Raw genomic sequence first — 102,153 nt, forward strand, 5'->3', positions numbered from 1 at the left:
GAGTTGTTTCCATTAATGCAAAAAGAAATGCAAAACGATGACCTTTGTGTAAAGGTGCTGTACAACCTTTATAGCCATATTGGAAATTGCTTGTTGTTGTCTTCTACTTATTCTTTCCTACTTATTTTTAGCAAACATTAAGCTGTGTGCTCCACTAAATTTTGCTCCAGATGTGGCAAAACAGTACAGAATAGAATGAGAAACTATTTAGCTAAATGAGCGCCTACTGCAGTACTGGTCTAAATATACATTCTATGATTCAAAGAAGAAAGCAAAACAGAGAGAATATTTTCACAAATAGACAAAGCAAAATGCAACAGATCAAACGAGGCTTCAAGTCAGCCTTTCATGCAGTACTTTCATAATGGCAATAGCTGTGGAAGCTGCTCAGCAACTCCACCTGTCTGAGATGACTCAAACAAGCAGGCGTTGCTGCTCACAGCGTGGTCTGCTTTTACTCTGTAGGTGTCACACAACAAGAACTGCACTGCTGGAAAGGAGGGATCCAGCAACATTTTAGCCAAAGGGCAAGAGTTTGGTAGAACTGCCTACAGATTGCAGAACTGCTGCCTCACGAACAGATAAAGGAAACCATAAGGACCTGAGATACGAAGGAAAGAGTGGTTTGTTCAAACAATGTGGGAGAAGAAGGGATCCACCTTGTGCAGGAATGCCAATGCTTTGCAGTCCTTTTTATTCTTATTCTAACCAATGCTGCCTTCCAGAACATGAGGAAAATTCAAAAGATCGAAAGCCACTCAAAATTTAAGGGGAATCACTTTTTTTCTTTTCAGCGCTATACGCAATGGCAAAAGAATGTCCTGTTTCAGTGCAGTAAATCCCACAAATTACACTACCAATGTAAACTGAGAAAAACTATCAGAAGAGATGGAAACTGCATGAGAAAACAGTTACCAGAGCCTTTGCTAAAATGTTAATTCTTCAGTAAGTATACGCTACCAGATGTCAGCAATTCTGAGCATCTCCATGCTTTTAGAATACAGTAGATGAAGTACGTGCTCCAAGACATCAGCAAAAATTGCAGTCCTATCCACCTGAAACCTCCTCTTAACACAGGAGCAGACAAGAAATTTTACATGTTAGGAAAACCACCTTTCTATAACATCATGAACCAGACAAACACTGAGCACATAAAACACAATTTGATTTTTGTTGCCAGCATGTACCACCAGCACACAGCTGGAACGCTGCCCAGCAAGCCGACAACTTCTGCATTAACCTTGTGTGATCACAGCTCAGGTTATCTATTTATAAAACATACCCCAGGTGTTGCCTACAGTGGGATATGACAGGAAGCTGCAGCTAACGGAGCTTCTCTCCTTGTGATGCAGCCCAGGTGCTCAAGCTAGTGCTCTCAATGAAGAACTCAGAGAGCCTGGCATCTGGAGTAGAAAGACAACAGACATGAATGTCACCATTTCCCAGGGGTCAAGGATTAACCATGGCTTGCACCTGCTCTGTTCACTGCTGAGCTGGTATTTCAGAAGAAAGATTATCACTAATACCCTTTCATTGGTTACATTTCACAGTTTATTCATCCTGCACAGTATGGGCCCCTTTTTAATTTGACCCAAATATAATCTGCATCCCACCTCATATAAGCCTGTAGACACATTTATTTTAGCCAAAGGCATGTCTCAAAAATGCTGAATCACTCAGTGTAGGTAACAGAAAATGTTATTTTTATCAAGCACATTAATACAACTCATCACATTCCTCCACACTGCAAATTCTCCTGCCTTGTATCAACATCTCCCACTGCTCTTTGTACATAAGCTGAAACATCAGTGGGCCAGGTCTGGTTTTTCCACTACCTTATATTTGATTACAGTTGTTGGAGTTCAAAATAGTTCCAGGATCTTTCCTCTTCACTGACAGTGTTAAACAATTAGCTGGTCCTACCACTGGCAATGAGTGTGTACACGTCCTTGCTGCAGTGTGCTCAGCTCCGGCTGGCAAAAGCAAACCTTGCAGCAGCCTCTCACAGTTCTCCATGCTGACCTACATTCCCTGCCCATGCTGACCCACTGGGCAGCAGATACCCACAGTGAGAGTTCCTGGTCTCTTCCACCAGGAGCCTTGCCCTGTAAAGGAAGACTGGTAGCAGGGAAAGGGGAGAAGGAAGGTCCCTACAACATGAAGATGGACACTAAAAGGCAGAGCTCATCTGTGCCCAGCAGTCACCTGCCATTGACTCCCATGGAGACCACAAGAGTGCCAGTGTAAGCTGGAGCCCAGCTAAATCTCCATAGGCACCAGTGAGTCTCTTACACAGATGGCTCAATTTGTGTCGACTGCAGTTCCTGCAGTTAGAGCAAACTTGGAGCACAGGAGCTCTGCCATGGCTTGGGTTAGTCTCCAAATAGTTCACCAGTAGGTATTGCTTCCCATATTTCTCTAGCTCCTTTTCCGCTCTGCTGTGCCTGTCCTTGTCTGAAATACAGTGCTGTCCGCCACCAAGAAATTCAAGTACGTCTTCAGACGGCTCTGGGTATTTGCTTTCTTTAAGCAGAGCTGAGTACTGCCATATATAATCACAAGAATATCAGAGAAGGCATGCCTAGTGCTGCCCAGTGAAAACTTGATGCTAAGCCCACTGCCAAGGAGGCAAAGAACGAAATAACACGTAGAGATGAAGGCTACAATGTGGAGCACAGCAGGTGCACAGTAACATGGAATTGCTGACCCTGTGTTGGAAGAATCTTGCGCTTAATTATTTATAGATACACAAAGATCACTCACATGGAGAGAATATTCATCAAGTTCAGAGGACAGTAAGTTAGTTGTACACTGAAAAGGTGTGGACAACAGAAATAGAAGTTTTCTGAGTTTACTGCTACTGCATAACAACAATTAGCACATGCACTTGTGATAACTGCAAATTAAAATGTGCAGTTGATCGTGCATTTTGCAGATGCAATTTTCAGCCCAATATATCCTATGGCCCAAGAAATACCAGGATCAGCTAGCATCTGTAGCTGTGTTTATTTACACCACTCTGGAAATGGAAGGCTCTCACACTGGTGTAATCGCTTACCAACTCAGGCTCCTGCCCACTCTTAGAAAAGGCAGTGTATAAAATCCTGAAGAAACAACATCTATGTTAGTACCACAAATTCCACAACACCTTTAAGCTGCCAAGCAGAACACTTTGATTCTGCACTTTCCTTCATGACTGCAGACTTCATTAGCAGTTCTGGCCATCCACAGAACGAAGGCTGAGTCCCCAAGGGGCTGTCAGGTATTACAGAGATGACTAGAAAGGAAGAAATACACCCATCTGGGGCTTAATCTCCAGCATCTTGAAAATGGATCTACAGCAAGTAGAAATTAGGAATCTACCTCATGTAGTGGCTGTGCATAACAGCACGGAATGACCCTATTTATGTAAGGACATCATTCAAATTAGCCAAGGAAACCTGCATTCCCAAAACTATTACTATGGAAGACAGGAAAACAAGCTGTAACTTGCATACACTTCAGACTCCTTGCTCATCATTCATTATACAGTTTTGCAGATGCTGAAAAATGAGTTCATAACTGAGAAATGAAATAGGAAGCACACTAAGGGAGAAACAAGCATAGAATGGGAATGAGACAAGAACCTAAGGAAGAGCTCATCCTGAATTTGTGGGACTGGGCTTCTGTCAGAAAGATGACTGTGGCTGCATTAACGAGCCCTCTAGTTATTCCCAACACCATGACTTTCAGCAGCCTTCAATACATAAAATGACAACTCTGCAATATTAAAGCTTAATTTGTTGTGAGCAGAATTCTTCCTTGATTTTTCCCTCCTCTGACTCTGATGCAATTAATTCCCCTGACTGCTTGTAAAACCAGGTAAGTGGAGTTAAAGCAGTTAATAAGAAATATGTATTGACCAGACTTTTTTCCTGCCTGAAACGTCCTGTGCGTATCTTCACGTAGAAACAATGACTCTTCTTGGAACTACGATCTACTTTATGTGACAACAAGCTGGAATTCTTAGCTTTACATACATATACATTAAAGGCCTTTGGAAGAAAACTGCTGCAGGATATAACTTAGGTAGCTTTCAGAAATGAGGACTGGATCTAGGTCAAAAATAACGCTTTAAATAAATATCACAGAAGCTGGGGAAATTGAGATCTAGATCGTGCAGCTTTGGTTCTGCAACCAAGACAAATTATTCTGCATTTTCATTGGCATACAGTTCACATCACAATACTGTTTTGAGCAAACAAACACGCAATCACAGGAATATCAGCGGGACAGCCCAGTTCTAAACTTGCTGTTTCTACTTTTCTATTTAGAAATGACCTCTAATAAGCTCTGACACCTACTAATTAAGACCTGTGAATGCCTTCTGCAGACCACCAGGCAAGTGCCAATTGTCTCTGTAATATAATGTATGAGAACTGCAGTAGGGAAACATAGGCAGAGAGTACTGCCAGCTCACAGGAAGGAGAGCCATGGTATTTGAGTTGATAACACTGCAGCTAAAGAAGGCTGTTCTTGCTACATGAGAAATGCAGAGATCCTAGGGAGAACAGCTAAACTGTAAGACTGAAACTGCTGGGCTGCCGTTGCTGGCACTTAGCTTAGAAGAGGAGTCGAGCTATTTCTGATGTGATGGAACAGTTGAAGATGAGTCAGATACAAAATTATTGCTCTTTCTCCAATTCATGGATTTTTTTTTTTGCTGCTCTCCCCCTTTCTAATTTAATTTTACATCTCTGAAAAATTAAGCACTGTATAATGGTTGAAAGGGGAAGCATTACTTGAACTGCACAGAAGACTCATCCTAACTCCAGAGAGAAGCTCCTACTCACTGCCACAGTTCCCCTTCAGGCTCCAGCTATAGCATTTGCTGCCCACAACTATTGCCCAACTCCCAAATATTTACTTTGTGAAAATAGTTGCTCTTGGCCCTACCACGGCAATTCTTCACGGTGTAAACATCTGAAAAATGCTTTGCATCACTCAGCTCCTCGGGAGCCGCTCCCATGAGCAGCAGCTGGGTGTGCAGCCGGGGACTGCAGTGCAAAGCACCTCCACGCCATTTCCCAGCACTCGTCTGTGGTCTGCTTGGTGCTGAGCTCGCTGCCATGAGGCAATCTCAGGTGGGTTGGCAGTCAGGTAAGGGAGCACACGTCTCCCTGCCCATGCTGAAATTCTTCACCTCGGCGAATGCCTTCGTGATGTGGCTAAAATCATTTATCTGAAGAAGCAGAGGCATAACATGGAGAAGAGGTGAGCTCAAACAGTTCTCTGCATAGAAGTGCCCTACCTATTTGTGTTGGCTCTGGATGCCAGGAAGAAAACTGAAGGCATGACAAGCACAGGGGAATCGTTTGACAAGCAGCAAAAGCGGTGCTTCTGTGCCTGAACTTCACATTAATGCTTCCCTCCAATAATCCTGAGTGCAGTGGGGACCTACGGAGCAACAGAGTCAGGATTATCAAATGACTGTAAGCAAACGTCTTGGACTGAGGAAAGCATTCAGCTGCCCACTGATGTAAATTGTAAGGGATGCAAAAATATGGGAAAACACTAAATGCAATTCCTTTTTTAATTGAAGACTTTAATTTTCTGGACATAAAGCAGAAAATGAATGTCACCAGTGATGTTAAAGCTCCACCAAAGACACGAGTACGGTGAAAGATGAATTTCTTCAATAATGCATTAACTAACAGGAGCTGGTGTTGCATCAGAGTGAGCAAGGAGGATCTTTGATTCGATTTGCTTAAGGCTGATGACAGATGGGAATGATATACAAAGGCAATAGCAGTAGGACAACAGAAATAACAGTACCCTAAGAGAAACAAAACCATTCCTTAATGGGAAAAACATCAAGGAATCCATATAATTGTTTCCCCAGAACACTGAGTGAGCTGGTCTATACAAGTAATGCAGCAAGTTTTGTGTACATGTAAATTAAAATTTACTTAGGGCTTGAGTATAGTAAATATGTTTGAATTCTATAAAGTATCATTGAAAATTCAGTATAATACTGTGTGTTAGAGCAAATGCTAAAAGAAAGCATGATTAATTGCAGTGAGGGAAACAGAATGTAAGGAAAAATACGTGGTTTAGCAACGTGGGGAATGTCAGACTAAAGCTGGAATATTTTGAACTAGTCAATCATCTGTTTAGAACTGAATAATGCAGCAAAGTCAGTCTATTGCATTTGGAACAGTTCATTTGAGACAGTGTTCCACATCACTGAAAGTAGAAGCAATAGGGATTCATACCAAAAGCAACGTGAACAAAGAAAGAGGTTACAACGAAAAGGGAACTGTAAGAACAGAGCACATTTCCCGATGGATTTCCTCAGGACTGAGTCTCGGGAGCCGTGCCATGGGAGCTCCGTCTCCGTTACCCAGGAACAACCAGGCCCAGCCTCAAAAAATGTGCACATGAAGCAGAGCTGGAGGTACTGCCCTAGCGAGGAGCGCCAGATCACGGCGTTGGAATTAGATGACCTTCTTGACTGTAGTGATAGAAATTCAATAATGTGAACTGCAAAGTCATGTTCTTGGGATTCACCAGCTGGAAAAATCAGAGAAGTAAAGAGATCAGAGTGTCATTTGAGTGAGAGAAACTGTCAGGGAACCAGAGCTGCCAACATGGCACAGCAGTGGAAAAAGACGACACGAAGATGGGTTAGGTGAGATTTTTAGCAGAGAAGGAATTATTGGTGCTTTTACACCAGGCAAGGTAAGATTTTGTGTGAAATATTTAAACAGTTCCAGCCAACACTGAAAAAAGATGAACTGGAATCAGTGCAGATTGGCTGCTAGGACAAGTACAGAAATGGAATATCAGTCTGAGGGGGAGAGAAAAAGAGCAGTTTGATCAGCAGGACAGCAGAAAAACAATGCGTATATCCTTTATGAGCAGATTTTGGGATAAACAGCAACGAAAAAGAGCCCCGTTAAAGGTTAACGTGAACATGAGATCAGCCTGCTGCGATCTGATCAGCAGTGTCTGTAGACTGAAAACTAGAGAAAAAGTTTCTAACTATTCAAGCAGTTCACATTTTGGCCTAATCTTTTACAGAGCACAAAGGCAAGGAGCCTACACAGTCAGATTGCAACAGAGGGCTTGGGAAAGTTGGATTACATATTAAATTCTTTTCAAATACCCTTTGCCCTCTAACCATTCTATTTAGCATTAGCTCTCCAGTCCACGATCTAAACTTGGTTGGTTCTTGTTTTATCAAGGCATGCTGTGTGATAAAGAACTCACACTGTGACGTGATGTAAGTTCAAGGACACAGATTCTGTCCCTTCCAAAAGTGATCCTCTGAATTTCTGAAGGATGCAGAAATCCTTTTCTCTAAAGCCATGGCCTCGCCACTCTACTTTCAGAAAGCCACAATAGTTACATAACAGGTTCTCAACAGGAAGCAAAGCAATTGTTTGCTCTGTTTGTTCCCATATCAAAACAGCTCTTATCCCACTGTAAATCGCCCAGCCACACACAACCCTCACTGCATGCCTGCAGGTGCCTCAGACCTATCAGACACTGCAGGAATAGTGTCGGTAACAGCAGCCTGTTTATGTGGTTTGAGCACACCTGGCTGTGTCCTTCCCAAGCTCTCTGCTGCTGCTATCAGCTGTCGTATGAGGCTTCACAGAGTCTGCCCAGGCTGCTACACTGATTTGCACTGCAGGGCAGGATTTAGTGGCCCTTCAATAAATCCTCGTATTCAGCTAACTCAGCAGTGTAAGAGAAGTAGCTTTCTTTTCATAAGATATGATTATAAGCGTTGATTTTTTATATATATTTAAGGCCTTGCCTTATCAATACAGCTCGCATAAACACTGCAGAAGCCAACGGCGTCTCGCCGGGCCGCGCTGCAGCGGGAGCCCCACGGAGCGCTCAGCCACGCCGCCAGGTGGCGCTGCTCAGCCTCGTCCGGGCGGGGCGGCAGCCGGGCTCCGGCACACAGCGCTGCGCGGCCGCTGCGGCTGTGGCTCACCTGGGGGCAACGCCAGCTAAATCAAAACTGTGTGTGCAAAAGAACCGCTTCTTTTTTCACGCACCCAGCTTTGATTACTGCATTACCCCCTCTATTCTTCCAGGACCAACCTTGAAGCAATACAATCCACTCTTTCATCCTGTTATTACGTTTTCTCTTAGGGCAAATCCTGCCTGCTCCACGATCACAGAAGACTCCAAAAATACTCTAATCTGCAAGGCCTGGCTGCCAAGTGGGTGTAGAATCCAATGAATTCACACACAGTGGCCACATCCTTCGCAAAGACCACTTCCCTGGTGGTTGCCTGTTTACATAGCTAGGAAGTGTAAGGAGTGCAAGGTGCATGCTTGGGATAATATAAAAATCCACTGCCATTGCTCCATATCACCTTCCAGGAGCATCACAGCAACAGCAGAGCCATTACAAAGCCTCCCCTGGCGCTGTGCCCACCGGCCCTGGTGGAACAGCTTTAAGCCATTGCTGAATGCTCCAGCTGCCCTGGAGGAAAGAGTATTTATCCTTCCTTGTCAGTTTTAGTTAGACCAGTTAATCGCCAGCTTGATACCTCTGCTGCTCCAGCAAAGATCAACCAACACAGCATTCCTCTGACTGCCTGAAGAGCAGAATACTCCACAGTTTGCTGCTGCAACAGCGTACATTAATTTACACCTCATCCTAAAGAGAGGTGACACACATGCTACAAAAAGCTTGAGGACTTCAGTTCCCACCCTGATGCTTTGGTCACTTGGGAACAAGTTCTGAGTCTTTAAGCAACTTTCAGAGATCACAGAAATGCGCATCCATACCCACAATCATTTGCCAGTTGGTCAGTTTCCCCTTGTTAATCAAACCAACCAATGCAATTAATTAATAAGTCCCAGCGTTCTCACAAAAGCTTGCTGCGCGTTCAAGGACAGCAGGATTTATCACAGCAGACAAAGATGTGTTTGCTCTTCCCTTGCTAGTTTCAGTTTTGGGAGAATGGAAACAGTTTAAATTGCAATTAGGTACCAAATCTTCACGTACCAAAGTGAGATAAATCAGCTGCAGAGTTATTTCTTTTTGTGCCTTATTTTAAAGGAGATGCTGAAAAAAAGCGCAGAATTCAGATTGAGCAACAGAAAAAAGCCTGCATGATCTTCAGCCACATTTTTACGACGGCTTAATCTATGACATCAGCTAGAAATGCCCAGTCCTGAAATTGATCTCGTTGATTGACATTTATTCCTGATCTGCTCCAAATCCCTGTGCAATGGTTACCTCCCAGAGAATGCTGATTCTGAAAGAGACAAAAAAAGGAACTGCGCTGTAGAACAGAACCTTTCTCTCTCACACACGAAATTGTTACGCTGTGCTTTCTAGAAGTAGCTGATGGGCAACTGCCAAGAATACAAAGTCTCAGTTTTTCACTTTTAGGAATAAAAACAAAATAGAGGAAACATTCTCCGTCTGATTACTCCCTATCTGATGCTGGAGGGTCAGTTTAAAAACAAAAGTAATACGTTGATATGTGTCTTGAATGAAAGACATTTGAAGAATAGAATCTCTACTGTAAGCGTTTACATTTATGAACAATGTAATGACTGACTTAGCTGCCTTGCAGCAGAAGTGCCACAGCAGGCCTGTGCTTTCAGAAGGGAGCACCTTGGCTCATCTCCTGCACAAGTGACTGAAGAGCATGACAAGCCAGGCCACTCCACGCAGCCACACGCTCGAGTACCAGCAGTAAGGAGCTGAGCATACTGGGTTTGTGACAAGGTGCTAGCAAAACCAACCCTGGATCATCAGATCCAACCCTGGCTGCAGTGTGGATTTACAAAGCACAGCACTGTGCTGTCACGCTGCAGAACAACCACTTTAAGTACAGCTTTAACCACAGCCTTGAGCACGGCTCCTCTCTGCTCACCGCTTCTGAGGTCACACGAGTACACAGGAGGTGGTGAAGATGGAGGGTTAGTGTACCCAGCGTCAGCATGTCACCTCTTAGCTCCCCTAAGTTGGGGATCTTGTGTCTGCGCAGAAGAATTTTGAAAAGAATGGAGGTATCAAAATGCAGGCAGATCTCCAACTACGTACAAATTAGACTCTGTTTCTTGCTGATACAAATTTTCACACGCTAGGGGGGAAAAGTGCTGGTTTCATGCATCACTTGGCACTGGATTGTGTCCAGTTGCTTTACTTATCATTATGCAACTCAACCCAGGGCAATTCAACACCCAAAGACAAAATTAGAAATATAAAAATACGTTTGCACTGTTTCTTTGCTCTCCATAACAATATTTGTTTCACTCTTCAACCCAAGATGAACTGTTCAGCACAAAATGAAGTATAGAAAAAACACCAGTCATTACTGTTCTATATTCATTATTTTGCCATTTATCATCATCTTGTGTGTTGGATGAGGAGGGACACCTATCATCTTGATAAGAGGCAAAATTCATACACAGACCAAATCAACCCTAATTCAGGCAGAAGTTTAACTGACATCCAATAGAAACTCTGTCAATATAGTAAGGAACTAATTTAACCCAAATTCTGCTTTGACCAGAGCAAAGAATTTACAAGAGAAATGAAAATAAAAGAACCGGACTGCATTTGATGCACTTTTCATCTTCAGAATTGATTACAGATGATTAGCAAGGCCATAAACCTCCCTTTTTAAGTCATGAAAGAGATCAGCCATGTTTTACTCTTGAGGATTCTTAACATAGAGGAACAATGCTGTCACTGAATTACTCTGAGTAAGACCGATTCCTAGACTCACCTGTATTGTAACAGAACAGCTCACAGCACAAGAATCTACTCAACATCCATTGAGGCCATATCACAACTTGCTTCGACCTCTCTGGGACAAGGCCTGCCACTTCAATGCGTGTGTGGCAAATTTCTCGTGGAAGTGATGACACCAGGCACACAATAAATAACTGTCTGGGGCTACAGGCAGGCTCAGTGTCCAAGTCAGAATTACAACTCATCATCAGAACCCCATCGTGAGACGTGTGCATGTCTCTCTGAGAATGATTTAAGTATAGAGAAGCTCCTCAGCAGTAGGGCTATAGAAACTGCAGTAGAAGAATCCAGCCTGTGCCTGCTGCTCTCCCTAACAGACAGATCCTTACTGCTAACGGAGCTCAGTGAGCTGCCCCAGCACCAACCTGCTGCATTCCTGGGGATCCCACAGTTGATGCTGTGTGTCTGTTTCCTCCTTACGCTGAAAATTATCATCGTTCTTTGGCCTTATGATGAAATGTTTGTGTTTGGAATGAAAAGAGAAATCAAGATTACAGCCAATACTCTAAAGAACGTGCTTGATGATAACTGTGTTAACAGAAATGTCCATTTGTCTTGTCATAGTTCACAAAGGTTCCAGTAGTAATGATAACGCAACGGTTTTAAGTGTGCTGCACTACAGGATGAAATATTTATAGAGCATGGTGAAAACAAGGACACTACTTAATTTTAAATTAAAATAGTGGAGAAATAAAGAAATACCCAGTTCATACTAACGATCCTCAGCTTCTACAGCTATCAGAACCAGCCATTAGGCAGCTTCCTGATGCTAATCATACCACAGTTTTAAAGGGAAACATTTGTTTTGGGGCCTGCAGTCCAGATTCTGTTGGCAATGAAGTCAGCAGGAAGTCTGTGTATGGTAGGCATTTATAAATACCACATTTGTCCCTATAACTGATTACTCTCCTCGGAAGATGGAATCTTACTCCCTTTAAAAAGCAAAGGGATTTCCTTGCCTTAGACTGAGGAACGCCATGTAGGCTCTGTCTTGTATTTATTCCCAGAAGGGGAAGTTACTGCCCTGCAACCCCTTTTGTTTCCTGGCCAATACAGAAATGACAGCAGCATCCTCTATGAGATGAGAGCTACGTTCAGCTCTCACCAGGCACAAAGGGCTGCACAAAGGGCTGCAGGGGGTACGTAGGGTGAGGTGCAGGGAGAACTGAACTACATTCATTTGCCCACAAGAATTATTTCAGTAAAAGGGATTCATTAATGCAGGCTACATTTTGGTTACTGTCAGTTCTATGAAGTACAACACTCAGAATGTCCCTTAGAAAGCCATAAGCACAAAAGATGACAAAGGAAGGTCTGACACAGCACCACAAACCCAGAGAAAGGTTTGCCCTTTCTGCACAGGGCAAAATCCTTCCCAGGTCTTACCAACTTTAAAAGAGAAGTTTTCTTGTTTCCTGCAACTTCACAGCTGCAGTTTGCCATCAAATTCAGCACTGAGCAACCACTGCCTGCAGAAATGTCAGATGATGCAAAGTACCTCAGAAAGATCTGGAAAGTGCTCTGCGTTCCTCAGAACAGAAATAGCTGCTACCACAAGGGGGAAATTCCTGTCACATACAACCCAAAGAAATGGATGTTAGAGTATTAATTGCACATTCTTAGAGGCAGACTAAATACAGGCGTTGCATTACATTTGCTGGGGGAGTGGGCCTGGTTTTTGGGTTGGCAGAGTCTCCTTGCCTGGGATTTTCAGAGTACCTCCATTTTCACTGTGGTGTTTCCAGACTGATTTCCAGACCAGCATCCAACACACAGCTCTTCTGAAAACTGAACTCCAGCAGTCTCAATACAAAGACAAAAGCAGCCACTTTGCCTATGCTGCCCGTGCAGTGCTCGTGCACAGATGTGCTACAGTTGCCATCAGAAAATGTTGCCTCTCCTCAGCTTGTCACATTTTTACCTGTTTGAGTAGAAGGGAAATACAGCGCTGCGTTTTTGCCTGTGCTTCAGAGAAAACAGACCAGATCTGCTGAAACAATGAAAAACCAGCTGTGTTTAAAGAAAGCATTTCAGTTTGTTTAGCTCCAAACCTTCCTGACCAGCACAAAGGACAAAAACTGAAAGCAGCCTGCAGGGAGCAATCAGCAGGAGAAGTCAGAGAGGACTCTGCTATCAGGTAAACAAGAGTTGTAGCCACGGCGTCTGCATGGTTCCCCTAAGAATGGTGCTAAAACCATGGTGGGGATTTGGGGTCAGATGAGATCCAGGATATCTGATCCTGCAGATCCCAATTGGAATTTCCTTGGTAGCTGGAACAGTAGAGGACAAGCTGTATTATCAAATTCATCAGACAACTAAAAATGGTGCAAAATTAAGTGGTGGAGTTAAATATGCTGGTTTGCTTTTAGTAGGGTGGAATGCAGGGAAATAAACACTGTTTTGAAAAGCATTGTTTGAGTCAAACTAATTTCATTCTAATTGGAGTTAACAATAATTTTCCTATGTTCCTATTTTTACCCTAGCACCCTTCAAAACAGTCAGGAAAGAGATATATGCATCTGCAAATCTCACATTTGCCACTGCAATTGTGGCAACGTTTCTCATCTCCAATTCTATGCTTTTTTAATCTCTTCCATCTGCTCCACATGTGTTCAGCATTCCCTGAACACCACCAGTTGAGTAACTCCATCAGCTCAGTTCATACATCAAGCCCATGTTCCACAAGGCACGCCGGGCTGCGCACTCCTACTCGTACCGCCTGTAGCAGCCTGCAAAGCTGCCGCAGGGCTGCCTGCACTGTGAAGTACCCAGCACACAGGGAAACAAACCACTGCTCTATTCTGATAGGTCTCACTACTTTATATAAACAAGAAAAAAAAACAAACTCCCTTCAGTTATACGTAACAAGACAGCATCTCAGAAGAGAGCGGGGGCCATTTGTCCTTCTGGAGGCCCCTGCACAGCTGAGCCAGGCCACGCTGCGATGGTGCTGCCCACAGCCAGCTGCCCGGCCTTATGGCCACAGCTGAGAGCACGAGGGAATGCCACAGCCGCGGCCTCACCCCGCAGGCAGGGGATGCTCCAGGCTGCATTCTTCAGGAGGTTGGTGAATGTTTTCCCCAACGGAACAGCATAAAATCAGACGTGGAAGGGGAGCAGAAACATTTTGTCTTCTAAAGATGGGGATTTTATTTTCCATGCTCTGATTGCTTTCGCTTCTCTAATAGTTGTCTTGATATTTTTGCACTTGATGCTGTTCACACAGTTTTCCTCGGAAAACTCCAGGGGCTTGCTGAAGAACCGGCAGTAGGATGCAAGGCACAACGGAAGGATGCTCAATTATCAGCCCATGAGTTCTAGTTTTAAGACTGTGCGCAATCTCATTCCACTCACCCCCAAAAAATCCTCCTTTCAGAAGGCAACCTGCTGGCTGTGCCAGCAGCAGGGGAGTCCCCGTGTTTTTGTCTCTTTTGCAGCACTTAGCTACATGCCAGCTGCACTCCTGAGGTCTAAACAGGAGGGTCTGCTGCAGATAGACCTGACTACAGACAATGTTCAGGCTCGGCAGGTCAGCCCTACACAGAAGTTACTCCCCCACGATCCATCAGTCACTGCTCATCAGGAAGCTCTTTGGACCTTCTCTGCTCAAAGAGCAGGTTGAAAAAGCTGAAGATGCTGCGTTCAGCCTCCTGCTTCCATAAAGGCACTGATGTAATTGCTTACAGGTGTTTCAATTTAACCAACTCCAATAAGGCTTAGAAAAACTTCCAAATATTATTCAGTGGATGCTCCTCTGTCTGTTTTGCAATGAATACATACTTAATAGAAAAACATGCTTGGTTACCCAAACATTCATGAACTTTAACTCATGTTTAATTTTGACTTTTTCTCCAAAGCATGATGTGAATTCTTCTACCAGTTCTAATAATGCATACACTTCAATTCCTATGCCAAAAAATTCCATCATTTATAACAAGAAGCATTCATAATTTAAACAACTGTCTTCACTGTTGATGACACCATCAATTATAAAGTTACGTGCTGATTAGCACACATTTTTCAACATGGTTGTTAAGTAAAGCTTTATACAGCTGTATCTCTCAGAAAGAAGCAGGGATTTGGTATTCTGGAATCACCTTACCATGGCATTCTGAGATAACAGCTTCACAACACTGCTCAGGAAAGGCTTCATGTTGCACGCAAGAATCAAATTTCAGAAACATTACATTTCGCACAGAAGTAATTGACATTAAAGCACAAAGTTTAAGTGCCAAATTCTGCCCAGAGCTACAGTTTCAACAGCCCAGCTCACCTTTGTATATTTGCACAGGATATACATACACTATGTGTGCAAAAATTTAGCCTTACTTCTCAAATTCAGCAAAGTACGTGAGCATGTATTTCACTTAACACCTGCTTCGATCCACCTCTACTCAGAAAAGGACAGGCAGGTATGGAGGGCTTGAGAGTCAGCAAAACTCCTCCTGCGCTCACCTTCCCGAGTTTGACATCCGGAGATTGCTGAATAGTACATCCAAATGAAGACGTTAGAAGGGAATTAGCCAAATCCTTTCAAAATTGTAAGATTAACAAAAGAATCAAGAGGTTTTTTTCACTTGTTTGTTGTCTCTGTATTCCAATGTCGCTGTGTGAGCTGCGTCGGAGAGCAGCAGCCGTGCACCTCCCCGTCAGGCAGCAGGAGCTCACCTCAGCTGCTGCCCATCTCCAGGCCATTCTCTGCTGTGAGAGCTGCTCAGGGACTGCCACACCTCAAATCCTAGGCAGGATATGGGCCTCTGCCCCCAGAGCTTCACTTGACCCCTCACTCCTTAATTTTACAGTTTAGGTCAATTCCTGGTATGTTTTTGGAGAAGTGCAATCAGTGCAATAATCCAGCTCAGCCAGAGGCCGTTAAGTTCTAAGACAGTCATGGGTATTTATTACTAGGATGCAATAAATGCATTTCTTCATTCAGAGCACAGATTTGAAATGATTAAGTTTATACCTATTGGCTGCAGAGATTTGCTAATGGGATCCACAGTGACCATAACGTTGTTTGTCCCAAAACAAATAACAAGAACCAACCATTTCTGCCTCTGTTGTTCTACAGCACACAGCAAAGCTCGAAACCACCGCAGTATCTGGACACTGGCATTATCCAGGAGCTACAGCACAAATGCAGCCCTGTCTGGGAAGAACAATGCCCTCTTCTGTCTTCGCATCCCACTGATCCTCTAAATATTTGAACACTGGGATCGCTTTATTGATGCACCATTTGATTAAACCACACTTAGCTGTCAGACATCAATGAATTATTGTTTGTAAAGACCTAATGCTTTCCTATCTGATGCCATTATGTCTCTAGTACCAACTATCATATTAATTGAGCTTACTTTTCTGTAGCTCTCATTCTAATTATTCTCGGTGCTTTGCTGTTTGTTGGCAATGTCTAACGAGGGCTGAAGGAATGCTTCCGAGTTCCTGGGTCTGGGTGTGCGCCCTGGAGGCCTGAACTCCACGTTGGGACAATTCCCAACGGCACAGCAGCCCCTCATCACGCTCTGGTTTCCGCAGAAAGCAGCACAGGGGCACACGGGCAGTGCCGAGTTTTGGCCAGCTGCTGATCTCAGCTCACAGAGGAGCTCAGGCGCCCCTCGCAGGCAGCCGCTCTGTGCACAGCACCTCAGTAGGTGTCACTTGGAGCCTGGGGGCTTTTTAAATGTATGTAGCCTCAGAAATATACCAGAAAAATCAAAGGCACTGTTTTGCTCAGCGATAGCAGTTCCACATAGGTTGCTCCAAAAGTAATGCCTCCTATTTATTTCCACAGAAATGACAACAGATATGAAGAGTACAACAACACTATTCCACAGAACACGTTCTCAGCTACAAGCAGTTATTTTTCAACATAGTCACTACCACAGTTATGCATTCTCACCAGTGATGAACAAAAGCCTGCATGCCATCTTTGTACAAATCTGCACCAGCAAAGGTGCCTACAGTCTCCAATCATCACTGCTAAAATGCATCCCTCACTGTGCTGACAGCCACTGTTTGGTCTCCATAAGCATTCACAAGCATCAACAAAAGTCAATGGGGAGCACTTTTTCCACGTGGAGGAATTCAGCTCCACCCTTTGCTCCCCCCACACTTCCATGTCAGGCACCATTCTGTCACAGTGCCCCTCTGCTGCCATCTGTCACACAGCAACAACCTGTTGGTGGGTAGGTTCAGCCTCTGCTGCCATCCCACCAACAGCTGCTGCTGACATCACAAAATAGGAGGCATTACTTTCGGAGCAGCCCCAGATGCCCAGTATGTGTGTGAATAACGGCCCAGCCCTTAGCTCATGCTCCTTGAACTACGTAACTGCCAGGGTTGGCGTGTTTGTATTGGGATACACAGTATCACAGTTTGTAAGTAACAGACAAGAAAGTAGGGATGGACTGCTCAGAATATGCAGACAGCTCACACATAGGCAATATCTGATAACCTGCTGCCTATTTACAGTGCCTATCAATCATTATGGACACACAGTGCAAAACACAGACCAGCAGCAATCCCTGCCACAGGGGCCTCTTTAGGGCCCATCACGTCTGAGAGCTGAAGACCATCACACAAGAGCACAGTGCAGCAGAACAGATACCGAACAGAGCAACTGCTTCCATACGTGTCTTTGCTTCCAACATAGCCAGAGCAGATTGCTTTGACAGAACAGATTTTATTTTCTCCTCAAAACCCACGATTATTCTACATGTGGATTGCTTCAGAATTGAAGTATTTATCTTACACGCTTTCTGGTGCTTGCTGCATACAGTTTTTAAGATGCTATTGAGCTATTTTGAGCTATTTTGTCCATTTAGGAATGATTCCATCAGATGTAATAGACTCAGGAGTCTGTCATCTCAGGAGCCATTCTATGTGAATTTCCTTCTTCAGAAAAACCTTTCTCTTTCTGCATCCCTATTTGGTCATTTTTAGAAAGAAATTTAAATGGAAATGTATTTTTTGTAGTTACTAAACTCTGCAAAAATAACACGAATGCATTATTTGGTATGTTTCCCAGGTACAGCCTCCGCGCCCCCACAGCAGACGAGCTGGGGTCGTTCTGAGGTGTCCACAGATGTTCATTGAAGCAACATGCCACTCCAGCAGTAACGTGCCTAGAATGACAGGAGCGTGATGCACTAATGCAATTACACTAAATTACATTCATTGCTTTCATCTCACATGTTCCCAAAGCAAATGACAAGCTGAACGGATAGTGGCCTTTCACTATCCACACGTCATTCTTTGCATAGAACAGGTTAAATACATGATATGAGGTGACTGCACTTCCTCGACTGCTAACCTTGGATATCCATATCATTGGCTTCCAGGGAAAACCATCAGGAGCATATATAAAGGCAGCAAATCAGATTTATTTAAATTAAAATGGACATTCACAACTGCTTACTATATTCTATTACTCTGTTGTACACATTATTTCCTTCAGCACTCAAAGAATAATAAGAGAAGCAATACAGAACAGTCATGGATGACCTACAGCTCCTCAACGTGGAGATGTAACTTCAGGTGTTGGAGGGGTTGAGGGTAAAAATGGAAAAAATAAAACAAGAGAAGAGCATTCCATTACAGAATCCAGTGGAAGCCAATGAGACTTGAGTGAATTGAAATACTCGAGTCACAGGGTTTAAAACTGCTTTTAGTGGAAACCTGATAATCTGAAAGGGATATTTTTCCTTACGTTTTAATAGTTCCCCAGACTCTTTCCCTGCCAAGTTGGATGGCAGCTGGAAAATCACTAACAGTATTTAACTTCAGAAAGTAGAAATGACCAGACAGATGTTTTTGCAATGTCTAACGTAGAGCTTGCAAGCAAAATGTTTGTTGGAGGCCGGTTGTAAATAGAGTTACATGATCTTGGTGCATTTCAGCCAGCGCACATGTTCTGGCTCTGTAGTGCCTCCAATCTCACTGCTAAAGGGGCTCAAAAATTCACCTAGTCTGAGTGCAGCTAAGCAGACCAGAGCCATAAATCACATAACGTTCAAACTTCATCCTTGAAATTTAGAGAACAAAAGGAATCATGTTCTCACAGCCTCTTAGAAAACAAAGCACACTTTTAAAGATTGCATCCTTATGTGATGCACATACAGAAGTTCAAATTAATGGCAAGAGTCCACAGGCATTAAGGGAAATAACAGCAATCAATGCTATTTTTAAAGGGAAGAGTGGGGGCGAGGGGTTAACATATGTGGAATTAGCTCTAGGCAAAATGAGAAGCCATTGCATCTAAAATCAAATGCATTCTCTGAAACAGACACCAGAGCCCAAATTCCCCTGTAGACTCCTGCAGTCCAAGAGTTTCAGCAGAACTTGGCCTTCCTCTTAACTTAGCTTCATTAGGTCATATCATGCCATCAATTTTTATGTTGGACGCCCTCCTTACTGCACATCAGTTGTTGGCACTATGTGGGCAATTTTCCGATTTGGAGGGGGAGAAAAGGGTGGCCTGTGCACGAGGGTGAGGAATTTTCTTCCCATGTAGAATAAGTCATTTCTTAGAACAGTTTGAGGGGCAGCGATATTTGTATCCCTTCTGCCAGATGTCACCAGGGGCAACAAGAGCCGGGATTAAATATCTATCAAATTCTTCCTGAAATTTGTCAGCGCCAGGTGGTCGATAACCCATTCAGAAAACTGACCGCCCCCCACAGCCAAAGGTTCCTCCTCTCGTAAGAACGATCTCTGCAGCTGAAACGTTTTGATAGAGGACAAAAACAGATTCTTCTAAAAAAACCTTGTTGCAATAATTTCCGCTGTTTACATGCAGTAGGTGAACCAATGCCCCTCTGCACACGCTTGTGCCATCATCTTGTGTCTGTCTGCCACCAGCTGCTGTCTGTGCTGGACGGCCTGAGGTCTCACTGAAACCCCCTGTGCCTCAGTCAGTGAATGTTGGTGGCTGTCCTCACAGCCGGGTTAGGCTTGCCTTTCATCTCACAGGGAAAAGCTTCTGCAAAAAAAAGATGCTTTGATAGTCTCTCTGACATTACGACAGGCTGTGCTGTCACACCTTGCTGTGCCACCGCCTCAAGCTGTGACACCTTGCTCTGCCATCCCTCACCCTGGCCGCAGTGCCACCTCGTGCTGCCATCCACACGGCTTGTTGTCCTTCACTCTTCTGCCTGAACCCCCAGATGAGATGTGAGCCTGAATCCTCACCCAGTTACTCTATGCAGTCCATGAAACAAGACTGACATGACCAACTCGCTTCTGTGCGAGCACAAAGGAACATTGGAAACAGCATTAAGGAGAAAAAAAAAGGAAAAACCACAACAAAAAAGACACCTAAAAAAAATCAGTTACCTAAGGGAGATCAGAAGGTAGGCTACAAAACTGCAGACACATTTTGCTCCCTGCTACTATCAGCATTTCTCCCTATTCTAAAAGAGAAGCTCTGCCACGCAGAGCTCAGCAGCTTTTGTCTCAGAGACAGCTGGGTAGATCACAGCCCCTTTGCTTCATACAGGCACGACCAAACAGGATGTCAGAACCTCACAGGATTCTAAGATTTTCCCTGGAAACATACCAGACAAAGTACCTCCCCCAGCCAACTGTTCCCATGGATTGACATAATATTATTTTACCTCCTGTAGCAACAAATTCACTGCAGGGTTTTTTTTTTTTCAAGACAACAACAAACCAGGCATTCTGAAGACAATACAACTATTAGCTTTTCCTTATGTGGTTTGCTACACGACAATATTTGAACTGGACATTTAAATTTTTTTTTGTTTAGCACACCAGCGATTAAACTTTATCACATGTCATGTCTGCAGATGAGATAACAAGTCATCACATCCAAACATTCATTAAAGGCATCTCTCCCGAAGCTAGCCCTGCTTCATTTCATCCGACTCCTCAGACCAAGCGTATCAGACAGGTTTTTTTGCCTTCAGTCCTACATCATATGGAGAAGTTGGTATTTTCTGCTTAAATCAGAAGAAATTTAATACGACTCCGTCCTTTTCGCGTATCTGGCCACTTATCTTGTTTCGTTTGCAAATATCATATGTATTCTCTTGAGATAAAAATAGTGCAAGATGATTAGTTAGGCAAGTTCATTTGACACCATTCCCCCTTCGTGACGCTGAAATCTAAAATCTGTATATGGTATACAACTTAAAGTATATATATGCAAGCTCAGCTCTGGTGGAGACACACAGCGAGTGCTCTCCTCCCAGCCAGACTGCTTCCTTATCCAGCCAAGAAGACCACAAAGGTAAGCTGCTTAGATCCTCTGCTTTCAAAAAATTAAACAAAAACGCTCCCAAAATGCAAAGCACCGATTTAACTAAAATATATATTCTAATATCAGCTTCCAGTATGCCATGCCTTCACAGAATTTCATAGAACAGAATCACCATTCAGATCACAGGATGGGGAAAGACAGAACGGTGCCCTTCACAGAAATTAAGACCATGCTGCAGTTTTCAGATTTTTTTCTTTAAACTTTTCCCCACGTTTTTAATGCCGTCAGTGCAGAGAGGTGAATGGCAGAGCTCCACATCACCTTGCCCAGTGCTCAGAAAGAAAAACATTCTGCACAAGAAGCCGCTGGGCCAAAACAACTGCTAGCAAAACAGAAGTAACTGAGCTGTCTTAGCCTGAGAAACACTCATTGCCACCAGCATGGATTTGTCCCACTGCCTCCTTACATCTTGTGAGATATTCAGAAAGAGACTGACAACGGCTCTGCCGACAACAAACAGGGGGAGGCACCACTTCATATTTTGGAGAAAGCTTCTACTGCTCTGTAGATCCCAAATCAAAGTCCCTCATAAACGGTTACCAGCATTTGGTCTCCTTCTGACTTGCACTCCTTCCCATCCTCACAGCACATTGCTGAAGACAGTTTGGGATTCGTGTCAAGGGATTTCTGGTGGTTTTCAAGAATAACTTTTTTATGTCTCAATTCCTCTTTTTTAATTAACATCAAGTTACCTCACAGTAATGCTGCAAGTCTTAAATTGCAACCAGTCTGCGCTGGTGTGTGCTGTGAGAGTGGAAGTGCATCAATGCTGCATTTACACTGCGAGGACTGAGCAGCAATCTGGGCCTTGTAGCATTCACTTAAGCAATATATACTGCTTTGGCAAACGAACCAGTGCAGCTGTTGGTGGCTGACAGAAACAAAGAGTATCTCTTGTAAAATGCTGCTGTATCAGAAGAAAATGCCTCCGTGTTTTTATTAGGAATGAGCACTAAGCCTCAAAAGCTCTGCTCAAAGCACATCAGCACTCTGACCTGCTGAAACTGGGATACAAACCTGGCTTATCACCCATCGCCACCAACTCAAAACAAAACAAATGGCAAAATCATGGCATAATTTGGAACCTTTTTAAAAAAAAACCACCATGAAAAGTGGTCTGTTAATGATGCAGTGCCCCAGCAGACCACATTTACAGCACTGTTACATTTATTGGGTACAGCAAAGCAGAAGAAGAAATAACTCTTCAGGTTTAGATTTCCTTGAAACAAGTGAAATGGTTCTTATTTATTCTACACCATTACTTTCATTCCTGTTAAGATCACTACATTTATTGATGATAATACCAGGTTTTTTTTAATTCTAATTAAATTTATTCCAGATACAGCTCTAGGGGACATACTTGGCCCTATCTTTTTATGCGTGCAGTAAATATATGCTGATTTTAATTGACTAGTAACCTACCTCTGGGAAAACCCACACCAAATTCATGAGGTTTTGTGGTTCCACACACCTTTGATTTGCTCCCCCAGCACAACGCAGCCATCAGATCTTCCTGAAGCCCCACATTCCCTCACGCAGAATTCCTCCCTCATTACCCAGCTTTAAGTGGAAGCACCTGCTGCAGACATCTGCTTCAGTATGCTCCCCTTGCAATTAGATGAATAATGTCTCCCCTATCACATACTGTCACTGCAGCAAATTCAAATAGAGCCATGAAAAGATAGAGAAGTCATTTTAATGACTAAGTAGCTCACATTTAACTTATTTTACAGTTCAACAATGGCCATCACTGACATCCTTTCTGCTAAAGATATTGAATCTGCTCTCTCCAGCTGCCAGGGTAAGGAACGATCTCTCTCCAGCCAGAAGATGCATATCATTTTTATGTCTTAAGATGGCGTGCCTATCATTTTCCCCTTACATTCCTTCCCGGTGAGATCTCTTTGTAGCTACGTTACAGTATAGCTTCTTGAATTCAGAAAGTCTTACAAGCGGTTATTTGGTGGGTAACGTTACCTGAAACAGAGTGGCAGTGAGAGCCACAGTTTCACTTAGCACAGGGCTGGCTCTCAATTCCCAAACCTGCTGAAGACATGGATTTCAGTGGTTAGCCTTGTCCTGCAGAATGCCAGAATGAGCTGCAGCACCCAGAATCCCCCCTTACTTGTGAAGCAATGAGCAGCCTTGCTTCTCTCAGAATTCCCCCCAGCAGGATCATGCCAGTTCCCAACGCCCCGTGAGCAACTTCAAGGCTGAACACTGCTTTATTTTCTACCAAATTCTTCACCAAAGTAAGGACTAACTGAATGTAAAACAAGAACTACAGGACTTGTTAGTAGGGCACAGCAGCACCCTCTAAACACTTATAATTAATTGCATGTGACACGGATAGCTAGAGCCCTGATTTAGCACGGTGTGCGCTGTAGCAGAGAATTCCAAACTGGATGATAGGACATATGAGCACAGGCACAGAGTGATTGAGCAGGGAAAGTATCCACCGAATCATCTCAGCTGCTTTGGGGAACAGGAGAAAAAGGAGCAGGCTGATGTTGTCAACCAGGCGCGCGTGCGGTAGCAGCAACTTGAAAGGAAAGCATGTAAGAGGTTTTTGTCTCTTCCAGCTGCGGATTCCTTCAATTATAAGTCGTTCTTCTCCACGGTTGGCTTATCCAGCAAAACTCCTGATCAGATAAAGAAAGTTTTTGGAATCCTTGATCAGGACAAGAGCGGCTTCATCGAAGAAGAAGAGCTTCAGTAAGTATTGCTCAGCTGCTGCATGTCTTTGAACAGTGGAAGCCTTTGAACATCCGCGGCGTCCCAGAAAAAAACTTGATGTTATTTTTAAAACGCAATGCAATGCTTTGCCTTTCCTTGAATTTGTGTGGATCTCACCAGATGTTACAAACAAGAGTTACTTTTTCTTTTGGCGTGGGCTTAAGTTAGAAAACCAGAGACATAATATGCTGAGGTCACTGCAGAAAAGCAGACTAAGCACAGCGCTCTGCCCTGCTCAATTCCAGGCTGTTTCTGAAGAACTTCTCTTCAAGTGCCAGAGTGCTCACCTCTGCGGAGACCAAGGCTTTCCTGGCTGCAGGTGACACTGATGGTGACGGCAAAATCGGAGTAGAAGGTAAGGCTGCTGGAAACTTCATCAAAGTCAGGCTTTAAAATGCACGCATTTAGTTACACTTAGCCAGTCCAGGGGAGAGCACACCCCGCTCATTTAGCCCAGTACTTCCTGTCACATTTTTCATACTGATAAATACTCCTTTTTTTCATAGCCTTATTTCTATGTAGTCTCCGTTGTAGCAAGAGCAGATTTAGGCCCAATGTAGACCCCATTCTCTCAGCTAATAACAGCATTGGGGTTAATTTCTGCACGTACCTGATGCAGGGACAGGCTCAGAGTGCTGCATTTTCAGAACATTCTGAATGCTTACTCACTCTGAATTTTCATTTTGCTCTACGCTTTTGGTCATGGGACACTTTCACTTTTAACAATTTCCACCTACATGAACTTGATTATTGACCCCTCTCAGCATTACTGAGGGCGTAACCCTGTACATAAAGCAGGGCCAGTATTGCTTCTAAGGACCAGAACTGCTGTACAGCAGCATGGAGTGTGCTGGAGCACTGTCTGACGTTGGCAGATTTCACTGGACAGTCCCTCTAGGAGAAACTACATCAAATTCCTTCAGAAACTCCCACAGGAATGATGTGAACTGGCCAGGGTATTTCTTGTGGAAATTGCAGCAGAAGAAAATAGGACATTATGCATCGTGTATCAGAGATGAAGTCACTGAAAACAGGGCTGTCTCAGCCGAACTAGGACAGGTGGCAATAACTCCAGCAGACACACGTGCTAATCTTAGCCAGAGTTTGGGAGGAGAGAGATACACTGTTGGAGGAATTTGCTTTTGCAGCAGCTTTTGCAGCTTCTGTTTATGAACCCCAAATAGGACATTATATTATGCCGGTCTTAGCTCTTAACTATTGAATTTCCCATTCTGAAATTACATCACTACTAATATTTTTTGCTTCTGAATAATGATTTTTGAAAACTACTGGAAATATATTGAAAGCTGCAGGTTTGAGCCAATTCTCTGCTAGCTATTATCAGAGTTTGTAATGGGCTCAAGACAGCTTACCTTTAGCTCAGGATTTCCTACAAACATGAATTTACAGACGCGCTTCTCCTCTCTGCACCAACTCTTTTGAAGGAGTGAAAAATCTGCTACGCCCCCAGAATCTCAATTTAGCAGTGGCTCTGCGGTGTTATAATAGCACAAGGAGCCCTCCATAGCTAGGAGATTAGGACATTTTTATCTATCTTTTCTAAAGATGTTATAAGCACTGTCACCTCATTTTATTCCCTGCCTTTCTCATTTTCTTTCTTGACAGAATTCCAGTCCCTGGTGAAGGCATGAACAGCGTTAGACCAAAGGCAGCCTTGGACTGACTCTTCCAATTACCTCGTCCAACAAGCACTTCGCACTCTGCATGTGTTTGTACATTTTTATATTGTTTCAGGCATCAGAGATTCCCCACACGTCAAGTTCACTCAAAGCACTGCTGAGAAATCTCTCAATGTACAGATGTTTCCATTGTAAAGAAGGCACTTCGTGATTTTCAGCTACTCATAATATTGAAATTGTGGCTAGAAGATGGGAGAAAAAAATGCTGTTCTTTCAGTTTTGTTCAGGATTTCCATCCTCATGTTTAACATGCTGACTTGCCACACACACTTTTAATGATTTTAAACAACACGATCTCTCTTAAGACATAAGTGCCCTGATTTTGTTGGGTTTTATTTCTGCTTGATTCTCTGATCCTTTAGGAAAAGCAATGCTAACAAGAGAGCTAAAAATAATTTATATTCAGTCCCAGATCTGAGACTCTAAGAAAAAAAAGTAAGAGAAGCTGACACATAGCAGAGAGCATGGAATAAATTTGTGGGTATTTTACAAAATGAAGTATTAGGTTGCAGCATCTATCATCAGAAAGTGTTTATGGCCTAAAATGTAACTCTCCTTCAAGAAGATTTATCTTTCATGAAACCCAAGGCAGCTGTGAGATAGAGGAGAAGGTTCTAATCCCATCTCTGACACCGGCCCAAGTCACAGACCCTGACAATGGGCCACGGGCCTGGAGGTTTTTCTGTTCGTCAGAAGCATGTTGCTGATTATCCCTTAATAACTGCTACCCAATAATACCTTACCACATTTGTGAATGTTGGTGCTTCAGGTGAAACACCAGCCAGTCTTGCCGCTTGATGATCTTAAAGTGAAGCAGAAGAAATTCAGTCTGTTTTATGGGGCTAAATAATGGCCATCATTCAATTCTTTCATTTGTTACCATGAATGATCATCCAACATAACCCATAACATCAGCAATTTACTCAAGTATGAAAACCACCAAGAGCTAATCTTTCCTTTGATGAGGGTCCCATAGGATTTAATGCCACTGATGGCACTGCCTTCATTAATGGACAAGACAAACAATATTTATGGTGTAAGGCAGAGCTCAGTACACTCCACAGATGTTACGTATTTCTGGCTGAGCACTGCACATTTCCCCACTAACACTGAGTTGGGACTTTTCCCATCTACCATGACTTGGTTCCAGCTCAGTAGCCTGTCATTTTAATTCTCCCTGCTGAAACTGGGTGATAATTGAAACATAATTTGGCAGCTGTTTCGAAGAAGAGCAGAAACAAAGCCTTCTGGAGCTTTATGTAACACTCAGCGTTGGCATTTCCATGAATTGCAACGTGATTAAATGAGGCGAGCACAGCTCACCCAGCCCAGGCATGTAAGAAAGCTGTTCATCAGATGTAAGGCTGTTAATGCAAAAGAGGAATTCCAGCAATCAGACTCACTGAAGCCTTGGCAGAATCATAATGAATATGAATTCTAATTCTATCCCCAAAGCCTTTGATGTTAAATCTGGGCTTAAATTATAGCTGCTGTTAATTACAGCACTGAAATGTTTTGCATAATGATGACACTCTGTTGGTTCCTTTTCCTCATTTTCCTGAACACTGAAGGAAAAAACGCAGAGCAATCCAGAGCTGCAGCAGTATACAGTTATAATACAGATTTCAGCTCTTCACACTGCTAACCACTAAAACCTCACCTCACTAATTCACAAGCAGAGGGTGAACACGATATATAAGTAACAAGCCTGACATTTTATTTCTTGCACACCTGAATTTTTTCATGTGGAATGCAAGAAATACAACACGCTGCAATAGCACTAGAGAAAACCTTTGCCTGCTGTGGATGCCACCTGAAGTAGTAAGGAGGCAAACGGTGACACCACAATGTTACCACCACAGAGGCATAGGGTCACAAAGTAATCTGTGCCAGAAGGGACCTCTGGTTCTGTGGTCTGTGGTTCACCCCCTGCCCAGAAGGCCAACTTACAGCATGCTGCTCTAGGATGGGTTTGAGTACCTGCAGGCACGGAGGCTCTGTAACCTCTCTGATCAATCTGGTAAGTAAGGATTCAATCCTCTGCACTGAGCATTCATGAATAAAGTACAAAAATAAAGCACTGATGAATACACACTTAAAATCCAATCTTCTACTTTAAATTGTCTATACTACATCAAATCTGAAATCACTCAACAACACCCTGTGCATCACACTGGTCATCTGTTCTCAGCTTCCAGAGCAATTCCATCCCATCCAGAATAATGCTGCTTCTTAATTCCTACATAAAAGAAGTGTTGTTTGTATGTTTTACGTAAGACAACTGAAGATCAATCTAAAATGTGAGCGCAGATCTGAGTCCTGCTGAGCCCATGGACTGTGAGTTGTAGGACACGTCTGCACACCCCGTGCTCTCATTACCTGTAGGAGCAATATAATCTTTAATCCTTCCGATACCTCTTGTGAAATGAAGACTTGCTGCAATCTGTTTAAGTGGGAAAACAATACAAAGAAATTTGTTTCTTACACAAGCTCATAGAAGGAAATGGTCAGGGTTTGGAACCCAATACCCCAAACCCAACCTGTTGCTCCAGCCACTGAATCCATCACCTCTTTTAAATCAAATCTTGTTTTGTTCTGGTAAAGAAAGGATAAAAGAACAGAACAATCCTGCAAAGATAAAATCGTCTCATATTTAGTGGAAATTGGCCCCCCTAATATCTTCATGTTGTCAGAGAACTCCAGCAATTTTACCACTCCACTGCTCCTCTGGAAAATCCCAGTCTAGAGCCATTTGTAAACTTTGGATTCAATTTCAGCTCTCCAACTGTTCAAAATCTGGCATTCATTTTCTAACAAGAGGAGTAAGAGAGCACAGAAAGGGCAAGGGGATGTCAGAACATTCATTGCACACGGACGGTAAAGTTTCTCCTTTGAGTTTGCAGCCAGCCCATGTGGAAAATCTTTGATGCAGCACCATCAGAGATGCCTGGAGCTCTTCACACAAACAGTGTGGGCAGAAGGGGCCAAGCCTGGATTCATTTCCTGGAATGGGTTACTGAAATAGATACATCCTGACTGGATCCCTGAACTGACATCTATGATTCTACGTACTTAGCATTTTCATATTTAGTTGTGTGCGTATTTTAAAACATTTTAAGAAGTGAGTGCTGTGGAATCTGAACTAATTTGAAGTCTTTGTGTTTTCTGAAACTCTGAATTTCCACTCTACTTTCGATTGCAAGCACACACAGATAACATTACAGAGGCACAGACTTTCTGGAAAACTTTCAGTATGGAAAAACTGTCTTTCGGTTGGGATATGGCTGCTCCAGAGCTTTAGATTTGCTCATCAGCACATCTGACACTCAAGAAAGCAAGAAAATCAGAGCTTCTGATTATCAAGCTGCAGAAAAGAATTTTGGATTACCACATCAGTTACCATAAGCAGTTACTCCCAGCCAATGGCTTCCTCTGGGGCTGCAAAGACATTACTGACCTACGGCTGAAAGGGGAATTTGTGTCCAATTAAAAACAGACAAATACCCAACTCAGAAGGAAGGAATCATGCTGGCTTCATCACACCCAGACAAATATCTCCTGGTATTTCCCAGACAACTTCCTCCCTAACTCCTGAGATTCCACAACAAACCGATCTGTGCTTGCAGGGTTGTCCCTGACAGACTGCAACATTTAGCCAGCACACAAATATACACAGCAAAGCCTGGTTTTGCTAGGTAGCTGAACTCATCTGTTCTGCCTCTTTATCACTAAAGGAAGGTCCCTGGAAGCATCTCCACGTTTTCTTTTTTTGTTGTTATTTCAGTCTTTTGGTTGATTTTGTGGATTAGACACTTTTTCTTTTAAATATCTGTTCCCCTCTCTTCTGTCCCTTGTTTGTGAATGCACACCTACCTGTACAGCTGTTTTCATGACGTTTCCTCTCACCCTAAAATGAAAGGAAACGTTTTATGGCTGCACGTAAGTGTCTCTGATGCCATCTACAGGCAAATTGTGATCAGCCACACAAACATTCAAGAAACTGTATCAATAAATGCATTTTAAAATAATTTATAAAAATAATTTATTCAAAAATAAATGCATTTATTTGTAACTTCAACGCGGCCTCTTGACAAAAAAACTATTCCTTGAGTGTTCAGCAACTCCAGATTAAATGGATCAAGATGAATCCAGATTACTGAATTGGAGCTACATTCAAAATCCTCCCTGGAATAGCTCACGTCCCTGTCCACGCGATGGCACTGTTGTTCCACTTACAAGAAGTTAAAGCAGCATTCTGTTCCAATTCATTCAAGTCGGAATATTTCTAGCATCCCATCTGTCCACTTCTGTTTATAACTCAACTTTCCCAGGTTAAATTATCCCTGAACGCAGAATGCTAATTTTTTCTTTCCCAAAGGAGAGGTCCCTGTGCCTCAGAACTTGGGAGCAGGATGGGGGAGATCAGAAGGAAGGTCTGCAGTGCTAGTTTGCACCTGGAGGATAAATACCTTTCTGGTAGATCCACTGAGGACACCAAAACCCCTGCAGCAGCAAATCCCAGGTGCAAAGCCCTTTCCTATCCACATCCAGCACACTAGCTGTACTGAGCAAGCTACACACCATGGCTCAGAGAAACAAAGGAGAAAGAGCTGCGCAGGGGCAGGAGCCAAGGGCCCAGCGCCCCTCTCTTCCAGTAGGGGTCATGAAGGGCTGCACGCAGAGCCAGAACAGAGATGCTGTATCTTTCAATCATACAAAAATAAAAAATAAAAAAAAAATCCTTAAAAATAAATAAATAATTGAAATAATTGTTTGTTTCTTATGATTTGGAAAGGACAAAGAGGTGGAGCTCTTGTCTTTCTGTGGGCATTAATCTTGTAAAAATCAGTGTGACTGCCTCATGTGGCTTTTCTTGGAGCTATTTAAGATGTTCCAGTATTTGCAGATCAAAAATATTCATATCAAAATTATCTGCCAATGCTACAATGGTACTGATGCATTGCACATTTAAGATAAGACATTATGGGGAAGCAAGAAAACTTCAAAACAAGGCCAAGGAGATTATCACATTGCAGAAAATTAAAGAAAGCTACATGGCTTTAAAGAATACTGAAAAATTTGCCTTATGCATTAGCCAAAATATATTTCTCCATTAGCTCCAATGAAAGAAGCAGGCCCTCATGTTGTACACTTTTCCTGAACGGTGAAAAAAGAGTCGTCCATTAAGCACCCTCACATTTACAATTTCAGTGTCATCTCAGGAGAGCAATATACATAGGGAACTGAGGAATAACACCTGCAGTGTGACTGCAAGGCCAAAGGCTATCACTGATGTCAGATAACACCGTGCACTTCTCTGATACGTTTTATATGTTCGGCCAATAATACGGTTCACCTGAAGATCTTCAAGCATTGCACCAAGATTAACGGCTGACACAGAGAAAGGCACAGACAGCTCAGATAACTTTTGAGTTATCAGGCATCTCCTTCATTTAACCACACTTACTTCCACGCTGACTATTGTGCCAGCTCTACACAAATCTATGACCATTTCACCACTTACCATTCCATTAGGGACATTGAAAAATTAATGACAGTCTAGGTCTGATATCAGCTTCAGTGATCACTCTGGCTCATTAGGGTTTTAGACCTTTCCTCCTTTCAGCATTACCACTAAGCAGATCAGTGCAGAAAACACAGTTTCTGTCTACCAGAACACACACTCGTCCTCTTTCTTTCACTCACTGTCAAAAGTCTTCTTCTATCTTCTGCTGCAGGAAAGCTCTTTGGGCTGTGCCTGTGAAGCCACAATAGAAGGAGCACTGCGTGACCACCTGCACACATTCAAGCAGGTCTCTTCACGTGAGCACAGCTCTCCAGACTCGTAAGTTGTTTGGACTGAGACTGTCCCATGTTCAGCAAACGTTTCACCCAACTCTCTCCACCAGTCCTTAAACACATGACTGCCCTCTGTCTGTCTGATCTCTTTACATGCTTTATGCACACATTTTAAGTGCCTTGCAGAATCCAGACACCTGCTTCTCCGTTCTTCAGAAGGCCATGTCTGTTAAACAAGTGACGTTAGATGATTATTTACTATACGATTAATTTATAGGGTATTTCTTACTTTACACATTATTAAAGGTTGTGCACCTTTCTACTGCAATAAATTAATGGCAGAAATCCCACTGACATCACTGAGGACAGGTGGTAAACAGAAATCACTGGAAACGCTTCAATACCATTTACTCCACTTACATTATTTTATTACCGTGGCTTCGTATTCTGCAGGTCACAGTGAAATACAGCCACATGTAAGGCCTCAGGTAACAGAACAGTACCTCTGTGCATATCTGTTACACACCACAAAAGGCAGCACCCAGGTTCTTTCACAGCCGTTAAGCTTAGGGCACAGTTATTCTGCAAATACGCAGAAAATCTGAACAATTTACACTTTCTAAGATCAGTCCATCTGAAGACAGAAGTCAGAAACAGCTTGGGCAACTGTGTTTAGAGTCAGAGTGAAAAACCGTATTACTGAGTCACAGGTGCACTTGCAAGCCTACCTGAAGACAAACACACAGCATACATAGCAGTGCCACAGATCTTCCAGGACTGCTTTCTACGGGGGAAAGTACTGATAAGAAAAGTCTCTATGAGTTTGATATGTTATTAGCCAGCTACGTTAATCTGTTCCGCTATTGTTTTCAAATAGGAACCAATCTCATTTACACAGAACGGTGAGGATGGGACTTGAACACAAGATGCTGCTCCCAACCCATGAGAATGCCTGTCTTTGCTCAGCCCTGCAGTGCTGCTGGACACATGCTGTGCCTCGGGAAGGAAAGCTTTGTCACTCAGGCTTCTGAGGCCTGGATTTCAATCCTTGTTGTAATACTGTGCAACAAAAACGCCATTATCTTAGACCTTTACATGAAATATGGTGATGACTACGGCACAAGCAAGCATTCAGATTGGATTCTGTAATTTTTTCTATACAACTGAAGTGTATACCTGGAGTGACAAGATACTGCACCTCAAATGGAGCTGCAGGCTTCAATGATTCCTGCAATATTCACACTCCGATCCTCTGCCATCACCACTGAGACAACAGCATTAATGATCAACCACACAGGCTGTTCTAGTTACTTCCAAGCTCATTACAAAGGCAGAATCTGTTATCCAGGATCACAGCACAATTCTTCTAGCCCTAACATTACCAGGGCTGAGAGATGGAACTCTCTCTTTAGAAGAGCTGCTACAGCATCTCTTTATACGTCTGTAGTTGCTCTCAGGTTGACACCTCTCCTCTGATCTCACCTGAGACAACTGCTGATGTTTCCTTTGCATCCGCTGTAAGTCATCTCTTTGGTTGCTTGCCGCTGCCAGTTAACGCTCTGTACTTCATACCAAACAGGACAGAAAGACTACAAGGCTAGCTCCAAGCCTGCCAATGATTTACTAAAACACAAAGTTCCGCTGCTTATTAGTTAACTGGACTTGACTCAGAAAAAGAAAAATACATGTATTGTTTTTAACTCACTGAAAACAAATTTATTTCAAAACAGAAAGTAGAAGATTCCTAGCAAGAGCTTATTGATATGAAGACTCTATTCAACACCTGCACTGCCAGGAGTTCAGCTCTGAAGGAAGGAAGGAAACAGAAGGGCTTTAATAGTCCTGTAGTACTACAAACTATGACACCCAGAGAGGGAAAAAAAGAGAAGTAAAGCTGTGCAAGTACATAAATCTTAGGGAGAACAACTCAATAGTACCTTCAGAAGTTCTTAGAAGAGCAAAAGCAAACAAAAGAGCAGCAAATTAATTATTTTTCTTTGTAGGAACAAATGTTAAATGTTCCTGGAAACAGTACTCGGATTTTTTTTATCAGATTTTGCATGGTTGTTAACTGCTTGATATCTAGCAGCTCCTCTTGTAGAATAAGCAGCATTTTTTCCACAGCATTATGTTGCCTGCATATTATCTTTCACAAATTTTCTTCCACAGATCTGTTTCTGAACCTCACAGGGACTGCAATCACCCAATGTAACACATGCCCTGCAGCCGGGGAACGAGGCAGGCAGTGGAGCTGGGCAATGAGTTATTTGGTTGAAATATCCCTCTGCACACTATGCTCACTCCTGATATTTCATTCTAATCGTAGCAGAGGGAAACCTGCACTTCAGATGCAGTGTCATTAATAAGTAAATAAACGCTGGTAACCCTAGAGTGCAACCTGTATCGATATACAGTGACATCAACTTGATTCTGAAATTCAGCTGTTGTAGGCTTCTGTAAATCATCTTTCAGACAAGATAAGCATGTCTTGTTGTCAGCATTGAATTTCAAACATTAAAAGATCCCTTCACAAGCAATAACAGTGAACATACTGTAGCAATTTGCTCATTGCTATTCCACATCATATTTCAATACAACATGCATTGCAATTAATACTGTGAATAGGATTTCACAATTCATATTGAGAATGCAAAACAGCACAGAGCCCCGCATGCCAGGCAGAGCAGGTGAGCTAACAACGTGCTGCTCTTAGAGCACCTGGCACTCAGATTTTAGCACAGTGCCTGAACAAGCTGCAGAGGTATTTTGAGCCTGAGCTCACCTCGATTTCATTATTTTCCTCTACATCATTTTTTCATTAGCTTGTAATAATCAGTGTATTATGGCAAGTCAAACGTTTACACAAAGCAAACAAAAATAAAGGAAGGCTGCTACTACTGGAACCAAGAGCAGCAAGTGCTCTCACTAACATCAAGGGAGCCAGTAGAGATTTTATGTAAACTGCCCTGGAGAAACATCTTGGCAGTAAAAGATGTCAAAGGGAACGACCATGAAAATCTACGAAATCCTGTATCGACTCATGATGGAATGCCAAAACGTACGTGCCAGGATGAGAATGACTACAGTCTGAGAAGGAAATACCCACTGTTCCCAGCTTTAATGTTTTTCCTCTAAAATTAGGGACCTTGAAATACATGTGAACAAAAAAAATCCACTACTACACACCTGCAACTTCAATTTCTCAGTAGGGAAATAGAGTGAGTGCATGTTGCAAACTGCACGTATATCTATCTCCAATAGATGATTCCTGCAATTCCAAGTAAGTCTGTTACTGATTCTGTGTAATTTAAAATATTCAAAATAAATTATTAAGTAGGCCATCTGGTTATACGTAGCCTTCCAAGGAACAGAGACAAGGAGATGACCGAGTTGCTGAGCTCTGCTGCCCACGGAAGCATGGGCTTCTGTTCTGTCCCTGCCTGGGTAGAGCAGTGCAGAACATGGTCAGGAAATGAAGCTTACAGGAGACAGATCCCCCTAAATTACACTGGTTTCCTCCTCCGTACTGACAAGTTATCGTTGTCAGAATGGCAAATTGTCACCTGGGATCTCTCATCCCCACCTTCATCTACGCCCTCCAAAGGATGAACAGGCTTAAGGAAACCAAACTAGTTTCTTTCCACAAGGGTTTGACTGCTGGAGTCTTCTTGCAGTGAGCAGCCCCAAGGTCCAGGGGTTAACTGAAAATCTTTAGCACGCCTGGGGCCTGAAAGGCTATGTTTTGATGGCAGAGTTGTACTTAATTAAGCACAAGTGGATTTATTAAAAACACTGTTCTTGTCGGCGTTATCTTAGGATATAAATAGGAAGAGAAGTTTAATTAGTTAAGGAAGAAACTTGAGCTAGGTCTCAAATCAAACATTTGATCCATGAAGCAGTAACCCAAGTACTGGTTATTGTCACCTTTTGAATCCTTTATAAGTCAGAGTGACAGCCAGAGCCAAGACTACTTTGCCTGGTATCTCCTCAGCTATTTTTCCTTGGCCTAGCTGAGAAAACCATAAAGGTGAGCAGGTGACTTGAGATGAATTAAATGAAATTGATGTGCAGAGCTGCACTGGTAGTAAGTACAATAACCATCGTTGTAAGATTCTGAGCTGAACTCCTGGCATTCTGTGTGGACGGACCTCTCATAGATAAGTATCTGATTTCTTTTTATACTTCAGAGCTGTTGGGGGAGAAGACAAAAAAACCTTCTTGGCTTATTTTTCCCACTGCCTATGCTGTTATTGGTATCATCCAATGCCTTGCATTCCAGTAAGACTGCCTATTAGACTGATGGTAATACTGAGTTAAAGAACAGGATGTACTTCAGCAGCATGCAAGTAGTAGATACAAAATAGGTTAAAAGATTGATCGTCAACTCACAACATTATTTCTGTAATCCATCTCATTAAAAAGCATTATTCCAGCATTGCTATTTGTAAAGAAGCACTGTACTAAATCTTCTAATTTACTGAGTAACAGCAGCAATTTCAGACTGATCGATTGGACTCGTCTGCCCTTGGAAGTCTTGTTAGTCATACATTGCTTAAGCCACAGAAAAAATGGTTCTAATGTGCGTTTGCATTTCATAAATGTTATTGCAATACACTTTTTAACAGGTTTAAAATGAGCCTCACAGACATTCTAAGCCCTTCTGATATTGCTGCTGCTCTGCGGGACTGCCAAGGTGAGAAAACAATTAACTTGCTAAAAATGTACTATTTTCTGCAACACGTTGCAAGTCTAATTCAGCCCCAAAGGAATACTGAACAAGCACACACGTAATCAGACTTCTGTAGTCTCTCCTGTAGCTGCCACAGTATGTATTTGTTCAGGAGAACTTTACATTGGGGGTGGTCTGAGTCTGTATCCCATCCCCACGTGGCTTCCCTTGGTGTGCAGCAGGGTGCTGTGCAGGATGTAACAGCCATCTCCTGTCAGCCTTTACATACTGTTCATGTTTGGAACAATTAAACTGTAATGAAGCAGCGCCCTCAGACCATCTAGGGACAGTGAACACAGAGGTCTGGGGTTAATATATTTATTAATTTATTTTCAGCTCCAGATTCCTTTAGTCCCAAAAAATTCTTTCAGATCAGTGGGATGTCTAAAAAGAGTAGTAGCCAGCTCAAGGAGATCTTCCGGATTCTCGACAATGATCAAAGTGGCTTTATTGAGGAAGATGAGCTCAAGTAAGGATTTTCTGTTACCTTGACTAGTAAGAGACTATCCAAAAATCAGCACTTCTTTCTTTCTAAAACTTTTCTGTAAAGGGATGCCTCAGGTTATGCTAAACGTTGGTAAAACCCTCAGCAGATTGTCAGCGGTGCATTTGAGTAGATAACCCCCATAGATAAAGAGCAAAGCAAGAGATGCTCACCCTTCTCCTTAACCTCCTGGGGCTGGACTCTGGCAGCAGCAGAATCCAGTGCAGCAGGTCTGGACTCACAGAACAGAACTGCACAGGGGGAAGATGCAGCTCATCAAACAAAGTAGCGTTTGGAGGACTTGGCTACCATGGCAAATCTTTGTTTACAGATAGTTGCCTTTTTACCTTTTAGCTTTTTGTCATACAGCCAGCAAAAACAATCATAACAAAGGGTGCTTTCCTCCCAGGTATTTCCTTCAGAGGTTTGAGTGTGGAGCAAGAGTGCTAACTGCCTCTGAAACCAAGACTTTCCTGGCAGCTGCAGACCATGACGGGGATGGCAAGATTGGGGCTGAAGGTATTAAATTCTATATAAACAGAAGAAGCTTCTAAGTTATTTGCAATTCCCTTATACGTTGGTGGTTCATTAAGATTCCTTGAGTGACTTTGCTTAAAGCCCTCCAGTACTGACCTGTGTCAGAAACAGTCCCTGATGGTACAGGTTCATCTCTGTAACTCCTTATGCACGAGCAAGTAAAAAAAAACCAACAAAAGCAACACCTGGCTGCCCTAAGGATCCTTCTCACTGCCACTCGCTATAAATTTCCAGCTGCTTAAAAGGAACAGATCTCTGTTTCTCCTCCCACCTACTCCGAAGTAATGCAGCAGGAGCATCACACATAGCAGCACACACCAGGGCAAGGAACCAGCAGCACAGCCATCCGCTCACCTCCAGCAGTGTCCCCCACAGAAGTGCTGCCCGCAGCACACAGGAGCTCACTGCATTGCATTCACCTTCAGTTTTGTGTAAGGAGAACAGAATAACTGAGTGTCCCTACCCCAGAGGCTCTGTGCATGCCGATGGAAATCACCCATCAGATGAGGAACGGCTCCTTTAGGAAGCAGCTCACTGCACCCACTCCAAGGAAATGCTGTGCAGATGAATGGCTGCTCGGCACAGAAACCTCCCCATCTCCTAAATCCACACTTCACGGATTACCAAACAGGCTCACCAAACAGGCCAGGAGCCCAGGGCAGCAGCCCCACGTGGGAAGCAAGCTGCCCCTCCAGGAGAGGTATTAGGGCAGAGCAGAGGAACCACTGCCTGCACCAGGAGCTGGGAGCTGCTGCTTCCTTCTTGGCAAGGAATTGAATACAGCTCCTTAGGAAACGCGCCAGAATAAACACACATGATTTATGAAGCAATCTGTATCTTAATAGAGCCTTTCTGGGACAGGATTGATCAGATACTCAATGCACAGAAGCCAATGAAAAGACCTTCCAAATAATGTCCCCTTGTCAGCTGCTGAAGCACTACAAACAGTAATAAGACGCAGAGACTGACTTTCAGAACTCCTGATTAAGGTTTTCACTTCTTACTGAAATTCTACATTAGCCATTGCTTTATTTTTGCTCCAAATCATTATTGAGCACAGGACTAAAACCACCCCAAACACTTCATTACTCCCTATAACGTAACTGTCAACAAACTACTGTATTTTCATCTGTTGCTTAACTACATTTATTTGCCTAACAGGAAATTTAGGAAATGTTTCTTTTGTATATTTCTTTCCTTCTGATCACAAACCAAGACATTGTTTTCCATTCATCTCTATTCTAAATCTCTCGATAAGCCATTAATCTTTTATTCCCAATTATTTTATTTTAGTATTTCTATTGTAAATATTCCTTTTTTTCCCCCACAGAATTTCAGGAAATGGTGCAGTCTTAAAGGTTCAGAATGACCAAATAGGACAGAATTGGGATGAATCTGAAGAGAAACTGCAAACCCTGAAAATCAGCAGTCCCTTCTGCATTTCTCTTGCTAGTGGCTGTTATTTACTCACTGCATTAGAAACATAATGAAACACTGATTTTTTTTTTTCATCGTGTGGACCATTAACTCTGTTCTAAACTCTGCTTTCCCAGAAATTTCCCTTAAAAATACCCAATAAAATTTAATCACATACTGTGCTCGTGTCTGTTTTTCTGACCACTAAACTGAAACGTTTCGATTCTTAAATGAAAAGTGATAATCTCTCAAAGGCCTTGATCTCATCAGAGCCTCATATATGGCTGTCATTGACGCCAGTGGGCGTTCTGTCAACAGTGAGCTCTCTGGATTAAGCTGGAATGCTTCAGCATTGCTGCAGTTTTGATGCATTTCTCCCTTTCCTGCAAACGACAACACTCAGAATTGACTGCTTTGTTTTCATCTCCAAAGGCTCTATAAATACTAGTGAAAGTGCAGGGAAAAGAAATTACTAAACAGGACTTGGTTATCGGATCTTCAGCAAACATACCAGGCCCTCTTCCCCCTCCCAGCTTGTATCTTAATGCATAACATAACAGTAGTTGAGAAATTCATCTTGGGCTCAGCTGTGCTCATTATTGAAGCAAAAGCACTGAGGTACACCAAATTTCTCCTTTTCTTAGCATGAAGACACCAGACAGAACCACAAACAGACTCTATACTGATTCATCCTAATGCCTTCTCCGCTGCCATTACTCGTTAGGGAGCCAAGTACTGCAGAACTGGCCAAGAATTGTCTGCTGCTCTACACACGTACATATTGCTCTACCATTCCAAACACCTGATGGTTACAAATAGAATTTTTGTCTCATTTCATAACATTTTAATTCAGTTTAATTTAGTTCTTTGTACATTGGGATATCCAAGACACCTGAAAATTTAATATGATCGTGACATTTTTGCTATTATTGTGCAAAAGTAACACTGATGTAAACTGATCACCTCGAGTACTGTGTCCAGTTTTGGGCCCCTCACTGCAAGAAAGATATTGAGGCCCTGGAACGTGTTCAAAGGAGGGCAACAAAGCTGGTGAGGGGTCTGGAACACAGGCCATATGAGGAGAGGCTGAAGGAGCTGGGAATGTTCAGCCTGGAGAAGAGGAGGCTCAGGGGAGACCTCACTGCTCTCTATAACTTCCTGAAGGGAGGTTGTAGTGAGCTGGGGGTCGGCCTCTTCTCTCGTGTCATCAGTGATAGGAGCAGAGGGAATGGCTTCAAGCTACGGCAGGGGAGATTCAGGCTGGACATCAGGAAGTATTACTTTTCAGAAAGGGTGGTCAGGCACTGGAATGGATGCCCAGGGAGGTGGTGGAGTCACCGAGCCTGGGGGTGTTCAAGGAAAGGCTGGATGTTGTGTTGAGGGACATGGTTTAGTGGGAGCTATTGGGAATAGGTGAACGGTTGGACTGGATGAGCTCTTAGGTCTTTTCCAACCTTGGTGATTCTATGATTCTATGATTCTATTCTATGATCAAAAAAATAACAATGAATTTGAACAATATCTCTTAAGATTAAGAAATATATTTCTTAAGAAACATTCCCACTCGGCATAACTCACTAGAGTATGGAGGCCTTAAAGGCACAAGGTAAGGAGCTGACCCACGGAGGTTCTCCTAGCACAAGATGGATGTCACAGGAGATTCACAAGAAATAAAGTTTGTTCTTGGCAATGCAATCAGTCTGATGACAGAAGAGTCTTGGATTAGTTCACATGTAGGCAACAAACAAACCACTCTCCGTTTCACTGACAATTAAATGTCCTGACCTTGACTAACCAGATTACATTAAGCAGGAAAATGCATGCCAAATAATTTTTTTCCAGTCGCTGTTGTTCTGTACTCTCTGTACAACATCTCAGCCCTTGCACTGCAGACCTAGACAAAGAAACACATGGGCAAAGGACAGCTCTGTTATTCTCCTCTGAGATGCAACACCTTGCTGGGGCAGGCTGCTGAACAGAAGGTGGACAGAAGATTCACTCAGTGCCCTGATCCAAAACAGATCGATCAGTGAAATTAGCACCCTCCTCATTTTCCAGAAAGCAGAACATTTGGCAGTTCCCTGCATGAAAGGTTCCTGTAAGACTTCTGACCTACAAAACTTAGGATCAATCAAGAGAAAAGAGGGAAATAACTGATGTACTGCTGTAATTCATCTTCAGAGCTGACATCCTATTACCTGTCTAGCCTTTTCCTCATCCTGTCTTCCCAGCTTTTCTTTCATGCATACTACAGATCTGGGCTACTAGCAAGTGCTAGGCATTCCTGTTAAACACAAGAAATAAAGCAAAACATTCATAATCTCGAGTTCCACATGAAAGTACGTTTGTATTGCTATTCAGTGACTGTATTCTTAACCACAGCCAGAGCCAGTACAAAGTTACTGCCTTCCACTATGAAACCTCTGAGTCTGCAAAACACACACAACCATTATTAAACCATCTCCACTCACTGTGATGCTCCAACAGCTGCTCGCATTCCTTGACATCGCACTAAGAACAAATGTGGGGGAGATGAATGACTCTCTTGGGAAGAGGCAGGATCCCCACACAGAGCTGCAGGGCCTGGCACGTATTAACAAGGGGCACAGCACAGGGATACGCAGGCATTGTGCTTTTTGCTGGATCACAGCGCTGTTTTGTAATTTATTTGCTAAACTAATCCCAAACTGCTGAGTCTACACATTTGTTAACACATTTAGACCACATACTGCCAATGGAGCTGCTATTTGAGCTGTCAGCTGTACTTATTCACAGCTGTCAGCTCCAATATCCACAGTGATTTATACTGTATCTTTTTGTTAAGTCTGCTACTATGCAGCTGATGGAAATGCTCAGAACAGTACCTACAAACAGGCTCAACAGAGTATGGCTACATGTTCTTTTTTTCTTTTTTAGTAATAATTGGAAAGCAGTAATAAAGTTCTTAAGTATTTGTCTCTTGATGCCAGGGTTGTTCTCTGTCAAACGTCCATGTACTTATGCAGCAGTTTAATTTTACATCATCATGGGCTGGGAATCACATTTCAAACTGAGGGTGATTCGATGCCACTTTGCAAATGTGAAGGTGTGGTGTTACTGCACGTACAATTAAGAAGATGGCATGAAACTGGAACCTCAATTGAAGTTTCCTCCTGCCCCGTTAATTTGTTCATTAGAGATGTAATAATTTAAATTAATTGAATCTATTATCACTTACTCTTTGTAGATTACCACAAATACCCACACCGAGACCAGTATCACGTCGCAGCTGGGATTGCAGTGAGCAGCGCTGTATTTTAGCAATCGCTACAGGTGCATCCATTCCTTTCCGAGGAATGCTCGGCTCAGAACACCAGAGTGCCGTCAGAGCTTACAGTAAGGGCAGCCACCGCCCGCACACAGCCCGGACATTTCGTGTACGACAGCACTCGGTCCTCCTGTCCACGGGCAGCAGCTCCGCTCCGCCAAGAGCTGAGCGCGCCCAAAGGCAACCCCAGCACAGCACAGCACAGCACAGCACAGCACAGCACAGCCCCAAACCCGCGGCCACTACCGCCCGTACGGCGCCGCTGCTGCCGCCCCGCCCGCGTCAAGCCGCGGCCCGGCGGCGCTGAGCTCTGCACCGCGGCTTCGGGCTGCACGCGCGCACCGGGCTCGAGCCGGGCTCGTGCCGCTTCGCGTGCTCCACCCCGCGTGAGGCCGGCAGCTCGCCGCCCCGCCGCCCCGCGCCCCGCGCCGCCCCTCCGCTTTGTGCCGCCCGCCGTAGGACGCCGCGCGGTGGGACGGCGTTAAAGGACGTGTGAAGGCGGGATGGCGACAAGCGGTGACAACCGCGGAAAACGAACACGTGGCAAAAATGCCCGTTTGTTTCAGACTCAGCCCGGCACGATGTGAGAGCGCTTCCTGCCACGCCTCCCTACGAGACCACGTGGCACGTTACGTCTTTTGCCCCATACAGGAATTAATTTCAGCAACGCGTCACTGATTTCTGCAGGTTCCCAGCCGCATACCTGTGCAGGGCGTGACGCACCTCTTACCTAGCTGGCTCTACTTCTAAATTCGCACCGAAATTTGCTTCGGTTGGGTCTGGAAGTTCACAGGAAAGCACGAAGCGACGGAGCCCCGCCCCGCCGCTGGGGGCGCTGTGGAGAGAGACCCACGCCGGACCCGGGAGCACTTCCGGGATGGCGCCGTGCGCTTCCGGGGAGGAGGGAGGAAGGCGGAAGTGCTCCCAGCCGGTGCCGGCGGAGGGCCGCGGGCTGCTCCCCGATGGTTTGTGGCGGCGGCCGGCCACAGGCGCGCTCGCTTCCGGTTCGGGATGGCGACGGCGGCGGCGGGCGGCGGCCAGGAGAAGCAGCTCGCTCCGACCCTGCTCAGTTTCTTTATCTACAACCCCAAGCTGGGGCCCAAAGAGGGAGAGGTACCGGAGGGGTGGGGAGAGCCGAGGGGGAGAGGAGCGGCTCGGCCCGTCTCCGCAGAGGGCCCCGAGGCGGCTGGGCTCGACCGCCCGGCTCCGAAGCCGTCCGGCAGTGCGTACCCACCGGGTTGGCGCCTCGCCCCGCGGAGCCCCGCGAACAAAGGCGGCGGGGGCAGCGCGGCTCCGTTCTGTGTCCGCTCCGGGGGGGACGGCAGCCGGGGCCGTCTCAGGGCAGCCAGTGAAATACTGCGGCCGAGGGCTGAGCTGTTGGTGCTGTGTCAGGGATGATAACTTTATCCATCGCGCTGTAACTTACTAGAAAACTTGGCATAGTCCAAGTTATTGCCAGCAGCGTTTTCATGCTACTGTCGCCTTTAATTTTAGTAAGCAATTAAGTTTTTAGGTGATAAAATTGCAGGGTTCATGTGACTGTCTTCACTTTCAGAAGTGTTTTGGCACAAGGCTGCATCCTCATGCACTGTGTGTTTATTAATGACCCAGTAATGAGGCTGAATGCTTCCTCACCAAATCCCAGAACTGAGGGAGCTGCTCAGAGGGACGCTCGGCAAGGCGGGGGTTTGGGCGAGCAGAAATCTCCCAAAGGTCAGCAAAGGCAAATGCAGAGAGCTACGAGTGGGGCAGAGCTGCCTCGTGCAGCACGACAGGCCGGGGGCTGCCTAGTTGGAAAGGAGCTTTGCAGAATGGGACCAGGGAGTCCCAGTGAGCAGCAGGTCGCATATGAATCAGCAGTGTGCTCTTGTGCAAATGGACGGCATCCTGTGCTGTGAGAGCGTATTGGCAGCCAGACAAAGCGATTGCTTACCCTGTTTGTGAGCATGGAGATCCTTTGGGACTTCCCAGAGTAGGAAAAATATTGACAAACTGGAAGATGAAGGGCCACCGGGTTGGTCAGGGGGCTGCAGTGTGTGATATACAAGGAGACCCCCAGAGAACTGAGACCGTGCAGCCTGAAGAAGGGCACGTTGGAAGGAGATTGATAGCTGATTTCTCCTGGCTCAGAGGTGGTTATAGAGAGAACAGAGCCAGGTTCTTGAAGATGCACAGGGAAACAATGGGAGGCAATAGAAGAAGTTGCAGCAAAGGAACTTCTGATGAGCCAGAAGAAATTCTTCACATTGAAACGATCAAACACCAGAACAGATCCCAGAAAGGCTGTGGAATCTCCAGCCTTGAAGATGTTCAGAACTTGACTGGCCCTGGGCAGTTGGAGCTAGCTCTGAAGCTGGCCATGCTTTGATCTGGCTTTGAAACTAGCCTTGCTTTGAACTGGCTGTGGTTAAGTCCTATGATTCAAATAGCCTTGGAATTTATAAACCTTTTAGAAATGTCTTGGGCTGACTGTTTAAGTGTGCTTAATTATGCCTTTCATTTGTTACTGCGGAAGTTTGTTTAGGTACGAGATATAATTCTACCTAAAAAATTAAGAGATTAGGACTAAAAAGCAATCAAACTGTGAGCTGCATATTTTTTAACCTTGATTCTGTTAAAATGTATTTTGATTTCCTTCTTATTTCAAATTTTAGGAAGAGAAGAAGATTCTCTTCTATCACCCAAATGAAGTAGAAAAGAATGAAAAAATTAGAAATGTGGGACTATGTGAAGCTATAGTGCAATTCACAAGGTATAAAGTCTGACTGTGTGGCTTGTTGTATTAGTGCAAACAGTGTGTTTTAAACTTCCCAATCGTGCAGGTTTTCTTTTTGCATGCATACATAAGTACCTGTATCTACATACGTGCTTTCTTTCCAGGACCTTTAGTCCAACAAAACCTGCAAAATCCCTGCATACACAGAAGAACAGGCAGTTTTTCCATGAACCTGAAGAGAACTTCTGGATGGTCATGGTACTTATGCACATGATATATGCATATTTCTAAAACGTTGTATCAGAATGTTCTCAATGCATTCTGCATTGTCTAATGCCAGCCTGCTCCATTTTCTAGGTTGTACGAAATCCCATAATAGAAAAACACAAAGATGGAAAGCCAGTTTATGAATACCAGGAAGAAGAATTGCTGGTAATACTGAACTCTTTTTTTTTTTTTTTCCTCCTCCCATTTTTCATCAGTTATATTGCATTTTAAAGTACCATCAGAAGTACCCACGTTGTTTTCTTCTTGATAAGATTAACCACTGGCCTTCAGGAAATACAGTATTTGTAACTGACAAGATGTGTGAGTTAATAATGCTTTTGATCCTAAATGTGAGGTGACTCACTTTCATAGCTTAGAGGTATAAAGTAATTTCTGTATGCTGACTGGAAATGCTGTGTGCATTTCCAGAGATCAGTTTCACTGATCTGTGCACATGCCTGCTCGTTGAAAACATTTATGTGCAGCTCAGCCAAAATATTCGAAATACTACCTCTGCTTGCTCTAATGCCTTGCTCTGTTTTCTCCAGGACAAGGTTTATAGTTCAGTCCTGCAGCAGTGCTACAGCATGTACAAGGTAGGGTTAATAACACGCAGGCTCTTCTGGGCAGTGGAGGAAATCCTCATGATACCATCTGGATGTGCAAGCTCACTGTTGCTGGCTGCTCTCTTCCTGAAGCTGTTACTGTGGTGGTGGAGGAAAAAAGTCAACTGTTGCAGTTGCCAGCATTAGCTCATTAGCTTACTGTAGAAATAAGAGCCCTCTCATTTCTGTCAAGTCCACTTGATGTTGATGGTATTAGATACTATCTATGGTTATTCAGTATTCAGTACTGAATAAAGGCCATCAATCTGGCTTTTAGAAAATAAGATGCTTAAGCAACACAGATAAGTAACTTTACTACTAATAGAGAATACTTTAATTCTGACTCTGCTACTATATATATCTAGACTGCAAATCAGAAAGACTTTCCCAATAAAAGGGTACATTTGGATCTATGCAGCATTGAAATAGTGAGGAACATGAGCTTTACTGTTGAGTTGCAAGAAATTAAAGCACCTACACAACTGACTGACTTCTTTTAACCACTAGCTTTTCAATGGCACGTTTCTGAAAGCAATGGAAGATGGAGGTGTAAAAGTTCTAAAGGAGAGACTAGAGAAATTCTTCCATCGGGTAAGAACACACAGAGTGTGATGTTCACTGGGAGTAAAATCCAACATCTTCCCTGCGTGGCTTCAGTGAGTTTGTAATGCAAGCACAGCAGGAGAGATGCAGCAACAACACCAAGTCTGGTTACTCACTTTTTCCAAATACTTCCTGCTTGCTACTAAGATAGAATCATAGAAGGGCTTGGGTTGGAAGGGACCCCAAGAGTCATCAAGTTCCAACCCACAGGCAGGGCCACCAACCTCCAGATGTGATACTAGAACAGATTGCCCACGGCCCCATCCAACCTGGCTCTTGAAAATATCTGGAGATAGCAATTCTACAGCCTATGTGCACAGACATTCAGGTCCCACAGTACTGTGAAGTAATGGGTAGTGGTGATACTTCACTAATTTGTTTTCCTTCGTGGTATCAGTAGTGATGCCTGATAAGGTTTCGGAAAATAAGCCTTGTTTATAACTTGTCTTCAGTATTTAGCTTCAACTTTGAAAAGCAAACACTTGAGCAAAAAGATGGAAAGCAAAACCTATTTCTGAGCAGGAAGTCAATCAAATATTATTCATGTGACTTCCAAATAGTCACATCTAGCAAGACTTTCAACGTGAAAAGTTTCATCAGGCTGACTCTAGAAGGTGGCATCCGTGTGTCTGTTGCACAGAAGGAAGCTGAGGACTGCTGTCAGCAGTGTCTGAGCATCACAGACATCTGACTATTGACAGCTCTCATAAAGGTGGAGAGTAGTCATTGTAAACTGGTATTTAAAAATTGTTCTCTGTGTGGGTTGTTGTTTTATCTTGGAGTTTTGTCCGTCTGCATGTTTGGGTTTTTTTTTGTAAGACTAAAGTAAGGCCTAGGATAAACCTTGACATTGGATAAACCTTCTACATTTTCTAGACTAAATTCAAAAATAGGGTATGGCAAGAAGAGAAGCAACAGATTTTAATCTAAAAATATTATTTTCCTTTTTAAGTTCCTACTGAAGATAAAAGAGTAGGCACTGAGATTTGTGTAACCAAGAAGCCCAAGGGAAAAAATATTTCTCCTTCTCCTGGGGAATAAGAAATGCTTAGAAAGAACTTTCATGCAGATGTTCTGCTGTGAGCCTACTGAATTAATTGGTCAAACACTCAATGCAGACCAAGCATGCCATCAAACTGAAAGAAAATGAGATTTAAACTGTGACAAAAACTTGTCATGCTATCTGCATGTACTGTGGGATATGTAAATGTGAACAAAAATGTTCTCATCTGATTTAGAAATGCATGAACTTTAAGAGAACTGTTCTGCTAAGATGGACAGATTGATCTGAGCAGTGCTGTATGTCTGTGGTTGGTTAAATGCAGCTTTTTTTTTTTATACTAGATAGACAAAGATGTTTGTAATCACTTGATATAACTTTTGCTATTCTGTCCTGTGTATATGAATCTAATTTCTGTTGACGTTTTCCTACTGCTCTGTTATCATAGCAATACGTGCTGCTCCGAGTATCAAGGTGATTGTTTTGGTAATGGGAAATGACTGTAGAGGGAGCCATGGGCTAACTTATCTTGCACACACCAGGATGCTGGGCAGATTGTAAGCTTTGCCCAGAGATTTTAAATGCACTACCAGGAAAGAAAATAATCTCCTTTGCATGGCACAAGCTAATCTGTTAATTTTTACAGTAACTTCTGAAATGGAACACTGGTATGAAAGGCTGTGCTTTCTTATCCTCTCAAAGGATCTTGAACTGGCCTTAAAAGCCAGCTAATGAAATATTAGTAAGCTGAGACTTGGAATCGTGTTGACTCATAAAGAAAATCTTTGCACAAGCAGAACTGAAAGTTTTTTGGGGTCCTTAGCTTAGATTACAGGGGATTCGATTCAAATTTGTCATTTAAATCTACACGTTGGAAGCTTTCTGAATTCTCAAAAACAATGCAATTATTCTCTTAGTACTTGCAGACACTGCACTTACAGTCTTGTGATCTGCTGGATGTATTTTGTGGAATCAGCTTCTTTCCACTGGATAAAATGACTTACTTGAAAATTCAGTCATTTATTAATAGGATGGAAGAAAGCCTAAACATAGTCAAATATACTGCATTTCTCTACAATGACCAGCTGATCTGGTAGGTACTTCACTAATTTATTCTGTGGGATCTGGGGGTACTTACTGGCGTGGCAAAGCTGCTCAGGCACTGTGCTTCACTTCCAGCTCAGCATTTTGTTTTTTCAAGTTTCACAGAAGAGAACAACTCTACTCTGTGCTTAAGTTACATAATTATGACACTGAATATGGTTTAGTAGCAGACAGAAATGACTCTATTTTAAAGCAAACTTGGAGATGTTTTGAATTTAGGAAATAACATTTTAAATAAAATGAATATTTTGAGACTTAATCTACCCAGACACTGAAATGTTGCTACCCACCCCAGTTCTGTTCTGCTGCCTGGGTTGTGATTAGGGGGAAAATGTGACCTGGGAACCACATGACAAACAATTTGCATTTTTCCATCTCCCTGTGCTTTAGGAGTGGACTGGAACAAGACGATATGAGAATTCTGTACAAGTATCTCACAACATCTCTGTTCCCAAGGCACATGGAGCCTGAGGTATGATAGACTGGATTTATTTTTTGTGTATCCTGTAGCACTGAAGTCTAAAATATAAAAGAGAAGCATCCCTTCTCCCTTCCTCACCTTAAATTTCAGTTTAGGAATATCTGAGAATTGTTGCTTTTGGGACACTCAACTGAAGTCAGTAACGTTTGCACCTATCAATTACAGTATATCAGAATTCTGCTGATACTTTGAATACTGACAGGGGCTTTCCTAAATGCTGATACCTAATGACTGCTTGTAGCACCAGTGGAGACCTGCTCAAACTTCAAAGAGGATGCTGGGTATTCACAGCCAGCATCCTCAATAAAGTCTACAAGCTGCTGAAGTAGAGCTGAATCTTATAACTAACAGAAAGTGGGACTGAGATGTGTCTTACTGCTCTTCTCACATGCTTCTGTTATCATAAGAAATGAGCATTTTGATGCAAATATTATTTTAAAATGAAATGATTTAAAAACATGCGTTTGGGTCTACCAGAGACGTGCAGTGTTATTGCACATTAACACCTGTAAGATTTTTTAAGGTAATTGAGTGTGTTGTTTTGTAGTTAATGCATTGTTGATCAAATACAGCAATTTTGACATACAGTATCTTAGGAACTCCTAATTGACCTCTGAGTCTTTGTCTAGCAGCTCAGGGCTTGGTGAATTGAAGTTTCAGACTGCTTGAAGTGAATTTCTAAAGTCTTCAAGCCTTATTGGCAGAACCTCTTCACCTCCTATAACTGAAAAGCAAGCTTCTGTGGCTTTTAGCAAGCTTTTCAAGAAGAAAACATTGGACTTATGGTGTTTGTTTCAGTGTGAAATGCCATTCAAATCACAAGGAGGTAGCTGCCCTTCTTATCCCTCCCCTCCTGGCAGAGCTCTATAAAGTACATTTAAAAATTAATAAATGCAAAGTCTGAATGCCCTGTCAGCAACTCTTGCACCTTAGCCAACTGCTGTTTTTCTGCAAATGGTTTGTTTTGGTATGATTTGAAGACAGTCCACAACAATTAGCAGGAAATACCTCTAAACTGTTTTTTCTTGTTCCTTTTTGCTTCAGTTAGCAGGAAGAGATTCTCCAATACGGGCTGAAATGCCAGGAAATCTACAACATTACGGAAGGTAGCTCTTAATTACTGTCTCCATCTACTGCTGCTTCCCTCGAGGGCAAAATATTTGAGAGGAAGGAATTTATCTCCACATGTAGTTTATTCCACAGGCCGCACAGCAGTCAGTGCTGAGTGAAACCTAACCTCTGGATGTAAAAAAAAAAAAAAAAAAAGAAAAAAAAGTAGTATGCAGTCACAGTAATTAAGCCTTTTCTTCTCCACTGTTCTTAATGTACTGCATGAAGAGTTCTGGCAGCACTCCAGACACCTCCTTTCAGTCAGGCACTTGAGACAGAGGTGCATGTTTCTAATGATACTGAACTCAGCGTGTCACGGAGGGCGTGTAAGCAACTGGGCAAGATCTGAATAACTGTGGATTTGGACCAGCTTTCTTTTAATACTGTAGTTCCTTTTGTCTGATATAGTGTGTTCTACAGGGACTGAAGCAATGGCACGAGCTCTCCTGGCCTTCCCCTCAAAGTTAAGTTTCTGTAGTACATCACTGTTCTACCTAAAGCTACTGGTGGAAAGGAAAGGATGCAGGCTTTCCCAGTAGCAGTGAAAAAGGGCTCTGTGCTTCTCTGGATAGCTCAGTACTCACTGTCTTCAGATCCATTCAAAGATGCAAGTAGTTGCTAACTTCACAAACATCTGTTAAATTAGAAAAACTGAAATACAGGAATGCATCACATCTAACTGTTAAATTATTTTATAGGTTTCTTACTGGACCCTTAAATCTTAACGATCCAGAAGCAAAATGCAGATTCCCCAAAATATTTGTTAACACTGATGACACGTATGAAGAGCTTCATCTAATTGTTTATAAGGTATTGCATTTTTCTCTGCAATTACTCATCAAAGCTAAGAATCTATATACAATGAGGAAGCCACTGATATGAAATACTTGTGAATTGCATACAGACATGAATTGATAGGACCAGACTAAAGAGACAGAAAGCTGTTTGGAATTTTGAGCAAGAAGCTTTAAAACCTGAATCCTCTCTTCCTCTCTTCTGTACCTTCCTAAAATAACGTTTTATCAAAACAAAATATCAGTCTTCAACCTTGTGATTTCATACTTATCTTTATATTGTGTTAATTGGTGGGGAGTTCCTAGCAGATATATGTCCTTGCATAGAATGCATTTATTAATACATCTTACATTTCTCCTATTTAACTCTCAGTGCAGTTTACAGGGTATAGCAGTTGGACAGATCAGTATGATGGGAAAGGCATTACACCAGAGGTGTAGTGACAAAAGGATTGACACAATAGAAAGATGCTATAAGGCAAGGAATGGAAGATTGCTCACCTGTATCAGAAGGTTCGAGGTTCACAGGGAAAGCTTCACCAAGGAGGGATCTCCAGGAAGAAACCCTTCCCGAGGGCCAGTCAGCCCTGCAATGAGGTCTGAGAGAGCTGCAGGCAGGCTGATCTCTTCCTGTCCCACAGGTGAATTGCCTTCACCTGTGCTCCCAGACCCGGTCTTTTCCCCAGGTGCTCCATCAGTGGTGCAGGCCAGGACTCAACGGTTCCCATACACAGGGTTTAAGACTGTAACACTCCTGTGTTAGGGATGATTGCACGATGGGTACCTTTAAACTGGGTGAAGTTGTAGTAACCAGTAATTTTTTAAAATCTGGTTGACCAATGCGTCCCTGAAGCGCTGCCATTTCTTTGAGGTGGCTGCAGTAACCTGCTGTAAATGTTTTTAACTTTTCTTTTTGTTCCAGGCCATGAGTGCAGCTGTCTGCTTTATGATTGATGGTAAGCACCTGCAGGTGTCATTTCTAAAGTGAAACACAGTTAATCCAAAGTGCATAAAACTTGTTTTACTCTTGAAAAACACTCAAGTTAATTTCTTATGTGAGTTTCTACTTCCTGAGTGCTTTTCATCAATCTTTTGATTTTGCTCCACTGGTAATTCAGTTTACACAATACAATGACTAAGTATTGCTTAAAGTTAATTTACAGATGATTTGCACAGTATGTGAGTATAATTAAAAGATAAATTGGTCCTAGGGCTTCCAATGATGTTTAAGGAAAGCATCTACAGAAACTGTACCCTGTCTACAGTAGGAAGAGAATCTCACTTCTCCCTTTTCTTTACCATCTTAGCATCAATTCCACCCACACTGGAGTTTTGCCGTAAACTGGACAGCATTGTTGGGCCTCAGCTCACTGTGTTAGCATCAGACATATGTGAGCAATACAACATCAACAAGAGAATATCAGGGTTTGTACCACATTTCTGCTTCTGTCGTAGTCCTGTATTAGTTGGTTAAAAACTAGGCTTATTGGACTGCTTATATAATAGCAACCTGTTCCTAAATGTTGAAAGCACTAGGTTAGCTGTGTATCTTAAGCATTTATAAAGTCCTTGTTGTTGCACATTCAAGTCTTCCTGAAGTAATAACATGCACGTTATTTCTACAGGAATAAATGTTCATTGTGTAGCTGAAACCTTCTTCCTCTATATGCAGAGCTGCTGCAAAAAAATCATGTAAACATTAAGATAATAATTCTTAACAATCTTAATCAATTAAGATTCTGCCACCTCATTCCCAAGCTGTTAACTGATTATTCAGGTACAAGTGCTTCTTTCATATGTGAACATGAAACTAGCTGATATACTTAGAAGATAAAAAACTGAAGTCTGCATTTTTACCATCCATCTCCCTGTGTGTTGAAATAGAAAAGCAGCAGTTCCTGGAAAACCTTAACTTCAGTTTATACTTCCCAACTTTTCTTGAGCAAGACTGAATCTCTTGAAGATCACAGATGGGCCCTGGGCAATTAAAACGTTGAGTTTCTTAAAGAAAAGAACGCGCTGCTGGCTCTGTGCCCACCTCCTTTCTTACCTTGATTTCATTTGACTTCTGCTTTCCCAGACTACATGGGGGTCTTTTTATGTTACCTGGTACTGGCTTTGGCTGCTTTAACTTTTTTAAAGTTTAATGCCATGATGTCCTGAAAACATGATACAGTTTCTTGAAACTAATTCATTGGAGTGACAGAGAGAAAGTGTATCTAGTTGTTTGCTAAGGTGACTGGTGTCAGCAGGGTATCTCCTTCATGCTGAATAATACATGGCTTGTAGTACCACTTGCTATAGCCAGTTTTTGCCCATTTAAATTTCTTATGGCTCCTACAGAAGCTGTAAGTGACAGATGTTATATTACTGTAATAAAAGAGGAAATGGAAAAGAATAACGAAAGCAGGAGTTTGAAAATAGTCTCACCTGGCCACACCACTGATGATGGAATATTTATTTGCATTGATCAAGGCAGAGTTCTTTCTTTTTATGGTAGAAAAATTAGGTGAGTAGAAGATTCCCAATTCGACAGTTTAAAGACTAAGCTTCTGTTTAAAAACCAATCTAAGCTGACGTGGCAAGGAAACAAAACAGTGGAGAAAAAGCAGCCTGTAAGAAAGTTGCTGTACATGGAACAAAATATTGCTGTACATGGAACCAGGCTGTCAGACTGCAGTGTGTCCAAGTAGCCCAAGAAGAGGAAAAACTGATTTGTTTCATTTTATTTCCTCATTTAAGTGTTGAAATGAAGTCTGATTTTGCCACAAGTCTTACTTGCTGTCTTTACTGTGAAAATAATTTCAGGATGTCTCAGTTTTACGCTGGCTGGCTGACAGCTGTTCTCTCTGAGTCTTGTGTTTAGGTACCGTGGCAGTATTTGCAAGTCAGTTGCTTTTCCTGAATCTTCCTAGGGCTGAGAAGGAGCCTCAGTTTAAGTTCATCTACTTCAATCACATGAACCTTGCAGAGAAGAGTACCATTCACATGAGGAAAACACCCAGTGTATCACTTGCATCTGTACATCCTGACCTCATGAAGATTCTGGGTGACATCAACAGTGACTTCTCTAGGTAATGCTCAGCTATGAAATACTCTTTTAAGTCCTTCTGTCAATTAATTTTTTTTTCATTTGTAAAGCTTCCGTGCCTTTTTGACCTGGATGACTTTCATAGCTTTGTATGATAGACTTTATTGTGCTGGTCTTCCTGTATGTTTTGTGGTGGATAGAGGTAGTGTGTCATACATAAACTGTTCTTGTTCTTTAGAAAAAAAGAATTTAGGTAAAGGACCAGGGCCTCTGTGCTATATTAGCAAATCTCATCTCGTTGAAGCTTTAGAGAAACTGTAAGAAACCTGAAGCTTTATCTAGTGCTTCTGCACACAGGTCTGGCTAATTTCAGGCTAAGTAGAATAAAGAACAGGGAAACCTGCTTCAGCCTATTGTATCACATGCTCCTCTGAAACAGCTGGCTGCTTTTAGGGACTGGGCAATAGATGGAATACAAACCTTGCAGTTATTACAGTACTGCTCCTAGAAAATGTAACTAGCTTTCTGTAAGTTGTATCTTCTTACCTATTTCATGGTGAAGGGACGTTCCTTTCACTACAGAATGACTGATGGCCGTAGTTCTAACTCAGAAGTAGCAATTGTCCAACTTCAGTTTTTCAAGTTTTTCATTTTCCTTTAAATCAAAAAATTGCATACTACAGAAGTACTGGGTTTGTGACAGCCTCATGTAACAGACCTAGTTCTTCAGCATGGTTGAGTTGTAGGTTTAACAACTTGATGTGAGAGAACTACTTGCACACAGCATATCCACCTGTACTCTGGTCATGGTAACAAAGCAATGTTTGAAGTGTTCCTGGGCTTCCTGGAAGACAGACGTTTTCTTCAGAGCAGCAGAGTGGTTGGCCAGCAGAAAATTAAGATCTGTGTCCTTCAGTGACTAAATCATTCTGCACAGCTTATTTGTGAAGTTTTCATCTTGGATTGATGAATTATTGAATTATCAAGTTAGTACTCTGATGCTACACAGACACAACAAATCAGGACATTATTTGTAATCATTTGTACTGAAAATTGTTGAAAATCAGTTTGCCATCACCTTTACTTTCTGCAACTTCTTTCAGAGTTGATGAAGATGAGGAAATTATTGTGAAGGCAATGAGTGATTACTGGGTAGTTGGGAAAAAGTCTGACCAACGAGAATTGTATGTTATTTTGAATCAAAAAAATGCAAACCTGATTGAAGTTAACGGTAAGGGTTGGTTTTTATTACCTTTAAGTAGTTACTACTAAAATATCTGTCTGTGGAAAAATAATAAAATCCATCTGATCCAAAAACCTACAGACAGTGATCTACAACAGGCAGGACAAGGACAGCTTCTGTAAGGTTTTAGTCTGCCTTCCATCAGCTACGAAAAAATAGCAGCATCATTTAAGCATGCCTGCCAAATATTTAATCAGTTATTCTTCCTCCTTGGAAATAGAGAAGTACCCTATGAAGCTGAGGAACAATTAATGAAGTGTATTAGTTGAAAACTGCTATATCTGGCTTTTGTCAGTGATCCATTAGTAGGTTATTTACACATCACGTCTCTCCTGTCATTGGTATTCATTCAGTTATTGTCTATTTTTAATGCTATTTAAAGAGTGATTTACTCTTACAGGGCAAATCAACAGGAAGTGGCAGTAAGCTTTTAAACAGATTCATTTTTAAGAGGAGTAGTTTGAGTAGGACAAGTATGGCAATTTTGGGACTGTGTGTTTTAATAAGAGGCAGTACTCTCACAGGGATGATGGGAAAGAATTAATTAGTTTATGCTTTCGTCTTAAAAAGAGAAACAAAATCTAAATTTTAGGAAGAGAAGCTGGTTGCACGATTTACCTGACTGTTGTTCTTCAGGATCAAATCTGTAGTGCAGGAACAGCACATGTTTCTTTGTGTGCCTTATAAATCCAGGAAGTACTGCTACCCCTGCACCACTGTCTGCCAAACTGCAAAAAGCTCTGCTGACCTGATTTATTGTAACAGACTCCAGCAATCCCTCCTTCCTCTGAAAAGCGTATCTTATGATATTCTTCCTTGTGTGGAAGCTAAGTATTCTGCTGTTGCAGTGTGGAGGTTTGACAAGACAGATGGTCCAGCCAACTCCTCCTCATTTACACTTCTGCCACTTACAGCTCCTCTTTCAGACAGACTGAAATTTCTGACTTGACTCAACTTTCTCTTACTGAAAACAGCAACAAAAAATGTCTACAGCAGAATCTTGTTTGTGGTTGTTTGTTTGTTTTTGTCTATTTAATTATATTCTACTTGATGCTAGCCCTGGTTCTTACATAGGTCCCTTTAAAATGTAATTTTTTTTTAATGTGGGGTTTCTTTGTTTTACAGAAGAAGTGAAGAAACTTTGTGCGACACAATTTAATAATATTTTCTTCTTGGATTGATCTGCAGAGGACTGATTTATAAAGATGTCAATGTCAGACACTTGTTCAACATGAAAAGTTATTAGTCATATTATTGACTGGAATAAGGACAATAGTAAAGCAATACTTGCTTTGTAAGAATCAAAATTTCTACTAAAATCTGTAAACTGATCATGAAATTTCTAGATTTTAAAGAAGTTTATGTATGTGCAAACAAATTAAAAACCAGTCTGAATTCACCTGTACCATTCCATTCTGATGTTATGTGAATATTTTACTGGCAAATAAAATACAGCTAATAATTGTTACACTTTTAAGGGCATCTTTTGATCTCTTGCTGATTTGCATAAAACAAGCAGGACGTTAAAAGACCTCTGAGTCTTTGTAACTCTCTAGCTCCAGCCCTAGGCTGACCTGACCTGTTCTTAACAAGTCCTGCTTCAATTTAGCTCTTTTGTTGTCAAATTCCTACCTGCAAGTATTCCCCAAACACAATCAGACCGGACCACAAAAAATACTTACTTGACTTACTTCATGTATGTAAAACTAATTTAACGTGAAGCCATTTACTTCAGCAATACCATGGTGATGGGGAACATAAGTTCTGTATCACCTTAACACTGATACAAGTTTTAACTAATTAGCTAACATTGATTGCAGGAATAACTTTGTTTATTTCTGCAGAGGGTTACACTTTATTTAACTGCCCACACATTCCTTTTCCCAAGGCTCTTTGTTTAAGGACAGCTAGCCTTGAAGTTTCAGCAGAACAGCAAATCTCACTTTTATAGCACTTGTGATTCAGATGCCAGTGGAAGTGTTATTTGGTGTGGGTTTTGGTTTGTATTTTTCTCTTCAAAGAACACTTACATTCTTGTCAGTTTAGTGGATCTCATCAGAAGATTCATTTCCTCCTCCTCTTGGTTCCTGTGGGCACCTTGGTAACAGCTGGGGCTGGTACAGCAGAAGCCTCTTCCTTTGGAGGGGGTGCTGACTGTGCACCAGGCTCTTCTAACTCCTTAAACACTGTACTCTTGGACTCCAATGACATTTCTTCTGCAGCTCCTTTCTGCTTTTTTGCATCTTCTGCTTCTCTTTCAGCAATAAGTCTGAGTGAACAAGATTTAAAGTTATGTACAGCAGGGAGGGAGACACATTCATGCTGGCCAAGCAGTTGCAACTATATTCACAGTATGAACTGAGAAGCAAGAAGTCCAGCTACTTAGTTCTACAAGTCCAGTTTACAGTATACAAAAAACACATTTGACTTGACTCCCCTTACACAGAGCAGGGATTAAGTACCACGAAAGACATTTCTGTAACCTGAAGGCAGCCTGTAATCATTAGTCCTGACAGCCATTAAGTCACACAAGTTACATTCTGCAGATGAGCTGGTTGTGGTGTGCTGTACTATTTTACTAAAGCAAATCTTGCATTTTCAGAAATTCTGTTAGTAGAAGGTGAAATACTCACTTTGCTATCTCCTCATCCTTCCTCCTTCTCAGCTCAGCTAACTCAGCATTCCGTATTCGATTTTCTTTTATTTTTGCCTTCAACACTTTTTCATGCTGGTAGGCTGGAAACAATTTGTTTGTAAAAAAGATTTGCACTTGATACATCCACCAATCAAATTCCTTATCTTTTCCAGTTTGGGCTTCTAGTTCATCTGCAACATGAAAGTTAAATGTGTATTTGTAAGAATATTTCTATTTCAAATACCTTTTGGAATACAATATTTCACATTTGAAATTCTGGCAGAAGAGTCTGGCTGCACCGATGCTCCTCCTCTCCACATCTGCAAGCAATGCACATTTGCTTCTGCATAGAATGCAAGATGACAAGTGTGAGAAACTTATGACTGCAAGTGGAAAGGGATGGCCCTCATGCAGGTCTTCTGTGTTCCTCATCTCCAGGAGCAGAGTTAGAATAAGCATTCCTCTTTCACTCTATGACAAATGTTTTAATTATGCAGTAATCTAATGGCAGTTCAGTATCTATGGCTGCTGTAGGTAGGGGAGCAAAGGGATGGAAATGACTACTGAAAGAACAAAAATACACCCAGCTGTAGCTATTGAAAAGCAGCCTGGAGCCCATCCAGTGGTTATGAAATGTTTTTCTTCAGGTCTAATTTTTCAGTCATTGGAGTGAAAGGTCTGATGACTTCTTAAAGAACACCTTGTCTACTTACGTTCATGCATTCAGTTTCTCTGTCTGTGTAACACTAACAAACACAAAGAGCCCCAGTTTCTGACTTGAGCAAAAGAAGACAAAAATAGCTGTAAAGTCTTGTATTTGCCCAAAATCAAAATGCCCAGGAAGCACATGATAAACATCGATGCCCTACATATAAGATGTGGCATTTCAAAACTAAAAGTTATTTAAGTTAGGAGTACTTAAAATTCTCACTGGTTAAATCTCTTTCTTTTAAATTATTTCTTAAAGATTTTTCTTCAAAAACTTATCTCCAGAATTAATTATGTTCATTTACTGCCCTCTTGTGACAAACTGATACTGAATATACAAATAAAATGTCACAATTAAAGGAGAGGCACAGGGGATTTTGTGTCTTAGCACAAAACTTATCTTTACTTATCAACTCTGATGTTGGAGAGAAATCTTGTTCTTTATCCCAACTGGACAGTGGCCACTGACAGTGGATACTGCCTGCCATCAGTTGTGTGGAATGACAGGACACTGTCTGGTGTGGCAAATACAGAAAAGTTGGAATGACTCAGTCTGTAATTCTGCATGCTGATCTTCAGGATAAACAAGACTGAATTGCCACTGACATTCCAGCTAGGTTGGTGGCTGGAAAACTTCTGTGCCAATGAAAAGATCCATAATGGATATGCAGCACAGAGTTTCACCTTCTCTTCCCATGCCCAAATGTGTGGAACAGACAAGAAATAATTTAATTTTAAAAAGTTTCTAAGTTAGTTTTCTTAAGGAAGAATGTGACAGCTTGTAATTAAAAAGCATTCAAAGTTCAGAGATTGAAACTCGCCCAGCTGAGCATAGCAGCTGTAGGAAACTAAAATGAAGAGGTAAACTCCTTGGGTAAATACAGAACAGAATGCCTCTACCCTCTGTAATTACAATATGTCCAACTGTTTCAGTTATTAACTACTGTTTTAATCACCTTCAAAGCTGTAGCAAGAGTGTATCTCCTCTACCACCCCTGCCTGTGGATGCTTATGATTAACTACAGTACTCACCCATCAGAAATTCTTGACGACTGTGCCCTCTGTCTTCACAAGGTCTCAGCACCTAGCAAGAAGTTTAAAATTCAGTTAATAAATTCTGGGTCTTGTGTCGAAATTCAATACTGAAATCACTTTGTTCTGCTTTATGCAGAAGACAGCAACTAATATCCTAAATAAGACTAGCAAAGGCTTCTTACAGGAGCAAATGCTTTGTTAGCTATAGAAATACACCACTGTTAGCTCATAGATACATATAGGCACAGGAGCACATTATATTTAACATTAGGTGAAATGCTAGCCCCTTTCAAAACTTAAAATTACTTTGGCTTCTTTGGCACCCACAGCAGGGTGCACAGTGTCACAGGCTGCATGTTACACCCTACTGAATCAGTGTTAAAAAATCAGCAAAAAGAAAAGAGCGCGGTGTATCCTCTGGGAACACGGCAACGGCTTTAAGGCCACTCTTACACATCAGTTCTGACACTCCACTTAAAGCAGAAGAGGCATCCCTGCCACCAGTCCATCCACTTGTTGAACAGAAGGAGACTGCAAGTATCCTGTGTGTAATTAGAATTATCTACAAAAATGTTCCTGCAAGTTAGGAATGTCAACAGTGATGTTACAATCTAAGGTAGCAACAAACAAAAAAAAACAGGATTCATTCAAATGAGGAGTTTATACAAAGACAGGAATTTAATTCCCATGTTTGGGCTTTAGCAGGGCCTGACTTTGCTCTCTTTAAGTGCACAAGTAATAATATTTTATCAGTCTGCATCAGCATTACCTGTGAGAGAGAAAACTGCGTGTAGCAAGTCTCATTTGTGGTTCCTTCAGAGAAACCCTCCGTTCTGAAGTTACTTTTCTGATCATCTACCTGCTCCTTAATCACACCACTGGTAACATACACCAAGGCACAATGAAGAAGAGCTTCAACAAATTCAAGAAAGACCAGCTAGAGTAAAACAAACAGTGATCAATTCATTCATCTTTGCAAAATCTCATGACAGGTATGTGTGCCTAAGCAAATCAGGAACTCAGACACTAATTGTGAAGCCCCCCAGCTTCTTATGTCTACTCATAGATTCCTTCTTTGAAAGAAAAAATAAAATGGCCAAAGCACCAAAAATTCAGAAGGTGATACATTGTGTTTATGCCTTCTACAAGTCACTTAATAATATTGCCAAGATTTTTGTCGTACCTGGAGTTACAAGGAATTTCTCTCTCTGAGCAGTAACACGCAGCATTGCCAAAACTTACAATGTTCAATTGTGGATGATGCTTCTAAAACTGCCAGTAACAGGGGCATAGCAAATCCTTTATTAACATACATGGTGTATATCAGATACTGTTTAAAAATCACAAATTCAATTGTGTCATTTATAATAGACTGGCACTAAATAAGAGCCATTCCTCAAGGATCTGGCATGCCAGCTGGGAGCTGAAGAACCTTCTATAGCTGCTATCTATTAAGTTGGCAATTCACACATCACTAACCAGGCAATGCACCCCCCTGTGTTACAATTCTTTCAGGGTAATATCTGTAGGATCAGCACAGGGGCATAGTAATCATCAAAATATGGAACACTAAGCTAAACTAGAAGATACAGGCACAGAGCAACAGAAAATAAAAACAGTACCAAGATTGCAGTCTTCGTTTTTTCACAGTAAATGACACTTTCTTCCTGTTCTAGCAGACAGGGAGCTGCAACACTTCCTAAAAATTGTTCCTGTAGCAATGGACTACTGTGTGTGCTGTTACTTTGCCCCCCCTACACACCTCCTGCTCCAGGTTGCTACTGCTGCTGTCATGTAGGGAGGGACCATCTTTGAAAAGTATTTCCACAAGTCTTGAAGCAGTTAATTGCTTGCCAAGGAGTTTGAAATCCTGAGTAAGATTAAAGATTATATGTTAACAGACCTAACCCAACTCTCTTTAAAGCCTGTGTCAAAATTTGTACTGGATTCAACTGATGTTTCCACAACATAATTAATGATAGACTGAAATTCTGGCCCCACAGAATTCAGTGGGAATTCTTCTGATAATTCAGAAACAATGTTAAGAAAAAAAACGTCAAGAAAGATCATAAATAATGATATTACAATTGTAATATTACAGAATATTACAATTTTGTCCTCTAATAGCTTTATTAAAGAAAGCTCAAGGAAAAAGAAAGGCTTGGGTTTAACAGTGACAGTGACTCAGAACCCAGTTATATCAAATGGAATTGTTCCCTAGCCTCTGGATCTAGCCTTGGATTGCTGAATTTTAGTAAGGAATCTCAAGACCAAGGTGCAGTACATTAAGCTTAAACCTTATCAAAGTTCTTCACTGCATTACTCCAAAAGCTTCCATTCTTTGATCTGTAGCAGCATGATACTTCAGCATATAAATTTTATATTAAAAAAAAAAAAAAGGCAAACATTTGCCTGAGATTTGATGATTTGAAATGATCAGAAGGCCATCCTGCAATCAGCGCATAAACTTCTGTGCCAGTGTGCCCATAACATCTGTCAGGCAGCCTGTGGCAGCATTATCATACTTCTCCAAGTGTGCAGAAGTCACAGGCAGAACCTCAAAATGCCCATATAAGCTGAGCAAAGTGCAGCTAGTCGCACACAAAGAACTAGTTAGATTACATTCAGCATCCAGAGGAACTGCCTCATTTTCATTGTGGGTTCAAACGGAGGTCTGGTGTTCTGACGACAAAAAGCTCTGTGTATTTCCCAGCATTTGTCAATGTACCTCATGGCAAAAACAGCACGACGCTGTTCAGAAAATAAGAGACCTGTAAAAAAATTCAGTAGGAAAAAGCAATGGTTACTGTAAGACCAGGATGCCTGTGGTAATAATGGAAGAGGAAATGATCTTCCTTACCCTGAATATGGCACGCAGTGGGATTAACATTCCTGGACATCATTTCAATGAAACACTTATGCAGGTAAGGACTTTTACCTCTACAATTAAAACAAAAATTACTTTTTTTTCTTTTTTCTTTTTTTTTTTTTTTTTAATTTTTGCACAAAAAGTACAAGGAAAGCTTTTATTTTTGAGTACATTTATCCTGCAAGATTTTACAACAGATTTTTTTCTTGACAATTCACTGAAATTCAAGACTCTTGGAAAACAGTCCTTCTCGAGACCGTCTCGAATACTACCCTCTCACACAGAATTAAAGAGAGAAGATTCACATTTATGTTCAATATGAAAACGTTGCTTCATTAATGTTGGACATTAAAGAGAAATTTCAAAAGCCCCCTCACGTAGTAGGATCAAAGCCCCCTTGAATTCAGCGCTCTGCCTTTCTCTTTGAAAACATCTGCTACTATTTATATGGAATAATAAGCAGCTATGTACTGTGTACATACACCAGCTCCCAAAGCACTGACATATGGCTGCTGCAAAAACACACCTGAGTACATTGATAGCAGGCCCAGAATCAGTTACTGGGATACTTTGCCTGGTATCAGGACAGATACCAGAGAATGGACAACTAAGGGTGCAAAAGCCTTCTGCAGAGGAGAACAAAAGGATTGGAGAAAAAAAAAGAATCCAACATGACTTTGAAATAAATTTCATGGAAAGATGAAACTTACTTGTGCTCCTCATGATAGATATGAAATGACAGATGAATAAGGTGAGATAAAAACGTTCTGAACAGTAAAGTCTCATATGGAGAATGTATCTCCTCAAGTGGTGTTTTATCACCTAAAAAAATTGGAAAAAAAATACCCTTTATTGCCATCATGTAGATTAAACTCCTTATGACTGTACTGAGCTTAAAGCTTTCCAATCCTCCCCATCCTTAACAGCTGCTGTGAAACAGTCCTGGATGAATCAGACCAGACATAGCATTGCTTTCAGATAAGCAGAGCAAGGGAACACAGAGGATCTATAGCTTGATCTTATCATCTCTCTTTCTAAAGACTCTAAGAAGTTAACCCCTTGTGTACCGGGGATGCACTGCGTGCCTTTGTGATGAAGGTCCACTTGCAGTCTAAATAGAGCTGACTCACTAACGAGCTTTTCTCAGAAGAGAAAGAATATACTACATTCAAACCCAAGTCAAGAGCATGGAAAAAGTATTACAGATCTTTGTCTTTAACTTGTCCTTCCCAAACTTCCTAAAACTACATTTAACTGTAATGGCAAGGCCAGGAACAACCACAGCTTTTGAACAGACAGCTCTACAGAGCCATTTTAAGCGGTATTCTGATTTTGCATTTTTCTCACCTATACCCCAAAGTGTTTTTTGTAAAAGCATTAATACAAGCCCTGCAGATTCCCAGGCACAGTGTGACTGGTTCCAGGCCATTTGACTACAAGAGGAGAGCCTCACTGATAAAGCTCCTCATTTCCAGACCCAACCAAAGGAAATACAAACCACTCAGTATCCGGTCCATTTCAGCAAGAGTTAGACTGGAGTGATGAAAGCAGCAGTCCTTCAGAAATCTCCAAAACTGGAGCCTGGTCATAAGGAAGGTGTTGTCAGGAGAATCATCGCAGCCTAAGCTGCTGTAAAAGGTGTAAACTCTTCTCAGTTTTGTAATATGTCTCAACACAGCAAATTCTACCTAAAACAAGCAGGACATGTTTTCAGTATAGTCTCCTAGCAATTAGAAATCTGCTCATATGGAGCACAGAAAGCTCTGATTTTTAGAATTCCACACTCCAGAGTAGGTTTCTGGCTAGGGCTCAGGACAGCATTACTCAAATGAAGTCACAATATGTATCTTTTGGTGGCAGACAAACCCTGCAGTATCTGGAAGCAGCTGCTGACTGCCCTTCCAAACAAGCTAACATTCTGTATTGTTTCCCAGTGGCTGCTCAGGGAGAGTCAATACCATCTATTCATTCTTTGTGCCTTCCTGTTTCCATGGCCTTTGGATTTCTGAATAACTCACGAATGGAAAGACTTACTTTAATATCTTTAAGTCAGAAATAAGATAATAAGAAACTTGCTGGAGAAAAAAAAAAAAACTAAATACACCAGGCAGAAGGCTCTCACTTGTTTCACTTCTTCTTGTCTCTCTTCCCTTGGCAACAAGTTGAGCAGTGAAGATATATCTAATTCAATATCTGATCCCAGAGCAGAAGGATTTTCTGAGTTGTTAATGATTCTGATGGCCTCTAACACACAAATAAATTACAACCAAAAGAAAATTAAATACATACACACAAGGAAAATAAAACATACACAATTCCAACTTATTTTACTAACTTCAGGGATTAATAACCTCCTATACACTGAGCAGAATATTCTTTAATAATCAACACTATAAGCATCACGATGTAGCGTTCTGTTTTTTTTTTTTTCTTCCAACCACTAACAAAAAAAATGCAGGCATTACATATGCCATTAAATTTCAAGACAACACAGTTTCCAAACTGTTACAAGATGCAGTAGGAGCTCATTACTCCAAGTGTCACACACTAGAAACAAGACAAACAGAAGCAATAAGCATTAACTATTAAAATAACTTGTCCTCACCAAAATTCCCCAAGGAAATTGGTCTAACTCTGGAACAAACAGACTGACATTAGAGAAAAATGAGCAACAAAAGGTAAGCTGTTAGAAGTCGTTCAGTTACTCACCAGAGCCAGAACAACTTCCAGAGCAAACGGCATCCAGCTTTGGAGCACTCTCTGCATCCAGCTGAAAAGCAGGATATTCTACCATCTTATCATCTCTAAACTCTCCTTCATAAATATTTCCATTCTTGAAGACAAACTTGCCCTACAGACATTCAACTGGTTAATTTCAATATAAATTCTCTTACGTAATAGAAGATTAGGAAAAAAATACTACTAACGCTCTCAGTTAATCTTTCTTTCATCCATTTGGTTAAAATGCAACTATGAGATAAAGTAAGGCAAAGAACTTTTAGTATCTTTTCTATGATGTCACCTGCTAAAGCACACTGCTAGGTTAAAGAATTGTCAATGTGTCTTTTAATTTTATAACATATTTTGAGAGAAAACACTCCCCCCATATGGAAAAACTGCAGTCTGTCTCAGTAGTTTAACAAGCTACCCACATTTGTGTGTGTTTGGTTTTTTTAAACAAAATAATCGACTAATACTAGAAACCCTCTGTGCAAGGACAGCTCGACATTCATTAGCTCACGGGAGGAGAAGTACTGAGCAGCTGTTGCTAAAGTCAATGTGCAGCCATTGCACTGAAAATCTTCACAGTAAAATGTATTTCATTATATGCATAACATGCTTCAGAGTCAAACGGTGGCCCAGGAAGGTCCCTGAAAAGTGCCCCATCTGCCTTCAGCATTCTCTGTGCTTTATGTTCAGTTTCCATACATGACACAAACAGCATGCAGTTTTTGGTACAGGAATGCAGAAACCCGCTACACAAGGGCATAATGGTCTTTTCTGGTGCTGCCTGTAGGTTTGTCTCACTGCTTATCAGCACACACCTTGCCATGCTTCTTGTTATGAACCCACTGGCCCTCGTACACCGCTCCGCTGGCATAGATGAACTTCCCTTGGCCGTGGCGCTGCCCGTTCACAAACTCACCCACGTATTTATTACTCTGGGAATACTGAGATGCAGGCATTCTCTTCAGAAACCAGATGTGGGTGCCATATCCATGCTGAAAAATATTAAAGCCCTAGTAGCAATGCTACACACTCAAACCTTTACAAATGAGAACAATCTAGACATCTCTAAGAGTTGCTGCTGATAGATTTCCCAGATAAAGAGCACCCAACAAATAGCTGTGAATAGAACCATAGAACTGCTCAGGTTGAAACAGACCTTAAAGATCATCAAGTCCAACAACAACCTGACCATACTCCCCTACCTCTAACAGCCCTCTGCTAAATCACAGCCCTGAGCACCACTTCCACACACATTTTAAACACATCCAGGGATGGTGACTCAACCACCTTCCTGGGCAGCCCATTGCAGTGCTTAACGACCTTTCTGTAAATAACTGTTTCCTGATATCCAACCCAAACCACCCCCAGCACAGCTTGAGGCCATTTCCCCTCATCCTGTCACCAGTGAGAAGAGACCAGCCCTGCTCTGCTGCAATCACCTTTCAGGTACTGGAAGAGAGCAATCGGGTCTCCCCTCAGCCTCCTTTTCCCCAGATCAGACAGCCCCAGTTCCTTCAGCTGCTCCTCATACAGCATATTCTCCAAGCCCTTCACAGCCTCACTGCCCTTCTATGCAGAATATATTCTACAAAGATGCACGGGAGAAACATTCCAGAGGATATCCCAAATCAACACATACCTAGCAGGCTCTAACAAAAGGACTCCTAAAGACACCCTCCTGTCTAAATCCTTTCAACCCTAACGCTGTGGCAGCCAGCTGAGGAGCACCACACTGCAGAGCGCCTCCATGCCCCAGAAGCTGGACATTCCAGTGCAGAGTGAAAAGACAGAGGAAGTAGCTCCTACTCTTTTTTCCAACAGAATAACACGTGGAAGGAACACAAAAGGGCAGAAATCTCCCTATATCGTGAAGCTTCCAGAAGGAGCAGCATACATCATGGATGACACGCACATTATTACCACACACGGCGAAGTCATATCTCAAGATAAAACAAGCAGCACACACTTAACTTAATCTTTTTTCATTTTTTATTTTTACTTAACAAGCTTTTAACTTCCTATGAGAGAATTAAATTATGATTTTTAAGACTTAAAAGCCTTTAAAAAAATGTGAACACCTGAGAATCAAATTACAACAACCAGCACATCTTCTCAATCTCTGCTAGCAAAATCACATCAAGCTCCTCAACACTGCACAACAATACCTACTGAATTGTGACTGGCTAAAGGACAGACTTTCAACTAGAGAAGTTCCAAGGAAGAAATTAATACCTGTACTCCATGCACCCACTGCCCAACGTACTCCTGACCAGCTGTCAGCCACCTCATTCTTCCCCTTCCATGGCGTGCATTTTTCTCCCAGTGACCTTCATAGATATTTCCAGACTTATAGCTGGGAAAAAAATATTTGTAAGAAGAGTTAGGATTCATTAGGAATGAGCTCCTAAGTGGGTATTACGAAAGTAGGATTTACACAAAACCTCAATGTTAATAAATTTAGCATTTCTTTGTGTTAAATAGCAGCATTAATTTGGCTCAACAGGAACACACAAGTTTCACTGTATGCACTGTTTACTCAATTTTAACTTACAAACCTTTGTAAAAATATTAACAACTTTCACTCTGAAGAGCCTTCATCATAACTAATGGAATTATTAGTTTATATAACATTAGACCAAATTATTCATTTAATCACAAAATCACTTCCATCCATTCAAATCAATTCAATTAATTTGCTTTGAAATGTTGACTTCTGGTTTATCAAAGCTGGGGTGGAATTATTTCATTTTGTTTATACTTTCTTTTCAACAGTAACCAGGATAAATACATCAACATACAACTTTAAGTCACAGAGAAGATCTGTTTTACCACCAAACATTTCAAACAATTATTTATTTCACTGCAGAAAATACACGACTGTGAAATAGTAGCATTTGCATCTGTTTTCAAACAACAGAAAAAAAAATAGTGATATTTCATGGGAAAAAAAAAAAGAACCAAAGTGTTATCTTCTTTACCATCTTATTCCCCATCCTTCTTTGACGTTATCTACCCAGTCACCTGAGTACCAAGACATATGTTCCTGGTCATAATAAATGGTGCCCTGAAACAAAGAGCACAGTCAATTTAAATCGATACCAAATAATCATCCGCATGACAAGCTGCCACCTGGTCTGCCCAAGGGCACCGTGGGGGCGCCATCACTTTGTCCTTTGTGGGCAGCAGCATTATTCTGTGGCTATGGATGCAGGCATCAGTTTTGACTTGGTCAACTGGAGCAGCCCAAAGGACAAGCCGCAGCACAGAGCAGTTACTCTTGTGGCACACCATTCATCCTCTCTACTACAAACAAGACCCCAACTCAACTGTTTCTATTAGCATTTAGGACCTCAGAGAAGGTGCTAATGACAAAGGCATCTCTATACAGTGTCAGCCTGTGCAGTGACATAAAACATCTTTGTGAAATCTTTGCAGGAAAGTAATTGCATTTCTAGAAGATATTCACCTGAACCTGTGTTCTGCTTGGTGTTTTTATTTACCTTTCCATGCCTTTTGCCTTTATACCAGTAACCAATGTAAGAAACTGGATGGATACCGCTCCTGAAAAAGCCAAATCCATGCCTGAGTCCATTTTTGATTGAGCCTTCATAAATACTGCCATCGTTCCACATATAGCATCCATTAACCATCTGCACATTCTTAACGAACGTTCCCTAAAAGATTAAATCACAGCATTTACAAAACATGAGGCATGTAACACTGTTCCTCCTCAGTGCAAACAAGATATAACCAGCTTTCTCCAAGAACCCAGGTTTGCAACTGAAATCACTGCCATAGTTCTGCATTTACCAACTGTATCATACCAATTACTCTAACACAACCTTACTCAAACTTGTGCCTCTAGTTGGCTGTAAAAGTGTTCAGTCACAAGGTGTATTGCACCTCACCTCATACTTCACTCCATCAGCCCACGTGTAAGTCCCTTGTCCGTGCATAAGCCCTTCAGAAAACATGCCCTACAAAGTGAAGAGAAAGCCATTGTTTGCCAATGTGTTCCTACCACAACTAACACAACAAGGACTACAAGAACCCAAACTAACATATGCAACTCTGAATAAGTTTCCATTGAAGTTTTAATGCCAGAAACCATCAGAGCTTCCAACACATACACATTTCAAGCACTCAGCCTTCATCTACTTTAAAAGAAGCTGCGCGTTTGTTCTAGAAAGATAAGGTGATTGATTCCTACTATTTTTTAAAATTTATTAATTTATACACTCACCTTATAAATATTTCCTCCCTCAAAAAATGCAACACCTTCACCCTCATACAACCTACGAACTTTGTCACCTTCATAGCTGCAAAGAAAACAAACTGAAGATGAACATTCCAGGTCACTGCCAAGAAACCAAAACCACAACAGACATAAAATAACTCTGATGGACTGCACAAAGATCCCTGCTGCAGCTCTATTTCCAACACAAGACAAAACATCTGCAGCTCTCAGCATCTTGCCTGTAATATTTTATATCATGACTGTGTTGCTTCAGACATCTATTTTTTTTCCCCATTAAAAAAAAATCATACTGTTAGTGTTTAATAGCTTACAACCAGGCAACCTGTGAGTATGTGAAGCATTGCATATACTTTCCTTGAACTACCAAACGATTAGTTAAGAAATGACATTCACCTGTTTCCCTCAGTTCAGGACATTCATAAGGAATTCAAAGACTAAATGCTAAAAGGCAGCGACAACTGGAAATGAAGTGATGTGCATATGTTTTCAACACAAACCTCCTGCACCTTACCCCATCCTGAAGAACAAGTCTCTCAGCAGGCAGCGAGGGCCAGCAGCACTGCAGGATCCAAGCAGGGCAGTAGAATTTCTGTGCATCACTGCGACACAGTGTCAGTGCTACTGGGTCTGAATAACTTCACTCGCTGCCACAAATCAAGTGTCTAAGCAGAATTTCTATGACACGTAGCATGTACATCAGGGATACCTGAACAAGAATTCCCAATCTCACCGTCAGGCCTGTACCAAACACACCTTTTCACAACGAGTTGAGCAAGAATGGGCTCCTCGTAGTACGGAGGAACGTCTTGGATGGGAGCTTCCTCTGCTTTCTCTGGTTCTTTATCCAACACTGCTGCACTTGCTTGCGCTTCTTCCGCTCCATCGGCTGAGGCGTGCAGAGCTGTCAGCTTTGTGGGACTGCTCTCAGCTGCAGCACTGTGTGCAGGGACGGGAGGGACGGACTTCTCTGACTTCTTGCCATCTCTCTTCTTATCCTTTGCCATAACTGAGATGTCCGAACCTCTACTTTCCTTCTGAGTACTGCCTTCTTACGCACAGCTCTCCCTCTCTATGCAATGCAAAACCCAAACAGCCCGCCGCACCTCGCCTTCCCTCACCGCATTCACCGTGATGACGGCGAGTCCTCGGAGCTCCGCTCTGCGGCGCTCAGACCCGGGCTCAGCCTCCAAAGCACCCGGCAGGTTTCTTTTTGCTACACAAAGCTGCCCGTTTACCCGGGAGGATTTTCGGGCCCGGATTCAGTGACGCGTGAAGGCCAAGCCGCCTTAGCCGCGCGCACAGCCACCGCTCCGCTCCTGCGGGGCTCAGCGCAGCCTAACCTGCCATCACAGCCACGGAAACGAGGCCGTTCCGCCAGGCAACGCTTACAGGAAGGCTCCGGGACAGCGAGAACCGCTGTGCTCACACAAATCCACACTTTTTTTCCCCCCACAAATCAGCGACCGCAGCTTTACGATACAGGAATCAAACGGAGCGCGGCACGGACGGCGCCAGAGCAGCGCCAGGAAACCAAGGCGACGGCTGCGCGTGCGCAGAGCAGAGCGGAGCCGAGAGGAGCGGAGCCGAGAGGAGCGGAGCCGAGAGGAGCGGAGCCGAGCCGCCGTCCTCGCGGCAAACGGCTGCGCCGCGTGGGGCGGCTCCGCGCTGTGGGCCGAGCGGCGGCGCGGGAGGCGGCGGAAGGCGGCAGAAGCCCTGCGGGCAGCGCGGCCTCCCGTGTGCACGCAGCTGTGGTCGCAGCCCGCCGGCTGCTCGCCGTTTGTCCTCTGAAAAGGAGGATCCCTTTGTGAAAAACGTGGGAACGTAAATGGCAATAGAGCTAATTCAATATGCTGGATGGTTACTCTGTTTGAACATTAAGCACAGACGGCAGTAAGATAATCATTAAATGTAATATTAATGCTTGAAGGAATTACCAATGAAACCCAGGTTTAACCTAAGAAAGAAACCCGCTGCATTTCCAGCTGCGGATGGTTTGCCTTTAATTTGAAGTGATCCCAGGCAGCAGCCACGCGGTAACACCTGATTGATGCCGTTCTCAGAGTCGGGAACATCACGCTTCAAGAATCACCGTAGCTGCAGCGAACGATGGTAGCCCCCTCTGGGTCCCCACGTATACACATCGACATTTATTTTAAAAACCTTGACTACGAAATTAAGTAATACATAAAGTAAACCACAATGAAAGCTGATATTCACACGAATTCTATGTCAGTACCGTTGATCAGAAGGACGAGACTGCTGAATGACTTCTTACTGTCAGAGGTGGAACCCGGCTACGTATTTCAGTCCAAGTCAGACAGCCGTGATAAAAGCCTGGGACAGCAGTGAGCTGCTGCCGTGGGAAGCGTCACAGAAGAGAAGCTGACAGTCAGTCGGCCGCGATCAAGTCCAGACTGGCTATGTGCCTCATCGTAGGCCTTCCGTGGGGGCAGTTCCAGGGATGCTCAATCTCACCCATGTGAGTAACCAGTTTTTTCATCTCCTGCACATTCAGAGCAGTTCCAATCATCACCTGCAAATAAAGTAAAAAACAAAACCAGTATTTTCTTACTCCGCGCTGACAACTGACATACAGATAACAGTGGTACTTCTACTACTGCAGCAAATAATGTCTTGTGCAAGACATTAGAAGGAAAAAGACCTGCAAGTTGATCAAAACAAGTATGTTCAGAAATGCACTAGCTTAAACCAGAATATAAAATGGCCAGGATCCTTCTGAAGCCCCACTAGAGAAAAAGACAGGGAATGAAAGTAAGAATATTAGCTGCTGAAATCTAGTAGTAAAGAAACTTCCCCTGCAATATACATGCAGATACAGCCATGTGTAATACACCAGAAAATACAGTTCTTATCTGAAAACAAACATCGAGCTTGAGCTGTACTTACAGATTTCCTGCAAGCTCGAGAAGCGAACATCTGTCTGACTCTGGAAGGTCTACACATGACTCCAGGGCAGTCACTTAACATGAAGATCAGCTCATCTATGTCTTGAGGACCAAATGTCCAGTTTTTGCTTGTTGGCAAGGATATTAATTTAACTCTCTGGGTAACTGGAGCTGAAAGATTTGCAATAATTAATAAAGAAACAAGAACATTACATGAAATTACTTTTTCTTAAGAGGAAAAACAGAGAAACTACTTCGATACATTGATGTCTTCTGCCTGTGTGCCAACATTTCACTTTAGTCTTTTGATGAGATATACAGCTAACCAAAGCAGTCCAGCAGATACTCTCTTCTAATTGACAAGAAACTGCTTGAAAACTCATGATGACAAACAGTTCAATTTCAAAAAGCAGATTTCGTAAAAACTTGATTATAAATAGCATTTTGGGCAAAAATTGGAGATTTTGAAGCAAAAGATACAGGACAATCTGTAGTGACTTCCCAAGTGCCAGAAGTGCTGGCACACAAGGCTTTCACAGTCCTCCCCCAGGAAGCTCTGAAATACGCGTTACCCTGCGTTGTAGGAGCGTGGAGCTCACAGTTCATGTGATCAGTACACATCGAGTCGATGCTGAAGCAGTAAGGAAAGCCACAGGATATTTCACCAGTGCTATCTTAGTCTAAAATCACAAGGTTTACCATTTACCTGTACTTAACTGGGACCCACGAGTCTAAGAGGACAGGAAAAACATTTCAATATAAAACATCCAGGAGATGCACGTTCTGTCACAAACCCAAACTCCATATCGTGACTATAAAGTCTGCAACAACTTTTTTAAAGAGAGGTAGTCTGCAATGTTCTCATAAACAGCATAAGAAGACTACAAAATGGTAAGCCTCACAAAAAGGATATATGCAATGATAAATCATTTCAATTTTTCTGCTCAGAGATTTTTGTATGCAAATTGGGATAAAGTAATTCTGGCACAAACTCACCATTTTCATTTATCACAAAGTCAAACCCATTTTTTCTGAATATTTCCAGGTTTTCAATCAATACTGTTTCATTTACAGCAGTTAAATTGAGGTTTTGAGGCCTGAAAGAGAAAAACACAGCATTGCGTGGGTATGGAACACAGAGTGCTTAAGGTTCTGACACCAAAAGCACGACTCTCTTGGAAAGCATCTCACTTGCTTCGTAAAAACTAACAGCAACAAACCACACCATGAGCAGAGCACTGTTTCCAAGCATTACTCAGCACAGTAAAACTAACTGGGCAGCATTCCCTGTGCCTATAACCGTCTCCAATCTCCTCACTCCACAACCACACTCACCAAACTGAGGCTGACATTAATCCTGCTGTGAAACCTCACTGACCACTCACTGGCTGCACAGCTACAATTACTGCAATTTATTGGAAATTTTATCTAAAGACTGATTCTTTGTAACACTGAATATAAAAATAACTCTTGCTGTAAATGTCTTGAATGTGTGAAATACCTGAATAAGGAAGATCATACATATCATTCTAAAACATTGCATTAAAGTGATAGAATTGTTAAAACACTGAGAATACTTACACTATCAGCTTCTGGCCTTGAAGAACCGTGTGCTGTTGTAACATCTCAAAGTTGTATTTCTCGTCAGTAGCATGTTGGTCAATTATGAAAAGATCAGAATTCAACTTGGCTATTATAAACCCTAAATTGAACTGGCCGATGATTTCCATTTTTGCAAACATGTCTTTACTGCATATAGAAAATACAAGCAAATCACAAGACAAGCCTCATCAGTTACCACGTCAGTACAAAACTTCAATACATCCTTTTTTCCCCTGTAGAACTTTACATGGAAAATGTGTACATGAAGTCTAATGGAAGCAGGATATGAATGCAGAACCTGGCACTGACTGGTGGCACCACGTCTGGCAGAGAACAATCCATACCTCAGACAAGATTTGCCCAACGTTCACCCATTTTAAACATAGCCACTAATGGCAAGAGAATTAGAAGCGTGCAGGATGGTGATGGTGCAAATACAGTAACAAAGGCAGCAGCATGCTCCTAAAACAAACCAGCTGACACGTTTGACTTTGTGCAAAGAGAAGACTTTCTTCACCTTATTTAATACCCCAAATTCACAAATCATACACTGTTACTGCCCAGTGATCATCGAAGACAACTTATTTTCACCACCACATCTCATCAAATTTCAAATTAATGAAGGAGAAATACGAGCTGTGCAATCTCTTAAGTGTCACAGACCTGTCGTAACATTTCTCTGCTTGCACTGCAGATTACAAATTTTAGCTGAGCCACATCTATGATATTTTTGGCCCTCATTTTAGTGTCTTCTTCCACATTCTGCTTGCACTGAGTTCCAACAACTGCAGACCTCTGCCAGGTAAAACTGCTTGCCCAAATGGATGATATAACGGCATAATGAGTTGGACAAAAGGCATCTCCAAAATTAGAATGTAGATGTAAGCCTTTCTCTCACCCTCCCAGACAGTTTTTATTTTTTCTCCTTAGCTATTGTTATTAATTAGCAAATTCAAGTTAAGAAGCTGAAAAATACCTGATCTCTTTTCTTAATTCATCTTCTGCTACTTTATTTTCTCCAGGACTAATTTTTGCTCTAAATCTTCTGTAGTTTTGTGTTTCTGTACACTTCTGTTGTTGCTGTACAATCTTTCTTACCCTTTCTGCTAAAGCTTTCATAGAGAATTCAAGCGGCACGGTTTTCTTTTTAACTTCCACCAGTACATCAACACACGGCATAGAGTTTCTGGTATTCTTCACTTCAGGATGTACAGCTGCCTTGAAGCCATCTGCCTCACTTCTAAAACATTTTACTCTTGGTAAAGAATTACTGGCTTCTTGAGGTAAGTTACTTTGCTTATTCCAGTCATTCACTCCATTTAATTTATGTTCAGTGCCCGAGACCTGAATGTCACCTTCCAATGATTTCTCACCATGTCCATCAGTCTTACGACACTCACTTTGATGCTGTTCTTCTGAGCTACAGAATTCTTCTTCAACGGGATTATTTACAGTTTCACCAATGACACAGCTGCCAGCCTCTGGAGTGTCATATCCAGCATCTGATCCAGAAGTGCTGCTGAATCCAGAATCTGTATTTTCTTCTACTTCTCTCAAATATCTCCTTGGAACTGACATCTTTGACTTGGTCTCACGACAACTCTCAGAATCTTCACTCAAAACAGCCTTTCGAGTCCTCACAGTACTCAAAATGGTATCAAGTGACAGTTGTTTAGTGGAGCTGTGTCTCTGTTTTACCTTTTTAGGGCTTTGGAAATAACTCTCACTTTGATGGAGAGAGAACGACTCCCTTAACCTGGAAAGAGTCATCGCTCTTTTTCCTTCGCTGCTTGGACTTTCAGTCTCGGAGCCATGTGACATTTCTACCCAGGGCTTTTCTGCGTCTCCATGAGGGACCTTCAGGTTGCCTAACAAAATGAGAATTAAAAATAATAAACAAATAAAGTCAAGATTATAAGTTATAAACTAATTCAACATAAATTGAACGATGCGCTATAGTGAAGGGAGGGAAGAGAAGTAGAAAAGCAGCAAGCTCCTCCAAAGTGCCCTTAAGCTGACTGAGCAGGGGCTGAAATGCATTGCTATCCAGTGGGCAAGGAGGGATGTGTTTAAAAAACTTAAGGAGAGTGAATGTGGAGCATCTTTTCAAACTGCAACATAAGTCAGTCCAGTCAGCACTCCTATTTTTGGTAGGAAGACAATGAAAAGCAAATAACTCTTCCACTTCAGCGGCTGCTATAAGAACGTGTGGGCAAGGAATTAAGGAGCTGGCATGGACAGATACTTGTACTGCATGTTATTCATAGATAATAAGAGGATTTCATTCTCTCAAATTGTCAGACTGATGTGTCTTTTAACAGAGATAAGCCTAAAAGTAGCAGCCTGAGGCTGGAATTGATTCTATACACAGAAAGGAAATTAGAAGAGTTTACACTGAAAAGAGTGAGAATGAAAAGCTGTTAGCATAGAAAAAGTGCCCTGAAAGATTATTCAGTGACAGGGGAACCAATGATCTCTGAGGTTATCATAAAAGAATCCAAGCTGAAAATTCAAAGAGAAACTTGTACTCAAATTTCAATCTCTGTTTATGAGATTTCAACCATTCTTTCAGGAGGATGTTTAAATAAAGGATGCTTCTGTCCAACAATCCTCACTGAGCCTTTTTCATTAGATCATGAGCTCTTCAGCATTCTGATGTGCTCCATGACACTTGTCATGGGAATACACACAAATATACACACAGTTTTTAAATTAAAGTTAAAATCAGATGTAGCACTTCAGATATTTCTGTGTTTTAGGAAGGAAAAAATTGGCAAGATCATAAAAAACAAATCCTCCTTCTCCTCCTCTGAAAAGAGCAACATAAATCTTTCCCCCGTATCAATGAGAAAATGCTTTCAGGCATTATTAATTAATTTTGTGCTAATGCAACAGTCAACTTTATGGAGAAAAAATGTTGCATTGGTAACTTAGGGTCTTCCTTTATTATAAGAAAGCTGATATATTAAAATATTACTAAGGATCCCATAAAGAAAGCTGCCCTGAAAGGCACATCAGTTAAAAGCTAAACATTTTCCCCACTTCTTCTCCAGGTATTTACAACACTTTTTCAATTCTCTACTATGTGTTAACACAGAATTTTCACATTTTGTGTCCTACCTGCAATGTCCAGAAGATTCTGATTGACGTTCAGTTTGTTAACATCACTACCAAACATCTCCATCAGAGAAGTTTTTAAAATTGCCAATAAAAGCTTTTCTTCTTGAAGCAAAATTTGTCTCTTGTCTGGAGTCACATTGATGTCAACACATTCTAAAAGTCAAAAGCAAAACAACTGCATTACACATGGGGAAAAAAGCCCAACCAACTCCTTCCTTCCTCAGATCAAAGTCCCTGCTGTTCTGCCCTCTAATTTCACAAAACTGCAGTTAACATTCACAATGTATCTGCAAATTAAACTTTTCCAACGTCCCAGCAAACAGGATTTAATTCTGCACAATGTAAGTTTTCTTGTATTTAAGCTAAACACAAATTTCCTTTTTCTCACTAAGAAATTACTTCACAGTAGAGAAAAAGGAAAAAGGAAAAATTGGAATCACAGCTGAACTCCATCTCCCCCTCACCAACTGCAGACCAAAAATATCAGGGTGGAGAAAGTCATAGAACAGAAGTTACAGTGTTCTCCAAATAAACGATGCTCTTTAAATAACTACAATTTATTCCTCAATTCAATTTTAGCCTTTACAAAAAAGGTACTAAAAATTATTCATAACTCACCAGAATCTACACAAATGCTAAGGACAATAAAAGGATACTGGTGTTTGTTGTATAAGTGATAAACTTCATTCACAAGCTTGACAACCTGTAGAGGTGGAAAACAGTAAAAGCTGATACTCTTATCTTTCAGTTCAAACAGGATGTAATTTAACTGCTCACAAAACTAAAAGGGCCCTAAATCTCATCTCACACAATTCAGCTTTTATTCACACAAAGAGACCCGATGAAGACAAAACCTTAAGAAAGGAATTTACAGCATCAAGACAAAAGATGTGCATCTGTTATCAATCAAGTGGTCTGCAGCAAACACCAGGCAAGTTAATATTGCTGCTAGGAAAAAAAAAAGAAATAAAGCAGCCACTCGCCTTTGCTGGATCGCACGGACGCTGGTTGATAAAGAAGAACTGCCTGTCTGTAGTGCTCCTCCCAACGCCATGATCACAGCGAGAAATGAAGCCCGTGATACTGTGAAACAACAATGGAGCACCACTAAGGGAAATGGAAGAGGGAAGCTAATTTTTTTTCCTCAATCAGACCACTGCAGTTACAACTGATTTATAGGGGTTTGGAGAAACACCGTTACGCAGTACCACACCTCACTGGCTGGTTCTCCCCCCCCGGCTTCCTCTCTGACCAAGGCTTGGTGCTAAGCTCCAAAGAGGTATCAGAAAACTGAAAAAGCTGCTGACTGATTTAAAAGAATTTGCCATTTTTCTGCTCTGAAAGCAGAAGAGGCCGGCTGTGAACTGGCATCGGCCAGATATCAATGCACCTATTTGTTAGCCTCACATGTGGTGAGGAGAAGAAAAAAGCACATTTTAAAGCATAATTCACTGATTTACACGCATTTCACACCATTTCTCGGTAACACTATTGAAGACATACAGATACGAACCACAGAACACTCAAGGTGACATTCAGCAGCAGACCACAGCAACACAGAGCTGGGGCACAAGGCACAGCAGTCCTGCTCCTCTCTCATCCGACCTCAGAACCTCAGTCCTGAGCTCACTTCTTCAAAAATCAGTTGATGTCCTTTTCCAAACACTATACTAACACCGATTATGCTGATCACAACTATTTTTAATACTATTAACCACCCCACCTCCTTTTTTAATTTTTTTTTTTTTTAAGACTTAGGATTATCTTAAAACACCACTGACAACAGTGGTTTCTTCTTCTCTGACTACCTATAAAGCTTTTCTGGGAGGTCTGTAGATTTGAGTCCATATTCTTCACAAACAGCTTCATTGGGAGGCAGCTGAACAAAAGGAATCAGGCTCTGCAACTGAAAAATAAAAAAAAGTGAAAGGTGTAGATTTTTTTCTTCTATTGCACTGCTACTTATTAGCCTAAAATCCATTTGATAATTTTTTTTTTTTCAAGTCAGCCAAGCCAGATCATCCAACAGCCAACTCCAGCCCAGCAGAAGACAATAACATGGCTGATGAGTGCTGAAAACCTCCACATTTGCCTTAGTTATTTCACAGATCTTCACATTAAACCAAATATAGACAGAGAAACAATATTATTGACTCAAATGTGACTGTTCTGCTACCTACATATGACCTAATCTAGTTCTAAGCAAAACCAAAAGGCGAAAAACAAGTTTTGCCATCTGTAGGGTGTGCAAGGAGTCAACCCCTGCCACCTCCCTTTATGATTTTTAAAGGTTTCCTGCATCCCCTCTATTTAAGAAGGTCTTAAAAACTTCTATTTCTAGCAATACTGCTTCTCTTGTCAGTAGAACAGAATACCTGTTTTTTCCCAAATACTGCTCCAATGTTTTCCTTTAAGTTAAGACCTCCAGCAGTGGATACCACAGGGCTTTTTTTTCCTTGGCCAACTTGATTGGTGCAATTAATCCGCACTCCTTTTGAAATAATACAGTATGCTTGCAGTACCTGGACCATTTTTGCATATTCCTATGAAGACAGAAAAAGTTGGCGCTCACACAAAACATATTTGTAAAACAACATTGTGTTGATAACACTTGCAAGATTTGCACACAACACAGACTTCCTTATGTCCAGAAGTGGTGCCATTTATTTCTTAAATACTCACAAACCAATTACACGTACTGCGTGAGAAATAACGTACTTAAAAACAAATGACATATTTGCAAGAGTGATATTCAGCCATACTTCAAATGTAGCATTCACAGAGTCAAAATACACAAAAGTGATGGCAATTTTGTTTCTTTTCAGCATTCTGAAATTTGAGACTGCACCTCCAAATGCATTCATTGCAAAACAGAAAAGAAGAAAACACATGGGAACACTTTCCTTGTTAGGGCCAGACTCACTCAAACGAAGTCAGACTCACTCATGCTCGTCCTGATCAACGTCAGAGAACCGAGCTGTGAGTGAGGAGGGCTGTGAGAGTCCTGCAATAACTTCTGAGCTGCCTCACCTTTTTGATGTTCCTCTGAAACTCCTTATGCCGCACTGGCAAAGTGTGAAATAACTGCTGTATGCTCACAGTTGTTCCTCGCTGCCGTGGATGAGGAGCTCTCTGGGTAATCTTACCATTGTGATCAAACACCAAACGAGTCCCAAGCTTTGCAGACTTATGGCAAGTAGAAATGCTAACGTCACTGATGGAAGGAAGCAGGCAATAGAATTACCCACTGAACATCATATTTTCTTAATCATTACTTACAGTCTCATCAGGCATAGAAAATACTACTTGTGTACTTTTCATTGTAGCTAACTTTCACCACTAACAACCAAAAACTTACACTGCTTTACAGATACTATTTTCCTACCTACAATGCAAACATCTTTACTTGTATCCCTCTCGTTCTTCTCATATAAAGCTCAAAGATAAAGTCTGGTTTTGCTGGACACCACATTCCTCACACTAACACATAACAGCACGACAATCTTAATGCAGACTGCTCAAAAGCTGTGCTATTTCAAACCTGCAGTCTTCCTCGGAAGAATTTTAATAGAGTTTTTATGAATAGCAGTCTAGCAAATAGCATGTAGGACTGCATACTGAAGTAACACTACGTTTCGTACACCAAAGGACAGATCAGATGCTTAGAATTGCAGAAGGATTTTGGATGGAAAGGACTTCAGGATGTCACACAAAACAGAGCTCACATTCAGTAACAGCAAGTTTCCACAGCCTCATTTTATCAATAACAGTAAGCTGAAAAGTTGGCTTCAGTTGTTTTAAGTAATTTTCTACTAGCAAGAATGCAATGTTAATACCTTAATGCACACAATGAACTGAGAGCTTCACCTCGAAACCCAAACGTTTCAACGTGTGTTAGATCAGAAAAATCTTGTATCTTTGACGTATAATGTTTCAGAGCTGGAAAGAGATATTTAGAGTATAGATTTCACTTCCAAGTGACAGTGACACTAGGCCACATGAGTACATTTTCCATATATACCAGACTTCTGCAATTACTTTTCAACATACAATGAGTAATAGCAACAAAACAAGACTTTCCTTTCCCCTTCACAAGCTCACTTTTAAATCCTCACACATCCTGCTGTGCCACAATTACCACCTGAAATCAATACAGCAGGACTGGCACACACCACAAGGTGCCTCAGAGCAGCACAGGTCAGCTGCTTCTGCCACCTATTTTACTCTGCAGGAGAACTGCAGGGCCATGCCGTGCAACGTTATACAGCAAACAGGCATGGGATCCTGTGCCACAACCACAGCCTGAGGAGGGCTCAATTCTACGCAATCAGCCAGCACCCATCACCAGGTAACAAACTGCAGCCCTGGACCTTCCCTGTGCTGAACAGCAGAGGAGTTCACTGCCTACCGGATAAACACTGCGAGCACAACAAGTAACACAGTAACTCGTGGTGAAAGAGGTCTCTAATGGTGATGTGGAGGAAGAAATAAGGCAGAAAGCAAGCAGTTGCACTTGTCAAACAGTGCTGCTTCTGCTCCTGTTTCGCACGGCTGAAACTAGCAGGAGGAAGGTTTGGCAGCCACGTGCACGCAGTCGGCTCCCATTCAGCACGCACTCTATCTGTAGTTTACTTCCCATGAAGTCTGGCTCCTTCAGCAGTGACTCACAACTCACCATGAATAAATCTAGATGAACGTTTCTGGGACATTCTCCTCCACAATGACACCTACTCTTTGCTCCACTTAAGCAAACAAGCAAACCAAGACCTGCTTCTGAACTACAGCAAATACAACAAGAGCACTTCAGAAGCCCATTCGAATTTGTAAAGAGCAGCAGTCATTATCTCACCTAAAATATACCTCCAAAGCATCTAAACGTAAATTATGAAAGCCGTTTAACTTACTTAATCCTGCAAAGTTTTCCTCTTCCACTCCACCTCCATTATCCGAAACCTCTATCAGCTCCGCCCCGTGGTCTTTAAGTCTTACATCTACAAACACGAGAAATGAAGTCTTTCAGAGCTGTTAACACAGCGTTGGGTACTTGGAATAACTCCCGCCGACGGCCGTTCTCCAGGACAAGTCTGAAGCAGCAGCCCCGCACCGGGGCACCGTCAGCACCCACCGCACCCAGCGTGCGGGCAGGGCAGGGCAGGGCAGGGCAGGGCAGGGCAGGCCCGGCTCCGTTCCGAGAACCGCCCCGAGCCCCACGTTTGTGGCGCCTGAGCGGAGCGCCGAGATGCGGGCGGTACCGAGAGCCCGCGGGGACGCGAAGCTCCGACGGGAGGGCCGTTACCGATGCTGGTCGCTCCGGCGTCCAGGCTGTTCTCCACCAGTTCCTTCACGGCCGTGCCCAGGCTCAGCACCACCTGCCCCGAGCAGATCCGGTGCACGGACTCGCGGTCGATGCGCCTGATGGCCTCCGCGGGCTCCGAGCTGCCAAAAGAGGGGCGGAGACAGGCGGGCTGAGGCGGCGCGGCACGGGAACCCGCACGGCCGCCCCGAGCCGCACGAGCCGAGAGGGGAAGAAGCGAAAAGCCGAGGAGACCGCAATCGCTCCCGGGAGGGGCGGGGAGGACCCGGCCGCCTCGGGCCACTCACCAGGGCGCGGCCGCCTCCATTGATTCCCGCCGATCGCCTCGGCCGCCCGCAGGCCTGGCCTGGCCCCGCCCCGCCCCGCCCCGCCCGGAACAGCGCCTGTCTCTCCCTGCCGAGTCACTGACCTCATTGGCTCGGGCCAGCCAATAGAAAGGAGGCGAGGAAACGAGACGAGCGAGCATTGGGTGGTGGGAGAGTCCGTAAAGACACGTGCTCCCTCTAGCCCAATGGGCGCGGCGGGTGGGCGGGGCCAGGCGGGCTGAGCGGCGCCGCACGGCGCAGAGGGGCGCCGAGCAGGGAGCCGCCATGCCCATGTACAAGGTGAAGCCGCTGCACGGCGCCGCGGGCCCGCTGCCGGCAGAGCAGCTTCCCACCTGCATGTACCGCGTGCCCAGCCTGCACCGCTGCGCCACGCCGCAGGTAGGAGCGGGGGCTCGGCACGCCCGAGCCTGGCTGCCGTGCGGCGGAAGCGCGGCGCGGCGCCGCGCCCGGCCTATGGGTTGCCCCCCTTCCGCCGGGTTCCGGCTCCGCATCGCGTTCCGCGGGCTCCCCGCCCGCCTGCCTGCCGGCCTCCGCTCCCGGCGCTCCGCACCCCGCTCTGCCCTCCGCGCGGAGCGGCCTGGGACTGCGCAGGGCCCGGGCGGGCTGGCAGCGCGCTGTCTGCCTGGAGGTTTTCCTCTCACGTCGTTGGAGGTTGCAGAGTCGCGGCGCCGGCTCGGCGCAGCCGGCGGGCAACCACGAGCGTTTCCGACACTCGAGACGTAGCTCAGCGCTCACCTCGTCCGCACGCACGTGAGGCAGCTCAGATACAGACCTCGCCTTTCCGCGGTGAAGGATGAGGATGCGAATAGCACCTCTGAAGGCTTTCAGGGTCGGGCGAGCTGTGCACTACGTGGCCCCCGAGCTGAGTGAACCCCAACGGGACTTTCTCTCCTCTAGGAAGAAGTCGACCCGTCGCTTCAAGCCCTTGAATCCCGCCAGGAGGAGATCCTGAAACGCCTGTATGAGCTGAAGAGCGCCGTCGATGGGCTCTCAAAGATGGTACAGACTCCTGATGCTGACTTTGATGTGACTCACGTCATTCAAAATGATGAGTCTTCTCCTCTGACGACAAATGGAGCGGATTTAGACTTGATGCTTGGAAAGGTAAGCTGAGTTCAGCACGTACAATGGTGGGTGGTTTCTTTGCCGTCAGCTCAGAAGGGGTGGAAGGGTGGTGTTAAGACTTGGAGCCCCCAGAACTCACGAAATTTTGACTTCAGACTTGATAGAATTTACTGCAATATCCATAAACGTTGAAGAAGGAAGATGTTTAAATTTTTTGGTGATTTAAGTGTCAAAACTTGTTTACCCCTGGAGTTTTAAACACATGCATGGCTATATACATCTGGCAAGCGTCTTACCTGTTTTTTCCTTTCTATTCAGGATTATGGTGCCCTGAAAGATATCGTAATCAATGCAAATCCTTCTGTGCCCCCACTGTCCTTATTAGTACTGCACAGCCTGCTCTGTGAGCGCTACAAGATACTATCAGCCGTTCACACACATTCATCAGTGAAAAGCGTGCCAGAAAAACTCCTGAAATGCTTTGGGGAGCAGATGAAGAAGCAACCACGCCATGAGTATCAGTTGGGCTTCACTCTGATATGGAAGGATGGTAAGAATAAGTTATCTTCCAGAGGAATACAATAGGTCAGAAAGTGAAACTTGTGCTATAGAACAGATGCTTTGGTGTAAAATGGCTGATAACGTGATGGACAGGTAGCATCTCTGCTCTTCTTGCAAGTATGAACTTTTGACAGCTGTGAGCAGTGGTGGGAACAGAGAAATAAAACCGAGTTACTGCTATTAAAACACAAATGACATTTAAAAGGCAGCTATTTGAAACTCTCATCTCCAGCAATGCTGTGGATACAGTTTCTACAAAGACTGGCTGAGAGATTTTTCAGTCTGCAGTCCAATGGGAGCTTTTTTATGCCAGGTTATTGCTTTAGTTTAAGTATTCAGACTAAGAAAACTGAAAAACTGTTGTCAAGTTCACATTAGAAATGCTGATGGCATCAGAAACAAAATAAATCTTACCAATGTACTTAGCTTCTCTACAGTAATCACTTTTCTCTTCTTGATTTCAGTTCCAAAACCTCAGATGAAGTTCAGCATTCAAACAATGTGCCCAATTGAAGGAGAAGGGAACATTGCTAGATTTCTCTTTTCCCTTTTCGGCCAGAAGTACAATGCCATTACTTCAACTCTGATTGACAGCTGGGTTGACACAGCCATCTTCCAGCTCAAAGAAGGCAGCAGTAAAGAAAAAGGAGCAGTCTTGCGATCCATGAATGCTGCCCTGGGCAAGACATCGTGGTTGGTGGGAAGCGAACTCACCGTGGCAGATATTGTCGCGTGGTGTGTGCTTCAGCAGACAGGCAGTGCAAATGCTGCACCAGCCAACGTGCAGAAATGGATGAAGTCCTGTGAGAACTTAGCACCTTTCAGCTCTGTTATTAAGCTACTGAAATAAGTCTGTACCTTTAGATAAACAGGGTGATTTTAACCTACTCCCACCCCACACCTACTGTCATGGTTTGAATCCTTTATGAGCGCAGTTTCTGCAGTTGGATAGAATTCTAAAACCAATAAAAACATTACAGCTGCCTTTTGTATGTGATCTTCCTTTTTAGCTGCTGCATGAGAAACACCTTTGTTTAGTTACCTAAAGCAGTCCTATGCAAATACAAGCTGTATTTTGAATTTTTCCATCTTTTTTCTCTGTAGAATTTAACTTGGAATCTTTTCTGTTTAAAGAACAGACAGGAAAATCAAAATGCACCAAACTATTTTTATGTAAAAAAAAAAAAAAAAGTTTTTCTATAACTTAACATACAGTAGTTGTGTTCTTCCTGTACTTAAACTGGAGAACCTTGTTTCATATGTTCATCTTGTCCAGAGGAAAGCAGTCTTAGTTTCTCTTTCAGCTTTTCTATTTCTTCTTCTTGCTCTCTCACCTTTTGCTGTAGATTAGAAATAACCTGGAGATGCGAGACAGCTGATTTATTTACAGGCAGGGATAAATCCTCATCAGTCTATTGGCACATCTGTAGTCAACTACAAATAAGATTCTGCAGCACAGATCTTAGTGGCAAGGAAAGGGATAACTGTAACAAAGACTGCAGAGCTGACAAAAAACCTCCATCTGCCTGTAAATCAAGTGTCCAGTCTTAAGTTACCTGCACTTATTGGCTTTTTCTCCTTTAAAAGAGCTGGAAACAGTTGCCTAAATATTCTAACAGGGAATAAAGATCTCAATCACGCAATTCTCTTTAAGTTTTTTTAAATAGGCACAACAAGACAGGAAAGGTAAGGAGATTGTTACAAAGCAATTTAGCTTTGATATTTTTTATCCTGAAGGCTGATGTTGGCAGTACTTACGTGTTCTGTGGTACGAAACAGCTCACTTTCACGAAGCTGAGCAGCACTTGGTCTTTCTGTGGATACCTGACTGGTGAGAAGTTTCACATACTTGGCTTGAACAGGCCATTTCTTGTAGAAGTTACGAGGAATGTGGCCATTCCTTACGTTTGTTATAACTTCTGCTCTTTCCATTTCTGTTCCAAATGGCTGGAAGAGTTCCAGCAGGATAACACCCAAGCTATACATGTCTGACTGAAAAAGGGCGAAGAAAAAGTTCTGGGATAATTTCTACTTCAAAGGACCAACCAGATTTCATCTCACAAATGCTGCAGTGAGGCTTATGACAAAGTTTCAGGATAAGAAAAGTTCTGTGGCACTACTGAAGCAACTCAAATTCAAATCCATACAGATTCTTCAAAATGATCTCAGAAACACAACTTCTGTATTTAGCAGGCAAAGCTGAAGTCTGTTTCAGCAAAAAATGGGAGTAACAGTAATTGACCAAATTGTTGGAAAAAAGAAAAAGTTGGATTTTAAAAAAATAAACAAATAAAAATTGTTTTTAACCAACAATGACATCACTGAGAAGCTTATGCTTTATTCCTATAGTATGTCCTACGTATGCCTTACAGAAATAAGAATCATTTTACTGTCAGACTTTATTTTCAGATGAGTGATGCTATTAACATTAAGCATATAGTTTCAGTATAGTTACCTGCGTAACATTTCAGGTTATGCAGGTAGACATAAAGTGTTACCCTGGACAATCTGAATATCAGCACTAATCAGATAATAGCATTTAAATGTGTTCATAGAGGAGGGGTAAAAAACAAAACCTACCTTGAAGTCGTAGTCAGACCCCTGCAGCTGTTCTGGGGAAGCATATAGGCAAGTCCCCACACCTGAGGTATGTGTCAGTCCTTTAGAACATGAGTTTAGACTTATTAATGTCTTAAATATGCTAGAAACTTAAAACATTGAAACCTACAAAGATTTCTGCTCTTACCATTTATCCTTCCTGTGTGAAACCACTGGTCTGCATCATCCCAAAGGAGGTCTTGGCAGGCTAATCCAAAATCTCCTATTTTAACTTGATGATCTGATCCATGCAAAAATATATTTCTGGGCTACAAAATAAGACAGTATGAAGTATTAAGATATCTATATAAAGGATTATGAATTGCTGAAGTTGCATTCAGCTGTTTCAAAACCTGTTGCATCCAGTCATTCAGATGTGTAGGACAATGATTCTTTCATACTTTCATTAGTGAGATAGAAGAAAATAGTCAGAGTGTTTCAAATATTCACCACCATTTGGGCAGAAAGACTACTTACGAAGGATCCAGGAAAAAAAAGAAAAGAAAAACAGGGAAAAAAAAGGTTTAGCTAAAAGATAATGTACTTCTCAGCAGGAAATGGCAGTTTTTCAGAACACTAATGTTAACAGGCAAGAGTGCACAGCAAGTGAGACCTAAGTAGCAGAAATCAGTACTGAGATCACTGGGCAAGACCTCACATAAAACAAGAGTCCTCTAAATGACAAGCACAGCTGCAAAGTGCCAAGTGTTTTTCTTGGAAAGCTGGAATGGAAGCAGTTGCTGAGGCTGCTGAGTGGAGTACTGCCTGCAGAAACACTGAACGAGTTGTCCATTTATTTCAGCTGCACAAGCACAGCTGAGATGCGTTAGCAGCATGTGTGCAGGGCGAAGGAATACTTGCCACTTAAAAGAAAACAACATCCAATTACTGTTCTTTACTTACTCTGCAGCAGTTTCTGAACTTAGTGCACTGCAATGAGAACTGCAAACAATGTTGCTTCATACAGACTTTTCTTCTACTAAATGATCAGCTCTAGCAACACAGCAAACAGAGCAGAAGCCTTTCTACAGTTTTTAAAACTTTTGCTGCTTTTGCAATACTTTCAGAATAGCACAATTACTTCACAGCTGTTCTAGAATCAGGCAGACCAAAACATCACAAAGAAAGGCACTGCTCAAAGGAAAGAGATCAAACCTTTCAGTTCTGATTACGGATTGTCATTACAAAAACTGTAACTCCCTTGTCTGCCAGTAGCAGAGTAAGCAAGACAGCCAGCAGCGCTGCCACCGCCTGTGCTTGCCCTGTGTTCTTGAGAGGGCAGAGGACACAGTTTGTGCTGTGAAGAGCTACGTGAAATCATGATGGAAAATGGCGGGAGTTAAAGCTTTACCATCTGTTAGCAAATAGCGAGTGCTTGGAAAGACCCCCACCTCACAGACCTGCTCTCCCTCCAGGTAACACTCCATGTGTTATTGATATGTATTTATTTATTTTTAAATTCAAAAAAAAATATAAAGAAACATTAAATGATTGTGGTTCCTAATAAGATCAGACTCATAAGTCTTCATAAAATCATAAAGAGGCCACTGGAACTGCAAGCATAAATAAGTGTTACTCTGGGGAGAAGCCCCTGGGGACTCCCAGCTCACAGCACAGGCCTCCACGTCTCACGTTTCTCTGAAGGATCAGAGTAACAGGAATTTCAGAAAGAATCTGTCAGGACCCTCCCTGATCTGAGCTGCAGTGAGGCAACAGGAAAGGTTCCTACAGAAAGTAACCTGTTTGAAGCCGTGAAAGAAAGGATCAGGACAAATGGTCACAGTGAAGCTTTCACAGTGGAGGATATCAACAAGCAATTGTTTTATTGAGCCGTGCCAGGAACTCACTGAACAACGTATTCATAAATGATGTAGAAAAAGGGTGAACAGTGAGATAAAGTTTGCTGGCAGAGAAATAAAGACGAGGTCTGAATGCCAAGAATCATAAAAGGATCTTGCAAGTCTTAACAGGCAAAAGGAATTCAGTGCAAATAAACATTACAATGCAAATAAAAGGAAAATCAATTTTACACACACAACAACTATCTCTGAGCTGATTTACTGTTCAAGAGTGGTAACAGCCCTAAAAACAGCAATTTGATGCTCATTGCTGCTTCATGAAGCAAAATGCACATCACCAACTTTTTTTTTTTTTTTTTTTTCTCCTTTGGAGAGGGTAGGGGAGATGAAGAAGAAAACATTACACAGTCCTGTACAGATTAATGAACTGTCACCTCCAATACTGCCTCTCATCTCAAATACAATTATAGAAACACAGAACATCCCTGGTTGGAATAACACATAAGAGAAGTGGAATGACGTGCAGAAACAGTTGACAAGAATGTTGAAAATTTGCAATGTCTTTGATTCAAGGAATCACTAAATATAAAACATAAGACAACCTGTTAGGTTTTTAACTATAAAACATAAGACAACCTGTTAGGTTTAAAACAGATCTATTAAATCAAACATAGAATGGAAAGAGTGAGTAGGAAATACTACTCAGTCTGTAATTTGTGTAAACAGCAACCAAAAACAGAAGCAGTACCTGTTGACTCAGACTCATTATTGTTGACTATACTGCTGAAACTGAAAACTTATCATGGTAATTTTTAAAACAACATTTCCTGATCCGAATAGAGAAAAAGAGGCAAGAATCAGTAACAAGTTAATGGAGTCATGAGTGACAAGTTTGTCCTAGAAGCTGCTTAATACTGCTGCTTTGCAATAAATCTGATGACAGAACTGACCCATAACAAACTGCTATCCACACATCCAGAAGCACTGCTAGATTGTATCACAGATCCACTGGAACTTCTGCCTGCTTATGATTCTACTGTGACTTTCACTGACCTGAAATCAAACTATATTGACACATTTCCATGCTATAAAACTGGGAAATACAGGGGGAAATCTAAGTATAACACCATTTGTTGCATTCCTGCTAAGCACATGGGAGCAGTGATTAACAAAAATAAGTTAACGATCCAGCTGCTCTTCGGTCATAGCCATCCATGGAGCTTGCTCTGTTTTGTGACCTTACTGCGTTACACTCCACCAGTCCAGAAGTATTTTTTTCTCAGTAAAAATGAACTAACTTGAAGCTATGTTTTATGTTACAGAAATAACCAGAGGCTACACAGCACTTCATCTCCTACTCAACTTGCCCGGTGCCTGCAGAGCTGCGATGCCCACTTGAGGCAAATCTCAGAGAAGTCGGCCGGCTTCACAGAGTAACACAGAAGAGTGTCTCTATCTTGCACAATGCAAAACACCAGATAAAGCCTGAAATGAGTCACTGCAACTGTGACCACCTGGTACACTCAAGTCAACAGTCTGATGATGGCTTTCCACCTACATCCATTCTTTTTGAATACTGTCTCAACACAAAGGACGCAGCCAAATCTGGCTGGATGCCTCTTCACATAGCTGCAGGGTCACTGAATGCAGAGGCAACAGCAACTTTAATTGCATCTGGAGCAAACACCAATTCTACTATTACAACTTGTGGCAGAACTGCCCTCCACATTGCAGTGTGTGCAGCATCATCCAAAGCAAGCAGAATTTTAGGTGTCAACATAGACTGCATCTCTTTACTATTAAGTAACGGAGCCAATGTAAATATCCAGGATCATGAAGGACGAACAGCTGTGCACGAGGCCTGCTCAGGGGGTAGAAGGGAAATAGTCCATCTCCTGTTGGAGTATAAAGCAGACATGAACAGTCTAACAAGAGATGGGCAATCTCCAGTCTTTCTTTTTCTTCAAAAGAGATCACATTTAAAAGACAGAGCACTGCTGAACAAGTTGCTGGGATTCTCATATCCACTGAAGTTAAGAGATAATCAAGGAAATCTACCCACTGGCCTTCTGTTCTCAGAATTCCAAAAGCTGAAGGACTTCCTCCTAACATTATCGCAGAAATTACTGTCCCTGGAGGATATCTGCAAGATCACTGTTAGAAGAATATACGGAGAGAACAGCAAGTACTGGCTCAAAACCAGGCTTCCAGCAACTGTATGGAATTCATTATACAGCTATCAGAATGTAGGAAAACTCACCTGTGATGACACTGAACGGGAAAGCAAACCGAAATACTGTAAACCCTGAACAGCCTTAGAGAAATTAAAATTGATCCAGAATGAAGATTAATGTTGTGTTTTCTGAAGCAGCTCCAAATTTTCATTTGCAGAGTTTTAATTACCAAGGTAGTATTTACACTGATCTCCTCAAAGAGCTGCCATCTCTTTGTGCAGAAAGCTTCTGAAGGAAGCAGAGCAGAATACACACTCACTTCACTGTTAGTGGATTACGCGAGGTTAAGCAGGAGTGAGGGGGGAAAAAAGCAAGGTGTAGTCAACCTACACTTCACATTTAAGCTAGCCTGTAAGTTAAAACTACTCTTATGATTAAAGTTCAAAAAAAAAGAAAAAGCCACACACACAAAAAACACAACGAAGGAACACACAAAAAGCATCTACTGCAATCCATTCAAAGTGTATTTTTCTAAGTCTGATCTTCACTACATTTAATAGCAATTAAAATAAACTTTTAATTCCTTCATCGAAATCACCTACAGTCTGAGTCCCTTACATGAGACCAGAACTATTCTGAAAGATAGGAATTAATTTGCAAATGAGGGAAAACTTAAGGAGAAAAAAAAAACTATAATCTGAACATATCACAGAATGGCCAGGGTTGGAAGGGACCTCAAGAATCATGAATCTCCAACCCCACTGCCACAGGCAGGGCCACCAACCTCCCCATTTAATACCAGACCAGGCTGCCCAGAGTTTATTTTTCATCTACAACAGAGCTAAATTTAAGAGCCCAAATCCCCTCAAAAGTTGTGAAGCTGTTTTTTTTCCTCCCATCACAAAAGCTACCCTTGTTTTCTTTAGCCTCAAGTGATAGCCTAACAAACTTACTTTAATGTCTCGATGCATCACTCCCATGCTGTGGATATAGCACACTCCTTCTAATAACTCTTCAAAAATTTTCATTGTCCAGCTGACATCCACAAGATGGTATGGACCTTGAAGCAATTTAGAATATACATTATTTGGCTAAATTTTGATGAGATATTTAAGTTTATGTTACTATGTCTTACTGAAACCAGTTTATTTATGATATGGAAAAAAAATTTAATGGAACGAGCACGGTTTAAAAGATGGCATTTCCCACAGTTCTCCTAAGAAAGTATTTTGAAACCCTAGAAAGTCACTAAGCTCAGAATGCAGGTCGGTTCCTGGAACATCACTGCATCTGCATGCAGGTTTCTCCAAGTCCCACCGCACAGTTGTACGATTATGAATTTAATGATCACAACTCTGAAGTACCTGCATTCACTACCTGTCCATTTGTCTCTGACTGGAATTCTGCCAATCTGCTTTGAACGAAGAAAAAAAAAAACTACTGCTTAAACAACTTTCTGACAAAGAGCAGAGTCTCTCATTTAAAAACTGCTCCAAGCAAGCATCACCCACAGAGAGCTCTGTGTTGGTAACAAGTACGGCTCTGGCATACATTCATTCTTTTTCAGAGCTGTCTGAAGCTCACGAACTTGAATCTCTTTTAACAACATCTATCATATGAAGGTTCAATACTAGCAGCTATTGGATGAAAGGAATAAAGAATCCAATTAAGAAGATCCATACTATAAGCTGCTGAATTAAAACATCCTGCAGATGGACTTCTAATTGAGAAAAGGTCACTATTTGCTTTATAGCAAGGAAACTTTAAAAACAGCTATGAATCTTACCAGCAGCATCCTCTGTTTTCTCACTGCACCTTCTGTTACGGGCAGCAATCCAGTCCCACAAGGACAGTTCACACAGTTGCATCTGTATATAAAGCATCAAACGATACTCCACCTAACAGCAAAACATGGTACTGCTGATGTAATGAACAGCATCACCTTACTTATCTTCTTTAAAGGCAACAGAAACTAAATTTATCTTAAGCCAAAATTCAGTTACCAAAATGACAACAGATACAGTACTACTGCTATCTAGTTTGGGCTTTGATTTTGTTGCTGCTGTTCTTCCTCAAATTTTAGCAATTGTTATAAGACCAAAGCTAACAGAACAGCCAGCTAGATTTATTATATATATTTAAAGATTCAAATGAGACTATAAAAGCAGTTAGAATTACTGCATGGAGGTTCATTCTGACTTAATAGCGTAAACAGAAAGAAAACAAGAAAAGTCAACCTGTTGATATGGAACTGTATTTACACAAACATGTAAAGTCATTCTCAGACAATGCATGTGCTCATTTGAAAATCTGGACAACTCAGACACCTTTAAAACCTGAGATTTCTTTCACAAGGGAACTGCAACTGACAGCAAAGGCTTGAAACATTCCTGAGCTGTCTGCATTGTACAAAACACTGCAGGGGTAAAACGCCAACAGAGTTTAAGAGGCGTAAGCAGAGTGGTCATTCCTTCCCTCTCACGTGTAATCTCACGCTGGACAGGGTCAGCATCACACACCCAGGCACTTTTACCAATATCTAAACTAGCTGCTGTTGCTGAATATTGAAAATGTTCAAGTCTGTTGGTTTGTTTTCTTTCTCAGAAACACAGGAGTAGCACTTTTTACTCATGTAAGCACATCAAAAGGACCCCGAATGACTAACACAGAGACTTTTCTGTATGTGAGTTTTGCCACATACACATTGCTCCTCTGGTCGTTTTCCTTGTAATTACTCAAAGTAATAAGAGTCAATACTTTCGGTTCTAATAAAAGTCCTTTAAAATTTATCATTATAAACAATTCCTGCAACATCCACATTTTCCTTTGCAGCCTTCATGAAATCAGACAGCAGCTAGATGTACTTAAGGAGAGCTGCACTTACCTCGAACCCTCCACAGAGAGCTACATCATTCCCAGAGCGCTCTTCAGTGCAGGACTCACTTCCAGCACTAGCATCTAGATCCAGACTACAGGGATGGCCGTATGATGAATCATTTTTAAAATCAGTTGATCTACAGTCAACACTACTGACAGAGTCTGCTTGTAGTTCTACGGGCGATTCACATCTATTTGGTTTCATACCTATTTCCTTACTATCGCTGTTAGTGAAATCATTCCTTACATCCATATTCTGCACCAATTCACTATCCTGATTTCTAAGATATGTACTGTCGCCAGACTTTTCTTCTTGTGAAGTAAGGTCAGCAAAAATAATTGAACTACCACTTTCCACACTCTGAATGTGACAGTGATCACTGAAAAGAATAAAGAGAGAGAAATCTAAATGCAGAGTTTTATGCCATGCACTTGCAATACACCATTCTGAAAACTTCATTTTTTATTGCAAACTGTACTCCAGAGTTAAGAGTTCAGCTACTTCCCCACATAGAACTTTAGGATCATGAACTGCCAAGTGTTGGCTCCAACCTTTTTATATTCTCCCTGAGCATGGATTTCTGGCAGCTGACCCAGATAGCTCACAGACACACACAGCCATAGGTCACAGTATTCACTGGGTAGAACTATGATGATTCTCTCCTTTTCAGTTAGGAAATTACACTGTAATATTTTTCATTGGACTCCACCTCCTTACCAAAAAGGCTAATCAACACTTCTGAGAAACAGAAGGCCCCATTGCCCTAAAAAGACTCTGCAGTATTAATCAATGTTGGCAAATACCATAAAGCTTTTGAAGCAAACTTGAACCCCATACTACACTCAGGCACTCTGAAATTGTGAGATCCAAGGCAGGCAGGGGTATCCAGCAACATTCTTCAACTCAATCAGAACAGAAACAATGACAAGGATAACTAATGCTTTTTCCTTGTTGTAATTAGAAAGTAAAAAGCAACACGTGCTGAATTCTGTACTCTTTTAACGCTATTTAAAGAAAAATAAAAGCATTTGAATTAAAGAGAAAGAAATGTTATCGTTGAGGTGTGTTATACTTACTTGCCACTCTCCTGTTCCAAGGGTAACGACTGCAGCTTCAATATTGTCTTATCTATTGGATGAAAAGATAGGTATGGTACGTCAGGAAACAAAACATGCAGATACGTACTACAAAGCAATGTTTAAGCTACAGCATCTTCCTGAACTCCACTATTTGTAAATATCTTTCTCTTTGCAATTCAAAAGCCATTTCTCAGACTAAGAAACAACCCTGAATAATCTGTTCTTCCTTTTTCTTTAAAAGAAATTAAACATTATAAGAAGTCTCTGGAAGTGTTATATTTGGTTCCTCTACATGTTCACCCAGCTTTGATCCTTAATTACTCAGCCAGTTCAAAATAAGGCCTTAAGTATAAGATAACACACAGCTGAAGAAACAACTCCACAAGGCACCCCCGTCTGCATCACTTTGCTGCTGTTTTGAAAATATCTGAAATAATTTTCAATAAAATTGTTTACTCACATGAAAAATAAATTTATTTTAGCACGCATTTCAGAAGCAAATACAAAATAACTGTCTTCTAAGCCACAGAAAACCATTAAGTACCACAATACCCACTTGTTACACTTTCAACATTAAATGCCTGTAAGGTATTCCTAGCACTTAGAAGTTGTATCCTTCAAGATTCTCAATATCACAGACTTAAAAAGACTTGTCTATTTTACTATACTATCAACTAAGTATTTTCTTTTGTGCTTATAGCAGGCTGGAAATCAATTCACTGACATGAAAAACAATAAGGTCAGACAGAGGATAAGCAAACCTCCCACTAAGTGAGGATCAAAAGATTTAGCTGCATTCCGGAAGAGAATGAGAAAGAAAAGTCACCAACAGATTAGGGTTTGAAAAGGACCAAAGGACAAAGTGTGGGAAGAAAAAAAGGGGAGGGGGGAAGGGGGCAAAGAATGTGTAAAATGAACATAAAAGGAGATTAATTCTCCTTTTATGTATAATATATTATCTATATATAATAACCAGTACCAAAAAAAAAAAAAAAAAAAAAACAAAAAAAACCAGATTATCTGTAACTGCAGAACTCTATTTGTCAAATTTAAAAGTCTTGCAGAAAGCAAAATAAGAGACAGGGATTTTTTTGCCTTTTGATTGTTTTTTCCCTTCTGAAGTACTTCTAGGTTCTTTCAGGTTTTCAGAACTGTTTTCTAAGTAGAAAGAGGAGCATAGTGGGAGATTTACCCTACTTTGCCACAACCATGACATTTCAAAATATTCCTAGTTTGTGTGGGTTTTTTACTCCTATTCATCACTTGTTCTCCAGTAGCTGAAGTGGTTCATCCCCAAGCATTCATTCTTCTCCTCCTTAACTCACTACATTTTGAGTTAAAACTTTTTATTGCATTTTACTTAACCTCAGCCAATTTTAAAATCCTTGCCAAATACTTCCGGAAGAAAAGCTAATGCTTTCATACTTCCAAATTCATTACTGAGTAACAGATAAGCAAGAATTGCTCAATATGCTGTACTTTCCTTTTGGGCAAGCTGTTTGAACCTGTTCCATCCAAGCAGTGTGATAGCCCACAATATGAGGATGCTGCAGTCCAGCCAGCACTTTAACTTCTCGAAGGACCTAAGAGGACAAAAAAAAAAAACCCCAAACCCAGTAAGACTGTTCTTTAGTTAGACTGCTTAGTAAACCCACAATGTAACAAAAAGAAGAATTCCTGAGGGGGGGGGGGGGGAAAAAAAAAAAAAAAAAAAAAAAAAAAATCGAACAAATAATATTATAAAAATGGAGGAAATTTGGAAGCTTTAGAACAAACTACAGTTTTTATGTATGGATAATATAATCAAAATCAAGCTAATATACCACAGTGAAAGTACTTAAGTATCTCTTAGTCACTTTTTTCTATTAGGTACAGATAAGGTCAAATCTATGGAAACCCAGACTAACAAATGTAAATGCTGCTTTTAATTAATACTTCTTGAAGGCTTGAGAATTTAGTAATGCAGTTAGTGTTTAAATCAAAATCAGTTAGAGCAAACAGGGAATTAAAAGAGATGGGAGGAAATGAAATAAATAATACCTTCATGCAATCTCTTCTTGTAGCCTTCTTAATATTGATTTTTTTAATAGCATAGAACTGACCATCTAACTTGTTTCTGACCTGAAAACAATTGCAATACGACAAAATTACTTGCTGAAGTGTCTAAGTTAGTGAGTTATTAAAACCTTTAGAAACAACTATCTTCTATCAATTAATTTCTGCACTCTATATGGATAACTTCTTGCTTTTATCAGAAAGTTAAACCAGGACGAGGCTTTAGCTGTCTAGGATGAAGATTCAATACTTTTGCCTTATTTTCAGGGCTGCACACTTCTAATCCAAACTTTGTGAAATACGCCCCTCTACAGCTATCTCATCAACAGAACAATGCCAATAGGCCCTGATGACCAACAAGTCAGGTTCTCAGTACACCTGAGGGACCACAACTGCCATCTAAATGTGGCCTATCCCACTTGGGGAACCTGCACTTGGCCGTGCACTGCAAGTGTTCAGCAGTGTTCGACATCGGATGGACAGTTTGTGTTCCAATTGAAGTTGCCTTCTTTTCAAGCAACAACTGGAACGTCGGCGTGCACAGACTAAGCAGAAAATGTAAACTTCAAAGAAAAACTAGCTATAAACCGTTAAGCTATAAATGAAAAGAATACCTTGTATACTTGGCCATATCCTCCTTTTCCCAATCTTGCAATCTCATCAAATTCATTCAAGTATCGTGAAGTCTGTGCTTCCAAGAGAACTTCTTTTTCCCTATTCAAAAATTAGGCTGCATTAAACTAAGTTACAACTTTCAATGAGGTTATTATATATGCCACAGGCAATCCAGAAATACTGTTTATATTATGAAAAGTAGAAAAAAACCCAATACCGTGGCATGGCCATACTGAATACTGAAAGGCAACAGTATAGCACAGGCAGTTAGGGTGAGAGCACACTATGTGCCTCAAATCCACATCCCAAATTAATCCGAGTATTCAAATGATTTCTTTAAATGTATGCCTGGTAACTCTTGTTTTCCTTACGACCACATTAATGACAGCTGTCGTACTGAAGGAGATTTCATCAGACCATTTTGAGAGACTATCAAGAAATTTCCACTTTTTTCTGTGTTTCAGAAATTAAATACAAGGTGTGGCACATGAATTAAATTCACACAGAACTCTAGGGAGGAAGTTGTTTAGTATCTTTTCAATGCTTTGAATACATACCCAATTGCACGAGAATCTCCATTATCAAGTTCCTATGAAACAATAAAATCCAACATAAAAACATGCCACACAGAGCAATAGGTCTACCATGCCATTACCACAAACAGCTTAATCAAAACAGAAACTAGAACTGCGTTCCTAGAAGAAAACGAGTTCACAGATACAGACAGCCATTCATTCTCGAGAGCAAACTGAAGTACTGCCCTAGCGGTGAGCAGCTAAGGTCACTGCTGGAGAGAATGCTGCCCTTCAGAGCAACCCCTGCTGGCCAACAGGATAACACGAGGGCTCCAAAACATGCTCAAGACAGCATTAACTGGCATAGTTCAAGCAGACAGATGAATAAACTGCTCTGACTCAGCCTGAAGCCCAACACAAGGGTACAGTTAACCAGAGCAGTTAAAAGTCAGAATGCATGCCTGCCTGCTGACAAAAAAAGCAGTAGCAATGTTTAGAACACTTTGCCTATGTTTAAAAAGAAAAAAACCTTTTTTTCACACTACTATTTAATACAGAATGAAATATTTCTGGTTTCAAAAACATCGATTTGCACCTACAGGTCCAGAACACACCATCTCAAATAGACAAGACAGAACTGGAATTCTATTTGTAGTTACTGAAAACAACCAATCCAGTATTAAAAGAACCCCAAAACAAAATATTCTTTAGATGCAATGTGTTAATCCCTAAACGCAGATGCTGCCAAACAAAATTAACAAAGCTTACCCCATTAAGTACTTGTCGGTTAGCTGCTTTCATTAGCTCAGTAATGGCTCTATTATGCTGCAGTCTTACAGTACTAAACTCATCACAGAAGGCAAAAGGGGAGAGCAAACCTGTTCTCGTGAAAGCCTGTCGAAGTACTGCACAAAGGAACAGAAAAAGGTCACATTAAATAAAGCTTGCCAATAAGACCATGTAAGCAGTTGTTTTCTGAAATGAGCAAACTTTATTTGAAAGAGAGTGCATCTGAAAACCTGAACGTTCAGTCACTTCTATCACAATGGCCTTTCCCATAGGGATAAAAGCTAATTAAACCCAAACTAGAGTTGCTCTGGGGGAATCCCTTTGCATAATGCAGCTAATTGCCATGCATTTCGTCGCATTTCCTGCTCTCTCTTATCTCAGCGGGTGAATCATTCAAACATTCACCTGTTCACTCCTTACCTTTGTACCACATTCTCTCAGAGAAAAGAGCAACTCAAAGCATGAGGACACCCATACAGTAAAGAGGCACTACAATGTTATTCTAATTCCCATATCAGCTCACATTTGTTTAAGTACTGTAGTAAAGAAATCACCCACACCAAAATGCTGCATACTGCACAGCCAGGTTAAGCAGTGCTGTGACAGAAAGAACTGATCCTGGAGATGGGTGCAACCATAAAGACAGTACAGGAAATGTACTGCAAGCACTTAGGAGTTGCAAGATCTCCAACTTGCTTGCAAGATTTTCTTTGGTACTGAAACTTCAAAATCAGCCTGTTATCTCTCAGTGGACATAAAGCACGCTGAAGTGAACCTATAAGGAACTGGGAATTTTGCAGTAAGAGCGTTATGGACACTTACATGCAACAGAAAAGTGGCCGGAAAAATCCACCCAGGCCAACATGACCTTAGTAGCCACAATCACAAAACAGATACGATTGCTGCAGTACCACTTGGAAACCAGCTTAAACTCTACCAATGCAGCACTATCATCTGCCACAGAAGCACACTGGGAATGGAACAGCTGCACCATCAGCAAGGGGCACAGGCTGCATCAAACCCAGGCCCCTGAGAGAGCCTGTGAGTAACCACACCTTAACCAAGGCCCTCAGGTCATAAGGGGGGACCATAAGTGCTCAACTACTATTGGCTTAAATAAAACCCTAATAATTCCAGGATACTTCGAGTCTTCTTACTGTCAGAGCTGGCAGTTATCAGATCACAGACAGACCTCAGTCTGTCCAGGACAGCAGTGTCTCCCTAATGGTGTTTGTGCCTCTTAAGTTCAGCCTAGACAGCTTAGGGATGATTCAGTTCTTCTCTTTTCCTCACGTTCCCATGCCTCCCAACTCCCCCCTACACTTTATTTATAAATTTTGCATAACTGCTATTTTACTGACTGTACACATAATCGATGTATACCAGTATAAGTTGATCTCTGCCTTTAAAATGTTGAAAAAAACAACCAGGTATTTTTAATGATTACTTACCATTAAGTAGGTAAGTATATGGCTAATGGTAAAATACTTCTGTAAGTTGGCGCCCCTACAGTTTTTCCTCTTCCTTCCCAATTCCAGAAGTGTTTTATAAATTATTTCAATTACTGACATGATAGATAGATCTATCACATAGGGCAGCCTATACTTCGATAGGAAAGCCAACTTAGCCCTCTATAGAACGGAGAGATAAAGGATTGCAGAATAGGTTTACCTGTATCTTTGTAGAGATGTGACTTTTTTCCCCCTATATAATATTTAACATACAATGAAATAGACAAGTATAATGTTCCTACTGGATAAAAATCCAGTGTTCCTTTCTCCTGTCCAATCACTTCTAAAAATAGTTTGTCTTTATAATTAAGTGTATGTACACATCACAGTACAGAGCAGTCTTACCTTTCCAAGGTAAATTCTGCTTTTATATAGTAAAGATCCAACCCCTCTGTCCAACATCTAAGTCTCAGCCAGCACAACCTTTGCAGATTACTTCATTTTAACCTATATAGGTTTAACAGGTTAAAAAATCCATGCCTTAATATTTTACTCAAATGATCTTAAATCATGAATTAGGCCTATCAACATAGGCTGACCTTACCCACACAGGGTGACCTCCACTTCTTACAGAAAGTTTCTTTTTCAGTCCTAAGAGCTATTTGTGGTGGTTGTTTTTTTTTGGCAAGTTCTTTTTTTTTAATATAAAGATATAGCAAAACCTGGTGACAAACGCCTACACCAGATTTAAAGAACGAAAAAGTGAGTTGCTGTTACTATAGGATGCTTCAAATAGAAGCAACATAACATGGCTATTTTTATTTTCTACAATGTATAGCATGTATATATACATGTACATACAGGTATAGCAAGGAAAAAAAAAAAAGAAAGATGGTTTCTGAGATCATTATATACATGCTTAAATGAACAAAATACCTAAGATAAGCCACAGACCAAAATGAACAGATTTCAGGAGAAACACCTCACGTCTAAGAACACAAGCTCTAGAATTACGTCAAAGGACTCTGTTGAAAAACATGGGACTTCCAAAACCGCTTACTTTGACTTCAGAAAACATAATTTCGGCAGACGTGGAGAAGACAATGCCACAGCTACTTCTTGATAAATATTTCTAACAAGCCCCTCCTTTATCTGTGTTTTCAGATCCGATTTAATATCACCACAAAGCACAATCTCCCTCAAGCAAATTACCTTGCTTTCGCTTCCCTTCCTGTGACACAACTCTCGTGACTTAACTGAAAGAGAACCGCCTGTTCTTTGTACTGACAACTGCAGTGGTATTCATTTATTTATTTTTTCAGAAAACAGAGGCCCTCGGTACCAATTAAGCTGACTTGGAGTCTTCATCCTCTCCTGAGAACTACTCCTGTCACCCTACAGGATGAGGCCCGGAGCCTCTCACTGACAGAGCTCTGCAATGCCGAACACGCGGGCACGTAATGCCGTAAGGAAGAAGTGCTCTTACTAACTTCGGAACAAGCACCTCGAGTGCACGGGGTTGTGCGTGTACATGTGGCACAGGTGCTCCAGCAGCGACACCAGGAGCAGCTGGTTCTGGATGGTCGAAGTGAAATTCACAAACTTCTGCGACCCATTGGCCACTCGCAGTTCTGCCGGCACATCCGACTCTGATGAAGAGAAGTCACAGACCGAGTTAGCTCGCCTTACGTTGCCGTCCACACACTGAATCGAAGCCCGCAGCACTCCCACACCTCAGCGCGGCGCGGCCTCGCAGAAAGGCACCGGCTGCTGCTAAGCGAGAAGTTCGAGGCGCTCACCGGAGACCTAAACACGACTAATGCTTTGAAATACCTCCAGGCGAACCGAACCGCCGAGGCTCCCGCGGCCGCCTCAGGCCTCCATCAGCCCCGGGGCCGCCGCTCCCGCTCCGCCTCTCCACCGGCGGCACCGCGGTGCTCCGACCTTCCCCACGCAGAAGAAGCCCCCCCCCACTCCCACCCCTTCCTCCCCGCGGCTCCTCCCGAGGACGCCCCGCGTACCGTCGAAGCGTGGCTCCGAGCTCTCCTCAGGGAATTGAATGGCGGGCGGCCGGCGGCGGTTCGCGGCCTTCGGGGCGACCTCCCGGCCCCGCCACATGCCCGGCGCTGCGCCCGCGGCCTGCCCCGCCGCCGGCACCTGCCCGCCTCTGCGCAGGGCGGGCCCAGGGCCTGGGCGGGCGCTTTACGGCCGCTCCTGGAGCAAAGGGCGGAAAAACGTTAATCGTGGGGGGGGGGAGTAACGGGGCCGGAGACAAACAGAGCCGGCAAAGGGCCCGGCTCCGCGCGGGCCGCCGCCTCCTCGACCCGGGGGCCGCTAAGCGCCCTGAGAACCG

At 42.2% G+C, this 102,153-nt stretch overlaps 7 protein-coding genes across 11 annotated transcripts; 4 read left to right on the forward strand and 3 right to left on the reverse strand.

Annotated features, from left to right (window-relative positions):
• Nucleotides 1-22,796: 22,796 nt before the first annotated feature.
• LOC306952150 (parvalbumin, thymic) lies at nucleotides 22,797-25,444 on the forward strand (the record flags this gene model as incomplete). The annotated part of the gene is made up of 4 exons (XM_079542802.1): nucleotides 22,797-22,857; nucleotides 23,639-23,771; nucleotides 24,038-24,147; nucleotides 25,419-25,444. 4 exons carry the CDS (start codon nucleotides 22,797-22,799, stop codon nucleotides 25,442-25,444), a joined length of 330 nt encoding a protein of 109 aa, XP_079398928.1.
• Nucleotides 25,445-35,923: 10,479 nt separating this feature from the next.
• On the forward strand, nucleotides 35,924-38,397 carry LOC306952047 (parvalbumin, thymic CPV3; the record flags this gene model as incomplete). Its single annotated transcript, XM_079542681.1, has 4 exons — nucleotides 35,924-35,984; nucleotides 36,357-36,489; nucleotides 36,914-37,023; nucleotides 38,372-38,397. The coding sequence occupies 4 exons, from the start codon at nucleotides 35,924-35,926 to the stop codon at nucleotides 38,395-38,397; spliced, it is 330 nt and encodes a 109-aa protein (XP_079398807.1).
• A 4,378-nt stretch (nucleotides 38,398-42,775) lies between these two features.
• On the forward strand, nucleotides 42,776-55,899 carry CCZ1 (CCZ1 homolog, vacuolar protein trafficking and biogenesis associated; the record flags this gene model as incomplete). Of its 5 annotated transcripts, none has more annotated exons than XM_079542936.1 (15): nucleotides 42,776-42,877; nucleotides 44,419-44,516; nucleotides 44,645-44,738; nucleotides 44,838-44,912; nucleotides 45,296-45,343; nucleotides 45,860-45,943; nucleotides 47,873-48,048; nucleotides 48,450-48,531; nucleotides 49,585-49,646; nucleotides 50,349-50,460; nucleotides 51,367-51,400; nucleotides 51,752-51,869; nucleotides 53,360-53,518; nucleotides 54,579-54,706; nucleotides 55,844-55,899. In XM_079542936.1, 15 exons carry the CDS (start codon nucleotides 42,776-42,778, stop codon nucleotides 55,897-55,899), a joined length of 1,428 nt encoding a protein of 475 aa, XP_079399062.1. The 5 variants fall into 5 exon arrangements, with proteins under 5 accessions (XP_079399062.1, XP_079399065.1, XP_079399064.1 ...); XM_079542939.1 differs by having other exon boundaries at nucleotides 47,972-48,048; XM_079542938.1 differs by having other exon boundaries at nucleotides 45,302-45,343.
• Nucleotides 55,900-56,782: 883 nt separating this feature from the next.
• RSPH10B (radial spoke head 10 homolog B) lies at nucleotides 56,783-69,957 on the reverse strand (the record flags this gene model as incomplete). Its single annotated transcript, XM_079542763.1, has 19 exons — nucleotides 56,783-56,987; nucleotides 57,352-57,544; nucleotides 58,468-58,572; nucleotides 59,085-59,145; nucleotides 59,866-60,033; nucleotides 60,859-60,966; nucleotides 61,719-61,867; nucleotides 61,957-62,036; nucleotides 62,676-62,787; nucleotides 63,464-63,653; nucleotides 64,088-64,209; nucleotides 64,675-64,816; nucleotides 65,511-65,687; nucleotides 66,928-67,048; nucleotides 67,674-67,759; nucleotides 68,196-68,369; nucleotides 68,604-68,672; nucleotides 68,939-69,014; nucleotides 69,707-69,957. The coding sequence occupies 19 exons, from the start codon at nucleotides 69,955-69,957 to the stop codon at nucleotides 56,783-56,785; spliced, it is 2,589 nt and encodes an 862-aa protein (XP_079398889.1).
• A 1,207-nt stretch (nucleotides 69,958-71,164) lies between these two features.
• On the reverse strand, nucleotides 71,165-82,487 carry PMS2 (PMS1 homolog 2, mismatch repair system component; the record flags this gene model as incomplete). Its single annotated transcript, XM_079543123.1, has 15 exons — nucleotides 71,165-71,486; nucleotides 71,861-72,030; nucleotides 72,856-72,956; nucleotides 73,441-73,608; nucleotides 74,438-75,329; nucleotides 76,582-76,734; nucleotides 77,200-77,284; nucleotides 77,565-77,664; nucleotides 78,390-78,487; nucleotides 78,957-79,124; nucleotides 79,612-79,795; nucleotides 80,418-80,520; nucleotides 81,486-81,572; nucleotides 81,878-82,017; nucleotides 82,183-82,487. The coding sequence occupies 15 exons, from the start codon at nucleotides 82,485-82,487 to the stop codon at nucleotides 71,343-71,345; spliced, it is 2,898 nt and encodes a 965-aa protein (XP_079399249.1). The 3' UTR covers nucleotides 71,165-71,342.
• AIMP2 (aminoacyl tRNA synthetase complex interacting multifunctional protein 2) lies at nucleotides 82,486-84,697 on the forward strand (the record flags this gene model as incomplete). Its single annotated transcript, XM_079543011.1, has 4 exons — nucleotides 82,486-82,599; nucleotides 83,119-83,325; nucleotides 83,605-83,836; nucleotides 84,312-84,697. 4 exons carry the CDS (start codon nucleotides 82,486-82,488, stop codon nucleotides 84,695-84,697), a joined length of 939 nt encoding a protein of 312 aa, XP_079399137.1.
• A 385-nt stretch (nucleotides 84,698-85,082) lies between these two features.
• Nucleotides 85,083-101,918, reverse strand: EIF2AK1 (eukaryotic translation initiation factor 2 alpha kinase 1; the record flags this gene model as incomplete). The annotated part of the gene is made up of 15 exons (XM_079542750.1): nucleotides 85,083-85,205; nucleotides 85,606-85,839; nucleotides 86,428-86,507; nucleotides 86,594-86,714; nucleotides 91,372-91,478; nucleotides 92,205-92,316; nucleotides 93,303-93,675; nucleotides 94,373-94,424; nucleotides 95,859-95,958; nucleotides 96,416-96,496; nucleotides 97,045-97,144; nucleotides 97,603-97,634; nucleotides 98,329-98,465; nucleotides 101,291-101,449; nucleotides 101,822-101,918. 15 exons carry the CDS (start codon nucleotides 101,916-101,918, stop codon nucleotides 85,083-85,085), a joined length of 1,908 nt encoding a protein of 635 aa, XP_079398876.1.
• Between the last annotated feature and the right edge of the window lie 235 nt (nucleotides 101,919-102,153).

Source organism: Tetrao urogallus, assembly GCF_951394365.1.
Source record: "Tetrao urogallus genome assembly, chromosome: 15".
NCBI lineage: Eukaryota > Metazoa > Chordata > Aves > Galliformes > Phasianidae > Tetrao > Tetrao urogallus.